We start from the raw sequence: 135,151 nt of genomic DNA on the forward strand, positions 1-135,151 counted from the left end.
GTGAGGGGTCTCTGGGGACCTGGTAGAGGGACACAGGAGGACAAGTACACAATGGCCAAGCAGGTGTCAGGGTTAGTTTCCCCGGTGGGAACCCGAAACATGAATGCACACAGGGCACAAAAGAATGTCAGGTTTTAAAAAAGAAAAAAAAGAATTAAATTTATAAATATTTTTCTCCACTGTACAAAGTTCCCCCAGCCCTGCCCACCCCCAACACTGCTCACATTTCTCATGATTTTTTTAAAATCCCAATTATATTTATTTTTAATCATAAAATATATTTTTCTTTGTTCATATTTAAAAATATTTACAGGGGTGCAGCGAGGCCGGGTGGCCAGCGAAGGTCAGGATGAGTCTGTGCAGGGGGAAGGAGGGGGAGGGAAGAGGTGACAGTAGCTCCGCTCTGTGGCAGGAGAGGGTGGACAGCTGTCCTCCGCAGACAGGTACTGGCTGTGTGGCGTGGGTGGGGGTGGGTAGGGGTCCGAGTCCGAGTTCAAGTCCAGGTAGTACTTGTTGGCCTTCCAGCGGCTGGCACTATAATCGCTGTCACACACGTCTGTGCTGCAGGGGGTGGTGGGGGGAGCCATGCCTCGGATGACATAGGGCCTGTAGGGGATGGAGAAATTGCTGCCAGGAGACGCCAGCATATGCTGAGGCCTGGAGCTGCTTGTCCCCTAGCAAGCTCTAGAGACATCTCACCTCTCTCAGCCTCACTACCCTCACTTCAGTAGTGAGAGGGGGGCAGTTTGTACCCCAATCAGCAGGTCCTGGCAAGAGCTAAGCCCCAGGCAGTGGCTGCCTTTATAGTGTACAATATTTGCCTGGTTGAGCTTAGGCAGCAGCGTGTGTGGCCCTGTGCTTCCATTTCTCACTGATAAGCAGGAGGGCATGAAACAGCCCATATCTTAAAAGGTATTGCAGAGAGGTTACCAGAAGCAGCCAGACTACAACAAAAGAAGTGCCAGCCACCACTGACCACGAAGCTGGAGGCACATACAGAACCTGACCCCGAAGGTATCCCCTGGCCTCCCAGAAACTCTGGATCGGGCAATGTAGCCTGAGTTCAGGGTGGTGACTCTGCATCCACCAGGGAGGGCCTCAAACTGGGCAGCGTGGCATGGCCTGCACAGCAGCCATGCATGCCTCATGGGACCTGGCCACTGCAGGTGTCTTCTATAGAGCTAGGCCCAGAACAAAGGCACAGGGTGAGAGAGGACCCTGGGTGTGGCATGGATAAGACAGTTCTGAAGACAGGGACAGACAGGGTTGCTGTGATAACCAAAGGTGGGCAGGGAGGCTGGAGGTGATGCCACAGCACTAGGGATCCACACAGAGGGCAGGAAAGGGGGGTGGGGGGGAGATGAGGCTGCAGCTTCTAGAAAGCACCACTAGATGGCAGCCAGTACCACATCAGAAGCTCCTGATGCTTGAGGGGCCTTGGCAGTGGGAATGGCTGGCGGGTGGAGAGGTGTAATTGGTCTCCATGTTGTCCTGACCACAAGTCCCCTCCAAGAAGTTCAGAATGTAGGATGGTCTCTAAACTCCACAGCAGACCCAGTGGACTGCTAAGGGGGACCACCGGGTATGGCCAGGGAGGACAGGAAGCAGGGCCAGACTGCTCCTCCCGGCACACGGGGCACGGGGGGGGGGGCTCCTACCTGTATGGTCTGGCGGTGGCAGGAATGTTTGAAGAGTAGAACGTGTCCATGTTGTACAAGGAGGGGTCTGTGGCCGGGGATGGCGGTGGGTTCAGGATCTGAGGACAGAGATCAAGGTCACGCAAGATCCCTCTACCTTCCTGCCTACCTGGACTTGTTACTCAAGGGCTAGGGCTCTGTCCTGGGAGCGTATCCCCCGGGTCCCTGCAGAGCAAAGAGGCCGTGGCATCTACCCCGAGGTCGAGGGGTCAGAATCATGGAAAGCAGGGGTGCCCGGGCTTAGGTGCCCTTGCCTCTCCCTGCTAGGCAGAACTTCAGGAGGCCCTGGACTTCCACACCGGCCCTGCTCCCTTGGTCCTGATGCACAGATGTCCCACAGAGTCCCAGCTTGTCACCTCCCCCGTGAGTGCCTCTCTAGACCCTCAGCAACTTCCTGCTAAGTATGCTTTCACTCCAGTGCCTTTCCCTGCCATTTCCCAGGAGCTGGCTCTAGAACCACACCTCCACGATAACCTCACCTTACACCCAGGCCCTTGTCAGGAGCGCACTCTAGAATCACAGCCCTGCCACAACCTCGCCCTAGAACCATGCCTCTACACCAGGGCCTTGCCGTGGAACCCCTCCTCTCCAGGATCATGCTCAGGAACTGCGTTCTGGTGACCTTGCTCTCATCATGCTCCCTCTTGAAAACGCCCCATCCACATCTCACTCTAGAACCACGTCTTCCTTAGGAGCTTGCTCGAGAACCATGTCCTTATCACGATCCCACTCCAGACAGCCGCCCTCATTTCCACTTAGGAGGCCTTGTGTCCCTGCCTGTGCCTCGATCAATGCACAGGACCCTGAAGGGCAGGCTACAGGCCTCCAGCCAGGACGAACGTGCTCTGGAGCTGGGCAGCACGCGAAGGTATAGGATGGACCTGCCGCCCGGACAGTGCTCAGGCCTGGGCCTCGCTTGAAAACTGTCATGACCAGCTCCCCAGTCCACCATGAGGCTTCTGAGAGAGCAGCAGGGCTCAGGTGGGTGACCGAGAGCCACCCCATGAAGGACACAGCCCAAGAGAGTGGTAGAAAGGGAGCAGCTTTTCCTGTGGGAGGAACTCACGGAAGGTTCTATTTGATCATCTCACCTCTCTGTGCCTCTGCTTCCCCATCTCTACAAGGGACAAGGACCTCATTTCCAAGCTGCTCTGGGAAATTCCTGGGCTGTGCTCTTCCCTTTAGAAGTGGGGCATCCCTTGCTCCTAAATCGGGGGGAGGTCCCTCTAGCCCTAAGAGCCAGCATGGAGATTTATGGGGGTCAACCCCTAACTTGGGGGCAGGACACTGGAGGACAGGTGCCCTTTGCAAACAGGCCTGGGTGTGGGCCCAGGTGCCGCAGGGCACTCTGTTTCAGCTGCCTGCTCTGCCAGCCTTGCTTCTGCCAGTGGCTTCACCCTCACCCATTCCCAGGCCCAAGGGGCCCCATTCCCTTCATAGGGTAACACAAGGGATTGTCTCTCCTCGGATTACTTTGTGTTTTCTAACTCCTGACAATTAGGTCAGCTGGATCATCAGCAAAGAAAATGGGGCCCCTGCCTCACTCCACGGGTCTTGTCTCATAGAAGAAAGACCCAAACCTTCCATATGAAACCCCAAGTCAAAAGGACATAAGACAGAATGGGGAGAGGAACTTCTTGATGTCCGGAGTAGGGAGAGCTTTTCTGAGTACAACACAGAAGATGCTAGATGGCATAAAAGAAAAGACTGAGCTGGGCATGGAGGCTCTCACTCATAGCTACTCAGGAGGCTGGGATAAGGAGGATCATGGTTCAAAGATCAGCTTGGCAAAAAGTTTACAAGATTCCAACACTCCTATGTCCTAGGGTCAGACTGATAAGAAGTGACTCAGAACCTGTGACAGGCTCAGAAAAAAAAAAAGTTCAGAGCAAAATGCAAGGGTCAAAGGGACACTTGGGAGACTTTATCTTTGTGTGGGTGTGAGTGTGGGTGTGATGGTTCTGGGGCTTGAACTCGGGGCCTAGACACTATCTCTGAGCTTTTTTGCTCAAGGCTACCACTTGAGCCACAGCTCTACTGCTGGCTTTTCTGGTAGTTAATTAGAGATGAAAGTCTCATGGGCTTTCCTGCCCCCCGCTGGCTTTAAACTGAGATCCTCAGATCTCAACCTCTCGAGCTGCCAGAATTACAGGCATCTGGCTCTTCTTCCGAATCTATTGAAGTACACTTGCAAAACTGGGGAAATCCAAGTGAAGCCAGGCCCTGATTGTGACACTGTCCTGCAGTTACTAAAGATGATACCAGGGGCACTGGGCAGAGAGCAAAGGGTCTTTCCATGCCATTCCTACAGGACATCTACCATGGAGATGCAGTGAATGTAAATTCACTACAACCTCAAGCTGGGAAGTAAAGGAGGCCCCTGTTGGCTGGGAGATGATGGGTATATGTCCAGGCCACCTGGAGGGTACCCGAGAAGCCACCACAGGCCGGGATGTACATCCCGTGGGCACCAGGGATCTTCCGTGTCTACATTCTTCTACAGCGTTTGAGTTTTGTGGCAAAAGCACATATTACTGATACAAAATAAGTTCCCTAATGTAAAAAATAGCTGGGGGGCATGGCTCAAGTGGTAGAGCACCTGCCTAAGCAAGCGCAAAGTCCTGCACTCAATCCCCAGTGCTGGCAACAAACAAACAAACAAATAAGAGATAGCTGGTGCCACAGAAAATCCCTCAGTGGGATGATGAAAACAGTCTGAGTCCACTGTGGTACTATGGCTCTACCTGAAGCTGGAGGAGCCAGGCCTTAGTCCAGGGGCGAGAGGTGAGTGAGGGTTTGGTGTCACTAGCTGGTTATGTGGGGCCCATGAAGAAAGGGCATTCTAAACTCCAGCCACTGTTGTGTTTCTTTTGACCCCCAAAGGAGCTTCTAGAATATTCAATTCCTGTCTGGGCAGTTTTGTGCTGTGGCTCGAGCTGCCTGCGCTCAGTCACGGAAATGCTAGTGTTTGTCTTGATACTTTCAGGAGACAGACCGTATTTCTACAGCTAGCTGCAGCACACGGTCCTGATCACTCTGGCTCAGGGTTGGTGGTTAACCTCTTACTGCACCGAGGATCGTGAGAGCTAACCTGCATTGACGTCTTGTGTACGAGGGCCAGAGTGCTTCCCTGGGTTTCAAGCATGACAGGGGCCTGGACTCAGCAGAGGATTCCCACAGTACCGTGAGGACCTCCCGGGCTCCCCCCGCCGTCCCTCAGGGCCCAGAAGGGTCCCGCACTCTAACCCTTCCACTCTAGGGTGTGGCTAGGTGACACTTCACGGCTCAGGCTTGGATTTTAGCCACCAATATTGCCCTATGTGGGTCGTCTGTCCTATGGGAAACAAATTCCTCTTCAGCAAATCTATGCAGCCGGAGTGGGAGTCCAGGGTGTTTGGGGGAGAGGGGGAACACCAGGGGAAGCTCTAGAAGGCCATGCAGGCCCAAGAGGGCAGCAGCGAGAGGGGTGGGCCTCAGAGCCTGACCACATGTAGAGCACGACTACCCAGACCACGAAAGGGTGCCCACGGGTGGGGCTGGAGTGAACACTACCTGTGTGTCCCTGACTAGACAGTGTACAAGGACTGCCCTTTTATCTACACGGAAGGCAAGGCACTAGCAAGCCACCAGAAGTGTGTATGCAAGGGAAGCTGTCTACTTTCTGTGAGCGCAGGGGACAGGTGCTAGGATCTACAAACCCCTCAGGTCCTAGAAAGTCTTCCAGCCCGCATGGACCAGGGACACCCAAGCAATCCCGCTCGCCCGCCCTTCTTGGCCTTGCCATCCTACTCACTGGTGGGTATAGAGTGGCTTTCGTGCTGGACGAGCTGCTGGACGAGGCCCCCGTCACGTGGTTCCGGTCATAGAGGGACACAGCCCCCCGGCCCCCCACCAGGCTCACAGAGCTCATCATGGACTTGCTGCAGGAGATGCCTGCGGGCGGGGGTGGGGGGAGAGAGGACAGGAAGGACAGAGTGCACAGGTCAGCCTGGGTGTCAGACACATGTCCCCACTCCTGCTGGCCTCTCTGACCTTCGCCAATTTGAGCTTCCGACTCACACCACCTCCCCCAAGGGATTCGACCCGGTGCAGGGCCTCAGAGCATGCCAGGCACCAACAGGGCCCTGGCCTCTGGGGGCCTTGGGACAGTGACACAGGCTCCCAGGAGGCCCTGAGAAACTCGGGTCACAGTGGCTTCCAGACATCAGGGCCCAGCTGACCCTCGGCCAGAGGCAGGGTCAGGGAGGACAAGAGGACAGGAGAGAGAAACCTAGGCCCTGGAGAAAAGAGAATGTTCAGCCCTCACAGGGCCCCCAGGGCCCCCCAGCACCCATTGGCCCATCCTGGGGTTGACTGGTAAGTGGGGCTGCACCCCTCAACTAGGGACGTGTCAGCTGGTAGTGATGGCCGCCACGAGCGGCTCTGACAGCTCAGCCTGCTGCTGCTGTGCGGGCCTCGGCAGTGTCCACTTCTTACCTGGGAAGGGACCGTGCTGTGAGCCTCCTGGGGCTATGAAATTGAGGGGCACGTGGGGGGTCCCGCTGACGTACTCGTGTGGGAACGGCCCATTAGCTCCGGCATAGCGCTGACACACCACACGCTGGCAGACAAAATAGACCCCACCCAGGACAAAGACGGAGAGCAGGATGCCGATGACCGGCCCAATGGCGCTGCTATGGGCTGGGATTTCATCCGACGACGGCTTGGTGATTTCTGAGGACAGGAAGAGGGGATGATCAATGCTGACCCCAAAGGCGTGGCCTTCCTGTGTGTGCCCACCGGGAGACAGGAGCAGCCGCAGGACTGCCCAGGACTGTCTAGTTGGCCTGTCCTCCTTGAGGCCAGTCCAGGCATCCAAGGGCCCTTGCCGATGGCTGGAGGCCAGTGCTCCTGGGCTGGCCATGCCTGGTATCTTGAGGTCGGCTGAGAGGGCCCTGGAGCTGGGTATGACACGCTGACAACTAGCCTGTTCATGACAAAGGCCCCAGCGTGCACAGGACATGTCCAAGCACCAGACTCAGCTGGCAAAAGCATATTCACATCCAGGAGCAGTGATCCCAAGGGGACCAAACGTCACCCTCCCAGAGGCCCAGGCCAGAAGGATGAGAGGAAGGGCTGCCAGCCAGAGTCCCGACCTGACACTGGGCCCACTGGCCAGCACAGACCTAAACACATCCTCAGCCAGACAGGGAGCCTGCCTGGCAGGGAAACGGTGCCCAAACTCTACCACTGGGTCCCAGGTACCTGACCTGGAGGTGCCAAAGAGCTCTACGAATCCTTTGGAGCCTCCTCCCCAGAGTGGGCTGTCCTTTGCCAGGCACCAGAGCTCTAAGCTTGGTCCCCGTTCAACCCACACAGGGGCCAGGATCCACACACAGACACACAGGACCACTTCCTGTCTGGAAACCGGGCTCCTTCCAACCTCAGGACGGGTTTCCTGGCTGCCCTGGCCATCTGCCTCTTAGTCCCAGACCCTTTAACACACAGGCCTTGTCACTCAAGGTCACCCGAGTGGTGTGGGGCTAAGGGCATGTGCATGCGTAGTGCACTGCTCTCCCTCAGAAAGTAAGCCCTGGGAATCCTGCCGCAGGGGAGGCCAAGGTCCGTCCCACCTCATCTCCACCCACTGCCCACCACCATGCCCCGCCAAGGACACAGGCTTTCTTCTACCTGGCCCAGACCCTACTCTGCCAGGGACCCCACGCTACCCCAGCCCTGCCAACAGCCGGCTCACCACACATGAGCTCATCGGAGCCATCCACACAGTCAGGAAAGGAGTCGCACTGTTGCTTGATGAGGACACACTGGCCGCTGGCACAACGGAACTGGTTAGGCAGGCAGACAGCTGGAAGGAGGGCGAGGTTTAGAGAGGCCAGAGGGCAGCCAGCCACCCCCTCCCCCAACCCTCCATCCACGACTCATTCACAAAGGACACAACAGATTCCAAAAAGACAACCTTTCCCAGGATCCACGCAGGAGTGGCACAGCAGACCTAGGTCACCCTCCCTGATGATTTGCCAGAGGTGGGTGGGCAGGAAGCCTCACCCTCCTCAAGATAGATCTGTCTGGCACCAATCCTGGGGCAGGTTTGTACAAAGCAAGGACAGCCATCCCTGACCCCAAAAGCCTCAGACTCGCAAGAAGGAGAGGTGGCGAGAGGAGCCGCTAGGAGACGACCTCCCTAGTGCAGGTGGGGCCTGGCCAGTGGCCCGTGGGAGTCTGCTGGCTAGAGTGGGCGCAGGTGAGTAGCATGGGTGTAGACTGTGTGGTGGAGCTGGGCAAGCTCTTGATGATGGGGAGAGTAGAGCCTTAAACGGCTCCAGCCTACTACTTTGGGATTTTGCAATGTTCCCAACCACATGTGCAAGGGCAGGTCAGAGTCTCAGTCTGACCTGAAACAGCCCCTCTGGCGGCTGGGTTGGCTGGGGTCAGACTGCAGCACTTTTCACGGCAGACCTAAATTCAACTCCATTCTCTACTCACGGGCAGCCACACGAGGCAGGGCAGGGGACTTGGACGGTGAGGGTGCAGGCGGCCGCTAAGCAGGGTGGCGGGCAGGGTGCGGGCACAGGGCTCACCGTCGCAGTCGGCCTCGTCGGAGCGGTCCTGGCAGTCGGCCTCACCATCGCAGCGCAGGCGCACGTCCACGCACTGGCCGCGTGCGCAGGGGAACTGGGAGGCGGAGCACACCGGACAGCCTTCCTCGTCGCTCTGGTCGTCACACTCGGGGAAGCCGTCGCAGCGCCAGGCCCCAGGGATGCAGTCGATCTCCCCCGTGGCACAGGCAAACTGGTCGGGGGAGCAGGTAGGAGGCTCTGCAGGAGGGACGGGGGTGGGAGCACGAGGGGCCTGAGCCAGGGTGCGTCCCGGGGGACCGCCCGCCAGCACACCGACTCCTGCCCACCACCGGCCCTCCTCCAGCTCCAGCACACAGGGCATGGGAAGTGTGGGCCGACTGGGAGCTGGGATTTAAATGCCAAGTGTGGGACGCCCAGTGTGGCAGAAACAGGCTCTCAGCCCCAATCTGGGAATTTTTTTTGGGGGGTGTGGGGGGGAATCCCCTTCTGCCTCCCTGGCCTCGGGTGCAGACGCCAGAGGGCTGCTGGCAGTTCCTGCCGGGCTGGCCACCACCCGACAGCCAACCACACCTGAACAGCCATGGCACCACCGCACCCACTGGGACATGCTGACCAAGAAGTGGGTGGTGGCACCGGGCAGGAGAAAAGGCCAGAGGACCGCTGGAGTGGTGGGGTCCATCCTAGCGGGGGACACTTCAGGATAAGGGAGGTGGGGCTCCCCGGTTGGGGGGGGTCACGCGGTAAAGGGTTTTTGCTGTCTTTGTGACCCAGAATACCAGTCGGCTTTCTCTGCTGCCCTACACCAGCTCCATGCCCAGGTCCTCCCAGCGTGCAGGGCCACGGCTGTCCCATCCACCTGCCCCCAGCCACCCCCGGTGCCACACCTGCATGGTCACCTCTTCATCCCTGAAACCTACCCGGGAGACTCCCCAAGGGAGCTCTGCTTGGAGAACACCCGGGACTCAGTGAAGAAACATCCCGGCCAAGGAAAGACAGGCCAGGGTCGGCAGGTGCCCGCGAGCCTGTGGCCTCTGGAGATGGCAGTGCCGCTGTGGACGGGGGTCTGGGCCCCACGCCCACCAGAGTGGCCCCCACTGATCCCAGCCAGGAAGAAGGAGGCACTGCCCTCTCAGGAAATGGAAACCTGGGATTTTCTGTTATTAGTGGTGGTGGTGGTGTTTGGTTTTGCTTTGCGACTATTTTCTTCTTTCAAGGGGAGTAGAGGGGGCACAGAAAGGAGTGGGGAAGGGTGAGCCGCCGCAGCCATGCTGCAGAAGACGACCTATGTAACTCGTGGGCAGGGACAGGAAGGGAACCTGGGGGGGAGCCAAGGAAGAGGTGGCATTGTCCAAAACAAGGAATGTACTCGTGACCTCACTTAGGAAACGGTAACCCCTCTGCACAAAACCTCAATTTAAACATATAAAAAAGAGGTCCCTGCCTTGCCGTGAGCCGACACACCAGCAGTCGAGGCTGGAGGGGAGGGCAGCACGGGGCAGAGCCAGCCAGGCCAGGACTGGACCCACGTGTCCTCAGCTGCTAAGATCCCTGAGGAAACGGAGTCCACCCAAAGCCTCAGTTTCCTCATCTCTCAAAAGACACTCCAGGGAATCAGACGTGGACTGTGGAAGGGGCAGGGTCCCGAGGGGGAAGGACCCCTAGAAAGGCATAATTTCAACTAAGTCACTCTTCTTTCAGAAGGCTGGTTTATCCACTTATCTCTGGAGAACCTGAAAAGCATTTGAACTACCTTCACATGAAAATACAACTCATCAAAATTGGTGGGATGCAGCGAAGTTCAGAGAGGAGACTTTCTAGCATGAGATATATTGGTACAGCAGAAGCAACGGACAGCAAATGAGGGATGGTCTGCTCCGGAGACCGGATGCTGGAAAGGATGCTGGGCAGCAGGCCAGCAGACAGACAAGGAGGTCTCTGCTCGAAGTTCCCAGAGTCACACTTACCACCACAAGTCAGCAGGTTCTGCAAGAGCACGAGGTGCACTGGGCACGAGCACCGGGGTGTTCCATCCCCCTTGGCAATGCAGATGTGGGAGCAGCCGCCATTGTCCCGGGCACATGGGTGAGCAGCTACAGGAACCAAACAAGCCAGGGTTAGGGGTCAGAATGACAGAGTCCTGCAGGGGCCTGGTATTTCTACTGTCACAGAAATGAATACAAAAATAGGATCTGGACACAATTTTTTTTTTTTTTTGCCAGTCCTGGGCTTGAGCTCAGGGCCTGAGCACTGTTCTTGGACTTTCTCAAGGCTAGAGCTCTACCACTTGAACCTCAGCACCACTTCTGGATTTTTTCTATGTATGTGGTACCGAGGAATCGAACCCAGGTCTTCGTACATGCTAGGCAAGCACTCTACCACTAGGCCAAACTCCCAGCCCTTGGACACAATTTTATACTCAACCTAAATGTCCAGTTGGCATCAACCCTTGCTAGGCCTACAACTTATCTATTCTGCCTGTGTGCCTCACAACATAGTAGGGTGAATGGCTTTTTTGCTCAGTCCTGATGCTCTACCCACCCCCTCAGCCCCTTGAGCCATTGCACCACTTCTAATATTTTGCTGTCTAATTAGAGGTAAGAGCCTTATAGATCTAGCCAGGCAAGGCTGCTCATGCCTGTAATCCTAGCTACTCAGGAGGCTGAGATCTGAGGATCACCATTCAAAGTCAACCCAGGCACCAAAGTCCATGAGACTCTCAACTCCAATTCATCACTAGAAAACTGGAAATGGGGCTGTGGCTCAAGGGGTAGGATGGTAGCCTTGAACTGAGGAGCTCTGGGACAATGCCCAGGCCCAGAGTTCAAGTCCCATGACCCACAAAAAAAGGGGGGAAAAAAATGAGTCTTACAGATCTTTCTGCCAGGGTTGGCTTTGAACTATGGACCTTAGATCTCAGCCTCCTGAGCAGCTGCAGCTCAATGCCTGGTGTCTTTTAAAGTGCTACACTTGGTATTTCATGGTGTGGCCTGTAAAAATGTCTGCTGAGATCTCAGACACTTGCTAGCCTTCAGGACTGAGCCCTGGCTGGTGACAGTCAGTGTCCAGCTGAACCTGCCTCCTTGCACAGGCCAGAGGCTGGTTCAGGGGTCTGAGCAGGTGCCACCCCCACCCCTCCCCCCACTGTCCACCCACACATACAGAACTCCTCCAGGCTGACTTCCTCCACCGCATGGATGCCAGTGAGGTGGGCGACGCGACCCTGGACCCGAGTCCGCTTGTCCCCGGTGGTCTTCTCCACACGCTCGATCATCTGCTGCTGCCGGTCTACCCAGTAGAGGTGCCGGCCCAGGACTGTCAGGCCCACAGGCTGCACGATGTTGGAGTCCTCCAGGGTCAGGCGGTTGGCCCCTGCAGACAACGTGAGGGCCCTGAGTGACAGCTGGTCTCAACAGCAGGGTCAAGGGTCAGAGGCTTGACACAAAAGCCATGAAGAAGCCTGGGGGCTTCCACACTCTGGCCGAGGCCAGGAAGTGGCACAGGTCCCAGCAGTGACTGTGTTTTGTTTGCCAGCCCTGGAGTCATTGGTCCCCAGTCACTGACCCCAAACTAGCACAGTGCCTCCTTTTTCACCCTAACCTTCTTCGTCTTCTTTCTTTTTCTTTCTTCCTTTCTTTCTTTCTCTCTTGTACCAGTCCTGAGGGTTGAATTCAGGACCTGGGTGCTGTCCTTGCACTTTTCTACCCAAGCCTCCAGAGTAGTCAGGATTTGGCAGGAGACGCCAGTGCCCAGCCACCCCCACCCTTCAGAAGAAAAGCTGTAGGACCTCAGCCCGCTGAGCACTGGCGTGTTTCTCTACATCTCAGGGTTTGCTGGGACCCTGCCTCTGGCCACCACAAGGTCAGGGTTACACCTGACCCACGCGATGCCCCCCGCACACTGCCAGCGGGGCTGGGACAAGGTGGCTGCTGTTGCCCTTCGCGGGAACAAGGAAAGCTAGGTCCCCACAGGGAAGTCAGCCCTGCCGGGCTGCCAAGGTCTAAGCGGGGAGACCAACAGGGCAGGCTGTACCTGACAGATCGCAGCTTTCAATGCGCTTTAGGTCGGCGTCCACCCAGAAGAGCTTGCCCAGAGAGTTGTCCACCACGAGGGCCACGGGGCGGATGAGGCCTGTGGTGAAGAGCACCTCGCGCTCGGTGCCATCCAGGGCAGCGCGCTCGATCTTGGCTGCCCGGTCCTGCATGTTGGTGAAGTACATGTACCTAGGGGGTAGCAGGGGTGGAGGCGATGAGGGAAGGATGGGAGCCGGGAGCCCCCGCTGCCGCGCTGCCGCTGTGGCCTAAGACCACAGAAGCACCACAGAGGCCCAGACCTTGCTGGCATCCAGGCAGCTCTGGTCTCTCAGGGCTGGCACCAGCAGCTGACAGGACAGCCGAGTGCTGGGAGGGAGAGGGTGCCTCCCAAGTCTGTCCCTCCAGAACCTCAGGATGAGCGAGCCGTGCTGGAAGCTTGCCACTAAGACCCAGATCTTAGCAAATATAACTAAAGATCCAAATAAGATGATCCTGAACTGGGTGCTGGTAGCCCATGCCTGTAATCTAGCTGCTCACAAGGCTAAAAGCTGAGGATCGTGGACAGGCCAGGAAAGTCTGTGAAAGTCTTAGCTCCAAGTATTCACCAACAGGCCCAAGTGGAGATGTGGCTCAGGGGTAGTGCACCAGTTTCAAGCAAAAAAAAGCCAAGGGCACATGATTCTGACTCGATGTCCCCAAACCAGCAAATAAATACACACACACACACACACACACACACACACACACACACACACACACACACACACACACACCCTGTAAAGCTAGCTGTGGTGGCGCACACCTCTGTCTTCTCAGTGTACTCCCACTTCCCACCCAGGGCCTCCCCTCCGCTCAGTCAGCCCAGCCAGCTCTCCACGGCCCCATCCTGCCCTGCCTAGACCTCTCTGCTCAGGCTGCTGAACCCAGGATCCTGGGGAGCCTATGACTGGAATATGAGGAGGTCGCTCCAGGCCCCTGACAGGTGCCAGTCACAGAAGGTCAGCACAAATGAACAGGCATGGATGCCCTCCCCCACATCGCCCACCCCAGAGGCCCCTACCCTCGCTCGGCATTAACGGAGATGGCCCTGGGCTTGTCTCGGTCTCCCCGAAGCACCACGCCCATGGCGTCCCCATCCAGCCGGAGAACGTTGATGGTATTGGTGGCCTCGCACGTCCAGAACAGAGTCCGGCTGTAGATATCGATGCTGAGGTCGTGGGGCTGCCTGTCAGGGCTTTGGCCCTGACCCTGGCTTTGACCCGGAGAGGTCAAGACAAAGGGCTGTAAGACAAAACAAAATCAACACTGGCCAGTGAGACCCTGGGAACACCAGGTGGCACGGGGTGGAGCCCACAGTCCTGAGCCCATGGTCTCAAAGCCAAAATTCCCTGTGTGACTATGTCCTCTCAACTGGGTTTTCACAAGGACAGAGCTCCAGCACAACTTGGGCGTCAGGCCCCAAGACTGCATCTGCCAGAGGCCACTAGGCGGCGCCAACCAGAAGCTACCAGCTTTCCTGGTGTCCCTGCTCACACAGCAAGCTGGCTGTCAGCTGGACAGGCCAGAACTGGGGCCACCTCACAACACTTCCCTCTTCCTTTCCTTTTTTAGTATTCATGCTTTGGCTCAAAACATTACAATTTTGTTGTTCTTCTACTCTAAGGTGCCAGGAAAGTAGGTACAGTCCAGAGGCCCACCTCTCAGGTCCCTCTCCTCAGAGCAAAGAGGCCAAGGGTGCAAGCCAGCTACAGGGGTGGGGGGAGAGAGAGGGGGGAGGTGGCTGCAAAGTAGGGCAGGGGAGGGGCATGGCACAGGTACATGTGCAGGGCAGATGAAGTGTGGGTGGCAGGGGAAGAGATGGGGGGAGATGGGATGTGTGGGTGGGGGCTGATGGGGTTTGGCACAGCTGAAACATGGGACGGGAGGAGCCACATCAGGCGGAACATGGACTCCGTGCAACAGAGCCGGCCTTAGCTCCCGGCAGCTCCTGGTGCCACATTCCCTCTGTCTCTGCAGGAGACTGTGAGAGCAGGCTTGCCCGGGCCATGGCTGGGGGGAGGAGGGGCAGCTGATGTAGGCCAAGGGCCAAGTTCTGATCCATCCTATCTCACCCCAGCCCGCAGAGCTGTTGTCTAGTTTCCTTGGGTGCCTCCAAAAACCAATCATACGTAGGTTCTTGGTGACCTGGCCTGATGCATGGATGGCTGGAGCACGTGGGCCTGTCCAGCCAAGGTAAGGGTGGGCAGCAGCTCTGCCCCCGTTCCTCTGTGCTTGGAGGGAATTTGAGAATGGCACGTGAGCAGGGGGTACCTGCTCAGACTATGGCTTCCAGCAGATAAGGAGTCAGGAAGTCCAAGTGACAAGATGGGCTGGTAGTCAAAAAGAAGGCCATGGCTCACGCCTGTCATCCTCGCTACTCAGGAGGCTGAGATCTGAGGCTCAAGGTTCAAAGCCAGCCCGGGCACGAAAGGCTGTGAGACTCTTATCTCCAATTAACCACCAGAAAACCAGAAGTGACAATGCTGTGGCACAAGTGGTAGGCTCGGATAGTAAAGAATCAATCAAGCAAGCTCAGGGTCTTTAACTGAAATCTCAGTATCTCAGGGAAAAAAAAAGTATGAATAAAGCTGGCATTCATGGCTCACACCAAAATCCTAGATAATCTATACCAGACTAAGATCTGAGGATTATAGTTTGAAGCCAGCCTATGCACAGAAGAATCCTCGCATAGGAGATAAGACTCTTATCCCCAATTAACCGCAAAAAAGCCAGAGATGGGATGTGGCTCAAATGGTAGAGTTCCAGCCTAGAGTGAAAACGCTGAGGGACAGCATGTAGGCCCTGAGTTCAAGGACCAGTACTGGCACGCATGTGCACACAGTGAAATCTCAGAGCTCCAGAGGGAAGAGCCAGCAGGGGCACAGGAAAAGGAACATTTCTTCTTCCTCAAAGCCCAAGACCCCATCGTGGTCCCCTAGACTGCCCAAGCCTTTTCCATGGATTCCCAGGCACCCCACACCCAAGCTTTCCCAGCAAGGAAACCAGACTCCCATCAACCAACAGGTCCTGTTCTGCAAAGCGCTAAAGTGGCAACCACCTGCCTAGCCATCCTTCCCCTCCTTCCCTCAGTGTGCAGAGAGGAGTGGAGCCCACCAACCCCAAGCAAGGACGTGCGGCAAGGTGACTATACCCTGCCGAGAAGTTTCTGCGGAGGGATGTCCAGGGGTCAGACAGCACAGGATTAGTGACAGCCCTGAAGACCCACCGTGTGGGCAGAAGCCCCTTCAAGAAAGGGGCCTGTGGGCTCTAGGACTTTTGTAAAAGGCGTCTTGGCAAGAGGGTGCCACAAGCCAGGGGTGTGTCTGCACGTACAAACATGCCCTCCTAGGACCCGTCACACATCACCACTGCAGCTGACTCAGCTCTGCTGGGGGGCGGGGGGGGGGGGGAATCTGTCCCACTAGCTGACAATGTAAGCGCAAGACAGACTCTGCTGGGGGTGGAAATGAGGGAAGGGGGAACAGTGTCAAAGAAACATTCTCATTACCTTAGGCATCACCTTGACAATAAAATTAAATAAATACATTTTAAAAAGACAGATTCTGCATCTGCCTACATGTCATTGTGACAAACCCAGCACAAAGGGATTCCCCTCCACTTGCTTGGAGCCCTGTCTGAACATGCCACCAGCCGCACCCACCCACACCCGCACCCAGAACCATCCAGCCCACTCACACAGGCTGGCAAATGCCAGTCTTGTGCCCATTCCATGGCAGCTAGGTCTCCCTGCCATGCTCAGCAGGCGGCGGTGGTGCCCAGGCACTTAGCACATTCCCATCTGTTCTGTGGGTGTTATTGGTGGAGCTTTCTATCTCCTGCTCTACACCCCGCTGTCCCATAGTCAAGTCATTTTTCCTGGGTGTGTTTTTTTTGGTGGCAGTACTGGGGTATGAACTCAGGACCTAGGTACTGTCCTTCAGCTTTTTTTTGCTCAAGGCTAATGCTCTATTACTTGAACTATTCTTCCACTTCTGGCTTTTTGGTGGTTAATTATGTATCAGAATGTTACAGACTTGAGCCTGCATTGGCTTCGACCCTCCATCCTCAGATCGCAGCCTCCTGAATCGCTAGGTCACAGGTGTGAGCCGCCAGGGTCTGGCATCCTGTGTGGTTTTTCAGTGTGGTGACTGAAATACATAAAATACAAACTACAGTGTAGCAAAAGTGATCACGTGTTCCCTATGAGCTAAAAGTGATCGCCCATTTCCTATGCAATAAAGGACAACCTAGAAAAACCCACTGTCCTTGAGCAACAGAAAAACCAGCTTGGAAAGAAAAAGTGGTCTGACTGCTTCCCCAGTAATGACTTCCACAACTGGGAAATCCAGTTTCTCTCTTCATCAGTCTAGCTCGGCACAGGCCAGGACCACACCTGCAATTACATAACTGGAGTCTGACTCATTGTTTACACCAAGCCCTGCTCAGCTGCCACCTCCTTCCCCCTGGCTCTGGAAAGGGTGGTTTCAAAACCACCAGGGCTCCATCCAGAGGCTATTCTTCCCACACGTGCACCTGCCTGGGTCCCATCGTCCTTGGCTCGCTTGATGTTCTGGCGCCCATCTACCCAGTAGATGAACTTGTCCAGGGGGTCGTAGTCGATGGCCTTGACGTTCCTCAGCCCATGCAGGGGCAGGATGAGGTCTGGGCTGTGCTGGTCATCTGGGATCATCCGGCTGATCGCACATTTCTGGCTGAAGAGCAGGAAGGTGGAAGGTGCTAGAGTGAGACAAACAGACCGCGGCCAAGCGTCACCATGTGGAAGCAAGAAGCGGGAGCCGGCTGGATGACACCACACTGAGAGAGAGAAAGGAGCAGCACGCACGCACGCATGCACGCACATGTGCGAAAGACTGGTAGGACACAGAGCTGCTTCCCAGATGCATGATGGGATTTTTATTTCCCATGTCTCTGTCAGTGTTATTCCAGAGTATGTGTTTCGAGATAAATGTACATTTAAAGTTAGCAAGCTAAGAGTGCTTGCCTAGCATACATTAGGCCCTGGGTTCTGTACCTAGCCACACAAAGATCACTAAAAATTAGGACACTCCTGGGCATCAGTGGTTCACACCTGTGATCTAGCTACTCAGGAGGCTGAGATCTAAGGACTGAATTCAAAGCCAGCCTGAGCAGGAAAGTCTGAGGCTCTTATCTTCAATTAACCACCAGAAAACGGGAAGTAGAACTGTGGCTCAAAGTAGTAGAGCACTAGCTTTGAGCAAAAAGGTTCAGCGCCCAGGCCCTGAAATGAAGCCCTCGCACCAGCAGAGACAGACAATTGAGATACATGGAAGGCAACGATGGTGAACGCTGAGCCCACCCTGCAAGGTGCACAATGCCCCAGGGCTCTGGAATTCGCTGTACACCCGTGGGAGCCCAGGTGAAGGGCTGAAACCAAGGTGAAAAGACCAGAGAGACCGGAGAGGCCCACTCCAGAGGGGTCAGAGTGCAAGAGATGAGGTGACATTGCAGAGCTGGGAATGGTGCTGAGCCTGGGGCGACTGTGGCCCCCTTTGGTGGTTTCTAAGGCAGCCTGGGCTGAGAGAGACACCCGCATATCTCTCAGCATATTGGTACAGCCAATATGTGCACTCAGAGACCCGAACATCACACACTGTTTCGCTGGCAGAGGTCCAGAGACCAAGGGCAGCTGCCTGGTTCAGAAGCTGTGATCCTCGGATATAGGGAGATCACCAGGTGTGCCCCTGTGTCTCCCACCCAGGTCTGGCATGGCCCCTCCCGCGTCTCAGGGAGGCCAAAGACCACCAGAGTCTTCACGCCTCAGCTTTGCCTCGAGGTCTCAAGTGATAAAGCTGGATTGACATCACACATGCTGCTGCTGCTACCCCTACAATCCCCGCCCCCTGCTCGTACTCGCTTAGGACCAATGGGAAACTTACTCCCCACCCCCACCCCTACAAGCCCAGAACAGAGTCCCACCCAATGGTCCCCGGCGCCACTGACATCTACCGGCAAGGTTCCAAAGCAGAAATGCTGAAGCCATTCTCGCTCCATTTTCCCAGCTGTGTGGCATGGGACAGGCCTCTCTGCTCCCCAGGCTCTCTGTCTATGAAATGGGGATGAGGAGGCTTTAAACATAAGAAGGGAGTTCTCCGCTTAGGGACTGGTTTTCACAGTCAAAGATCCGCCTGTGGAATTGGCTACGGAAGAGTCGGTCCATTGATTTAATGGGTTTTGGGTTTTTAAATTTTGTTTCACTTTGTTTGCGCTGGTCCTGAGGTTTGCCTTCAAGGCCTGCATGCTGTCCCTGAGCTTTTGCGTCAAGCTTAGTACACTATCACTTCAGCCACAGCTCCACTCCCAGCTTCCAACGTTTCGGGTATTTAACTGGAGATAAAGAATCTCACAGACTGTTCCTTTCCAGGCTGGCTTCAAACCCAAATCCTTAGACCTCAGCCTCCTGAGTAGCTGGGATTGCAGGTATGCGCCACCAGTGTCCACGTGGTCCACTAATGGGCGGGTGTCTGTACCCTTCATGCAGCCCTGGCTGCCTGCAAGCATTAACAAGCTTGAGCAGCACACAGCTTGCCCAACCACTCCCCTACACCAAGGCTGTGAGCTCAGGCCCCAGGGCCAGCCAGGCCTCGGGCGGGCCTGCACGTGGGCGGGCGAGGGCCCCCCGGGGAACTTACGGCTGCAGTTGCGACTGCTGGGGTCCAGGGTGTAGTGCGAGGCGCAGGCGCAGCGGTGGCCGCCTGGGACGGCCAGGCACAGCTGTCCGCACTGGCCGTTGTTGTGGGTGCAGTCGTTGAGGCCATCCTGGCGGGAGGAGTGGAACACCAGGATGTCCATCACGAAGTCCAGGTGGCCCTGGATGAGGGTGCGGTTCTGCCCGCTCGTCTTGTCGGCCCGCTCGATGCTGTGGAGGTTCCAGTCGGTCCAGTAGATGTAGCCGCTGTACTGCGTCAGGCCGAAGGGGTGCGGGAGGTCGTCGGCAATCACCACCCGCTCCTGACCTGAGGGAACACAGGGCCTCAGGCAACTCAGGGGACCCCTCCGCCCCCAGAGGGGGGGTCGCCCCTGCAGGCACTTCTCCCCACGAAGACAAACTTACTCCATGGCTCTGGACGCCGCAGCAGGTAACTACTCCACAAGCTGCCTTGTTTTGTTTGGAGACGGTCTCATTGTGTAGCCTGGGTTGGTCTCAAACCTGTGATCCTCCTTTCTGGGCCTCCCCAGGGCTGGGACCACACTTTGTGCTACAGGGGTCATCTCTTTTGTTCTGAGTCCTTACTGTGTGTCAGACTTAGGACCGCTGACTCACGTGGCGTTTTACGGAAGCTAGAATGCAGTGACAGGCTGACTGTACGTTGTGGCTTATTACATTCAGTGGCGTAGGTTCCCACAGAGACACCTGGCCTGCGAGACTGGCCCCACTTGTCCAACAGGACCCCCGAGCTCAGCGGCCTGGTGTGTCACTGCTGGTTGTGGGCACTGTCTCCACACAGGGTGAAGCCAGGCACGGTGGGTGTGCTTGAAATCCAAGCTACTCAGAAGTGATCAGGAGGATGCAGTTCAAGGCCAGTCTCAGCAAAAAGTTAAGGACTCTTTCAACAAAGTAAGTCGGGTGGGGTAGCTTTCTATGTTGACTTTGTATCTTGTAATTGGCTGAAAGCAGCGGACATAAGAGTTTTACAGTAGATGCAACAGTGTCCTACTATAGTATAGAACTCTATCGACTGCAAATAGGGATAATTCAACGTCCTCCTTCCCCTGTTTATATCACTCTTATTTCTTTTGTCTTGCCTTATTGCTCTAAGAATCATATATAATGATAATAATATGCAATAATAGCATAATAACATATTATATATTTTTTGCCAGTCCTGGGCTTGAGCTCAGGGCCTGAGCACTGTCCTTGGACTTTCTCAAGGCTAGAGCTCTACCACTTGAGCCTCAGCACCACTTCCAACTTTTTTCTATGTATGTGGTACTGAGGAATTGAACCCAGGTCTTTGTGCATGCCAGGCAAGCACTTTAACCACTAGGCCAAACTCCCGGCCCATACTAACATATTATTATATTGAGTAATAGTGGAGATAGCAGCACACCTTTGTATCTTGCCTGATTTTAGAGAAACTGCTTCTAGCTTCTCACTATTGAGTCAGTGGGGGCTGTAGGCTTATTGTATACCTGCTCTTACTGTTAGCTTCCTTCCATCCTAAGTTTCTCTGGGTTTCGATCATGAAGGAGTATTGAAATACGTCAAAGGCCTTTTCTGCACCTGATTAGAGAGTTATGTGGTTTTCATCCTTGATTCTATGTGCCTTATGACATTTATGGAGTTGTATGTGGGCCCATCCTTGTATTCCTGGAATAAAACTATATTGATGATGATGATGATGATTATCATTATTTTGCCAGTCTTAGGGCTTGAACTCAGGGTCTGGGCACTATCCTTGGACACTTTTTGCTCATGACTAGCACTCTGCCCCTTGAGCCACAGCGCCACTTCCGGCTTCCTTCTTCTGTGTATGTGATACTGAGAAATCAAACCCAGGGTTTCATGCATGCTAGGCAAGCACTCTACCACTAGGCTACTCTCCCAGCCCACCACGTCCATTTTTTGAGTAATTAATTGAAGATATGAGTCTCATGGGAATGGGCTGGCTTTGACCTATGATCCCAGCCTCCTGAGTAGCTAGGATTACAGGTGTGAGTCACCGCACCTGGCTTTCTTTTCTGTTTTGTTATGTCCTTCTCTGGCTCTGTCATCACAGCAATCCTGGCTTCATGGAATGAGCTTGATCACATTCTTTTTCTTTCTATCTCAGGGAAACATTTCATAAGTAGTTTTTTTCTTTTAAATCAACTATAAAAAGAGGCTTAGGGACCGTGAGTGCCCACGCCCACCCACAGCGGCAGCCCTCGCGCCCTCACCCAGCATGTTGGACGACTCGATCATGTTGGTGTCTAGGTCGGTCCAGTAGAGCCGCTGGTCGGCGTAGTCGATGGTGAGGTCATTGGCACGGCCCACCCTGTCCACCAGTGTCACGCAGTTGGTCCCATCCATGAAGGCCCGCACGATCCTTGGCTTGCCGCCCCATTCCGTCCAGTAGATGTAGCTGGAAGGCATGCGGAGGGGCGGGGCAGGTATGTGAGTTCTTGTCCAGCAAGACAAAAAATATACCCATCGCCACCTCCTCTGCTCCACCCTCACCTTCCAGGATGAAGCCAGGCAGCGATGCTGCCTCGAGGGGCGGGAAGGGGCCAGATCCTAGGAGGGGGCCTAACTTCTCCCCAGGCTCTTGCCCTCCTTCCTGCGTGACCTCACCTGCCAGGCAGGTAGACACCCAGGTGCAGCCACACAGCAGGCCCACAGAGAAGCAGCCATGAAACAGATGGCCACGACGGGATGGTTTGGTGGAGGCAGAGTGACTAAGCTGGGAGGATGCATGAACCAAGATGACAGAGGCAAATTGACACGAGCAATCCTTTCCTCAGAGCCAAGGCAAAGGAGGTGCAGAGGCTCCATGCCGCCCACCTTCTCTCCAGCACACTCATCCATCCAGAAGCCTGGAGGGCTCATATGGCCTTGTGCCCAAACTTAGACCTTTCTTTTTAACCCGTTTCCTGAAACTGCCCCTCCCTCCCCAAGAGAACATGTGCTGGGCACCATTCAGGCTGGGACACATGCATTGTGGATATGCTACTATGGGCACTGTGTCCTTGAACAGAGACCTAGGGTCTAGGAGTTTTGCTTGTAGCCTATCTGGCTCTGGTGCCCAGGGCAGAGATCCAGGCTGCCTCTTTAGTGGCTCTTAGGCTGCAGCTCCCCAGTCTGCAAGGTGCCATTTCCAAGCAGCCTGACCTCCAAGGACATCATGGCTAGGATCGGGGGTAATAGGTTAGCCACTGAGTGAGGAAAGGGGCCCCACACTAGGCCTGATGCGATGGCAATGTCTCAGCCCAGGGCTGTGCTCACTGACCACAGGACCTTGGGGAAGATGTTCAACTTCCCTGAACGTCATAGTTTCTGTGTCCATAAACTCATAGAGACAGACACCCAGACGGGCTGTTCTGTGGACATTTCAAGACAGGTGAGGCGTCAGGACTCGCTCAGCACTCCACAGCAGCTTCCACCCATTTCCCCTTGGGGAAAGAGCCAGATGATGCCCAAGGGTCTCGGCTAGACCCTATCTTTAAGGTTAATGGTGGTCAAACGCAACCCTAACCACCCAATACCAGACAGAGGCCCCTAGGCGGCCAGTCAGCATCCCTGCACAGGGACACTATGACAGAAAGGGCCCTTACCCTTTGGTGGGATCCAGGGCCAGTGACCTTGGGTTGTCCAAATCCCGCCACACGAGGACTTGTCGAAACTGTCCATCCAGCCGGGCCACCTCAATCCTGTTGGTCCCAGTGTCAGCCCAATAGAGGTTCTTGCCCATCCAGTCCACAGCCATGCCTTCAGGGTAGTCCAGGCCAAACTCGATCACATGCTCCACGGAGCTGCCATTCATGAAGGCTCGGCTGATGGTCTAGGACAGGTGAGGAGGAGAAGGGCTGAGCTTAGGAATCAGCATCATTTATGGGTGTCTGTCTGTAAGACAAATGCTGGGTCTACGAAAGCAACTACTGGCCATATTTTGGGGTCCGATCACCAATATTACAGAGTGTTAAAACAGACATTTGAAACTGGCTCACATCTATAATCCTAACTGCTCAGGAGGCTGAGATCTGAGGATGGCAGTTTGAAGCCAGCCTCAGTAGGAAAGGTCTGTGACATGCTGATTTCCAATTAGCTACAAAAGCTGGAAGTGGAGCTATGGCTCAAGGGGAGAGCACTATGCTCTGAGCAAAGAAAAAGCTCAGGAACAGTGCCCAGACTCCGAGTTCAAGTCCCACAACTGGCAAAAAACCAAACACTTGAACCTGGGCACCAGTGGTGGCTCACATCTGTAATCCTGGTTACTCAGGACACTGAAATCTGAGGATTACAGTTCAAAGCCTGAACAGATAAATCGGACTTTTTCTCCAATGAACCGGCAAAAAGCTAGAAGGAGTTATAGCTCACTTGTGTACTTTTACTCAGCAATCTTCTCCTGAAACTATCCCAAGGAGCTAACACACATACATAGAGCAAAATGAAGAACTTTCAAGAAGTACAGAAAAAAGAAAAAGCCAGGCACCGTTGACTCACACCTGTAATCCTAGCTACTCAGGAGGCAGAATTCGGAGGATCCCAGCCTGAGCATTAAAATCCATGGGACTCTTATCTCCAATTAACCATAAAAAATCAGAACTAGCGCTATGGCTCAAGTGGTAGAGCGCTAGCCTTGAGCTGAAGAGCTCAGGAACAGCACCCAGGCCCAGAGTTCAAGCCCTAGGGCTGACAAAAAAAAAGTTTATGATGAGCTGGGCATTAGTGGCTCACACTGTAATCTTAGCTACTCAAAAGGCTGAAATTTGAGGATTGTGGTTCAAAAGTACTTCTAGAAAACTGGAAGTGGAGTTGTGGCTCAAAGTAGTATACCACTAGACCTGAACAAAAGAGCGCAGGAGCCAAATTCAAGCCCCATCACCAAAACCCACCCCACCCCACCGCCGAAAGAAAAACAGTATGTGATGGCATAATTAGACACTTGTTATAATATTACATTAAAAAGGAGGAGGAGGAGGAGCAGGAGGAGGAGAAAGAGGAGGAAGAGGAGGAGGAGGAAGAGAAGGAGGAGGAGGAAGAAGAGGAGGAGGAGGAGCAGGAGGGGGAGGAAGAGGAGGAAGAGGAGGAGGAGGAGGAGGAGGAGGAGGAGGAGGAGGAGGAGGAGGAGAAAGAGGAGGAAGAGGAGGAGGAGGAAGAAGAGGAGGAGGAGGAGCAGGAGGAGGAGCAGGAGGGGGAGGAAGAGGAGGAGGAAGAGGAGGAGGAGGAGGAGGAGGAGGAGGAGGAGGAGGAGGAGGAGGAGGAGGAAGTAGTAGAAGTAGTAGTCAGGAGGATGGGGCAGCACACCACCACACCAGGAACCAGCGTCCTGGAGAGACCTATGCAGTGAGATTCTGAGTCTTTTTCTTCATAAATTTTTTTTGGTTTTATTTCCTTTTTATAAAAAGAACTCTTTCCCTTTCAAAGTCAGGAAAATCTTTTTATGTGTGCCGGGCCGGGGCTTGAACTCAGCACTATGTGCTCTGGCTTATTAGCTTTTTCTCTCAAAGCTAGCTCACTCTACCACTTGAGCCACAGCTCTACTTCCAGCCTTTTGGTGGTTAATCAGAGATAAGAGTCTCACTCATTTATTTGTCTGCCCAGGTTGGTTTTAAACTATGGTCCTCAGACATTGGCCTCCTGAGTATCTAGGATTACAGATATAAACCTGCAAAATATTTTTTAAATATATAACGCAATGAGCTAAATGCTGGTGGCTCACATTTGTAATCCTAACTCAGGAGGCTGAGATCTGAGGATCCCAGGCAAGAAAGTCTTTAAGAGTCTGATCCCCAATAAATTGCAAAAAAATAAAGCCAGAAGTGGAACTGTGTCTCAAGCAGTAAAGTTCCAGCCTTGAGCAAAAAAGCTCAGGGACAGTACCCAACCTCTGAATTCAAGCACCAGGACCAGCACAAATAAATAAAATACATAATACAAACAACAGTAGCATGAAAGTGATAAGTAATTTAAAAAGAATTAATTGAGCAATATTAATTACTCAATACTTTAGAACAGGGCCACCAAACTTTTCCTGCAAAGTTGCAATAGTAAATATGGTAGGTGTCACAGATACCACGGACCAGGCATGTCCCCTCAGCCTGATGGCACCAAAGCAGTTGAAAGCAGTCCATATCACATGACATCTCTGTGTTCTAATAACATTATATTGACGAAAATTAGGATGGTCCACAGAGCAGTTTGTCAAATGCTGCCATAGAGGAGGAGAGACTTTGCCTGCAGTTTTCCCAAGATGCTTAGATTTGGACTGTGAATGAAGAAAGGATTTCTGTGAGAAAAGAGAAAGCAGTGGGCGGGGGAATTACAAGGTCACTGTCAGGTTCTAGCGCCTTCACATTACACAACACCTTGTGAAAGCCCACAGCTATGTCTGCCAGACCTGTATGTTGCAATCATTCATATTTACTTTAATAGTCGGGGGGTGTGGCCGGGCAAAAGGAGAGAAGAAGGGTGGGAGAATAAGTCATTATGTACATGTGCAGAAAGAGAAAGGGAACCAGGTAACTTGAGGGCCTGGGTGGGTTGGGAGAAATGGAAGAGAACAATGGAAGAAGTGACCCTGCTCAAAACACACTGTACTTACAAGATGATTTGTAGAGTTGAAACTTTTGTCCGCCATTTAAAGATAATTTCAGAACTTAATTAATTTAACCAAATAGATGCATGGCTGCAGGTATGGCTCAAGTAAGAGAGCACCTGCCTAGCAAGTAGAGAGCCCCGAGTTCATGCCCCAGCACTGCCAAAATAAAATAAGTGTACTAATGCTTTGTTATTATTGTGTCATGGTCAATGTAATAATTCTTTCTGTGTGTGTGTGTGTGTGTGTGTGTGTGTGTGTGTGTGTGTGTGTGTGTTGACACTGAGGTTTAAACTTGGGGCCTGGATGCTTTCCCTGAGCGTCTTTGCTCAAGGCTGGTGCTCTGCCATGTGAGACATACCCCCACTTCTTGCTTGAGTCTCATGGACTTTCTAGGCCAGGAAAGCTTTGAACCGTGATCCCCAGATCTCAGCCTCCTGAGTAGCTAGTATAAAGGTGTAAGCCACTGGCACCGAGCAGTACTGTGACTCTTTAAGGAAGTGCTCAGCCCTGTGGGTGGTGACACTGCCCGCCAGGTCCCACAGGGAAGTCCCGGCAGTGCAGGTGCACAGGCAGTACCTTCAGGCTGACATCCGTCCAGTAGATGTGGTTGTTGGAGACGTCGAAGTCCAGAGCCGAGGCCTCCTTGACGCCAGTGAGTGGGATGGCCACGTCATTGTTGTTGGTCTCCAGGGAGATTCTGTGGATGGCGGCTCTGCTGGTGAACACTAGAAAGGCCTCAGGCACGATGCAGGTCTTCATGTCACTCAGCAGTTCCAGGCCGATTGGGCAGCCACACTTAGTGGCGCGGGGCGTGAAGAAGCACAGGTGGCTGCATCCCCCGTTCCCTTCTGCACACGGGTTGGTTCCTGGAGGCAGACGCATGGCTCTGGACCCGCTCCGCCCAGCACGGGGACGGGGGGCCTGGGCCACGGCCCCAAAGTCCTCCTAGTCTAGTCACGTGATGGTGACCACACATCCTGCCAAGAGCCAGGCCCAGGTGTCCTCTGCTTCAGCTCCCTCCATCATCACCCTCAGCAGAAAGCAGCTATTGGCCCCCCATTCTCAGAAGAAACTAACGCATGGCAGGCTTTGTAGGGATAGGCTTGGCAAGCTGGGCAAGACGGTGAACCAGCCAGCTCAGCAAGAACCAGGGAGCCAGGAGCTGGCCTAATTCCTTTCCTGGAGCCTCAGCTCCCGGCCTGCTGGAATATTCCCTGACTCACTGACACATTCAACCGCCTCAAAAACCCCAGTCCATTTCACTCCCTCTCCCCAGAGCTTGAAGCCACAGTTTCGTGCCTGCTCAACTGGTGCTCTTCCGCTGGAGCCGCGCCTCTAACCTAGCTCACTGCTGGTTACTGTGGCAATAGTCTCGAGGACTTGTTTGGCTACACTGGCTCTGAACTGTGATTCTCTAGATTTCAGTCTCCTGATTGGCTACAATTACAAGTGTGAGACACTGGTGCAAAATGTACCTCCTTGTTGAAACAGGTAGAAATAGCGTGTCCTTTTATTTTGAGATCATATCAGAGCTCCTAAAGTGTCAGTAAATGTGTTTTTAAATGAAGTGCTAAGTATTTGCGCTAAAAACCAAATCCTTTACTCCCCCAGCCCCTTCAGCAAATCATGAGATGAGAAGCCTTAAATTGTATCCCCATGGAGATTTGACTTTTTTCTTTTTATTGTTTCTTTAACACAGACAAATTCCACCTTCCACAATGGACAATGCGTGTCTTTACTTTATTCTATACCGTGCAGAAAGGTCTGTCACCTTCCTGTCTATGTCTCCTGAATGCTGAGTTTACAGGTATGCAGTACTATACCTGACATCGGATGGTTGGTGGTTTTTTTTTGTTTTATTTTTGCCAGTCCTGCACTTGAGCTCAGGGCCTGAGCACTGTCCTCGGGCTTTCTCAAGGCTAGAGCTCTATCACTTGAGCCACTTCTGGCCTCTATGTATGCCATATCAAGGAATTGAACCTGGGTCTTCGTACATGCTAGACAAGCACTCTTCAACTAGGCCACACTCCCAGCCCCGGGATGGTTAGTTTTGTTTTGAGTGAGTGAGTGTGTGTGTGTGTGTGTGTGTGTGTGTGTGTGTGTGTGTGTGTGCGCGCGCATGCGCGCGCACCTGCAAGGTGCATCATGATCTTTGAACTCAAGGTCTAGGCACTTCACCTGAGATTTTTTTTTTCTTTTGCTCAAAGCTAGTGCTCTATGACTTGAGCCACAGCTCCACTTGTGGACTTTGTTGAGTGGTTTATTGAAGATACAAGTCTCATGGACTTTCCTACCTGGGCTGGCTTCAAACCTTGATCCTCAAATCTCAGCCTCCTAAGTAGTTAGGCACGAGTATGTTTTTATAGGCAACAGAGAGTAGGGGCTTCCCATGAGATCACCCGTTCTCTCCCTTGCCAGGGCTTTGATCAACATGGCTCTGGTAGACATATCCTACCCGCTTGCTCCCTCGGGCTAAGCTCAAGCATTTCCTCTCATTTTAAATCCACTAATATTACAGCTATAGCCACCCACGGGATAGTAGAGCTACCCCAGGCCCTCACCAGAAACACCTTAAGTGACTGGATTGCAAGCTCAAGATTCTTTCCTGCCCTTCCCTCAGCAGGCAGCCATCTCCTGAGGCTAGGGTGGGCAGACCCAGTGAGTCCTGAGTCCTGAGCTCAGTGAGTGGCCATGGCTGTGGCCGTGCCTCCTTCCCTTTGGTGTCAGTGAGGCAATAGCTGAGATTAGCAAGTAGATTCCTTGCGCAGCCCAGCCCTCAGCCTGGGGGCGCTTGGCAAACTTAGCCAAGGTGATTACTAACACTCACTCCAGACTCACTACAGAGGGCACATCTCCAGGCAAGATGCCACCTGTCCTTTACCAGATACTGTCCCCATTCCTGCTCTGTACTTCCCCAGAGCGGGGCACCGCTGCTGGACTCTCATGTCAGCCTGGTGGAGCCACAGCTTGGGGTCCCCCTGACTCACCAAAGATCTTGGCCACGTTCACTGCTTTGAGCCCCATGAGGTCAGGCAGCTGGTCGATGATGACATCCCGACTGGCCTTGACCTTGTGCACCCGCTCGATGCTGCGCCGCTGCCAGTCTGTCCAGTAGATGAAGTCTCCCAGTAGTGTGAAGCCAAAAATGTGCGGGAGCTTGTCCTCCAGCAGGGTCCGCCTCTTTGTGCCATCCACATTGATCACCTGTGGGACGGCCGAGACGCAGGTGTGGGTGGGTGGGATCATGCCAGGGAGTGCCAACTCTGAACCTACCTCAGGCCTGAGCTGCCCGACACAGCACAGTCCATCTGCACGAGCCCCCACTTCTTCTGCATCTTGCCAGGAACAATCTGCACCTTGCTAAGTACCATTGTTTCTGGGGTGAGAGACAAATGGTGTGTGTGGGGGGGGGGTCGTCGTACTGGTACTTGAACTCAGGACCTAGACACTGCCCTTGAACTTTTTTGCTCAAGGCTGGTGTTCTGCCTCTTGAGCCACGCCTCCACTTTCAGCTTTTTGCTGGCAAATTAGAGGATACGCTTCTCATGGACTTCCCTGCTCTGACTGGCTTTGAACTGTGAATCGCACCCAACACAAGGAGCTTGGAAGGGCAGGGCTATCACAGGACCTGTGCCAGTTTGTTCTGCTTCCCTGTGAGCAAATCTGATGCTCTCTCAGGGCCAGAGGCACTCAGAGTCCAGGCCCGCAGACCTGAGCGCCCTTCGCCCCCGTGTGGCAGGTCTCCGCCTCCAGGAGCCCCATTCTTTTTTGGGAGTCAGCATGGATGGGAAGCCACCTTCACAAAGCTCCAGACGACATAGCCACATGTCAGATGCTTTCACCAGCGGAAACCACAGACGCCAGACACCCCACCCCCCCGGAAGTGCCATCCCAGTGTCCAGCAACAAAAGCCAGGCCCCACTTCCAGCTTACCAGAAAAGCTACAAGTGCTGTTCTGCAGGGGACAGAACCCAAGGCAGAACGGTCCTGGGCTGAGCAGAAAACACCAGCTGGACAGCAAGAAACAAAGCTCCTGTCACCTGGGAAGAGCGAACAACCTGACACTGGCTGGCAGGGCTCCCACCCAGCTCTGCCCTTGTGTCAGGGCTCCATGTCCTTGGGCGAGGCCTCTGCTACCACACCCGTAACGGGAGTGTTGACACAAAGGACCTGGCCCCAATCTAGAGTCATGAAGTCAGAATGAGAGGCGCATGGCGGCCACATCCTGGGGCAGCTGGAGCAGACCAAGTGCAAACTGTGGCCTCACCTGGAGGCTGCACTGATGCCTTAGGCTGAGCTGTCCCTGGGCCAGCAGCCCAGGTCAGCAGTACAAGTGGAGATGCACGGCCTCTGTCCACACGATCCAGGGTTCTTGTTTGTGTTTGGCTCACAAAGCAATGCTTCTGAGCACAGTGGCTGACACCTGTAATCCTAGCTACAAGGGAGGCAGAAATCAAGAGGATCATGGTCAAGGGCCAACTTGGGCAAAATACATAAAAGTTTCAAAGACCCCATTTCAAATTAGAAAAATTCGGTGCAGTAGCTCATACCTTTCATCACAGTAAGATGGGGAGCATAAATAGAAGGATTACAGCCTAGGCTGACCCAGGTATACGTATAAGATCTTATTGGAGGGGCGGGAGTTTGGCCTAGTGGTTAAAGTGCTTGCCTAGCATGCATGAAGACCCAGGTTCGATTCCTCGGTACCACATACATAGAAAAAAGCCGGAAGTGGTGCTGAGGCTCAAGTGGTAGAGCTCTAGCCTTGAGAAAGTCCAAGGACAGTGCTCAGGCCCTGAGCTCAAGCCCAGGACTGGCAAAAAAAAAAAGATCTTATTGGAAAAATAATGAAAGCAAAATGCATTGAGGGATCAGCTCAAGCAGAACACCTGCCTATCAAGTGCAAGGTCTGAGTTCAATCCCTGCTTCTCTTTCTCTCTCTCCCTCTCTCGCTCTGTCTCTCTCTGTGACTGTGTGTGTGTGTGTGTGTGAGACACTCTCTCTCTCTGTGTGACTCTCTCTCTCTCTCTCTCTCTCACACATACACACACAGAACAATGTAGATATCAACAGGCCTGTGTCTATCACCTTTGTGAGGTGTTCCATCAGCACAAGAGCACACAGGACAGGAGGCAGGAGGTGGTACGGGTTAGAGTGGGGCAGAGGAGTTCTCTCTGGCTCATAACCCAGGAGGTGCAGTGAGGAGAACACAGCCAGGACAGGCAGAGCCTGGCAGAGCCTGGCAGAGCCTGGCAGAGCTGGGGACCCTGCGCTTCCTCACCGCAGGCCAAGTAGGGCAGGAGAGGAGCCAGGGGGCAGCCTGCGAACAACAGGAGCAAAATGACCTACACCCAAGAAAACACGACACTCACAATCTCCACCTACCTACAGGCCCAACAGTAGACAACTCATTAACAAACCCCAAGTTTGAATTCTTTATCAATTTTAATAAGATAATGACACATTCTGGTTTTCTGCTGTTAAGAAAAATGCCCAAAGTGAGCTGGGTACAGTGGTTCATGCCTTTGATCCCAATTATCTGGTGGGCAGTGACCAGATTGTATATCTAATTGAACTCGGGCAAAAAAGTTTGTGGGACCCAAATCAGCCAACAGGACAGGAGTGGGCAACATCTGGCCCAGGAAATAATTCAGTACATGATGGGACAGAGGACATACATGCTTCTCATGTCCTACCCTCCTCCCTCCCTTCCTTCTCAGTGCTGGTACTGGGGTTTGAACTCTAGGACTGTGCGCTAGACCTTAGCTTCTTTCCTCAAGGCTGACCCTTTACCACTTGAGCCACACCTTCACTTCTGGCTTTTTTGCTAGTTAACTACAGATAAAGACTGTCACAGACTTTCCTGACTAAGGTGGATTCAAGCCACGATCCTCAGGTCTTAGCCTCCTGAGTAGCTAGGGTGACAAGTGTGAGTCACCCACATCTACTCTCATCTATTTTTTGGTGGCTGTCATCTGCCTGTTCTGATAGCTTCATATGGTCCATAGTGATGTTATAAATATTGAAATGGCCCTTGCCCATTCCCCACCCCTGCTCACTTTTACAAATGCAGGTGCATCTGGTAGAAATAGGTGCAGCATGTCCAGGGCTCATAGCCAAACTGGGCCCCTCCTCCCCAATGAGCAGAAAGATGGGAGCATTCGAAGCAGGGTAGGTGCACACTAGAGGGTCCCCCAGGTAGGCTGAGGATAAACCCAGAGGCTTGAGGCTTGGCAGAGGATTCAGGAGGCAGACCAGCGGCAAAGGAAACATGATACTGGAGCTCTTAACCCAGGAAGCCAGGTAAGCAGACAGCAGGGGCAAGTGGGAAAAGCACAGAAAGAGATGGGCAGAAGGCCAGGGCCCTAGGACCCCAGCCTTACCACTCAAGTCCCCAGACACTGCTCCAACCTGCTTGGGCTGACCTGGACAGGCCTGAGCACGCGGGAGGAAGCTCAGGAATGCTTCCCAAGGAGAGGCGGTGCGGGGTGGCCTGGGCCCACTCCAGAAGCCACCTTCAGCTCCCTACAGTTCCTGATCACAGCCACCAGCTTGTCACCACCATGTGAACTGTGCTTTCAGGGCTGGCTCCCAACCTGACTTCCAGGACTGCTGCCACAGGTGAGGTCAGCAGAAGGAGACCACACATGGACACCCCCACAGGTCAATCGGACCTGCCCGTGCACTAACACTGTCCAAATGCCCCACTTCACCAGCTCACTAGCCCTTCCGGACCCAAGTTCTTCTCCCAGGCCATCAAGAAAGCGATGTTCTACCCAGGGCAAGCAGTACACAAAGCCAGTTCTGGCATGCAGGGCTGTATCCCTGGGGCCGTGCTATATCCAGAGCCAGGCCACACACCACCAAACCACACTGAATTCAATCCTTTCCCCCAGTCAAAGACAAGCAGCAAAACAGAGCCACCCCAAGTTAGTGGCTCAGGATTCTTGGCCTCTGGCATGGCCAGCACGTGGTTCCCTTCCAACACAACCTCTTGGAAATGTCACCAAGTCACAGGAAGTGCCTCAGCAATGTTAGGTTTGGGTTTAACTCAGTGGTGGAGCACTCAGTTAATATGTAGAAGACCTAGGCTCCACCCTCTGGTAATAATAAATCTGGAATTCTGCCTTTCTCCCTGGAAGAGGCTCTTTCTGTGCTAAAACTGCATTCTTTCACAAGCTGGGCCTCCAGAGCTGGGCTCTGGAATCTGTGTTCCCAGACCCCAGGAAAGCAACGTAAAGGGAGAGAGATCTTTTCAACTTCTGGCATCAGAGAATTCAGCCCAGAGTCCCTGGGTCCCTGATCCTTGGACAGAACATCATGGGGAGAGGCAGGAACGTGTAGAGGAGACTATTCATCTCATGGTGGACAGGAAGTAGGGAAAGAGGAAGTGACTGGGGAACATACATGACCTTCAAAGTTACAGCCCCCCAGTGACATACTTCCTCCAGGCAGCCTACCTCCTAAACTTCCTAGCACCTCCCTAGTCTGTCCTCCCAGCTGAGGACCAAGTGTTCAACACGTGAGCAGGTGTGAGTCATTCCATAGCCCAGCCCTAGCATTCTGACCCAGGCCTCCAAAGAGTCTCAGAGTTCCAAGGTGGTGTAAAAGTCTACATCCTGAGTTTCTACCAGTACTCAGGCAAAACCCATAGCCGCGAGTGCCTGTAAAATCAAAAAGGAAGTGAATATTTCCAAGGCATCGGGCATGTCAAGTAGAGTGACCTTCACAGACAAGGACTACTCAGAAATTACCAGAGACAAGAGGGAGAGCAGGGCATGGTGGTGCACACTTGTAATCCCAGCACTTAGGAAGCTGAGGCAGGAGGATCACAACCCAAATCAGCCTGGGCACAAATTAGAAACCCACTTGAAAAATAACTAAAGCAAGCCAGGCACAATGGCTCAGGCCTGTCATCCCAGCTACTCAGGAGATCTGAGGATCACAGTTCAAAGACAGCCCGAGAACTACAACACTATAAACCTGTGAGACACTTATCTCCAAATAATAATTAGAAAAGGGGAAGTGGGGCTTTGGCTCAAGGGTAGGATGGTAGCCTTGAGTTGAAGAGCTCAGGGACAGCACCCAGGCCCAGAGTCCAAGCCCCATGAACCACAATAAAGGAAGGAAGGAAAGAAGGAAGGAAGGAAGCAAGCAAGCAAGCAAGCAAGCATGATCTGGGAATGTGGCTTAGCAGTAGAGCACTCACCTCGCATGCATGAAACCCAGGGTTCAATTCCTGAGTACCACATAAATAGAGACACTAGGATTGGCATTGTGGCTCAAGTGGTACAGTGCTGGCCTTAAGCAAAGAAGCTCAGGGACAGTGCTCAGGTCCTGAGCTCAAACCCCAGGACTGGCAAAAATTTTTTTTAAAAATAATGAAAGCTGGGGATATGGCACAAGTGGTAGAGCACCTGCCTGTCAAGAGCAAGATTCTGAGTTCAAATCCCCAGGACCAGGAAATAAAAAGTATACATTAAAATTTTAAGATTTTCATTTAGCCAAATCTCAGGACACAGGCATTCATCAGGACTCACAACACATCTATGTGAGGAGCCACCATGCCCTGACACGTGGCTCTGCAGGGAAGTTAGGGTTAAGGGTAGCAATACAGCACCTGGCCACATGGTTGCAGCTGCACCAAGTGGCTTCTTGAGCCCACCCTCTCCCTCAGTCCACGCCCCTGCCCTCTGTCCTGTACGTACGACTTACCTCGATTTTGTCAGTCTTGGCATCGCCCCAATACAGCTTGCCCTCCTGCAGATCCAGGGCCAGACCGTTGGGCCACCCAAGGGAGGTATTCACCAGGACATGCCGCTCCCGCCCATCCAAGTTGGCACACTCGATTTTGGGGTTCTCCCCCCAGTCTGTCCAGTACATGAGGCTGGAAAAGAAGCAAATGCATATAAGGCATCCATCAGAGGGCTTCCTAAAGGCTGGCAGCTTGGCACCCTGTGAAGGCCAGAAGCAGACATTCATAGCCCTGCTCTGGCCCATGAAAAAGAGATGCACTTGGTGCCTCTGGGCACTCGGCCTCCTCTGGTACTGATCTGCCTCTGGCCTTCCGCTCCAGGGCATCTCAGCACACAACTCACTCAAATCAAATGCACCCCAGCCTCAACCCTAGAGAACTATGCACTCCTAGGTCAGGAGCCCCAGGAAGGCCCTGGACAACCCGCTGAGCTGTTGGGATCTCTGAGGCCCCACATGGACTGATAAGCTCATTGTTTGCAGAGACTTAGAAGGAAACATTGCAACTTGAATTCTGGGTCCAGGGCTGGAGCTTTCACTCAAGCAAGAGAAACAGCCTGCTAAGGCACCATGAAGCTCAGTGCTCAAACCTCATACAAACAGAGGCCTCCAGGTTTTCCTACACATCAGGCAACAACCTGCATCCATGCTTCTCAAAATCGGGTCCAAAGACCAGCAGCCTCAGCAGCACCAGGAGGCTATTTGAGAAACCCAAGTTCTCAGGGCCTACCCACCAGCTTGGGGTTCCGGGGAAGGCCAGGCCCTCCCCAACACGAGGAGCCCTGGGCCATCATTGCGCTGCTCTGGAGATGCGCTGCTCTGGAGATGCGCTGCTCTGGAGATGCGCCGCCACCGTATTTCAACTCGGAGGAGCCCCGCCCACCCACTCGGAACTCTGCCCATTGGCTAGGAGTGGAGGCCACGCCCAGTGGCTGGGAGGGGCCTCGCCCATTGGCTAGGAACTCTGTAGTCCTGCCCCATTGGCTAGGGACTCTGGAGACCCCGCCCAGCAGGCCCTGGCACAGCCCACCCTCCCCCTCCGGGCCACTGGTGCCGCGTGCGCCCCACAGCCGTTGCCCGGGCCCCCTTACCCCATCACGGGGTGCAGCACGATGGCTCGGGGCTCGTCCAGGTCCTCCGACACCAGAATCTTGCGCGAGGTGCCGTTGAGGCGCGTGACCTCGATGCGGTCGGTGCCCGTGTCGGTCCAGTAGAGGTTGCGCGCCACCCAGTCCACGGCGATGCCGTCGGGGTCGTTGATCTCGGTGTTGACCAGCGTCTGCGCGCCCGAGCCGTCCAGGTAGGCCCGGCGGATGGCCCGCACCTCGTCGTCCGTCCAGTACACGTAGCCCTCCACGGGGTCGTAGTCGATGGCGATGGCGTGCCGGATGTCGTCCACCTGCAGCACGATGTCGGTGAAGTCCGGCGTGTCCAGAGAGATGCGCCGCAGGTCCGTCCGCCGGGCCAGCAGCAGCACCTCCTCCGCCCCTGCCGAGACACGGACGCGGCTCTGGAGTCTGCGGGCCCCGAGCCCTTCCCGTGGCCACCAGTTCATCCTCGCGGGAGCTCTGCCGTCCATGACACTACGTGTCTCCTTACCTTACAGAGAACGGGCCCAGGGAGGCCACGGAACCAGGCGAATGCTGCCAGCCCTGCCTCCACCTGCCGCCAAAGGGGCTTCACTCGGCTCTCCTGAAAGCCCTTCTCCAGACCTCAGCGTCCGGCCCCAACTACAGCCATTCTGCCGCTGGCTCCACTTGCAGGCCTCCTCCTCCAGGAAGCTCCTCCCCTTGCCCACCCTTCCAAGAGGCAGCTTAGGACCCCTTGTCGGCTCTGAAGACCCCGTGTGTCTTGCTCTGTGGTTCAGCTCCCAGGCAAGGCTGAAGAAGAGTCACCCTCCCCACACCCTGCACTTTCCCAGAGCCCAAGACGGGAGCCAGGCCCAGAGGCTTGGGCCCCCAGGCGCTTTCGGCTCCACCGATGCCAACACTAAATCGAAGGTCACTTCACCCCAGACTACCAAGGCAGAGACTAGAGACATCTCCAGGGCTACATGTGCTCTGATCTCAGCCCGACCTAAACCCAAGGGTTCAGGCCAGTATCTAGCAGGGCTCCCTCCACTGTACACACATGGGTCTTAAGAACAGGCCATCGGAATTCAGTGAATAACCCTAGTAACCCACACCTGGTTTCTGAACAGAGGCTATGGGTGAGGGGCAGGCAAGGCACTTCCACTTCCTTTGAACACGGGTCAGAACATGTTTACCCCATCTCCAGTGTGCCCATGGCTGAGCCTGGGGGGAGAGGGGTGAGTGACTTCAAGGTGGAGCCCTTCACAATGCAGGCAACTGAATGGTGCTCAGAGTCACACCCAAGTAGCAGACAAGGGGACAGTCTACCTCTCCCAACCAGGATGCACCTGCAGCCAGGTTGGCACAGAGGGAAGTTTGGTGAGGCTGGTCTTAGGAGAGCCCTCCTTGTTGAAGGCAGCGTGTGTCCCTCACTCCAGATGTCCATGAGATCCCCACGCCATCTCTGCTCCATGCCCCTGGGGCTGGCCTCACTCTCCTGAACAGGTAAGAGACGTGGAAGCTAGTCCTCCCAGGATCTGTGGAACACTGGGGCCTGCAGCCTCTGCACAAGGGTGAGTGGGGCCTTGGGGACACTAGCCCCGAGTTAAAAACAACACCTTAAGGAGCCACCGCTGGGACACAGAGCCCAGAGAAGGAGGGCGGGCTCATGTGGGCATTTCTCAGGCCCAGTCCTGCCCTTGGGACTTATCACAACTTCCAGTGGAAGATGCCCATGGAAAGATGCCCATGGAACGTAAAGCCCCAGGCCAGTCCCCATCCCCTGACACAAGTGCTTCCAGAGCCTACGGAGGTCAGACATTCCCCCACCTCATATATTCCAGTTCTTTCTGGTTTCAAGGACCCCAGAGAACCAAAAATATCAAGGCCAGAATCACTCGTGGCATTCTAGAGCCACTTGTCTGCAGCCACCAAGCAGCCTGGGAGCCCAGATATGAAAGGACTGAAGCCTGGTCCATGGGCCAACTGCCCTGTCTCACGGTGCCTGGCCAAACAGGCCTTGAACAGTGGGTAGCCTCTCCCACTCCACCTGCTCCCTCCACAAGGAACCCCACAAAGAGGCCGGTGCTTCCTGAGGACAGGCCCCTTCCTGGTGCCAGCTCCAAACCCCAGCTTATATTATCAGCCACTAGAGGGCGTGCACACTGCAGCAACAGTGTCCAGGCCAAAGGCTGTTGGGTAAACTGAGGCAGGTGGGGAGAGTAAAGCAACAGCAGCCTTCCATGGTGCCCAGCTGAAGCAGGGATCCCTGATACCCCAATTAGCCCCCAAAGAAGTGTTCACACAAGTTCTGATTTGTGTATGCTGCCCCAGACAAGGGAACTGACTTTCAAGTTTCTCCTCTGGACTCTCCTCCCAAAAAGCTACTGACTGCTGATCTGTCCTTCAAGATAAGGTCACAGGTTGCCTCCTGCTCTTCTGAGAAGTTGGTCCTTGCCTCCAAGATCCCAGTGCCCAGACTAAACCTGTGCCCTTGCACTGGCTTAAAAGTTCACTTTTGAGCCCTCAGCTGGCACCAAACATGAACTAAAGCCGCACTAAATCCCAGGAATCCCACGGAGAGCTCAGGACAGAGCTCTGGCCCTCTCCATTGCGTACCTTTGGGCAGGACCTGGCTCTCTCAGGGTCAGGAACCATCAGTGGTAAGGAACCAGTCACCCACACTGGATGGTACCTGGTCAGCCACTTCTGGAAACCAAGGCACAGCCAGGTGGGCTTCTGTCTGAGCCTCATCAGGACTAAGCACTGCAGCCCAGCTCTCTGCCAACCAGCAGATGGAGCCCAGTGGCACTGCCGCCATCAGACCAACTCAGAATTAAGTCTTGAGGGCCACAGCAGGCTGGCAGCGGTGGCTGGACTAAACCTGCACATGTCCACTGGTGGCTGCAAGGCCTTTGAGATTTATGAGTTGAACAAAAGGGACCAGGGACCTGGGGAGAGGACTTGGGATTGCTTTCCTGCAGTCTGAGCTGTGCCTAGCATGGAGGGGGACTCTGCCGAGGGCCAGGCCTGCAGAAAACAGCTGCTGGGACAGAGCCACCAGCCGCAGTGGAAGCACCCCCCCTCCCCCGGGAGCTAGCCAAGGCTGGTGTCATGTTGTCTCCAGAAGGGCCTATGTAAGTAAGGCTCTCTCTGCACCCCTGGGTGGGGGTCTGCAGGCTGGGGGCAGACCAGGTGGAGCTACTAAGCAGGGCAGGAGCTTGTTAAACTTTGGAGCACTCTGGAGACACAAGTTTGGTCAAATGGGTTCTCTAGGGTTATTCGAACAAATAGCCTGTCCCACAGCTCCAGCAGCATTACCAAAGAAAGAGAAAGCCCCACCCCACTGCATGCCAAAGCCAGCGACAAGCCCTGGAGGCAGGCTCCTGACCTCTCCCCTCCCTCCAGCAGGCGCCAACACAAAAGCCATCCTGAGGGCTTGTCCAGTGTCACGGACTGTCTATCTAGTTCAACATTGTCCATCATGGCCAAGCTGTCCCCACACCCAATGTCACAGGTACAGCAGAATATGGGTTGTACAGCACGTCACTGCCAATCAATTGGTTTAGGGAGTTCATTTTGGTGCCAGTACTGGGGATTGAACTCAAGGTCCCCTGATCTCACTTGGTTTTTTTGGCTCTACCTCTGGAGCCATGCTTCCACTTCCAGATTTTGTGGGTTCATTGGAGACAAGAGATTTGTCTACCCAGGCTAGATTCCAACTGCAATTGTAGGATCTTAGTAGCTGGGATTATAGGTGTGGGCCTGAGCACCAGCAACCACGTAGATGTTAACAACAGAAACATATTCCCTGGAAGGTCTAAAACCCACATAAGGATAAGGATATGGCAGGAACAAGCTCCCTCTAAAGGCTCTGGGGAATTGGAGTATCCTCCTACAGTTCCCATCAATTTTGGAAATAGTTGGTGTCTTTGGCTCGTGGCCACATCACTCTGATCTCAGTCTCTGTTGTCACATGGCTGGCCCCTCCCCTGCTGTGGTGTGGCTCAGTTTTACCAGTTACCTCCATGGAGACAAATTCCAAACCAGGCCACCAACCCAGGGGCAGGGAGGGACTAGGAGATCTCTGAGGGGTACCAGCCCAGAAGGAACCTCGGGAAGCAGAGTGCAGGAGAAAAGCTTGCAGAGAAAAAGCAGAGCGAGTATGCCAGGCAATTAGGGAAAATCTCTGGGCAGAAGTACGGCTGGACAAAAGCACAGTGGTCAGCAATGGCCAGAGCCACACTGCCGCTGGGGTGAGCAGAACGGGGTGAGTGACCTGAGCTCTCAGATCACGGAACCCACCATGGACCTGAGCTGTCCTACAGGCCACAACACTCAACACAAGGACACCATGCCCACCCTTCCTCCTAAGTGGCCTTGGGCATGCCAGCCACTCCAGAGATAGACCAACAGACAACCTCAAAGTCCCACAGGGAAACAGGCTTGAAGGTTCCCAGTAGCTTCTAGTCTTTGAACGGAGTCCACAAATATTTTCCATAAATAGACCAGGCCTGGTAGCTTGTGCCTGAAATTCTAGCCACATGAGGGACTGGGAGCAGGAGGATCATCGTTAGAGGCTAGCCTGGGAAAAAGTTTGAGTTACTATCACTGAGTTTGGTTGTACATGCCGGTCATTCCAGCTGTGGCATGTGATGGGAAATAGGGTCATGGTCCAGGGCAACCCAGGCAAAAAGGCAAGACCCTATCTCAAAAATAACCACAACAAAGGGAGAACAAATGCAGCACGGTGTGTGTGGGGACAGTACTGAAAAACAGTGAGGAAAGGATGACAGCATCTAAAATGAAATGTACTCATTACCTGACTTAAATCACTGTAACCCTTCTGTACATCACTTTTACAATAAATTTTAATAACCACAAAAAGGGGCTGGTGTATAGTTCAAGTGGTAGAGCACCTAACAAGCATGAAGCACTGAGCCCAAACTCCAGTCCTGCCCAAAGAAATGGCTAGAGAAGAGGTGTTCTTGGCACGGCAGGCTTTCCTCACTCTTGGGACTTCTGGCAAGTGGTGGCAGACAAAGGCAGATGGGTGGTATGACCATAGGTAAACAGTGGCCCCTCAGAGATGGGTGTGTCTCAAAGCATGACTTTCTTCTGGCTCCTGCAGGAAAGGAAGCACCATTCTATGCCTTCAAGCTGTAGGAAAACAGGTGGCCATAGCCGTGTAGGGCTAACCACATCCAAGTGGGTCAGGCATGCAATTCTAACCAGAGCCAGCTACGGGGGATTACTAGATTCTTCTGTAAACCTAAAAAGTCAGTCAAACCACCCCAAACCCAACAATGAGAGGAAAAGACCACAATCAAATTAACCAATGAAAAAATGCAGTCAGCCGGGTATGGCAGCATATCCATAATACCAGTATTTAGGAAGTTGATGCAGAAGGATCAAGAGTTCCAGGCCATGCTGGGTGACATGAGAGAAGACCCCGTCTTAGAAAACCACAGCCAAAAACATGAAAAAGCTGAAGGCCTGGCTCAAGCTGTAGAGCACTTTACTAGCAAATGCAGTATTCTGAGTGCAAATCCAGCACCATCAAAAAGGCAATGGAAAATACAGAAAACGTGTGGTGTCTCAGTAATATGCAAATAGAGCAAGCAGTCTCTTGTCACCACATAGTAAGGCTTATTTCCAGGGCCAGGAGTTTGGCCTAGTGGTAAAGTGCTTGCCTAGCATGCACGAAGACCCAAGTTCGATTCCTTGGTACCACATATTTAGAAAAAAGCCAGAAGTGGTGCTGATGCTCAGGTGGTAGAGCTCTAGCCTTGAGAAAAATCCAAGGACAGTGCTCAGGCCCTGAGCTCAAGCCCAGGACTGAAGAAAAAAAAAAAAAAAAAAAAAAGGCTTATTTCCTCCTCTGTGGTGAGGGGAGGCTTCTAGCAGGATGAGAAACCAGATCATTGCCCTGGTCAACAGCCTGGGACCCTACACCCTGTCACCTCCCCTCAGAAAAAGTCAGGGAAAGAAGCTGGACATGGGTACCACATTTAGTCATAATAGCAGCAAAACAAAGTCAAATAGGTGAGAAGTCAGGTGCCAGTAGAATCCTGCCTACTCAGGAGGCTGTGCAGTTGAAGGAGCATGGTTTGAGGCCAGTCCAGGAAGAAAGGTCCATGAGACTCCCTTCTCCAAACACCAGGCTTACGCTCATGGCTCAAGTGGTAGAGGACCTGTGGCAGAGCTTGAGGCCCCTGAGCTCAAGGCCGGGTCTCTCTCTCACACACACACATGCACTGCACACGCAGGCACACACATGTGCCCTTTGTGTTACAGGTTGCTGCAGAGACCTAGATCACAGGAAGCAGACAAATCAGTGCACAGAGAGCTCTAAGCAGTAAATGGAGAAGATAAATGGGAGTGCACCGGGAAAGCGAGCGGGGAGGCACAGAGCTGTGAGGAGCGCACGAGGAAATGATAGGTCTCTGGACTTCTCCATTACTTAGGTGTTTTTTGTAGTCGACATAACTTTGGCTCTATGCCAGAATAAAAAGAGCAATGAGACTGGGGGCGGGGATCTGAGGGATATGGATCCAGGCTGGGATCCGGTATGGGGAGCTCAGGAACCAGCTATTTACACACCTGCCTGGCTGCTCCCCTGCTAGAGCTAGCAGTGGAGGCTCGCTGGACTCCTGGGGGAAGGAAGCAAGGGGAGAAGCACCTACCAGTAGCACCCTAGAAGAAGGCCTCGGGCGAAGCCCAGCAGGAGCTCTCTCTCCCCTCCACACCTTAACGGGGGCAAAGTAAGTTCTCACGAGCAAACTACAACCCACCCCAGGCCACAGTGTGAGCCTCCCTTCCCCTCCTTCTCTCCCCACAGCTGCCTGGACACAGTCAGCAGTGTCCGACGGTCAGCGCACCCCAGCCAACGAGAAACCGGGCCCTCGGCATCCCAGCACCCAGTGGACAGCACAGGCCTTTCTCACACACATGGCCACGGGTGGCCACGGAGACGGAGGATGGCTGATCACCACACTCCTCTCCTCTCCCAGCTCCAGGGTCTCCTCAGCCGTCTCCAGGGGCACGGCCAGCCCGGCCAGCCCGCAGGCCTGGGGGCTGAGTGGGCAGCCGGGTCACAGCACAGGCCACCATCCATTCCCAGCCTCCAAGCCCATACACAGGCGGCCCCATGGCTTCCCATCGGGCTGGCAGCCAGGTTCTTGTTTTTTAAGCAATTGATTGAGTTTCTCCATGGGCCCCCTGGGGTGAGTGCTGAGACCGCAGACCAGCACCTCGGCCCAGGAAAGCCGGCAGTGACCACACGGTCACAAGGCACAGAGGAAGTGGCCGGGCCCAGCGCTGGCGCTGCTCACAACCGGAGGTCCAGGCAGCTGTCCGCCCACAGGCTGTGCCCAGAGCTGCCCACGAGGGGAGAGTGCAGGCCACCAGGAGGCCACAGGCACCCTCACCTCTAGTCTGGCCTGGAGCTGTGTGCTGCACTTTCTTTTTTTTTTTTTTTTTTTAATCCTGGGCCTTGAACTCAGAGTTAACTTAGCTTTACTACTCAAGGCCAATTCTCTACCACTTGAGCAATACCTCCACTTCTGGCTTTTTGCTGGTTAATTGGATATAAGAGTCTTGGATTTATCTGCTTTGTCTGGCTTTGAACTGCAGTCCCCAAGTCTCACCTCCTGAATAGCTAAGATTACAGGGATGAGTCACTTAAATGCCCGGGGGTAGAGCGCCACGGACAAGCTCCAGGACCTCCTTTCTCCCTGTGGGCTGGACTTCCCAGGAAGACCGCCCTGACTTGAGTTCCCTGCCCTATTTCCTCACTGAATGACCTACAGCAAGCAACTTGACCTCTGTGTTTCCTATGTACAAGACTCCAGCAGGCTGAGAAGATCCTCCACAAAGCCTGTGACCTTGGCCCCCTTCCTGAGGAATTACGCTCACACATCCCCGGAGAGACAGAGGCCACAATGAACAAAGTGTGATGTTGTTTGGTTAATCAAAGGTTTGAGGCACAGGAGGTGTGCATGTGGAAGGAGGCAGGGCCTCCAGGTGCCTTTCTGAATCCAGGTACACAGAAGGCACTCAGGAAGAAACGTGATATTTTTTTGGGGGGGGGCGGGGGGAGACTTGAGATCTGGACCTGGGCACTGTATCCCATGGCCCATGGCCCTACACCTGAGCAATAGCACCACTTCCAGTTTTCTGGTGGTTAACTGGAGATAAGAGTCTCATGGACTTTAGTGCTCAGGCTGGCTTTGAACCGTGATCCTCAGATCTCAGCCTCCTGAGTAGCCAGGATGATAGACATAAGGGACTGCGCCTGGCTGAGAAGTGTAATTTTTACTATTGGTTCCACGCCTCCCTGCAGCTCCTTAGCCGTCCCTCTGCAGGGCCCAGGGTGGCCAAGATTTGGATGCTCTCTCCTGTCTGCACCTCTGCATCTGAGGGACTCTGAGGGACACCCCAGGTGTTCATTCCCCATGCATGTCCTTGAGGCCCGCAGAGGGCACAGCCAGGACTGTGCCCACCACAGCAGCTGTTCCCCCGGGAGGCACATGACTGCCACTACTCAGAGGCTGGCTATTCTCCAGAAAACACATTAGCGGAACCATGTGAAAACAAACAACGAAACATTTCATTAGTTCAAATGGTTGAGTAGGCCAGACATGGTGGCTCACTCTTGTAATCCCAGCAACAGCAGAGGTGGAGATCAAGACTGATTCGAGGCCAGCCTGGACAAAAAGGGAAAAGATCCCCCTCTCAATCAACAAGCCAGGCATGGGATTCCAGACACCCAGGACACATTACAAGAGTCGAGATCCAGGCAGGACCCCAGCAAAGCCACGAGACCCTATCCACAACATAACTGAAGGGATGAACAGCTGGGAACACGGCTCATGTGGGAGAGCATTTATCTAGCAACAGCAAGGCCCTGAATTTAAAACCAAAGTTCCCTCCCCACCACACACACACACACACACACAGCCCACCTGGTTCAAGGGAACTCCAGTGCAGTTTGTAAATTGGGAGGCATGATCCATGTGCTAGTCCCACATCGACAAGGCTCAAAGAACTTTTCCCTCACAGACACATGATGGGAAACTCCAGCACACACCCTGTCGTGAGGAATGGGGCAGAGGAAGTGAGAGGTCCGAGGACTCAGTCTGAAGACCCTCAGCTCTGAGCACTGCAATCAACACATCAGGCCTTTACGGAGCCTTGTGGCTGGCCGTGGGGGAAACCAGCTCTATCAGATGCTGCATCAGAGCATCTACCTCCATCTCGGAGGGGCTGGGGAGGGAGCCAAGGTCAAGAGCTGGTGGGCAAGGTCAGCAGGACGAGGAGAACAGCCAGGGAAGCAGGGGAGGGGATGCCAGGCGGTGGGCACAGAAGCAGCAGGTCCACTTCCCACTTCCACGGAGCGAGTGGAACTGGGCCAGAGAAGGGAGGGCACAAGCTCCGTCAGGAGAAAAACACGAACAGAGGGGGAGGGTGAGCACTGCAGTCATCATCTCCAATGCACATTGAGTAAACGCTAAACCACCAATGCTCCACATCGCTGGCCGTAAAAGAGATGCAAACCAACACAACTCGAGATTCCACCTCACTCCAGGTAGAATGGCCGGGATCAGGAAATCGAATAACAACAGATGCTGGCGGGCAGGTGGCCAGGACGGATCACTGCTACCCTGCTGGTGGAGTGCAAACTCGTTCAACCACTGTGGAAAGCAGTATGGCAGTTCCTCAAAAGACTAAACATAGAGCTCCCCTATGACCCAGCAATTCCACTACGTGGCATTTACCCAATCGTCCAGAAAGAAGGACATACTAAATCCACTAGCACAACAATGTTCATTGCAGCATTATTTACCATCGCAAAGATAGGGAACCAACCCAGATGCCCCTCAGTAGGTGATTGGATCAACAAGATGTGGTATTTATACACAATGGAATTCCATGCTGCCATCAGAAGAACAACAAAGCCCCATTTGTTAGGAAATGGAAAGACTTGGGAAAAAAATCATGTTAAGTGAAGTAAGCCAGACTCAAAGGAACATAGGCTCAATGGTTTCCCTCATTTGTCCTAATTAGTACAAACCTTAGACTCTCCTAACAGAGGTTTATAATAGGGCAAAACCTAGATACATAAGGCCATAAAGGATGAGGCTAAATGAAAGGACCTCCAGGATATAGAAACAAGAGCCATATAATGTGTGATTATTGTTCTTAATCACTATGTTATTTCTCATCTCTTTTGTTGTCCCTTAGTTATCTCATATTGTTACAGTATCTTACCTTGTTATCTGATATGTTGTATATATGTTTATTTGTTTATTTGAAATAGAATAGGGAAGGGGGAAAACAAGATGATTGGGAGGGGGTGGGGGAAGGGAAATGGGGACAAAAACATGAGAAGGGTTAGTAATGTTTGTTAAATAATGCACCTTCTATCTGGCGAATATAATGCAACCCTTCTATTAATTACAATAAAAATATATTTTAAAAAACTAGATAAAAATATAAAAGTCTTTAAATAAACTTGGAAATGTTTATTTTAAAAAAGAATCAATAAATGTTGAATTAAATTTAAAAAAAAAACTAAACTACTGAACTCAAGGGTAGAGGTGGGAGAGGAGAGGTGGAGGAGACTGATCAAGAAGCAATGCATTCAAAAACTGATTTACCAAGCTGAAACTCCTTTGTCCAAGACCAAGACTCAAACTATTTTTCCTTCTATTTCTAAATTATTATAGCCAGGCACTGGTGGTTCACAACTAGCTATTCAGGAGGCTGAGATCTGAGGATCAAGGTTCAAAGCCAGCCCGGGTACAAAAGAACCTGAGACTCTTATCTCCAATTAACCTCTAGAAAATAGGAAGTGGGGCTGTGGTTCATGGGTAGGGTGGTGGCCTTGAGCTGAAGAGTTCAGGGACAGCGCCCAGGCCGAGGTCAAGCCCCATTACCCACAAAAAAAAAAAAAAAAAAAAAAAAAAAAAAAGAGTGCCCTCCTTTGGTCTCACTGTGTAGGGACCCCTACAGTCCTATATACAGGACTTGAACTCTTGATCTGATGCTTTCACTCACTAGCCGACGCTTTACCATCTGAGCCACACCTTCAACCCCAAAAGCGTTGGTCTTTTCTTTTGTGCAGCTATTTAGTAATAATTAGTATTGGTTTGGAGGACGGGTACCATGAGGCTCCCCTTCAAGGTCGTGGCCTATCTTCTTTCTTCCTCCACAGCTTTAAGTTAGTGTGCTGGCGGGGACACAAAAGCACACATGCCGAGGGCTCTTCTTTCTGTGCTGTTCCAGAACAGGCAAAACTAATTCCCGGTGACAGGCGTCAGGAAGTGGGGGGAGGTTTGCAGAGGGGCACAGGGTCTTTTCTGGGTGGTTTTGCAGATGCTTGCTGGTGTCAGCGCTAATGGGAATGTACACTTACAATGTGTGTTCTTGTCTCCAACTTACAGCTACACCTCTACTAAAAAGCAAAGCATCGGCCCTCTGGGCTCCCCCACCCCCATTTTCTTGAGTGGGGGGAAGAAGGGGAATCTGATTTTCTTACTATTAAAAATTCACGGTCCATGGCTGTGAACAGCAGCTGCCTTCTGCAGGGGAAGTCAATGCCAATCGAGGCTGGGTGCAGACACCACAGGGCCTCCTTTCTTTTCCTGATAAGTGACAAGCCAGCCAGACTCTGGGAACAAGCGTGCCTGTTATTCTGGGCCCTGGGCTGTGGGCTACATATTCCCTCCACTAATCCCTCCCACCCGGATGGACGATGGACGTGGAGACGGCGGCCCCAGTTGTCTGCCTGCCTGTCAACCTCAACAGTGGCCTTCTGTTCCGCCTGCCGCCCCCCACCAGCCCCACTTCTCGTTTCCCTGACGAATCAACATCTGTGAATGCTGCATCTTGCAGGGGGAGGCGTGGGGCCACTGGAAACCCCAGGTCTGCCGCTGGGACACCGAGGACACCAGAGTCACCAGCCTGGTCACTCACAGCTCAGAGCAGCAGGACTACACTGCTAAGCCCACCACCCCAAGCCCCCAGCCACAAACAAGCCTTGGAGACAAAAGTCAAAACAACAGGACACAGACCCTGGCAGCGAGGGAGCCGCAGGCTTGCAAGGATGGCGGTGGTGGCAACTCCCAGGTTAGGCCCTGCTACTGCTGTTTTTAGCCCAATCCACATAATTGAAAAAACATGGGAGAAAGCAAAGCCAGCTGCTTGTGGAGGCCGCCATGGCGGGGGCAGGGAGGGAGGCTGGCCCAGTGTCTGATGGCCCGGGCTACCCTGGCCAGGGCCCTTGGCCTTCCCAGGGACGACAGTCACCCTGAGATACAAACACCCTCCACATAGGCTCCACAAACCAAAGGTCCCCTTTCCCACAGACTGGGGCTGGAGACACTCCTGAGTCCAGAGCACCCACCTCCTGAGGTGGGAGGACATCCCCCGGGGGAGAGGAGCCATGTCTAGACCTACTCTGTGCTGACCCCAGCAAGCAATGTACGAAGCTATTTCTAGATGGGTGTGGTGGTACATGTCTGTGATCAGAGCGCTCAGGAAGTGACAGCAGGAGGACTGCGAGCCAGCTTGGGCTCAGTGTGAGACCCAGTCTCAATAACCAAAGAAGCTGGGCGGAGGGAGCAAGGAAAGACGGGAGGAAGAGAAGAAAAGGGAAGCAGAAGGGCTGTCTGCCCTCCCCACTCAGGAGTGGCGCTGCCCAGTGCAGCAAGCCTTGCAGGGACCCAGTCCTGTGTCTTCCCAATCTAAAGGGACGCCACCAGGTACCCTTTCTCTGGGGTCCTGGCTGCCGTGTAAGCCTCCTCTTCAGGGAAGACAAGTCTCCACATTAGCCAGCCTTCCTCCCTCCAACCCAGGTAGAGACAGGGCATCAGGAGCATTTCTTCAGCTCCAGCTCCCCCAAGCTGGAAAGGTCAGCGGGCGGGAACAGAGCTCAGGAATCCAGGAGCCACGGCTGAGGCTCTGCCTTCAAATCAGCATTCCCAGGGGAGCCTGGCCTCTGCCACCTGCCACAGGTCAGTAACCCCGGGACCTAGGGGGCAGACCCACCACACTGAGAGTTGGCAACCAGGATGTCACACTGTCTGAGTACCTCAGGCACAGACAGGCCCCTGATCTAACCCTAGGACAAGGCTGTCTCTCTGTCCTCGAGAACAGGGACCACACATCCCTTTCTTCCCCCACCAGGCCTCCAGCCCTCTCACTCCTGGGAAGGAGACTCCACCCCCATCACTCCAGATCAGCCCCTCTTGGCACCACCCGGCCCTGGCATCTGCTTCTGATTCTAAACGTCCTGGGAAGAATTGTTCTCTTGGCATCAAATCAGATTGGCTGCCTGGCTCATAGTTCAAGTTCAAATTCAAGTACAGCTCCTACTTTCTGAGCACCCAGGCCAGGCCTTCCTCCAAACAAACCCAGGAGATGAGCACTGCTGGTGTGGCCTCTCCACAGAGGAGGGAAATGAAGCACAGAGAGGCAAAGTAGTTTCCAAAGATCACACAGCGAGGTGTGGCTTGCAGTCCTCAACGAGACCACAACAGAAAATCACTGGCTTCGAACTCTGGGTCCACCATGCTGAGTTTCATGTCCCAATACTGTAACAAAAACCAGTCTTTGCAGGCTCCCAGGTCCAGAGCAGTCCCCTGGCCTGACATGGTTCCTTCCCACGCTCCTCTCTGGAACACGTGCAGGCTCCAATGCTGCCTTTCTCCCCTGCCTGCATTTGTTCCTCACTGACCTCAGTTCATCACAGCTGCTACTGAGCTCCTTCAGTCACCCTGCCGTAACCCCAGGACCATGCTGGCCTTCGGTCCTCGGTCCCCAGGACACCCACTCCTCAGAACACTGGCCAGGACCTCAGAGCCATACCACACTGCCAGCCGCACCAGGCGAGGATCTGTGGTTTCTCATCCCCCTGATGTCTCTGGACCCCATCACACTGTACACTTGGTGGCGCACGGCCACCAAGTAGGCTTTTCTCCATAGCACTCAGCATCTCAGCTAGGTCTCTGTAGACGTGTTTCTCAGGTTGGGGGGCAGGAAGTGGTGGTCCCTGGACAGCTGACTCCCTGCCACCCAGGGAGCTATACGATCAGCCCAACAGCTCCCATGGGGACAAGGACAGCTTCTCCCCACATGTGTCAGTGCAGTCAGATCAGAGTGCAGGGCCTCCAAGGCGGGGCCTGAAATGCCAGACCCATCCCAGCCTGCACTCCCACCTTCCTCTGGGAAGTCCTCCACCCTGCCTTGCACAGGGCTAGATTCCCCAATCCCAGGCCGCGCCTCTGTGCTGCACACAACACAGGCATGGCCCCTGCCATCCCGGGACTCCCCAGGGCTGCCCTGGGCTGGGTGCAGAGATAAGAGTTTGCATTTACGGAAAGAGCAAAATGGGGGGGCCGGGATCGTAGCCTAGTGGTCGAGTGCTCACCTAGCATGCACAAATTCAATTCCTAGGTACCACACCCAGAGAAAGTCGGAAGTGGTGCTGGCTCGAGTGATAGAGCGCTAGCCTTGAGCAAAATGTGTCCAATGACAGTGCCCAGGCCCTGAGTTCAAGCTCCAGGACTGGTACCAAAAAAAAAAAAAAAAGCAGGCCAGTGAAGAGTAATATGCCCTTAAAGCGCTCAGGGACAGGGGCCAGTCCCCAGGGCTCAGAGGTCCAACTGTGGAAGCCTGTCCCTGAAGAGCAAGGTGACTTCCCCAAGGGCCACCCAGCTGTCACAGCCACTGGGCCCAGGGGCACGGCACTCATGTGGTGCAGGAGTGGACAGTGCACAAATCCTACTTTGCATATGTCCTATGGAATCTGTTAACAAAAGTTGCCCTCTGGAGTTGCTGGAACTTTCGGGTGTCTGTCAGGCACCATTGCATGATACAACGTGTCCTAATCACCCTTAAGTCCTCCCACAAATGCAGACACACAGCGTGTTTCAGGATACTCAAACAGTAGAGACGGTGGCCATATGAAACACAGCCAGGGCCTCTGACTCCCAAAGCAGACATCACTAGATGCTGAGCCAATAACAGCTGAGCCAGGCATCATGAATCAATGAGGCCAACTTTTTTCTGCTGGAAATCTTTTTTTCTTTTGGCCAGTCCTGGGGCTTGAACTTGGCACCTGGCACTGTCCTTGAACTTCTTTTGCTCAAGACTAGCACTCTACCACTTGAGCCACAACACCACTTCCGGCTTTTTCTTTGTATCAAATCCAGGGTTTTGTGCATGCTAGACAAGCACTCTACCACTAGGCCATCTTCCCAGCCCTTCTGCTGGAATCTTGACTGACATTGCCCAACTCAGAAGCCACTTTTGCTCTCCAAAACACACAGGAAGGTGCGGCAGGAGCATGAGGAAGCAAACCAAGTACCCACCTTCAGTGCAGTGGCAAGGACTGGGGGAACTGGGCAAGCTGGGCAGGCCAGGGACCCACTCTGACACCAAGCCAGGCCCAAGGCATCAGCAGCCAAATCATCTCCTCTATCTTCTAGAACCTTCCAGGATAACCTTACGTTGGTGACTCACCCTCAGGCTGTCATCTAGCCTGGCCAGGCTGCTCTCAGCAGTCACCTCAAGTGTAGATAGTACACCCTCAGCTTACTGTGTCCAAATCCTGGGACAGCTGGATCCCCCACAGAGACCCAGAAGTCCCCCCAGGCCAGGGCCTCCCGGGTGACTGCACAGCTGCTCTTCCAAGACACCTCTCTTTCCAGCATACCCCATCCCTGGCTGATGGTGCTGTCCATCTTCCCAGGGCCACCTCGCCTCTCACCTGGCATGAGTGCCTGAGCCCGGGACTGTCTGCAGGATGCCTGAGCCTGGCACTGTGGGGTGCACAGCAGGGGCTTGCCAAATGGCTGCTGAATGGGCAAGAGGATGCAGGAACGGAAGATGAATGAATGATTCAATGAATATGGCTCTCTTAAGCCACCAGTTCTACAAGGTAGGATTCCTGCTTTAAAAGAACCAGGAGGGGCAGGAGTGTGGCCTAGTGGGAGAATGTTCACCTACCTATCAGGCACAAAGCCCTGGGTTTGATTCCTTGGTACCACATACACAGAAAAAGCCAGAAGTGGCTCTGTGGCTCAAGTGTCAAAGAGTGTTAGCCTTGAGCAAAAACAGTATTCAAGAATGGTGCCCAGGCCCTGAGTTCAAGCCTTAGGATTGGAAAAAAAAAAAAAAAGGAGGCGGCGGGAGTTGGAGTTTGACCTCATATTGGAATGCTTGCCTATCATGCACGAAGATCCACAGACACAGAAAAAAAAGCTGGAAGTGGTGCTGTGGCTCAAGTGGTAGAGCACCAACCTTGAGAAAAAAGCCCAAGGATAGTGCTCAGGCCCTGTGTTTGTGACCCAGAAATAGCGCCCAAAAAAAGTCTTACAGACTTTCCTGCCTGGCCTGATTTCAAACAAAGATCCTCAGCTCTCAGCCTCCGGAGTAGCTAGGATTACAGGAACAAGCCACCAGCACCCACTTCTACAATAAGCATAAGTTGGGGGTTCATACTGCATGCACTACTGGGTCATCATTCCATCGCCTTACAGACAGGGGACCCGAGGCCCCAATAGGGCTGATAATGTGACTGAACTGCCTGCCGTGTCCCTGACAGGCTCAGAGCCCAGAGCTAACCGCCAATCTCAGCCATCAACTGCCCAAATCCATCTGGTGCAGGCTGGCAACGCGCACAGCTTTTGCTGAAGTGAGTAGACCGCCCTGTTTTCTCTGGAGGCACCCAAGCTGGCTGCGCCCCTGCCAGGCCAGGCTGCCTCGGTGTGCCCGCCTCACCTGCTTTACACGTCCTGCCATTGTCCTGGAGCTGCACGCCGGTGGGGCAGGCGCACGCATAGAAAGGCTCCCTCGGGGACAGCAGGCACAAGTGGGAACAGCCACCATTGTCCTCCTCACACTGAGAGTGGACTGAAAGAAACAGGGGAGACTGAGAGGAAGCTCTAGAAGAGGGCACCTCACCCCATCCAGTCACCACCCACAGCTCCAACCACTGCCCTGCCACCTGTCTCCAAATAAAGGAGCAGCCCACCTCCTCACCAGTCCTCCTGACCACCCCATGAGGCCCTCTGCGCAGACCACCTGCCACGATGGTCCTCGCCACTTCCCTCCTCACTGCCTACCATCGGCCACTGGACCTTTAGCTTCACCAGCTGGTCTTGGAATTTCTCCAAGTCCAGCTGTGACCTTCCTGGCACCAGCCCAACCCAGACTGCCCTGTCCCTGAAGCAGGCAGCTTCTTCATGCTGAGCTCCTCCAGCAAGGAAAACTCGCTCCCTCGGTACCTCCCCCGTGAGGGCTGCAGGACTTCCCACCTGACAGCGACCCTTGGCAGTGGGGTTTTTTTTTCTTTGGGTTTTGGTTTGTTTGGTCATGGGGCTTGAACCCAGGGCTTGGGAGCTGTCTCTGATGCCTTTAGCTCAAGGTTAGTGCTCTACCCCTTAAGCCAGAGCACCACTTCTAGTTTGATTGTGGTTAACTGGAGGTAAGAGTCTCATGGACTTTTGTACCCGGGCTGGCTTTGAACCACGATCTTCAGATCTCAGCTCCCTGAGAAGCTAGGGTGACAGGCGTGAGGCACCGGCCACCGGCAGAAGTGGGTTCTTGACTCTTAAATACCTGGACCCCACCGGCTGCACCCACTCTGGTGACCATACTCAAGCCTGGGCTAGGCCTGGGGGCCACACTGGGCATTTCTCTAGGCCCTTCTATGACCAATGAGAAACTGATCATAGCAAAGATGTCTAGGACCAGAGAAAGTGGGGTTCAGTACCCCTCAAGTAGCATTAACTAGAATAACATATTCCCAGCGATGAGCTGTCTCCCTCCTGGGGTTGGCTGAGCAGACGAGTTCAAGTGCCATGATGTCCCCAGCAGAAAACACTCCAGAGGACCCTGCCCTGCCCTCTGCACTGCACTGAGAACAGCTGCTGCCCCAGGAACCCGATCTCGAGGTCCGAGTTTAAACCCACAATGGCTTAGCCAGAAACATCCATTCCCTGCGGGCAGGTGGCCTGTAACCCTGGCCCTACCGATCAGAAGTCCCAGGGATCCAGGGACTTGGCCCAGGATCCTAGCAGACCCCCAAGCCGGGAACCAGCAACTCAGGTGTCTCATTCATCAAGGAGCCACCCTACCTTCAGAGTCTGCCCGGCTTCCCAGCCGGTGGCACCACCCCATCAGATGGCCCGGCCCCACACCACAGACGCCACCCCACCGCCTGTCCCCCAAGAACTCACAGGGGGGCTGCCGCTCCTGGCTGAGCACCTGGATGTCCATGGGTGAATAGAGGGAGCTCAGGATCTCCTTCCTCTTCTCCCCAGTCCTCTTGTTACAGGCGTGGATGGAGCGTGTCTGCCAGTCCGTCCAGTACAGAGTATCCCCAGACAGCGTCAGGGCAAAGGGGTGCGTCAGGCTGCCCTCCACCACCTTCTGCCTGCAAGGGAGACAGAGGGCAGGGGTCAGAAGACCAGACCAGCTCCGCTCTACTCTGGAAGCTGCTCTAGTACGCAGGCATCCCACACTAGCCAGCCTCTGCTCACCTGTGCCAGGGACACAGGGTCCCCAGACAGGGAAGTCCCCAGCAAAGAAAGTCGCAAATGGCAAGGAGTCACTCTGGGGACTACGGGCAGCCCTCTTCTCAGGTAACCCCACGTGCTCAGCCCTACAAGTCCCGGCGGTTTTCGGGGAAGAAAAACACCAGGCGGAGGAAGTAGTATCTAACAAGACTACCAAGACTGCTAAAGGACTGGAGTGTGACACAGACGGTGGCATGTAGTTGCCCACGACCCTCCACTGCCAGGACAGGCTCTGACTGCTGTGTGGCTGTGGGTAAGTGTGAGTGCCTCTCTGAGCTAGGTAGTCTGGGGTGTTTAATGACCTCATAAATATCCCAAGAGACAGTTGACATACAGAAGCATTAGCCGTAACCACCACGCTGCTGCCATCATCCTATCGCCATCCAGACAACAGCCTTCCCAGCCTTTGTGCCCCTCCAGAACTGCCAGGACTGCTTATGCACAAGATCACAAGGGGCCGGGAACATGGCCTAGTGGTAGAGTGCTTGCCTAGCATGCACAAAGCTCTAGGTTTGATTCCTTGGTACCACATACACAGAAATGGCCAGGCTGGGCACGGTGGCTCATGCCTGTAACCCTAGCTACTCTGGAGGCTGAGATCTGAGGATCAAGGTTCAAACCCAGCCCAGGCACAAAAGGACCTGAGACTCTTATCTCCAAGTAACCCCTAGAAAATGGGAAGTGGGGCTTGGCTCAAGGGTAAGGCGGTATCCTTCAGCTGAAGAGCTCAGGGACAGTGCCCAGGCCAAGTTCAAGCCCCATGACCCACCAAAAAAAAAAAAAAAAAAAAAGCTGGAAGTGTGGCTGTGGCTCAAGTGGCACAGTGCTAGCCTTGAGCAAAAAGTCCAAGGACAGTGCCTAGGCCCCGAGTTCAAGCCCCAGGACTGGCAAAAAAAAAAAAAAAAACAGAATGGGCCTCAGCTCCACTTTGGGATAAGTGAAGCCCTGGCAGGGAGCTGGGCTCTAAGCTCCGGACGCAGGCTGACCAGACCTGCCTGCACAGCCACTTCCGAGGGCTCTTCTCCCCCACCCCATGCAAAAAATCTGTGAAGTCATGGCAATATACAACACACAGGCCTGAGTGAACTGGCTTCGTTCTTCTCAGGCCTGTGTGTTGCACAAGCCAGGACAGATTTGGGGTCTCCCCTTGCCACAGAGGGACCCTGTGCTTGACCTGGCACAGAGCAAGAGTCATTCAGTCAACAAGAAACCCCTTCACCTGTTCATGGAGGACAGACCTACATCTTCAGAGTAATGAAGTCAGACTTGCTTGGAGATGAGTCTCACAGACAGCTCATCACACCTGTAACACTAGCTACTCAGGAGGCTGAGATCTGAGGATCACAGTTCAAAGTCAGGTAGGAAAGTCTGTGAGACCCTTATCTCCAATTAACCATTAGGAAACTGGAAGTAGTGCTTTGGCTCCAAGTGGTAGAGCACTAGCCTTGAGCAAAGAGAGCTCAGGGATAGAGCCTAGGCCCAGAGTTCAAGCCCCACAACCGACAAAAGTCTCACACACACTTTCCTGCCCAGTCGGGCTTTGAACCATGATCCTCAGATCTCAGCCTCCTGAGTAGCTAGAACTACAAACATGAGCCCCCAGCACCCCACTGGAAGTTTTAGTTGCTCTTTTGGCAGCAACACCAGTGCATGGTTGTCAGCTACATAGTCCTTCCTGCCTGGCTTAGAATAAAGTGCTGCATCTGCTGTGGACAGTGCCAGCCAGATGACGGAAGCCGCCCACCCGCCCTGCTCAGGGACTGCAGGGTGCCACCCATACTGTCTTGCTGCTTCCAGTTCTCAAAAGTGCCGAGTAAATTCCTCAGGCACCCAGGATTTCAGCCTCGAGGCCTGAGTTAAGAACTGCCTTCAAACCCTACGTGGTGCGGGGCGGTGTAAGGAAGGGTGCCGACTCACCGGAAGGAGCCATCCAGGTTGGCACGGTGGATGAAGCTGAGCTTGGCGTCTGCCCAGTACAGCTTCTGCTCGTCCAGGTCGATGGTCAGCCCATTGGGCCAGTAGATGTCCGAGTCCACAATGATCTTCCGGGCGCTGCCATCCATCCCCGCCCTCTCAATCCGAGGCGTCTCCCCCCAGTCTGTCCAGTACATGTACCTAGTGAGGAGGGAAGGGCAGGAGGGGAGGAACTTACCACAGTGGCGGTTTGGTTGGGATCTCTGGCATGGGTCCTAAGCTGGCCTAGAACTGGCTCGGCAGCCCAGGCTGGCCTTAAGCTCTCAAACCCTCTGCTCAGCTTCCCAAGTACTGAGATTACAGGTACGTACGTATGACCAGTGTTTAGTGTTTCAGTGAGTAGTTAGGGATCAAAGTAGTCATGTGTTACTTAGGACAGAAATACGGCATATGAGGGGTGGTTCTGGGTGTTGTCCCTTAGTTATTTTGCTCGAGGCTGGCACTGTACCATGAGGCATGGCTCCCTCAGATCTCAGCCTCCTAAATAGCTAAGATTATAGGTATGAGCCACAAGTCCTTGATTTTAAGATTTTCTTTTTTTTGGCCAGTCCTGGGGCTTGAACTCAGGACCTGAGCACTGTCCTTGGGCTTTCTCAAGGCTAGAGGTCTACCACTTGAGCAACAGCACCAATTCCAGCTTTCTCTATGTATGTGATACTGAGGAATTGAACCTGGGTCTTCATGCATGCTTAGGCAAGCACTCTACCACTAGGCCAAACTCCTGGCCCAAGATTTGTTTTTAAGGTCATTAGGTTACTAGTCACCGAGGTGGACATGACAGTGATGGACATGAAGAGGGTGGTGATCCCTGGGCCACAGTCCACCCATGGCAGCACAGGCCCAGAGGTCTTCCCACCACTTGGCACGGAGAGCAAGCTGCAGGATCACAGTCCCGGAAACAGCTCTTCTCTGGTGCACCATTATGTCTAGTACTTAAATAGCTCTGCTTGGTGTTGAATTCTATTTCATATATATATACATATATATTTTGGGGGGTAGGTAGATTGTGGGGCTTGAACTCTGGGCCTGGATGCTATCTCTGAGCTCTTCAGCTCAAGGCTACCACCCTACCCCTTGAGCCACAGCGCCACTTCCAGTTTTCTAGTGATTAATTGGAGTCTCACTGAGTTTAGATCCCACATTGGCTTTGAACTGCAATGCTCAGATCTCAACCTCCTGAGAGCCAGGATTACAGGTGTGGACCTCTGTGCCCGGATATTTCTTATATTTTTTGCTAGGCTAAAAATGCTGTGAACGAACCCCTGTAGAAGGCAAACATGCAGGCTGGAATGTATTTGGTGCTGACATGAACATTTCCACATGGGAGCACCCAGTCTGAAAAGGCTGCATGCCCTGTGCCACCCCTGACATGTGGAAAAGGCACCACACAGAGAGAGTGGGCGTGGGAGGATGGGGGCAGTGGCAGGGGCGGGCACAAATAGCTCAGGCAGCAAAACTCTCCCATGTGAGCAGCCACAGTACATACAGTGCCATACCATGTCCCCACCCACATCCTACACACCAGCCACAGGTCACATAAAACACGGACTTTGGACTGGTAACAACACAGCCCTGTAGGCTCACCAGTTTGAACAAATGTCCAGCTCCAGAGGGAAACACTTCCCCCTGGGGGGCCCAGGGAACCTTCTACATTTTCCTCACACCCCAAAAACTGCTCTTGAACAGGTTGTAAGATGCCTGGGCAGTGGCTCACACACGCCCTCACCACACTGGGGAAGCTGAGGCTAGGGGCGGGGTGGCGGGGGGGAGGGGGGGGTCCAGGCAGCCAGGCCAGCGTGGACAGAAAAGACCAAGACTCGGCCTCTGTGGAGAAAAGCTAGATGGCGGCACATACCTGTCGTCTCATCAATGCTAGGAAGCCTAAAGTCACCCGGGTGTGCACCAAGCAGGTAGTGAGACTCTATCCTAAAACTAACGCGAAAAACAGGGCAGGTGGTGTGGACCAGCATTATACACCAGCGAGGGCCCCAGTACAGCCATACACACACACACACACGCATGGAAGACAGACAGAAATGACAAGAGCAGCTCCCAGGTTGGTCTGTGGGCTCGCAGCTTGCCAATGTCTATTTTCCATTGGGAGGCCGGCACCCCATGTCCATGAAAAGCCTTCGGGGTCCTTGGTGGTCTCCGTCCAGTGAGCAGACACAGAGAGCCAATGCCTGCCTCTGGTTCCCAACCTTTCCGGCACTCAGAGCTGTCGTGGGGGAAGCAGCCCAGCCTGGGCAGTGAAGGTGCCAAAGACGGCAGGAGCGGGTGTGCCGGCCACCCCGACGAGCCCACCTCCCACTCTGCACAGCGCTCATTACCAACAGTGCTGAGGGCTGGCCGAGCCCCCGATAGCCTCTGGCCTCTCTCCAGTGCCAGCAAGCCTCCCTTCTTTGGCCTCCATCTCCTCACAGTAAAACTTCACTTGCTTCATCTGACCTTGCGCTGGCACCAGGGGCCATCGCCATCACCAGGAGCACGGGACCAGGCTCCGCTGTGCCCCAGGGTCTCTCAGCGCATGAGGTCCTCCCATCTCTCACATGCACAGCACCAAGGGACCTCCACGCCACAGGAAACCCCCAACACCAAGCTTCCTAGACAGGGGTCCCCAAGTCAGGACCAGCACCCCCTCTACAGGGGTGGAATCAAGGCACAGGGGCCTCATACAAGACACCCTGTCCTGTCCTCCTGCCATGGGGCCAGGGTCAGTCATCCCATCTGCAATCCAGCCCAGCGGTGACAGAGACAGCACATGCCTCTCGTTGACTCTCCAACGTGTCTCGTATAGCATCTTCCTTGTTTGAAATAAACAATGCCACACAGAGGCATGGGGCAGAGGCCATTCCTGCAGGTTTTCCAGCCCCAGGTCCTGAACAGCGCCTAGGGACAGCCATCCACTGAGAAGGTATCAGGCTGCAAGGCCAGCACAAAGCCAGAAGCTGTGTGGGTTCAGGGCCTCCTCGTGGAATCCGCTCGTGGAAAGCAGCGCCCTCCCATGCGCCTGGTGAGATAGACACGTGCACAGTCTACAGCTCTGCTGCAGGACGCGGCTGGTCAGCTGGGCAAACCTGGAGGAAAACCCACTCCTGGCCCCACAAAGGTACCGTGAGCAACTGTGCCCATTCAGAGCAGGGCCATTGGCACTGAAAGAAGGGCAAGGGTCCACGTGACTGGCTGGAGATCCCCCAGCAGGTTGAGGCAGGCGGGCGGGCGGGAAGGCCTAGGACAGCCACAGGGGCCAGGAAGCCAGGGTTATCCTGAGCCTATTGTGCCACACACATGTACGCGTGTGTACACACACACACACTCAGCCTGCATACCTGCATGGCCACCTGAGCTGCCCACACTGAGTCTGTACTGGTGGCCATGCTGCACTGGCTATGTTCTGCCACCCAAGAAGACACAGCGATATCAGGGCCCCACCTGTATAGACAGAGACACCGAGGCAGCCTGGCCTCATTTTACTCCTCAACCCACATGTAGAACTCACACTAATGCAGTTGTTCCTTCATTCAAAACTGATCCCTGGCCAGGCACTGGCGGCTCACGCCTGTAATCCTAGCTTCCCAAAAGGCTAAGATCTGAGGATTAAGGTTCAAGTCCAAGACTCTTATCTCCAGCTAACCAGCAAAAAGCCAGAAGTAGAGCTATGATTCAAGTGGTAGAACATTCGCCTTGTGTAAAAAAGCTGCATGCCAGTGGCTTACACCTGTAATCCTAACTATTCGGAGGCTGAGATCAGAGGATTGTAGTTCAAAGCCAGCCTGGTCAGGACAGTCCATGAGAATATTACTTTAATCACCAAAAAGTCAGACACGGAGCTGTGGCTGAAGTGGTAGAGCACCAGCTATGAGCAGAAAAGCTCAGGGATAGAGCACAGGCCCTGTGTTCAAGCCCCAGGACCAGCCCAAAATAATAATAATTAGGAGCCAGAGACATAGCAAAGGGGGGTGGTGGGTTTACCCGTGGGCGGGGTCCAGGGCGATGGCCCGTGGCTGGTCCAGGTCCTGCCAGAAGAGCACCTTGCGGGAGGTCCCGTTGAGGTTAGCCACCTCGATGCGATTGGTCTCCGAGTCTGTCCAGTACAGCTTCTTGCCCACCCAGTCGCAGGCCAGGCCGTCAGGCGACACCAGGCCAGAGATGACGACGCTGTGCGTGGCCACCCCTGTGTAGTTCAGGTAGGCCTGCTTGATAGCCTCCTCGCTCACGTCTGTCCAGTACACGGCTCCCGTGGAGAACAGGAAGTCCACGGCGGCTGCGTCCTCCAGCCCGCTCACCACCACCGTGGACTCGAGCTTCACTCCACCCGCGTCCACCAGCCGCACGTCCCGGCGATTGGCAAACAGCAGGAGCGGCGAGGCTGCGGGCACAAGCACACTGTGAGGATGGCAGGACAGACTGGGGTGGGTGGGGGGGACGCCTGGCACCTGCCCACCCATTCTAAGTCCTCATTCCTTCCCTCCAGGGCCAGGAGCAGCCAGGCAGCCCCAGTGACCCACACTGCTGCTCTCTCCTCCCAAGCAGGGTGGCGTCCTGTGTGCCAAGTTTCACCCCACACACAGCTCAGCAGGGGAGGACAGAGGAGGACACGGCCCTGGCCCTGCTGCCCAGCAAAGGCCTGGCCAAGAGGCCAAGCTCTGAGAGGTGGTTCAGAGCCCCTGCGTGCCCGGAGGTGGGGCCTAGGCTGGACTGAGCCACCCCATCCTCCCAGCCCCATGGCCACTGTCCAAGCACAGGCCCTTTCCTTGAGCTGTGGCCCACACGCCCCCCTGTGCATTCCATGTCTTCCCACAATGATTGCAGACATCCCAACAACAAGAAAGACTTAAACCAGGTGCCGTGGCTCACACCTGTAACCCAGCTATGCGGGACGGGATGCTGGGAGCTGAGATCATGATTCAAAGCCAGCCTGGGAATCTCATCTCCAATCAACCACCAAAAAGCCAGAAGTGGAGCTGCGGCTCAAGTGAGAGTGTAAAAAAAGTTCAGGGGCGATGTCCAAGACAAGCTCAAAACAGACAGACAGACAGACAAGCAGATCGATCCGTTTAAAGGCCTCTCAGAAATCATCTCCAACTCAAACATTGTTGGGAAGTTTGGAGCAGGGCACGGAATGATGGCCCCATCTGGCCTCCATGGCCTCCAGCCTCTGGCCTCCCTTCCTGCTCATCTCTCTCCCAGCCACCCCGGGCCTCCCAGGTATTTCCTGTTTGAAGGCCCCGTGAGAGCCTCACTCTCACACTGAGAACTTGGGATGGGGGTGCAGACATCACCACAGGTCTTGGAGGAGCCCGTAAGGGTCCACAAGCTGCACTGATGGGGGCTGGCCACGAACTCTCCCGACAGCCAGGGCTTGGCTAGGGACGGCTGACTTTCCTCCTGGGAGCTGCATTTGGGTCCCCACACGGATGGGGACCAGCCAACCACAACACCCACACTACCAAGAAGTTCTTTCAGAAATCAAAACTAAGGGGCCGGGAGCATGGCCTAGTGGGAGAGTGCTCGCCTAGCACGCACGAAGCCATGAGTTCAATTCCTTGGTACCACAAACTCAGAAATATCTGCAAGTGGCTCTATGGCTCAAGTGGCAGAGTGCTAGCATGAGCAGAAAGTGTCCGAGGGCAGTGCCCAGGCCCTGAGTTCAAGTCCCAGGACTGGCAGAGAGAGAGAGAGAGAGAGAGAGAGAGAGAGAGAGAGAGAGAGAGAGAGAGAGAGAGAGAGAGAGAGAGAGAGAGAGAGAGAGAGAGAACTTAAGCAGGGAAAGCCATGGAACTAAATCCTGCGCTGACCCCATGGGCCCCTTAACAGAAAGGGCCTGCCCCCTCGGCCCCAACACACTGTCCGGGGTGCCCAGAGCTGCCACATGTGGACAGTAGCAGAGTGCCAGCTCCATCTGGGCCCCTCCCATTTCCGGGTGACTGTTCTGAAGGTTGGGGGGATCCAGGGGGTCTGAGATCATGGCCACTAGAAGCAGGAGCATCAAAACCTCCTCTCTAGCATCATCCCAAAATAACCTGAGCAAAACAGGGCTGAGGCAGGCATGAATGGTAGAACACTTGCCTCATAAGTGCAAGGCCCTGAGTTCCAATCCAGAGCCACCAAAAACACCACCACAATACAAAATGGACGAAAGATTTCAACAGGCATTTCTCCGGAGAATATGCACAGGCCAAACACCAGCAGCCACAGCTAGACACTCAGGAGGTTGAGCTGACATTGAGGCTCCAAGCCAGCCCAGGAGGGAGAGTCCATGAGATGCTTACCTCCAACGAACCAGCTAAAAACCAGAAGCGGAGTGTGGTTCAAGTGGTAGAGCGCTAGCCTGGAGTGAAAAAGCTCAGGGACAGGGCTCAGGCCGAAGGTCAAGTCCCAGGATTGGCACACGCACATGTGCACACCCACAGATCCCTGCACGCACACATAACAATTCATGCACAAATGGCTCACACATACATGAAAAGATGCTCGGCGTCCTCAATCACTGGGAAAACGCAAACCAAAATTATAGTGAAAAGCCACTTCACACATACTAGAATGCTGCTACTAAAAGAAAAAGAAGCTGGGAGTTTGGCCTAGTGGTAGAGTGCTTGCCTAGCATGCACGAAGATTCAGGTTCAAATCCTTGGTACCACATACATAGAAAAAGCCTGAAGTGGTGCTGTGGCTCAAGGACAGCTCTAGCCTTCAGAAAGCCCAAGGACAGGGCAGGGAGTTCGGCCTGGTGGTAGAGTGCTTGCCTAGCATGCACGAATACCCGGGCTCAATTCTTCCGTACCACCTACATAGAAAAAGCCAGAAGTGGTGCTGAGGCTCTAGTGGTAGAGCTTTGAGAAAGTCCAAGGACAGTGCTCAGGCCCTGAGTTCAAGCTTCAAGACTGGCAAAAATAAATGAGAGAGAGAGAGAATAATGGCTCAAGCATGGAGGCTCACACCTGTGAGCCTACCTGGTGTAGAAGATTGAGGTTCACAGCCAGACTGTGCAAAAAGTAGGTGCCAATATCATCTCCACAAATGAAAATTCTGTGTGTAGATGTGCACCTGCAATCTCAGTTATTCAGGAAGTCTAAACAGTACAGGTGAGAGCTGGTTTCAACACAATCATCCATTCAAAAACATAACTAAATCAAAAAGGGAAGAAGGCATGGGTTGGGAGTTTTGCTTAGTGGTAGAGTGCTTGCCTAGCATGCACGAAGACCCGGGTTCGATTCCTCAGTACCACATACACAGAAAAAAAGCCAGTAGTGCTGAGGCTCAAGTGGTAGAGCTCTAGCCTTGAGAAGACCCAAGGACAGTGCCCAGGCCCTGAGTTCAAGCCCAGGACTGGAAAAAAAAAAAGTGGGGGGAGGGGGCAAGGCATGGCTCAAATGTTGGAAAGTCACCTAGCAAATATAAACTCCTGAGTTCAAACCCTAGTGCTGCCCAAAAGGGGAAAAGACTCCCTTTCCCACCCCCATTATGCCCACAGCATGGTCCTGGACTGCAGGAACCCCAGAAGACTGTGTGCTCATGGAGGTGGCTGCTCTGAAGGCTCCCACCGATGGAAAACCCAACCTCAGGACACTGAGTTAGTTCACTCTGCCCTGGGAGCCGATCCCCACCTCCAGGGAAGGTGGGCTGTCCAGAGGGATGGCAGCTCTGCCCATAGGCAGAAGATGGCTGGAGAGTGAGAGGGTGCCCAGGTCCCAGGACTCCTCGAGGGCAGGGAGGGTGGGGTGGGGGATCCAGAGGCCCTGGAGCCCAGGCAGGCTAGGATCCCCCATGCACACCTGGGTGGTACACCTCCATTCATCCGCCAGCCACTTGGCGCAGAACCACCAAAATCCTGCTTCCTGTGCGACTGGAGGCTGGGTGCGCCTGGCTCCCCCTGTTCCAGGTCTTGGGGAGTTGTCCTCACACGTCCAGCGTGAGTGTGATCTGCTGGCGCTTGCTGAAATTCCACGTTGTGGTGCCTAACCTGGGAGTCCCAAATCACATGCGCGCGCGCGCACACACGCACATACATACACACACACACACACACACACACACGCACGCACGCACGCACACACTCGTCATGCTGTCCTCAGGCCCCAGGAAGCCCTCTACCAGGTGGGCCCCGCCCAAGAACCCCTTGTAAAAGCAAGCAGGGAAAAGCCCAGCCTGGGATGTGGCTTTACTCCTGGCTCCTCTGCCAAGAAAGGGCTGAGGGCGGAGGGACCGAGGCTGGAGAAGCCAGGCCAGGAGCCCAGCCGAGCCTTCCCTGAGGCCTGGGTGCCAGGGCAAGAGGGGGCCCTGAGACCAGCCCAGCCAGGGAGGGGGAAGAGGCTGCAAGCCACCCAGGCACACAGGACCCAGCTCGGCCGACTCTCCCTCCACCAACTGGAAAGACCACATTTCCCCAGGTGAGACTTGGGGCAGTTCAGGTGTGCACTGCTTCAAAGGCGGAGAAGGTGGGGGCATTGTAATTTCCTGAGCCTCTCCCCTGCCAAGTCCGTGGGAGCCCGCGAGCCACCTCCTAGGAGAGGGCCAGCCAGGGTAGCATGGCCAGGGCAGGCCAGCTCTCCCCAGGGTGAACTCCTGCTTCTAAGACCAAGTTGAGAAAATGACACACTTCATTTCAAAGTCTGAAAAAGGACCTGTATGGTGCTCTTGTCTCCTGGCAACTGGCTGCCTGGGTCTCGTGTGGGTGCCACCCTGACAGCCCAGCTGACACCAGCAGCCTCGCCACCTTCTCCTACGGAACCCAGGCTGAGGCAGACAATGACATGTGAGAGGCGTGGCCTCCAGGACCCCATCCACCAATCACACCCTGGCTGGTGAGAGCAATTATGTGGGAGAGGCGTGGCCATGTGAGGCCCCACCCACCAACCACAAGCATCTCACACACACACACACACACACACACACACACACACACACACACTGCCCAGGGTAGAATCCACACCAGAAATAAGGAGCAGATGAGAAAGAAATGGATGCAGAAGAAAACCAGATGCAAAGAGAAAACCACACATGGTTAAGGGACAGAACCACCCTCCTGCAGTCACTACTGAGCACCTGGGGTGCAAACTGGAAGCAAGAAACATAATGAACGCGGCATTTCAGTGGCATTAGATATCCATGCTAGGGATGGGGCAGATTGGGAAGAGGGGAGTCAGGGAGGGAGGCTGCACTCTAAGCAGTCAGGGGAGGGCTCACCGGGAAGTCCGGGGGCAGAGACTGATGCGAAGGTCCTGAGATGGAAGTACAGGAGAGAAGGGCATGTGACTGGCAGCTGCTGGCCCGTAGGGGCTCCTTCCCTGCCAGGCAACTTGCCCTCTCATTGCAGAGCCCCCGTGGATCAGGGATCCCAGGGGACATTGAAAGGGACGAAACATGACACACACTGCGACATGTTAGAGCCCGAAGACATCATGCTCAGTCCAAGAGGCCAGACCAAAGATTCCATGGGGCTGGGCATGGCAGCTCACATCTACAGGGCCAGTGCCCAAGAGAGGGAGATCAGGAGGGCTGTGGTTCAGACACAACTCAAAGTCAGCGGTGCATCTCAACCAACAAACCGTGGGTAGTGGTTCATGCCTTTAATCCTAGCTTGTGGGTGGTACAGATAATCTAAGACTGGCTGCGTACAAAAACTCAGCAAAAAGAACTGGAGATGTTGGCTCCAGCAGTCGAGCACCTGCCTACCTGGCATGGAGCCCTGAATCCAAACCCTAGTACACTCCCTCTCTAAAATAAAAGCCACACCGGATGACTGCTTCGTATGAAAAGTCCAGAACAAACTGAGCCAAAGACACAGAAAGTGGATTAGAGGCTGTAGGATCTGGGTGGGCGGAGAGCAGAAAGGATGAGGAGTGACACTTGGTGAAGATGAGAAAGTTCCAGAAGCAGACAGAGGTGGTGGCTGCACACCTCGCAAAATCCTCACTGTTGCAGAATTTTGACTTAAGATGATTACTTTCTCCTCAGTGGAAATAAACCACGGGGCTGAGGGCTGAGGTCTTAGTGGTACTGGGGTTTGAACTCAGGGCTTCACCCTTGCGAGGTGGGTGCTCTACCACTTGAGGTTCACCTCCAACCCAGGCTGGTTTTTCTCCAGACAAGAGTTTCACTATGTAGCTCAAGCTGATGTGGCATTCACTGTCTTCCTGTCTCAGGCACCTGAGCGCTGGGATGGCAGGAATGCCCTTCCACACACATCAAACCCTTTCAAAAGGCACAGCCACCCGCGCTGGTCAGGCTGATTCCCTCTGCCATCCTGATGTCTCAGCTTCATCTGAGGTTCAGGCCTTCTTGGCAGGAGCTCAGGACACCCCGCATGCCCTCAGGGCCCCATCCCCTCTGATCAGGCCAGCGTGGTACACAGTTCAGACCCAGGTGTGAATGGTACTCCCGGGACCCCAGAAGTCTGTTTTGGCTCCCTTCTACCAGGGACCAGGGCTGTGGCCAGTCTCTGCCACAGAAGAATCAGGAATCTACACAGCCAAGTGCCATCAAGCCCATTTTAACTCCGCTAAGCATCTCCAGTGTTTATATATAGAATTTGTAGCAGATGTCTGGGCCTCTTCTCCAAGAGCCCATGGTTTACACTGTGTACACAGTGACCCCAAACAAGGCCTGCTCCAAGGTCATCCAGCCCCCTGCCACCACCCCCAGAGGAGCAGCAGTCTGGGTCCAGGCCTGATTAGAAGGGGCCCCCGGGCTCACGGCAACGGCCAGGCTAGGTGTAGTCTAGGCATTCTGTGGGGTCATCAGTCAGGGCCAGAAGAACTCAAAGAGGCCCACTCACACAGGTACAAGAAGGGAAGGTGGGTGGCAGGGACAGGGGGTGCCTGGAACCATGAGAAGAACTGGCTGGGGTGGGCCTGGCAGGCTTCCGGGAGGAGGAATCCAGGAGTGAGCCAGCAGTGCTGGAGGAAGACTGTAAAATCTGGTGACTGCGGAGCATGTCTGAGCTGAACACCCCGGTGCAGCCGTGCTCCCTGCGTCATTACACCCAAGACAATGCATCCCTGGCTGCCCCGCAGCGCCCTCGGCCTGGGGCCCTGGGTACCGGGCCTTGAGAGCCAGCTGGGGTTTCTGAAACAACATTCCCATGACCATCCACGTTTCCCCTTCCCCTGGGGTCCCCTCCAGGCTCTGTCCCTGCTCTCTGGTCTCTTCCACATAGCATTAGTGCTCCTTATAAAAAAGAAGCCTTCCTCAGCACCCCTGGTGCCTGGCAGAGCTCGGCCCCCTGGCGCCACCCTGCCCCCCCATGTACCCCACCCCCACAGTGCAGAATCTTTTCCCCATAAAAAATCAGTGGTGGTTGCCAGATGCCAGTGGCTCACGCCTGTCATCCTAGCTACTCAGGAGGTTGAGATCTGAGGATCACGGTTCAAAGCCAGCCCAGGCACAAATGTCCATCAGACTCTTATCTCCAATTAGCCGGCAGAAAACCGGAAGTGAAGCTATGGCTCAGGGGTAAGGCGGTAGCCTTCAGCTAAACAGCTCAGAGACAGTGCCCAGACCCAAAGTTCAAGTCCTACCACCAAAAAAAAAAAAAAATCAATGTTGGAGTACAGGTGCCAGGGCTTAAACTCAGAGCTGCACACTCACTTGGCTTTTTTGCTCATGACTGGTACTCTGCCATAAGAGCCACAATTCCACTTCTGGCTTTTTGGTGGTTAATTGAAAAGAAGACTCTCATGGACTTCCCTGCCCAGGTTGGCTTCAAATCTCAATCATGACATCTCAGCCTCCTGAGTAGCAAGGGTTACAGGTGCCTGGCTCTGTGAATGTTTTCAGTGCCACAGAATGACACACTTTAAATCAGAGAACTGAACATATAACTCAGTGGGAGGGTGCTTGTCTACCTATGCCAGTCCCTGGGTTCGATCCCCAACTCCACAAAAAAGCTTTACAAAAGAGAGGGGGCACTCCTCCCTCTTCTTCAAAAGCCACCAACAGGAAAAGGAAGGGAGGAAGAGGAAGGGGAAGGCAGGACAGAGCTCCAGGTGAGGTTGGACCTGTATTTCAGTTTTCCCTTGTAGACACAAAATCTATTTCCACAGATATAAATTTTTATTATTTTCTTGAATACGGGTCTCACACACTATTCCTCAGATATAATTCTTTGTACTTTATTATACATACTGTATATTTGAAATCTGAATCATATTAGGTTTTTTGTTTATTTTAAATAAAACCAGTGACAATGACAAAGAGTCTGTCAAATAAATTCCCATGCATTTCAGGGTAAAACATGAAACTTCAAAGCACTCAGCCTAGGGTGGAGGCAGTGTTAGAAAGTTCTAGTCCCCTCTGAGATCAACTGTTCAAAAAGTACTGTGAGTAGAAACCCAGGGGAAAACCCATGCAGCCCCTGAAGCACGAGGGACACAGATCCCAGCCTCTCCCCTCCCCGTGCACAGGGACACAGGGCCTCTCCTCTCCCCTCCCCGTGCACAGGGACACAGGGCCTCTCCTCTCCCTGTGCGCAAGACGTCTGCCAAGAACAATGTGCAGGCTCCTTGCGTGGTGGGAGAATTCACGGGCATTATGAATATGGTCTTTGCAAGGGTCCACCTCCGCTGCTGGGGGGGCTTCCCTAACAGAGGCAGAAGAAATACTAAACATCCAAATTCAGGTGTATATTGATGGCTCAAGAAGCCAGATGGTGCCCAGGTACAAGCTGAGGGTTGGCACCTCCAGCCCCTGGGTAACCCCTAGTCCCTAAAGCAGGTGTGATGACTATGATTTTAACCACAGAATTTCATGTTTTCATGTGAGCCTGTCCCCAACTAACATACAATTCAGAAACAAGAGTCTGAGGATTGTGTGTGCATGCATGTATGCATGCGAGCGCACATCAATACTGGAGCTTGAACTCAGGGCCTTGCACTCTCCCTCCCTTGGCTTTCTTGATGCTCTACCACTTGGCCATACTTTCAGTTCTGCCTTTTGCTTGGCTAATTGGAGAAAAGAATCTCTAGGATTTGTCTGCCCAGGCTGGCTTTGAACCATCATCTTCAGATCTCAGCCTAACTGAGTAGGATTACTGGGGTGAGACACTGGTTTCCAGCTATGATTCAGAATTTCTAAATATTGTACTAGACGTTTGTGAAAATAATATTTAAATGGGGGTACTGGGGGCTCATGCTTGTAAACCTAGCCACTCAGGAGGCTGAGATCTAAAGATCATGGTTCAAAGCCAGCCCTGATACAAAAGTCCATGAGACTCATCTCCAGTGAACCACCAGAAAACCAGAAGTGGTGCTGTGGCTCAAATGGTAGAGCACTAGCCTTGAGCTGAAGAGTTCAGGGACAGCGCCCAGGTCCAGAGTTCAAGACCCAAGACTGACCAAAAAACAAAAATTTTTAAATAACATAATAGTAATAAGAGCCTAAGTACCTTTAATCCAACAGCTATGCTACCTTTTATGGAAAAGCTCAGCCAACTTCAGCACCAGTGGAGTCCTGATAACATCCGCCAACACAGGAAAAAGGAACAGCTCTCCTCCCCACCACGGCTGAAATACCTACAGCCTTTCTCAGCCTCCCATCCATCCACACATCCACCCATGCCTCCATCCATGCATGCATCCATCTATCCATCCATCCATTGTTTGCCTACCTAAAACCCACTGGGCCAGGACACACCATGAATTTTCTCCTGGTCTCCCAATCTGGCCTCAACTTCAGTCTCAACCACGGCAGACCAAGTCTCTGACAGCCCCCACGTTAGCCCTGACTCACACCTCCAGAAAGCCCTCTCTGCAGGCTGCACCAAATAACTGCCAGATGCAGCCTAGCCTGAAGGCAGCATGAATTTGCTCAGCTGCTCTGAGACCTGTTCAGGCAGCTTCACCTCCTTCCCAGTTGAGACTTCCTATAACCAGGAAGAGCAGGGAGCTGGGGAGAGGACAGATCCCAGTCTGGCTGCAGAAGTTGGAGCCCCCTTGCCTGCGGGGGTTGGAGAGGCAGGTAAGGGCTGGGAAGCAGCAGGAGAAAACTTCTAGAACGCTGAATACACACACTGGCCTCGGCTTCCCTTTCACAAGCTATGCTCTGGGGTCTGCAGAACACTTCTCCCCACCTGGCCTCATGGAGAACAGGGGCCACCCTGCCGGGCTCCCAGTGCCCCCTACCTCCCAAGCCCAGAACTCATTCTCTGCCCCCATCCTAGTGTTTCCCACCCCCTCATCCAGGAGCACAGTGTAGAGGCCAGGGAGGCAGGGCACAGGGAGACGGAAGGGGACAGGTTTGAGGCTGAGCAAGAAATAAGAAATCCCTTGCAAGATTTTAAAAATTGGGTCACCTTCCAACTACCTTCCAGCCCAGGTACGTGAGCCAGGGGCCCCTCCGGGCGGAATGTGCAGCCCTGTGCCAAGGACGCGAGGCAGCTGGCCTTGGCCTATGTTCTGCCAGAGCTTGGGCCCAACCCCACGAGCCAAGGAGCTGCTTGGTCACCTGGGAACGTCCAGGGAGAAAGCCAAAGTCCAGGTCCCCAAACAGAGGTCACCTGAGCCACTTCTAAGACTGGCTGTTCCACTTCCCACGCAGGGGACAGTCCTTCCTTGCTTAGAGGAGCCCGGCAGGTTGTCACAGAGCCCAGCCAGTGGACATCATGAAAGCCAGTCACCAGGTGACGCCAGGTCCCTGGCAGGCCAAGAATGAGGAGCAGGGCAACATGAAAGAACAGACAAATCCAAAGAGCAGACAAGGAGCTGCTCAAACTGAGCACTGGGGATTGAACCCAGGGCCCCCTGGTTACTAGGCAGGTTCTCTACCACTTGAGCCATGATTCCAGGCTCTTGATCTACTAATTATGCTTCATGCTTAGGTCAGATTGTTTGTATAGCAGGTCCACGCCACCATCCCCAGCCCCTGGTTGAGATAGAGTCTCATGAATTTTTTTTTCAGTTGGTCATGGGGTCTGAACTCTGGGCCTGGGTGCTGTCCCTGAGCTCTTTCAGCTCAAGGCTACTGCCCTACCCTTGAGCCACAGCGCCACTTCTAGTTTTCTGGTGGTTAACTGGAGATGAGAGTCTCATGGACTTTGGTGATGGGGCTGACTTTGAACTGTGATCCTCTGATCTCAGCCTCCTGAGTAGCTAGGATTATAGGCGTGAGCCACCACGCTCATGAACTTCTTTATGCTCAGGCTGACCTCAAAATGTTATTGCCAATCTCACCCTCCAGAGCAGCTAAGGTTTCAGAACTGGGCCATCCTGCCCAGCCAGCTGTGGACAAATCTCTTAACCAGAGTGCCAAGGAAAGCTGGGCACTAAAAAGTCTGTGAGACTGTTATCGCCAATTAATCACTAGAAAACCGGAAGTGGCACTATGGCTCAAGGGGTAGGGTGGTAGCCTTGAGCTGCAGAGCTCAAGGACAATGCCCAGGCCCGGAGTTCAAGTCCCATGACAAACAACAGCCAATGAACTTACTTTGACTTAAGTTTCAGATACCTTGATCCTGGGTCACTGCCACAAGGTGACAACTGAGAAGAAGAAGTCACCACAGTTGACAGGAAGGAATACTGGTGGTGTCAGGCTCAGCTCATATCTGCCCTTTCTATCTGACCTAAGATGCTTGGGCAAAGGCAGTCCAAGCCTGGAGCGTTGTCACCATTGCAAAGCCTCTAGGGACCCGGAAGCTTGTGGCTCGCAGCTATAATCCTACTTATGCAGAAGACTAAGATCTGGAAAATCATACTTCTGAAGTTGGCCCTGGCAGAAAGCTGGAGAGACTTCATTTCCAACTAACCAGCTAAAAGTTGGACTACAGGCTTAACTCAAGCAGTAGAGTACCGGCCATGAACAAGAAGGATAAGCAAAGCCGGGTGCCGGCCATGAACAAGAGGGATAAGCAAAGCCGGGTGCCGGTCATGAACAAGAAGGATAAGCAAAGCCGGGTGCCGGGTGCCCAGGCCTGTGATCCTAGCTGCTCGGAGGCTGAGATCTGAGGATCGCAATTTAAAGCCAGCACCAAAGTCCGTGAGACTCTTCTCTCCAGATAACCACCAGAAAACCAGAAGTGGTGCTGTGGCTCAAGTGGTCGAGTGCTAGCCTTGCGCTGAAGAGCTCAGGGACAGACAGCTCCCACGCCCAGAGTTCGAGCCCCACAAGCGGCAATCAATCCATCAACCAGTCAGTCAGTGGGAGGGGGCTCTTCTAGGTAAGAAGCGGCTCACTCCCTTTCCCAGAGGATTTCCCAAGTGCACCTGGTCAGAACACTGTTTAGTTTGGACCAAGGGAGCATAGTTTGAAAGCACTGGTCTTGAATAAAGTAGACTCAGAGATCTGGAAAGGCTGGGTGTGGACCAGAGAATGGATGCCCAGCTTGGTCCCTTCCCTCCCCATCCACAGACCTGAGGACGGATGCCTGCAGGGGTGAAGGGCTCACCTGGGCCACACCGAGGCAGGGGCAGACTTGATGTGGCCCTGCTCCAGGAGCCAGCCCCCTACCCCCGCACCCAGGGCAGAGCAAGCCCCAGCGCCCTGCATGCCCCACCAGATCCAGTGAAGGGAGGAGACGTCAGACTGCAGGGCCAGTTACCAAAGACCACAGCCTTTCCCACTGTTCCAGGAGGCTCAGGATGGGGCGGGAGGGGGGGGGTGTCCAGAAGTGGCCCCCAGCTGCTAAGTGTGCTCTGAATGACCTCTGCACCTCACAGCTGTGACAGGCACAGACTGGCTGCCTCTCTGTACTCTCATCTTGTCACAGGAACACACTCACACACACACACATGTGTACACACATGTACACATGTGTACAGTGTCAACACATATGCACATAAGTAACTCAGGTTGCACACCCACAAGCACTCGTGCACACACACTTTGCAGGCCTCAATTTAGCAGCCATGAAATGTGACCAGCTCAGGGACACCAGGACAGTTTGTGAGGGAATAGGACATTGGATTTATGTCTGCAAATGTGCATTCTCACTAATTAGAAGGTTTAGGGCAGAACAGGGAAAAATATGTATTTCAGAGTCCCAGTCTGACTTGCCAGCAACCAGCCCATTACTAACATTCTTATTTTCGACAAAATATAGCATTCTGATTACATACCATCCTCGTTCCACGGCTCCTGGCCGGCCAACCACCGGAAGTGGCCCAGGACCATGGCAAAGGACGAGAGAGCCCATCTGGGCCTTTCTAGAAAAAAGCATCTACTGCAGCATCTCAGCCCTCCCCAGAAGGCCCCAGGATACTACTCAGGGGCTCCTGTGCAAAGAGCAGCACTCCTTTACTGGGACCACCCAGGCAGGCGACTGTGACATCACACCCCTCCCAGGCCTGGACCAGCAAGACGCTCAATACCAGGCTTACTGACCTGTACCAGGGGCTCCTTGAGTAATTTCCAAGAAGATATTTTATAATTCAAGGACTGGGAGTGTGGTCAAGTAGTAGAGTGCTTACCTAACATGCATGAAGCCCTGGGTTGATGCATAAAGCCCTGGGTTTGATTCCTTGGTACCACATACACGGAAAAAGCCAGAAATGGCACTGAGGCTCAAGTGGCAGAACACTGGCCTTGAAAAAGCTCAAGGACAGTGCCCAGGCCCTGTATTCAAGGCCCAGAATTGGCAAAGAAAAAAAAAAAAAAAGAAAGTAAGTTTACAATTCAAACAGCCTCCAAGAGGCAGATGTGGTCCACACTACTGGCTTGTGGTCTCTGTGTGAACCTCACAGGGGCCTTCGACTCCCTGGACCTGTTTCCTCTTCTGTAACAGGGTGAACACAGCCTCTACAACCAGGGCAATGAGGCTTAAAGGATCCAGCTACAGGTCTCAGAACACTTTCTCTCTCTTTCCCTCTCTTTCCCTCTCTCTCCCTCTCTCTCCCTCTCTCTTCCTCTCTCTTCTTCTCTCTCCCTCCCTCTCCCTCTCCCTCTCCTTCTCCCCCCCCTCTCTCTCGCATAATGAACCCAAGCTATTTTTATCTGTATCTTGGGTATTCTAAAGCAGGATACATTTATTTAAAAATAAGAGTTTTCATTAAACATACACCCCAAATAAGGTGAACCCTTAGAGGCTACTAAGTTCAGACCACACTCAGGACAAGCTTTGTGCTTTGTACAGGAATCGTAGCTGCCTTTTGAAACCATATTGTATGTGTGTGTGTGTGTGTGTGTGTATCTGCCTGCCCGCCTGCCTGCCTGCCTGCCTGCCTGTCTGTCTGTGTCTTTGTACATGCTTAATGCATGTGCCACACTCAAGGCCTAGGCACTGTTCTCTAGCTTTTTTCCCTCAAGGCTGGCACTCTACCACATAAGCCACAGCTCCACTTCTGGCTTTTCCACGGTTAAGTGGAGATAAGAGTCTCATGGATTGTGGTTTAGGCTGGCCACAAACCAAGATCCTCAGATCTCAGCCTCCTGAGCAGCTAAGATTACAAATGTGAGCCACCAGAGTCCTGCTGAAACCATTTTGAAATCAACTGGGGAGGTAATTGTAAGGTGTGTGTGTGTTACACACACGTCCCTGCGTACCGCTGGTGACATCCCTAAAGTGCCACTGTGCCCACCTCCACCCCCAGCCAGGTGTGTGGCTGTGGGCTCAGGTCTCCCGTGACACCCACCCTCTGTCATCTGGCAGCATGAGATGCAAGGGGCTTGGGTGTCACCCAGTGGTGCAATGCCTGCCAGGCATGTGCAGGGCCCTGGATTCCCAACCCCAGCACCAAGAAACAGACAGTCAAAGAAAAAGGTCCGTCCTGGTGCCTGAAAGCGTGCTGCAGATGCAAGGATTTAGGCTTGGGGGGCAGCTCAAAGGGACAGGAGGAGGTACAGACCATGGTACCCCAAGCCTCAGCCCTGCCAATCACCACCCTGGGAAACATGCCTGCCAGAGCCCCACCAGGGAGCCAGACCCTGGCAGGGTTGGCACAGACTTGTTTCCACGGAGGTGGGAGACGGTGGGACGGCCTCTGCCTCCTCCACGGCCCCCGGAGAGGGAAGTGGTTCCCATGTGGTCACAAAGACCTCATTGTCCGGCTGTGCAGAGAGGAAACTGGAGAACGGTGCTCAGAACGCTTTGGAATGGGCAGAAAGGAACATCTGGGGAAGGGAACACAGTTCAGAAAACAAACACACCTTTGTACCATTTCTTATTTTCTTTCCAAAGTTAAACAGAACCATAATAAGCAAGTCGTGCCAAATTGATCAATGCTCTCCAAAATCTGTTTATTGGGCAAATTTGGGAGACTTTGTTGTCAAAATGACCCAGCGTTCCTGGAAAACAGTGGTCACACAGGTGCCAAGGTCCAGGAGCCGATGCCCAGTGCAAGGCACCACCTTGGGATCAGATGACACCTCCCCTCAGTCCCACCAACATGCAGCCAACCCCAGGCAATGCGGGGCTTGTCTTTAACCCCTCACCTCCTGGTCTCAGCCAAAACTTCTCATAGAACTGAAGGACATTTACCATGGCAAGGGCACAACCAGGCAAGGCCACTGCCTCGGACTATTGCAAAACACAGCTCAGCATAGGTCTGGAAGCTAATGAAGAGGCAGTACCAAGATTACGGTGCACTGCCCCATGGGAGCCCTTTCTCCAGCCCTGTCACATCACATGGCTAATCAGTGCCAAGACTACAACGTCTAGTCTTCCTAGAATACTTAAAACTGATGGCGGGCATGGCTCACGCCTGTCATCCTAGCCACTCAGGGGGCTGAGATCTGAGGATCAGGGTTCAAAGCCAGCCAGGGCACCAAAGTCCGTGAGACTCTTATCTCCAGTTAACTACCAGAAAACCAGAAGTGGTGCTGTGGCTCAAGGGACAGGGTGGTAGCCCTGGGCTGAAGAGCTCAGGGACAGCACCCAGGCCCAGAGTTCAAGTCCCACAACCACCACCACCAATAACAAAAAGATTACACTGGGCACTGGTGGTTTACACCTGCAATCCTAGCTACTCAGGAGGCTGAGATCTGAGGGTCAAGGTTCAAAGTCAGCTTGGGCAATAAAGCCCATGAGACTTTTATATCCAATTAACCACCACAAAACAGGAAGCAGAGAGAGCTGTGGCTCAAGTACAAAACTGCTAGTCTGAAGCAAAAAAAGCCAAGCAAGATCTCAAGGCCAGGGCCTGAGCATTGTCCTTGAATAGTTTTGCTCAAGGCTAGTGCTCTACCACTTGAACAATAGCACCATTCCCGTTTTTTCTGTGTATGTGGTACCTAGGAATCAAACCCGGGGCTTTGTGCGTGCTAGCCAAGCACTCTACCACTAGGCCATGCTCCAGGCCCTCAAAGCCTTACATTCAAGGGGCACTCAAGCATGCACACACGCGCGCATACACATACACACACACACACACACACACACACACACACACACACACACACACACACACACACAACATACACAAAGAATTCAATTATCAACCAGGTGATTCTCTGGGGAAGTCTACTGGAGATGGGAAGCCTTCTGCTGCCAAGAGCTATTTGGAAATTTATGGCATCATTCTCTGGCCATGCAAAATTATCACTACAGTCAAATGGGCTGTGGGCAGCCAACAATAATCTGTGTCCTGTGCCTGTCTTGTCATATACCAAATGATTTCGCATGTCTTATAGGTAAGATGGACCCCAGTGAGCACAGGCTCTGAGCTGGCCTGGTCAGTGAACTTAAGGCCAAGTGGCGTCTCACATACAGCTAGATCAAAGTGCAAGATCCTGAGGGCCGGGCTGGTATTACCTCAGAGCTGACCTGTCCTTGGCCCCAGGCAAGCTACCCTGCCCACCTCCGCACCTTCCCGACAAGCAGCCGGTGGTTGCTCTGAGCAGATCGGGGGAGGGGGCAGTAGGGTCTCAGTCCAGGAGTGTTGAGACACTGGCTTCTGCTGGCCAACGGCCATGGCTACTGGATAAACACAGATCAGCCATCCATGCCACAGTAAGGCGGGCCACCGGAGGGTCGCTGGTGACCAAAGCAGGCAGGCAAGAAGGAACCAGGGCCCCTGGCCTTCTCACACCAACCAGAGCCACAGATGGACACCAGCCTATAGGGTGCTGTCCTGCTGGAGAACTCCAGATCACACGTCCCAAGGGTGCTGACCAGGCTTCCCTGCCTCCCATCTGCTCTGCTGTGTACTGGACACATGGAGAACCCTGAGCCCCTTTCTGTGGGAAACACCGTCCCTGAGATTCCACTGCCCCAAGACCCTCACTGTCCTGAGACCCTCGCTTCCCTGAGACCCTCACTGCCCTGAGACCCTCGCTTCCCTGAGACCCTCGCTTCCCTGAGACCCTCACTGCCCTGAGACCCTCACTGCCCTGAGACCCTCGCTTCCCTGAGACCCTCACTGCCCTGAGACCCTCGCTTCCCTGAGACCCTCACTGTCCTGAGACCCTCGCTTCCCTGAGACCCTCACTGCCCTGAGACCCTCGCTTCCCTGAGACCCTCACTGCCCTGAGACCCTCGCTTCCCTGAGACCCTCACTGCCCTGAGACCCTCGCTTCCCTGAGACCCTCACTGCCCTGAGACCCTCGCTTCCCTGAGACCCTCACTGCCCTGAGACCCTCGCTTCCCTGAGACCCTCACTGTCCTGAGACCCCCGCTTCCCTGAGACCCTCACTGCCCTGAGACCCCCGCTTCCCTGAGACCCTCACTGCCCTGAGACCCTCGCTTCCCTGAGACCCTCACTGTCCTGAGACCCTCGCTTCCCTGAAACCCTCACTGCCCTGAGACCCTCGCTTCCCTGAGACCCTCACTGCCCTGAGACCCTCGCTTCCCTGAGACCCTCACTGTCCTGAGACCCCCGCTTCCCTGAGACCCTCACTGCCCTGAGACCCTCGCTTCCCTGAGACCCTCACTGCCCTGAGACCCCCGCCACCTGGAATGCTGAAGGGCTGATGGCAGCAGGACCAGACCACTGCCCTAGGGACCGAAGATCTTCAATCTGATGGCTCCCTAACAACACCCAGGAGTGAAACCAGAGGGTCTGTCGGGGTCTCATCTCAACCACACCTCGTCCTAGCAGGATGGGCACTGCGCAGGACTCCGCGAGTTCGGAAGAAGCTGCGGTCAGGTCTGCATTTTGGATTGAAGTCATCAGGACCCTGGAGCTCGGGGACCTGAGCGGAGTCTAGAGACCCTTCGAATACACACGGAGAAAGGCCACCCCTGGCCGCTACCCCCTGCGGCATTCAGAGTCCATGTCACCTTCCAGATCAGCCTTTTCCAACTGGGGCCCACAACCTAAGGGGCCACAAAAGTAGCCTGGCCTCAGGGATTTCCTCTGCCCCATAAAGACAAACCGAAACAGTTGTGGGAGATGTGACAGGACCTGCAGGCCTCCACTCCTGGCAGGACCAGCTCTGCCCAGGAGCCAGCTATGCCTGGAACCTAAGCAGAAAGGATTCACGCAGCACACACAGCAAGCTGGAGGGCAGGGGTTCTAAAACAACAGCGTTTCAGAAGTGCAAGCTGCCCAGGTGTCTGTCTGGTGGTCCATGCTTACCATCCTAGCTACTCCAGAGGCTGAGGTCTGAGGACCATGGTTTAAAACTAGCCCATGCAGAAAAGTCTGTGAGACTTCCATGTCTCACAGCCAAACGCCAGAAGTAGAGCTGTGGCTCAAGTGGTAAAACACTGGCCTCAAAGCAATAAAGCTAAGGGGCAAGACCTAGGCTCTGAGTTCAAGTCCCAGTACCAACAGAAGAAAAGCAAAGCAAGAAGGGAGGGCAGGGAGAAATAGAAACCTCCTTAGAAACCTCCTTAGTAGGGTTGGAGTTTAGCCTAGTGGTAGCGTGCTCACGTAGCACGCACGAAGCCCTGGGTTCCATTCCTCGGTACCACATATACAGAAAAAGCTGAAAGTGGCACTGTGGCTCAAGTGGCAGAGCGCTAGCCTTGAGCAAAAAGTGTCCAAGGACAGTGTCCTGAGTTCAAGCCCCAGGAGTGGCAAAAAAAAACAAAAAAACAAAAAAACAAAAACCACTGTCAGAGCAGCATAACACACCTGATTCTCCCCCATTCCATTCTATCCCAGCACAGCACAGCCCATCCCCATTGGCTTGGGGAAAGTGGGGAACGGCACATGTGGCCCTCAGAAGCAAGCCGAGGGCACACCCTGCTCGGAAGCCACCTGGCCGGAGCCAGCAGAGTTTAGACGCCTTCCTGGGCGGACCCTGGTGGCAGCTGCCCCAGAGGGGACAGACTGGAGGACATCCAGGTAGCTTTTTAATTCCCCATTGAGCAACTTCCTGAGAGATCTGCCAGGCGGATACTGCTTCCCCAAATGGCTATTTGAGGGGTGCAGAAGAAATAAAAGGTGCTCACATTTTCTTCTGGACTGAACCAGAGGAGGAGAGCCATGAGTGACGGGATCTTGTTGAAACTAGCTTCCACAGCTCCACTTTCCTGAGCAGAAGCTGGTGTCAGGGGTGTCCAGGGTCAAGTGTCACAACCAGCACCCCGACAGCAGGCCATGCCACTGCCACACAATCCAGAGCTGTCAAAAACATAGCCATTGGGCTGGGAGTTTGGCCTAGTGGTTAAAGTGCTTGCCTAGCATGCACAAAGACCTGGGTTCGATTCCTCGGTACCACATATAGAAAAAAAAAAAAAAAGCTGGAAGTGGTGCTGAGGCTCAAGTGGTAGAGCTCTAGCCTTGAGAAAGTCCAAGGACAGTGCTCAGGCCCTGAGCTCAAGCCCAGGACTGGCAAAAAAAAAAAAAAAAAAAACATAGCCATCGCAAGGGGCAGATGAACTGATTTCTCCAGCACCAGCCACTTACCACCCAGCCTGCCACACCTGACAGATGTCACCACTCACGGTTCCCCAGACCAAGAGATCAAAGGGCAGAGCTGCTGGCTGGCTCTGAAGTTTATCACAAAGGAGCTAGTGTATGAAAAGAGTCAACATCGGTTTTTAGACAAACAATGGAAGGGAGGTAGATTTTCACAGTTGATATACCCAAGCAACAGAGATTAAAACAGCAGGACTGGTACACAAAGACACTCAGGTACAAGAGGATCAGGATCCCAAGACAGGTGTTGGTCGGTAGACACCACACATCCACCAATGGCATGTTTTGGTGCACTGGTACTAAGGCTTAAACTGAGTATCACCTCATACTCTCACTTGGGTTTTCCCTCAAAGCTGGGGTTCTACCACAGTCGGGCCACAGCTCCACTTTTGGCTTTCTGCGAGGTAACTGGAGATAACAGTCTCTGGATTTGTCTCCCCAGGGCTAGCTCTGAATCTTGGTCCTCAGATCTCAGCCTCCTGAGTATGTATGATGACAGGCGAGTCCCTGTACCTGGTTAGAATGTTATTTCTAGATTGTAGGTGGAGTAAGAAGAAGACAACTGCCTCTAGGGAAATCAAAAGTTTTGCTTACATGAAATTCTTTAATGTCTTTATGATATTAGATTGGCAGGAAAAAAGAAAAAAATAAAGATTAAGGACTAGCTATAGACCAGAAGGAAAATCTGGGACAAATCTTCCAAAGACAAACAACAGAAAGAAAAACATGCCAAGGATAAGATTAGGCAATTTGGACTAAGTATAGGAAAGTTCAAATCAAAATCTGCTAACAGTTTCTGGCCAGGAGTGTGGCCTAGTGGTAAGAGTGCTTGTCTAGCATGCACAAAGCCCTGGGTTTGATTCCTCAGTACCACATACACAGAAAAAGCGGCTCAAGTGGTAGAGTACTAGTCTTGAGCAAAAGAAGCTCAAGGACAATGCCCAGGCCCTGAGTTCAAGCCCCAGGACTGGCAAAAGAAAGAAAAATGTTAAGAGTTTTTAACCAATTGGTACTAATTTTAAGAAACAAACTGTAATTAGCTGTCAGCATTGGAGAGGTTATGGTAAAGGATTACAATATTCTCAGGGTATAAACTGGTGCTGCCCTTTTTCTTTTCTTTGTTTTTGACAGTACTGGAGTTTGAACTCAGGACCTCGCCCTTGCTAAGCAGGCAGGTGCCCTACCACTTGACTCACAGCTCCATCTTTTCTTTGTTCTGGTTATTTTTGATAGAGGATCTCTGTTCTTTGCTGGGGCTGGCCCAGAGCAGTACACTGAGAAGGCAGAGTGCTTACTGTAGCAGATCTCACAGGGCAGTGAAGCCTAGAAAACCCACATGCTCCTCAGCGAGGCACCATAAACACCACTTATTTCAGAAAGAATGATGAAGTCAGCAACAGTAGCTCATGCCTGAAATCCTAACCCCTCATGAAGCTGAGATCTGAGGATCATGGTTTGAAGCCATCTGGGATGGAGAAGTCTGAGAGACTTTGTCTCCAATTAACCAGCAAAACGCATGACTAGAGACATAGCCCAAGCAATAGATCAGCAGCTGTGAGTAAAAGCTGAATGAGAGCTGGGCCGTGGTGACTCACATGCCATCCGAGCTACTCAGAAGGCTAAGATCTGAGGATAACAGCTCGAAGCCGGCCAGTGCAGGGAAGTCCATGAGAATCTCCAATTAACCACCAGAAAACCGCAGGTGGTGCTGTGGCTCAAAGTGGCACTGTGTTAGCTTTGAGCAAAAGAGCCCAGGGACAGCTGCCAAGCTCTGAGTTCAAGCCCCAGGACCAACAACAACAGCAGCAACAACACACACACACACACACACACACACACACACACACACACACACACACACACACACACACACACACACACACACACACACACACAGTGGAGGGCAAAGCCCCAAGCTGAAGCCCCAGTACCAACCAAAAAGAAAAAAAAAAGAAGAAACTCTTGACATATGCTACAACTCAAACCTTGAAAATATTATGCTGTTCATGCCAAATATTATGTAAATAAGCCAAATACTGAATGATTACACAACTACACAGAGCCTAGAAGAAGGAAATTCATAGGAAAGCAGGGAAGAGACGATCAGGGGCTGGGGCGAAGGGGAACAGAGAATGTCTGGGTACATTTCCCTTTGGGGTAATGGAAAAATCTGGAAATAGGAGGTGTGAGAAGGTCCTGAAATCACTGGACTGTACCTTTAAAAATAGCCAAAATGGCAATTTCTTATTCCATACATATTTCACTATGATAAAAAATAAAGTTGGGCTGGGAATGTGGCTTAGTGATGGAGTACTTGCCTAACATGCATAAAGCCCGGGCTTTGATTCCTCAGTACCACATACACAGAAAAAGCCAGAAGTGGCGCCAAGGCTCAAGTGGTAGAGTGCTAGCCTTGGACAAAAGAAGCTCAGGGCTGGGAGTGTGGCCTAGTGGCAGAGTGCTTGCCTAGCATGCACAAAGACCCGGGTTTGATTCCTTGGTACCACATACACAGAAATAAAGACAGAAGTGGTGCTGTGGCTCAAGTGGTAGAGCTCTAGCCTTGAGAAAGTCCAAGGACAGTGCTCAGGCCCTGAGCTCAAGCCCAGGACTGGCAAAAAAAAAAAAAAAAATCTCAGACACAGGGCAAAAAAATTAATTAACTAAAATTAAAGTAATTCTCAACTGAAATGCAGATGTTAGAGGCCCAGAGCTCCAACCCTACCTCAAGAAGTAACAACCATCCTGAAACAAAGATTGGGACAGCAGACCTCAGGATTCAAATTTACAGCCCCTTCAAAGAACACACCCACCGCTGCCAGGCACCAGGGGATCACATCTGCAATCCTACCTTCTCAGGAGGATCACAGCTAAAAGCAAGCCATGAAGGAAAGTCCATAAGACTCTTATCCCCAGAAAGCCACCAAAAAGCCGTGAGTGGTGCTTGTGGCTCAAGTGGTAGAGTGCCAGCCTAAAGGGAAAAAGCTAAGAGATGGCACTCACACCCTGACCTCAAGCCTCCTCCCTCCAAAAAAAGAAAAGGAAATCACCCACGCCACTCCCGAGCACGGGCCTGGGCTTCTGTGGGAGTGCCAGGCTGCCCTGCTCCTCAAGGCCAGCAGTGACAAGGTCAGGGGACACCCCCGCCTCCACACTGGGAAGGATCCCCCATAGGACAGCACCAGGCAGAAGCCCACAGTGTGGACAACCCGAGACGAAGCAGCAGGTGAGCCTGCTGCAGCCCCCGGCAAGGCCCCTACACCCAGCAGCCAAAGAGAAGAGCGTGCAAACCAGCCACAGCTCAGAAGAGATCCTGAATCCCCACACCGCGGTCACCACGCCTTCACCAGAGCTGCACAGACCTGCCGTGGTCACATGGGCCCCACATCCTCTCACCCCTGACAAGATGGATTCTGAGAAGACATCTTCTCAAGTATTTGTCCCAACAGAGGCCTGGGGCACAGATGTCCACACTAACAGGGCTTCAGACCCAGCCCAGGGCCCACACAGGACTCACTGGAGCTCAGAAGCTGGGGGCCAGGTCCTGTAGGGCTGGGAAAATAGAAGGGCAGACGACCCTGCAGGTCACACATCTTGCTGTACAGTATCAGGGCAAGGACAGGGTCTGCCAGAGACCAGGTGGGGTGAGGGTCCAGGGGGAGAGGGCCAGGGAGGTGACAGGCCAGACCTGAGACAGGACAATACAGGGAAAGTTGGGAAGAGCCCGTAGACACTCTAGACCCTCAAAAAGTGGGATGCGAGTCCCCCCAGCCCCAACTCAGCCCCCAGAGGCCTCAGACTCCTGAAGGAAAAAAAAGGGTGAGGACTTAGGCTAGAAAAGGCCTTGCTGCCAGTAGGTTTGATTTTATAAGTAAGAAAACTGAGGGTCCCCAGGGCCCCAGAGAGCGACAGTAGTAGGACTTGGCAGGCCATGGGGTCCTCAATAGTCCCGGACACTGCACCTCGCCTGCGAACACTGCCCTGGCTGCTCTTCCTGAGACGAGCTATCCTCGGATTTCTGGGGAGCCAGAGACCCTGAAGAGGCTGAGCCCTCTTTCCTCCCAGAGTGAGCCCTTACTTCAGTTTAGCCCCAAGAAAAGTGGCATCAGGGCTAACTAAAAATCAACAAACTCCACTAAATGCCACACAAAAAAAAAGTGAATAAGGAAACACCCAGACGCTGGACATGACAGCACACGCCTGTGGTCCCAGCACTCAGGAGGCAGAGGCAGAAGAATCTGCATTTTTTGGGGGGGCCAGTTCTGGGGTTTCTACTCAGGGCCTGAGCACTATCCGTGGGTTTTCTCAAGGCTACAGCTCTACCACATGAGCCACAGCACCACGTCCAGCTTTTTCTACATAGGTGGTACCGAGGAATGGAACCTGGGACTTTGTGCATGCTAAGCAAGCACTCTACCACTAGGCCAATCTCCCTCCCTGCCCAGGATCTGGAATTTGAGACCAAGTTTGGACTCTATACCAGGATTCTGTCAAAGGGAGGGAGGGAGGAAGGGAGGTATGGAAGGAGGGACTCAGAAAAAACAGTCCCTTGAATTGTCCCAAAACAGGGATTGGGACAACTTCCTCATGACCACCTCCCAAGAGCCCACAGGAAAGAGACCCCAAGCACAGGGCAGAGAGCAGGAGGTACAGGCAGTCCCCACACACCGTGCCTTGTCACAGCTGGAGGCCCAGATGGGCTTCAGTGGCTCACAATGATGAGGCTGAGACCCAGAGGATAAGAGTACAGCGAGCACGCTAGACCACATCACCAAAATAACCAGCAAAAGGCAGGACTGGAGGAGTGACTGTGGTAGAGCATCAGCTGGCAAGTCAAGGTCTCGAATCCAAACCCCAGCATTGCTGGAGAGGAGAGACTCAGGCTCGCACCTGAGTCTGCTGCCAGCAGCAGCCAAGGGGCCTGTCCCACCAAGCTGAGTGTCAACTGCCCTGTGTGGTGGCAGCAACCTAGGACAAACTGGAAACCCCTTAGGACCTCGAGGAGGCACAGAGGTGACATCGGTCAGCCATAGGGCAAGGGTGGCCTGGTCCTGCCACCTCTAGGGTTTTAGGGTCTCAGAGGAGAGGGCTCTACCCCTCTCCCCCACACCAGCTCTGGGAAGGCGCACACCACCAACCCAATTTTACAATCGTGGAAAATGAGACTGTAAGCCAGCAAACCATGGTGCAGAGCTGGAGAGAAAGCAGAGGACGGGGCCTGCCAGCCCTGGGGCCAGTCGGCCAGCCAGCCCTGGGGCCACCTCACAGCTGCCTCCACCCATCACTCTTGGACCAGTGCTGCCCCAAGCAGCTGGCTCAGGGCCCACAGCAGTGGCTGCCGCCTTCTGAACAAATGTACAAACACAGCCAAAAGCCAAGAAACTAGACATGGCCCTCAGCTCCCACCAGGGCCTCCACTCAGCACTCTCCATTTTGAGATCATCTTGCAGGCTCCTTTAAGCACAACCTTAGCAGGGCACTGCTGGCTCACACCTGTAACCCTAGCTACTCAAGAGGCAGAGATCGAAGAATTACAGTTCAAAGCCAGCCTGAGCAGGAAAGTTGATGAGACTCCTCTCTTCAATTAACCACCAAAAAAGCCAGAAGTAGATCTGTGACTCAAGTGGTAGAGTGCCAGCCTTGCGCCAAAAAGCTCATAGACAGCATTCAGGCCTTGAGTTCAAGCCCCAGAAACAACACACACACACACACACACACACACACACACACACACACACACACACACACACGAGGACTAGAATGTCCATGCAGGCTACAAAACATTGTGCTAAAGAAAGAGGTCAGGGGGGTGGGGGGGGGAGGGAAATGGGTACCAAGACATGTGAAAGGGTATCAATGTATGTGAATTAATGCACCTTCTATCTGGCAAATATCATGTAACCCTTTTACTAATTACAATAAAAAAACAAAAAAGAAAAAAATATAAAATAAAATAAAGAAAGAGGTCAGGGCCGGGAGTTTGGCCTAGTGGTAGAGTGCTTCCCTAGCAAGCACGAAGACCTGGGTTCGATTCCTTGGTACCACATACATAGAAAAAAGCTACTGGAAGTGGTGCTGAGGCTCAAGTGGTAGAGCTGTAGCCTTGAGAAAATCCAAGGACAGTGCTCAGGCCCTGAGCTCAAACCTAAGACTAGAAGAAAGGAAGAAAGAGAGAGAAGGAGAGAGAGAGGGAGAGGGAGAGGGAGAGAGAGAGAGAGGGAGAGGGAGAGGGAGAGAGAGAGAGGGAGAAGGAGAGAGAGGGGGGAGAGAGAGAAAGAAAGAAAGAAAGAAAGAGAGAGAGAGAGAGAGAGAGAGAGAGAGAGAGAGAGAGAGAGAGAGAGAGAGAAAGGTCAGGCACAAAAGCCATGTACTGCACAGCCCGTTTATAGGAAACACAGCCTGGTGCAGCGGTGCGTGTCTGTGGTCTCAGCTACTCAAGAGGCCAAAGCAAGACGACTGCTGGAGCCCAGGAGTTAGGCCAGTCAGGGTGACAGCGCAGGACTGTCTCTCCAGGACAGCCAGAAGAGAGAGTTCACAGAGACAGAGTGCAGATGGCAATGGTACCGGGATGGAGATCACAGCGGGGCATGGGGTGGGCTTTCTCTGGAACTGTTTTACAACTTGATAATCGTGACTGTTGTAACGGGCTCACTGCCTGTGAACTACACACTACTACCGAAGCTTCAACCTCAAGTTGAAAGCAGCCAGCTCCATGCGGTTCACTAACACAGCCTCGACAGCCTGCGTTTCCTTCACATCAGCCTCGAGTCTGCCAGAAGCTTCCACAGCCTCAGGGTCACAGTATGAGCTGGCTCTGGCAGCAAGGTCACTCTACCCTTGAGGATGGGTCTTGGACCCCTAGTCGATACGCTGAAGACCACCTCTCCCACATCTGCCCATGGGCCTGTTTCCCCATCCAGCCCCCACATGGAGAGGACTAGATCACATTTGCCATCCTGTTCCATTCTATAACACAATACCAGATGCCAGAGAAAATGCCATAAAAGGGCTGGGCATTGTGGCTCATGCCTGTAATCCCAACTACCCAAGAGGCAGAAGTTGAGACGGTCTGAAAGTTAGACGCCAGCTTGGGAAAAAGTTAGCAAGACTGCGCCTCAATCAAGAAGCCAGGTGTGAGGACACACACATCTCTTGGTTCCAATCATGCAAAAAGATAAATAAATGTAGGAAGATCATGGTCCCAGGCCGGCCTGGGTAACACACACAGACCTGATCTGAGAAATACATCTAGCACAGAGCAGCTAAACAATGCCCCAGAAGTCAAACAGCAACTGAGCCCAAAGACCAGGCTGGTGGAATACCTTGCCCAGGCAGGCAGCCCCTGATACAGGGATAGCACTGGACTCGCCGTGGCCTCGCCGTGGCCCAAGTAAAGTCCTGGATGTGAGAGTCTGCAGGGCACACGGTCTTGTTGAAGGTTTCCTTACCTCCCCACACTCATGCCTGCTGGGGCCTTGCAGGGAGCTTCCCTGGGCCTGGGGCATGCCATTCTCCCACCCAGGACCACTGGAACAAAGGCACTGACTTCCCTGGGCTCACAGCTTCAAACTGCAACAGGAAGCCATCAGGAAAAAGATTAGGGGCTGGTTCCCTGCCTTCACTGAAGCCTCTGCAACAACCTGGTGGATCTCACCAGATCCCAGAGAGCACTCAAAGATCAGGCTGCTGAAAGAGAGTCCTCCCTCCCTGCCTTTCCATTTTAGGACTGCATTACCACATCGGCCGGCCCAGCCAGGCTCCTGACTGCCTAATGTTAAAGAATAGCCCACTCCCGGCTCGTGGCTCCCAGCCTGGTACACAAACCCAATGGGACAGATGTCATTCTTTCTTCTTGGGGGTCTCCAATCACATGACAACAGGCCCCAGATCCCAGCAACATCACCCCAGCACACACAGGAAAAGCCCAAACTGAAATGAGCTGAGAAGTAACCCCACCTTTAAAACAAACAGCTCCCCCCCCAAAAAGAAATCCCTTTGCAGCGTGACCCAGGCATTTCCGGAAAGAAAGGGCAATGCTGGCCTGTCATTTGTTTTGTCTTTACCTTGTTTTGCAAGCACCAGATTGGGGCGGGGGTCAGCATATCCTGTCAGGGACCCCGTGGGGTGAAGCCCCCCCCTAGGAACTCTTGTCTGGGCACAGGAAGCAGGAAGGCTTGAGGAGCCAAATCCCATGTCCTCCCATCCCTAGCTGCTGCCAAAGTACCATGGAAAGGCTGTGGTCCCCGGGATGTGACCGGGAGCCAGGCCGGGCCCCCGCCCGCCCCGTGGAGGTATTCAGGGAGACAGCTGTGGGTCACGGAGGCCCAGACAAAGGGGCCCGACGTCTGTCCCTCCCCACACACCCCCATTTCCGAAGGAGCGCAGGGCAGCAGCGAGGAGAGCTCGGCACCCGGCCGGCCCGTCCACCCGCACGCTCCCCCCAACAACAGAACACGCGCGTCCCTGGGGGCCGGCGCGGCCACCGGCGGCGTCCGAGCTCGCAGACCGCCTCGGCGCTCCCGAGGCTGCGGCGCCGCCGGCCGCCCCGCACCAACTTACACTGCAAGTTCCCGGGCCTCCCCTCCGCGCGCGCGGGCGGGCACCGCCGCGGCAGGGGCGCCGCAGCCCCGGCCCGGCCCGGCCCACCTCCCCCCCGGGCGCTGGACCCCGCAAGGCCGCGGCCCCAGAGGCCCCGGACCCCGGGGCCCGGGCAGGTGTCGGGTCCGGGACGCAGGCCGGGCCGCCCCGCCCCGGCGCCGGGTACAGAACTTTCTCCCGGCAACTTCAGGTCGTGGTCGGCCGCGGCCGCCAGGCTCCCCGCGCTCCCCGCCCCGGGCCCCACGGCCAGGCCCGCCCGAGTCCCCGTGTCCCCAGGGCAGCGGGCAGGTGAGGACCCGCCCGCGCCGCACCTGGCCAGGTCCCGGGGTCCCCCGGAGCCGAGCCCGCGCCCCCGGACCGGGCCCGAGCGCCCCGGCGAGACAAAGGCCCTGCGCGGCCCCCGCGGCGCGCGCCCCAACGCGCCCCAACTCGCGGGGTGGCCGGGGGCGGCGGCGCGCTCGGCCCGGCCCGGCCGCCGCCCCGGGCCCCGGCCCGCGCCCGCCCCGCGGCCCGCGCCCACCTACCCGCGGCGGGGGCCAGACTGCAGCACAGCGCCAGCAGCAGCAGCGGCGGCGGCGGCGGCGGGGCCCGGGGCGGCGCCGCCTCCATGTTGTCCCGCGGCCTCACTCGGGCTCCATGGCGCGGGGCGCGGGCGGCGCGGGGGGCGCGGGGCGGGTGGCGGCTCGAGCGCGGCTCCCGGCGCCTCCCGCCTCCCCTCCGGCGGGCGCCGCGGACCAGGACGACGGGAGGGGAGGGCGCAGGGCGGGAGCGGGGCGGAAGCCGCGCCGGTCTCCGCCCCCCGCGCCGCCCGCGCCCCCCGCGCCGCCCGCGCCCTCCCGCGGGCGCCCCCCGGAGCCGGCCCGAGGCCACGCGGCTCCCGAGCCCCTGCGCTCCCCTGGGCGGAGCGCGGGCGTCGCCGCCAGACCCCGGCCCGGCCCGGAAGCAGGTGTGTCACCTGTGGAGCCGGCTCCCAGGCCTGGCCTTTGCCAGTGGGGAAACCGAGGCACGCGGCCCGAGCGCACGCAGAGGCCGTTTCGGGCCTGGAAGGCCGCCCGGGCCCGGGTCCCTTCGCTCTCCGGCAGGACAGGGCCCCCACCCCACCCCCGGGCGGCGACACCTGTCCTCACTTGGGGACGCCGGGGAAGGGGATCATGGCCGGCCGTGAAGTGGGCACAGAGTGGGCAGGGGCCTCCAGGGGCAAACCCTGCCTCCGAATCCTTCCCACGAGCGAGCCCAGGGTGCCCCCTCCGTGCCCACCCCGGACAGCCCGGCCCTGAGCCCCTCCCGGGAGAGGGGCTGCCGGGAGCGATGGCTGCGCCTGGCCCTGGCCCTGCTGTTCGCGTGTGCAGTGAGCACAGCTGCGGGCGTGGCGGTGCACACCTGTAACCCGGGGTGAAGCAGGACCGGGAGCTCTAGCCCGGCCTAGGACACACCGAGCAAGACCCCGTCTCAAAACAGAAGTGCAAGAGACAAGGGGCCGAGCGTGTCTGCCCGCAGTCCTATGTAAAGAGCTAAAAATCAGGGCTCTTCAAGGCTCCTCTGGCAAAACGTCATTGACACTGCACTTCAACAAATGAACCAGGTGTGGTGGAATGCATCAGTAATTCCAGCCACTCGGGATCATGGTCTGAATCCAGCCCCAGACAAAAATGTAAGACCTTAAGACCCTATCTGAAAATAATACCCCTAATAATACTCTTGGGTGTTGGGGAGCAGGGGGGGACAAACAAAGCCTCCTGGAAATTCCTGAAGCCCCAAAATCCACACTGGTTATGTCAACCAACACAGCTTCTCACACCACTGGTCAGACACAGACCCTCTGACTCCCAGAGTTTATTCTGGAAAAGGAGACCCACAAAAACAACAAGGCAAAATGAAAAGTTTCCATTACGCCAGGCACTGGTGACTTCCATCATGAGTCTCAGTTACTCAGGAGGCTGAGATCCAAGGATCACAGTTCAAGGCCAGTCCAGGGCAGGAAAGATGCGAGCCTCTTACCTCCAATACAACAAAAAGCCAGAAGTGGCTTTGGTGGTAGAGCACCAGCCTTGAAGAAAAAAGCTAAAGAACTGTGATTAGATGGTAAATTCAATTTCCAGTACAGGCACATACACACACACACACCCCTCCATTAACAGACTGTGATGCCAAGAAAAATGAAGGGTGAAGGGGTGTGGGGCTGCAAAGTCTGGGGAGAAATCTGACTGAGTGCATTAGAGGACCTAGAAGCCACTCTCACAGGGGAAGAGGCCAGGCAGAGGACAGTCAGGACTAAGGCCCTGGGGCAGGAAGTCCCTGGCACCACAAAAGGCCAGAGGTTGCAGAAGCTGGCGGTGGAGTGGAAGGAGGCCAGAGGTGAAGGAGGAGAGGCCTCCCCGGGTCAGCTCACAGCAGAACAGGCAGGAAAGGGAGTCCAGAGGTTTCCCAGAGCTAGGGGAAGTTATTGCAGACAGTGCAGCTGCAGACGTCCCTTCTGGATCCTTCCTCCCCCAGCCCTGCCCTCACATCCTGTTGGCTCCGCCCTCAAATCAGATCCAGACTGCCCACCCCCCCCCCCCACCACCACTGTCACATCCCACTTCCAGCCTTCGCCCCCTTTGGCCTCCCTTGGCTCTGACCAGAGAGTCTGTGGAAACAATCAGATCACAGATCACACCCCTTTCCCTCAAGAGCTTGCCCTGGCTCTCAGCACAGCCAGGACAGAAGCTGTGGCCTCATGGGCAGTAGCCTGATCTAGCCTCAGTTCTGCCTTCACCTTTCAACCTTCTTGTCTCCTCAGCTTCCCCTGATTCTACCTGGGTCACTCACTTACCTCTTCAGCGCCAGACCCCTCTTCCCTGCCTGCCACCGGTCTCGTGGCTCCTTTGCTTTTCTCTTAAACTAAGCGCCATGCTTATCCCCCTCCTCCCTGCACTAGAAGGGGAGATCCAGATGTGTCTTATTTAATTCTTTGCTATCTGGCCTGAGGCTAGACCAGTGCCTGGCACACAGTATGTGCCCAGTAGACCATACAGTAGATGTTCCCTGAGTGAGGATGATGAGTGAGGATCTGATTTCCATGGATGAAAGGAACTCTCCGGCTCCTGGAGCCTGTTCTTGCTGCTGACCAAGCTGGGCTGAGACCTGTCACCTCCCTCCCCCTCAGTCCCCCTTCTCTGCTGTGACCTGTGGGTCGGGTTTCTGCCCTGTTGCTCTTTCCACAGCTATTCAGCTTAAGCCCCTAGCAGCCCCCATGTGGACCCGTGAGTACCAAAGTCCTTCAGGTGAGAGGATGGCGGTCCATTCGCCCACACCAGCAAGCAGTGAAGGTCTCGGCCTGTATCCCTAGCACAGCCTTGGATCATCATCACATTCCCAACATTTCTATTGTTCATGAAAGGAGGAGCCAGCAGAGATGACAGACAACGACAACGTAGGTGGAAGCTGTAGGGGCAGGGTCAACTTCTATGGAAAAGCCAGTGGAACGTGCTAAAGGCACGGGAGTGAGGAGACCACTCACGGGGGGGGCTCAGGTAGCTGCTGTACATTAGGGCAACAGCCAGTCCAAAACACAGGTCCAGGATCTGAATTTGGAAGGTGTTTGGGAAAGCAGAAGACCCAACAATCATTTATGTTAACAATTAAAAGTAAAATGCGCCAAGTGCTGGTGGCTTACACCTGTAATCCTTAACTACGCAGAAGGCTGAAATCTGAGGATCATGGTTCAAAGCCAGCCCGGGCAAAAAAGCTTGTGAGCCTTTTATGTCTAATTAACCATGAAGCGGAGCTATGGCTCAAAGAGCACTAGCCTTGAGCATAAAAGTTCTGGGACAACACCCAGCCCCTGAGTTCAAGCCCTAGGCCCAGCACACACACACACAAATCTGGGTCCAGTGGCTCATGCACAAATAGGAAAACCAAAGTCTAAGATGGTCTGGGAAGACCCAAGTGAGCAAAAAGGGGTGAGCAAAAATGTGGCTCAGGTGGTAGAGTACTTGCCTAACAAATAAATCCTCAGCTCAAACCCCAGTACTGTCCAAAGAAAGAAAATAGTAAAATGAACGAAGAATGTAAGAAATAAAGTTGAGAGGGAGGACTGGACATCACTAAGAGGCTACTAAGTGGGGCCAGTGGCTCATGCTGGACTCCTAGATACTCAGGAGGCTGAGATCTCAGGATGGAGGTTCAAAGCCAGCCTAGGCAGGAAAGTATATGAGACTCCTGTCTCCAACTACCCAGCAAAAATCCAGAAGTGGGGCTGTGGCTCAAGTGGTAGAGAACCAGCCTTGAGAGGAAAAGCCAAGCAAGAACATGAGACCCTGAGTTCAAGGCCCAGTATCAGGAAAGGAAGGAAGGAAGGAAGGAAGGAAGGAAGGAAGGAAGGAAGGAAGGAAGGAAGGAAGGAAGACTAGAAACCCCCTCCAGAGTCCAGAGCAGGACCTGAGTTCCAGGCTCAATGATACAAGGTCCCACATTAGTTACCTTACTCTCATCAGAACTTCCAGAAAAGTCATTTGCGAAGGACGGTCATTTTTAGACCTCCAGCAACATAATAAGCAAGCAGAGAAGGTGCTAAGCCCCCACTTCCGGGGAAGGCGGCCTGTCGCTGCTCAGAGCACCACTGGCTCTACTCAGTGCAGGGGGTGGGGGGCGACCCACCCCACTCTTCAGATCCCAGCCAGGGGAGAGGTGGGAGGGACATGTCCCACTAAATCACTTCTGGGGACCAGGTGCACCGGGGGTCTCTGAAAGGCCGGCAGAGGATGCTCTCTGCCAGCAGCAATGCTTCTGCTTTTCCTCCCACACTGCAACATGCTGACAGGGGAAAGTTATTCTGGGCACGAGAGGCCTCCGGCCTGGAGGCTGACCGCAGCCATCAGAGGTGTGGCTTGGATTCTCTAAGCCCTGACATCTTCTGAGGGCCACCCCTAGGGATGCCCTCTGGCCACCCCTTCCAGCCCCCTCCCCCTCCCCCACCCCTGTCCACCCTCCTCCCTGCTGGGGGACTGGCACTGGAAGGCTCAGAGGTGGCTGCCATGGTTTGTAGAGCAACAGCCAAGGGTGAAGGCCACCGGCTGGACCTTCACCTCTCTGAGCCTTAGTTGCTGCTTCATAAAATGAGGGTGACGGTATCTACCCAACTCTGGACCTCTGCCAATGCAAATCCCCATTAGCCATGAGGCCTATATCTGTCTTTGCCGAAAGGACTTAAGAGCAGGTGGGAGGTGGTGAGCGCCCCACCCCCTCTTACCCCTCCCTTGAGAAGCTGTCATTTGTCCCCGCTGATCCTGCAGCCTCCTGATCATTAGCTAGACCCCAGACTTGCCTTCTGCCCAGGATCCTGGGGTACTGACCCCCTGGAGAGGTTCATTTTCACTGTAGACTACAGGGTGAACATGTGGTTTCAGTTTCTTCTTCATTGTGTGTGTCCCTGAGACAAGGACTTGAACTCAGAACTTTGCACTCTCACTGAAGTATGGTGCTCTACCACTTGAGCCACAGCTCCACTTCTGGATTTTTGCTGGGTAGTTGGAGATAAGAGTCTCATGAACTTTTCTACCCAGGCTGACCTTGAACCACGATCCTCAGATCTCAGCTTCCTGAGTAGCTGGGATTACAGGCCTGAGCCCCTAGCACGCACACCCCTGATTTGTTTCTTAGAGCCTGCACATACATCTTACTTTGGAAATGGTCTTTCTTTGCCAGGTAGAATTAAACTAATGACACTGAGATGCAGGGGCTGTCATGGGTTCTTCAAGAGGGCCTTGAATCTCATGACAGATAACTTTAGCAAAGAAAGGCAGAGCTCGTCAGGAGGTTGAGATCTGAAGGTCAAGCTGCAAAGCCAGGCCAGGCACATATATTTTTCCAGGAAAAAGCTGGAACTGGAAGTATGGCTCAAGTGGTAGAGTCCCAGCCTCAAACCCCAAATCCTAAGAACACGAGGCCTTAAATCCAAGCCCCAAATTAACACACAAAAAAAAACAAAAAGAAGAGACTCTGTGTGTATGTGTGTGTGTGTGTGGTATGTGTGCATGTGTGTGTCAGTCCTGTGAACTCAGGACATAGTCACTGGTCCTGAGCTTGCTTTTTTTTTTTTTTTTTTTTTTTTTGCCAGTCCTGGGTCTTGAACTCAGAGCCTGAGCACTGTCCTTGGGCTTTTTTTCTCAAGGTTGGAGTTCTACCACTTGAACCACAGCACCACTTCTGGCTTCTTTTTTGTATGTATGTGGTACCAAGGAATCGAACCCAGGTCTTCATGCATGCTAGGCAAGCACTCTTACCACTAGGTCAAACTCCTGGCCCCCTGAGCTTTCTTTCTTTTTTTCTTTTCTTTTCTTTTCTTTTTTTTTTTGCCAGTCCTGGGGCTTGAACTCAGGGACTGGGCACTGTCCTTGGACACTTTTGCTCAAGGCAAGTGCTCTGCCACTTGAGCCACAGCATTACTTCCAGCTTTTCCTGTGTATGTGGTACCAAGGAGTTGAACCCAGGGCTTTGTGCATGCTAGGCAAACACGCACAGTAGACTACGCTCCCAGCCCAGCCCTGAGCTTTTGTGTTCTACTAAAAGTTATAAGTCACACCTCAATGTATCAATGCCATTTTTTAAAAGTAGGATTTTTCTAGATAAGAAATACCTACCTGCTGTTATCCTGTTCAGAAAGCAATTGACAACACTGAGAGTTACTGGTGCATGTGGAGACTGACAGCCAGATTCTGTTTGTGTGAGACAGTCTTGGGGGATCTCTTTTAAGTCAAGTAATAGAGGCATTCTTCCTGCAACATAATTTCCATATTCATCTTTCTAGTTAAGATAGCAGAACATTAACAAACAGGTAAGCTGGTACACACTTAGATCCCAGAGACTCCAGAAGTGGAGCTAGAAGAATCACAGTCTGAGGCCAACTTTGGCAAAATCTCAAGACTGAAAAATAGCCAGGGCAAAAAAGGTCTGAGATTAGGGCTCAAGTGATAGAATGACTGCTTAACAATCACGAGGCTCTGAGTTCAAACCCCAGTATTTCCAAAACACAAAACATGAGGAAAACCATGGAAGCCTACAAACTTCAGAATAAGGAATGTTTTGTGCTAGTTACCGCCTCATGCACAGAACTGGACCAGGGTCCAAGTATCTGAGCCAAAGGTTAGCAGAGGGAAGGAGGCTGGGCCCTGAGCCCTCTGAGGGATGGGCAGGTCAGAGGCAAAGGGAGCCCTGCAAAGCTTGCAGCTCTGGGCAGAAAGGCACCTATTTTTTGTTGTGGTGGTTGTTGTTGTTTGAGGCTTTCAATATTCTAGTAAAACAGAGACAGAAGCTGTGTACTTATGGCTCATACCTGTAATCCTAGCTACTCAGGAGACTGAGATCTGAGGATTGAGGTTCAAAGGCAGCCCAGGAAGAAGTCTATGAGACTTTTTTCTTTTTTTTTCAGTTGGTCATGGGGCTTGAACTCAAGGCCCAGGCTCTGTCCTTGAGCTCTTTTTGTTCAAGGCTAGGGCTTTATCACTTGAAGCCACAGCACCACTTCCAGTTTTCTGGTGTTTAATTAATTGGAGATTGAATGTGACTTAGTGGTAGAGTGCTTGCCTAGCATGCATGAAGCCCTGGGTTGGATTCCTCAGTACCACATTAAGGGAAAAAGCCGGAAGTGGAGCTGTGACTCAAGTGGTGGAGCTCTAGCCTTGAGCACAGAAAGCCTCAGGGACAGAGCCTAGCCATCCTTGCGGGTACCAAGATGCCCAGCTGGCTCCTAAGGTGTTCCTCATAGCTCTTCCAGGAAGATCTTACTCCATGCCCATTTTCCAGGAAGGAGAAGTGCCGGAGCCAGCAGTGAATGGGGGTTCCTGACTTAGGGGGTAGGGACTTGGAAAAGAAGACAAGAAAAAGATGGGGTGTGGAGGACTACAGCCCAAGCCAACAGGCCAAGAAGGCTGTGAGCTTAAGACTGTAGCCTCATTTATTTCTTTGTTCCAATCTTAAATATGTTTCTAAAAACCAGGAAACTGCCAGGTGTTGCATTGGTACAAAACAGCAATCAAGTAAACAAGAAGGGATTAACATAGCCCAAAGTCATGCTAATAGCTTATTTCTTTGTGTACACAGCTGTGCGGGTCCAAGGTTGCTCTGACCCCATACTCGTCCCCAACAGAGAAGAAACTGGGGTGTCCCAGCAACACTAGGGGTGAGGAACATCTTTCTGGACTGGGGCTGAGATCTTGCCCTCTTGGTGCTTGGGCCTGCAGCCTGCAGCGCGTCCACGAGGGGGCAGCCGCCACCAGGCTCACCTGGCACTGGGCAGGTGTGATACGCTCCTTCCCACCCAGACTTGTCATCAGAGGCAAAGTTGCTGGGGACGTGATGGTGGCCACCCTTCCCCCCCCCCCCCCCCCCCGGGAAGGAGAGCTCGGGCAGATCTCCACCACTCACCTGCCCTGGCACTTCCCGGGCTCAGCCTTGGATGACAGGGCAGCCGGTTGGTAGGCATGGGGCAGCTCCACAGCTTCATCAGAACATTTGCAGTGTGTGGTGGAACTAGATGGCAAGCTGGGGAAACGCACAGTTCCCTCATCAGCTTTTCTACTGAAATGCTCATCGTTATCTCAAATATTTCAACAAGCTCTTTAAGCACTTAGAGAAATAAGATTTTCATTCCTCACAAAGATGGAAAAAATAAAAAAACATCTCCCAGCAGAGCGTGAGCAACCCTAATCCAAAATGCTCCAAAATTTGCAATTTTGGAGGGCCAATGTGACCACACTTACTCACTTTATAATATACTACAGCTCCTGTGGCCAGTAAAAAGAATAACATTAATATCTATTTGAGTAAAAATGTCACAAAGGGGCCAGGAGTTTGGCCTAGTGGTAGAGTGATTGCCTAGCACGCATGAAGACCCAGGTTCGATTCCTCGGTACCACATACATAGAAAAGCCGGAAGTGGTGCTGAGGCTCAAGTGGTAGAGCTCTAGCCTTGGGAAAGCCCAAGGACAGTGCTCAGGCCCTGAGTTCAAGCCCCAGGTCTGGCAAAAAAAAAAATGTATGTGGAGATATTCTATTATTTACTAGATATTTGTTTTTGCGGATTGTTTTGAACTAGGACTGTCACTTCATTGCCGAGACTGGCCTTGAACTTGTGATCCTACTACCTCAGGCCCCTGCATACCCTAAACTACAGATGTAGATCATACAGCGGGCCAGAATCTTTGTGGATGAGTATTTGTCACGTGCTCTAATGGGCTGCTGTGTATAGAGGAGGTCTGTGGAACCATTACTTTGAACATGGTCATTCTTGTGTTAAATTCTTATTTTGAGGCAAGTTTGACTTGCAGAAGCAGTAGAGTTCTGCCAACCCCATTTCTTTCTTCTGAGAACATCTTATGTAACTACAGGACAATTATAAAAACTAAAGGATTCATTCTGGCGCAAAGCTGCCAACTCTACCACTACCTCTGCCTTTTGCTAATGGGTTCGCCCATGGCTGGTGCCCTCCAGAGTCTCCTCCTGAGTCCACGCTGCAGGGAGAGGTGAATTCTGCTCACTTGTCTCTAGCTTGTAGCATGGTCCTGCTCTGTCTTTCCCTTGGGATCCTTCTGAAGATCCTGTTTTACAGTTCTGAGAATGCACTTGGCTGGAGTGTTTCCAGGCGTGGTGGAGGTGATGCCATTGGAAAGGCAATCAATTGCAAGGCTGTGCTGGCCCTGACACAATCGATGGCCCGTTCACCACGGACGCTTTGGTGAAGACAGCTGCTGCCGGAATCCACGGTGGCCACTGTTCCCTTTTCAACCACTCCTCTTGAGTGGCTACTTGGAGACCATGCAGGTATCCAGTTTTACGCAGATTTATTTATTTATTTATTTGCCAGTCCTGGGGCTTGAACTCAGGGCCTGAGCACTGTGCTTGGGCTTCCTCCTCAGAGATAGTGCTCTGCCACTTGAGCCACAGCACTTCTGGCTTTTCTCTGTATGTGGTTCTGAGAAATCGAACCCGGGTCTTTGTGCATGCTAGGCCAAACTCCCAGCCTACTCCACTTCTCTACTCACTAGTTTTAGTACACTGAAGGGTCTCATCAGGGTGATTATGAGTGTGGATTTCTCACGGTAATCTTTCTTCTGAGAGGGGGACTTGTTGCTTCCCTTCCACCCAAAGAAGAGAGGGACATCAGGGACACTGATCAGTGCTGGGAGAAGACCACAGAGGAAAAGGGCACTGTCACCAACAGGACTTCTCACTGTGTGTGCTAGCCAAGGCCTGGCAGTCAGCATCTCATGTCCTCTGCGCTGACCTCTTCCCTGCCCTCCCTGGAAGGAAGTTGCTGAGGGCAGCCACTGGGGTGGCCAGGGTGGAAGGTCCATGTCAATGACTTTGAATTCTCCCTCTGGTGACCTCTGCCTGGCCTGTGCTTTGAGACCCTCAACCATCTTCCCCCTGAGCATGGACTCGTGGCAATTCATCTCATATGCTGGGCGTATTTTAATACTACCTTGCTTAGCACGTGCTCAAGTTGGTCTAGTGGTGGCATGGGTGGCTCTTCCATTTGGCTCCTGTGTTCCTACTCCCATTATGGGCTTTAAAAAAAAAGTCTGAGGGCCGGGAGTTTTGCCTAGTGGTTAAAGTGCTTGCCTAGCATGCACAAAGACCCGGGTTCGATTCCTCGGTACCACACACATAGAAAAAAAAGCCGGAAGTGGTGCTGAGCCTCAAGTGGTAGAGCTCTAGCCTTGAGAAACCCCAAGGACAGTGCTCAGGCCCTGAGCTCAAGCCCAGGACTGGCAAAAAAAAAAAAAAAGGCTGAGAGAGTAGCCTAGTGGTAGAGTGCTCACCTAGCACGCATGAAGCCCTGGGTTTGATTCCTTGGTACTACATACACAGAAAAAGCTGGAGGTGGTGCTGTGGCTCAAGTAGCAGAGTGCTAGCCTTGAGCAGTGTCCAAGGACAGTGCCCAGGTCCTGAGTTCAAGTCCCAGGACTGGCAAAAAAAAAGAAATGGCCAAGTGCCAGTGGCTCAAGCCTATAATCCTAGCTATTCAGGAGGCTGAGATTTTAGGATCACAGTTCAAAAAAAAGCCCAGGCACAAAAAGTCTGTGAGACTCTTATCTTCAGTTAACCACTGGAAAACTGGAAGTGGCACTAGGCTCAAAGTGGTAGAACACTATCCTTAAAGTGAAGAGCTCAGGAACAATGCCCAGACCAAGAGTTCAAGCCCCACAACTGACCAACAAAAGAAAAGAAAAGAAAAGAAAAGAACTTCTTTAATTTCTGGTTCTCTTCAGTGCCCTTTGTAAGATTAGCTCCCACGTGTCCAGGCCCAGCCTGAAACCAGCTGGTGACTGGGTTCTTCCAGCAGTGCCAGGCCCTCTGAGGCCTCCATTTGAAACTGGATCTGACACAAAGATCTAGGATCCAATTTCTCAAACAATTCTAAGTTCATTATCTTGAGCTTTCGGGCTATTTAACCATATTGGATACGTTTTTGTTTTATTTATTTTGCTTTTCCTTTTGTGTTTGTTTTGGTGATGCTGTGGACCAAACCCAAGGTTCTCACAAGTGTTAAGCAAATCTTGTCCACTGGGCTACAACACCAGCTCTCTACATAACCTCTTTTTCTCTCCCCTTCTCTCCCTCTCCCTCCCCTCCGCCCCCAACATAGGTCTCAATCATTTCATGTGATCAGTGGCTATCTAAGGACATCGTCTGGATCTGAGGACACATATTCAGGACCCCACATATACTGTGAGTGAGTGCCTCATCATTAACCTTGCAAAACTGCCTATCCCATCATGCATCTGTCACCATGACACATGTGAAAAACCCATATAAGGACACAAAAAAGGGAAATAAACCCTTTTCCAGGAAAATCCCAACCCATTCCTGGAATTCCTAGTCTTTTCTCCTGCCTTAACTCACAAATAATATTTCCCTCCATCAAAGTTTGATGATCCAAAATCCTGGCAATGTGGCTGCTTTGCACAGCTCATACTCCTTCTTGAGTGTATGCTTTTGCCCTGTGATAAAACTTCCTCCCACGACTGGGAATGTGGCTTGATAGAAGGCTTGCCTAGCATGCATGAAGCCCTGGGTTCCATTCCTCAGTGCCACAAAAACAGAAAAAGCTGCAAATGGCGCTGTGGCAGAATGCTAGCCTTGAGCAAAAGAAGCTAAGGGATAGTGGCCAGTCCCTGAGTACAAGCTCCAGGACAGGCAAAATAAGTAAGTACATAAATATATAAAATGAATTAGCCTAGCAGGGTAGCTAATGCCTGTAATCCTAGCTACTCAGGTAGAGAGATCAGCTTGGGCAAAAGTTTGAGAGACCCATAAAAAGCTAGCTGTCGGGATAGGAATGTGGCCTAGTGGTAGAGTGCTTGCCTAGCATGCATGAAGACCCAGGTCTGATTCCTTGGTACTACATACATAAAAAGAGCCATAGCCAGCCATGATGGCTCATGCCTGTAATCCTAGCTACCCAGAAGGCTGAGATCTGAGGATCAAGGTTCAAAGCCATTCCAGGCACAAAAGAACTTGAGAATCTTATCTCCAATTAACTCCTACAAAATAGGAAGTGGGGTTTGGCTCAAAGGTAGGGTAGTAGCCTTGAGCTGAAGAGCTCAAGGATAATATCCAGGCCCAAGGGTAGGGCAGTAGCCTTGAGCTGAAGAGCTCAGGGAAAGCGCCCAGGCTGAGTTCAAGCCCCATGACCCACCAAAAAAAAAAAAAAAAAGGAGCCAGAAGTGGTGCTGTGGCTCAAGTGGTAGAGCTCTAGCCTTAAGAAAGTGCAAGAACGGTGCTCAGGCTCTGAGTTCAAGCCCCAAGACTGACCAAAAAAAAAAAAAAAGAAAGAAAAAGAAAAAGAAAGAAAGAAAGGAAAACTAGTTATCATCCCAGCAACGTGTGATGCCTCAATAAGCAGACCATGGTACAGGTCATTCCCGGCCTAGAAGTAAGACCCTGGCCCCCAGATAACTAAAACAGAAAGGTTGGGGCTAAGGCTCAAATGATTAAATGCCTGCCTAGCAATAGTGAGGCACTGAGTTCAAACCCCAGGACTGGCAAAAACAAAACAACAGAAAGGGAGGGGTCTGTTAGTTCTTCTTTTCCTTCCTTCTCCCTCCCCCCTTCTCCTTCCTTCTCTGCTAATCCAATTCTTTTTTTTTTTTTTTTTTTTGCCAGTCCTGGGCTTGAGCTCAGGGCCTGAGCACTGTCCTTGGACTTTCTCAAGGCTAGAGCTCTACCACTTGAGCCTCAGCACCACTTCCGGCTTTTTTTCTATGTATGTGGTACCAAGGAATTGAACCCGGGTCTTCGTGCATGCTAGGCAAGCACTTTAACCACTAGGCCAAACTCCCAGCTCTAATCCAATTCTTCTTTTCTCTGTGAATTCTTACTTTCTCTTGCTTCTGGGCAGGTCAGACTGGAGTTCTGTGGTGGGCACTGTGTGGGAGCCAGATGTTCAGTCCCACCTTGGGACTGTAGCCCTCATCCCTCCACTCTCATTTGCCAGAGTTTGTCCCCTGGCTGTGGATAGCCAAAGCCTTGGAGTATAAACACCCTGTCCCTGGCTCTGGAGCTAACTGTGGCATAACTTGAGGCCTTCCTGTGCTCACTTCTGCTGCCTCACCCGCCCTGGACTGTAGACCCTGAGAACCTGTCTACATCAACCACCAGTATGCAAGCCTTAGCACCAGAGGCTAGATATAGGGAACCAGCATGCCCAGAGCCTGGGGGCAGTTGGAAAGTTAGAAAGTAGGGGCAGTTAGGAAGGGGAGGACAAGAGGGGCCAAGCAACGAGGCCCTCAAGAGGCTGTGTTGAGGTGGGACGCTCTATCCCTGTTAGACATGAAGTCAGTGGCTGTCCGATTTCAAGATGCGCCATGTAGTTCTGAGTAGAAAATTACCAGTAACTGGTGAACATAATAAAAGCCCATGCATTGGGAAACCCATAGATAAACTGGACCAAGAAGGAGGCTGATTAGCAAGGAAATAATGGACTGTAATAAATGAGAAAATGGGTAGAAACTGTGTAAAGCGCATAGCCTTCCCACAACAGAAGAACAAGAGGGTGGGGTCAGCCCAATAGAGTGGGCCCAGGAGGGGGCGTGTAGGCCAGTTATCCAGTAGGAAGCAATGTGACCAAGGTGATGTCCCGCCAGTGAGGACCTGGGGAGGGGCCTGCACAGGCCAGCTACAGAAGTCCTGCTGGAACCTCAGAGAGGGGCCTGCCCTTATGCACCTTGCAAGACCACCATCAAGTCTTGCTTTTGCTATATTTCTCATGGCTGAGTCCCTGCTGTGAGTGTCTCTCACAGTCCCTAGGCACAGCAGAGGGGTCTGAGTGGTGGGTATATTCACTCTGAGATACCCAGGAAGGATCTTTTCCATTGCAGTCACAGGAGCGGGAAATGAAGAAGCAAAGACGTAGGATGAGAATGAAAGCGCGATGCCTAGCATGCACGAAGCCCTGGGTTCCATTCCTTGGTACCACATAACAGAAAAAGCTGGAAGTGGTACTGTGGCTCAAGTGGTAGAGCAGTAAGTAGCCTTGAGCATAGAGAGGCTCAGGGACAGTGCCCAGGTCCTGAGTTTATGCCCTAGGACTGGCAAAAAAAAAGAAAGCAAGCAAGCAGAAAACAGCCAATTATTGAACAACTAAATCTCAAAACTGGTTATTAAAACTAAGGTAAACATTTAACAATAGAGAAATCACCAATGAAAGATGAAAATGACTATTGCAGCCCTTTTGTTTTGGTTTTTAAAGCCCCAAGCTGGCTTTGAACTCATGATCCTCCTGCCTTACCCTTCTGAATGCTCGGATTACAAGCATTAAAAGCAATTTCAAGTCCATGATTAGGGACATGATGCTTGCTTTAGAACAATACAATCTATGGCACTGAAGATCAGACTATTAGCCAATTTTATTAAACATTTAACAATGAACTAAGTAAAAAATAAGATAAATAAAAATAAATCTGCCATATAAAAAAGAAAGAAAGAAAGAATAATGCACCAGCCCAGAACACCATGCAGACATACAGTCTTGTAGAATGAAAGGGGTTTATTGTTGGCAGGGGCTGCAGGCCAGCGCTCTGGGGTTAGGGCGTAGCAGCAGCCTGTCCTTGAGGAGAAGATTTAGTTCCCTAGTGCCTGGGAAGCGGACAGGGAGCTCAGGATGGGAAGCACTCTGCAGCTACACAGACCTGGGAGGACAGCATTCCCCCAATGCAGCTGCAGGCTAGAGATACCTGTCGTTTGGGGAATGGGGTGGGGGATAACAATGATGGCCAGGCCTGGCCTGGTCCCCTGATTTCAGGGAAAGAGCAAAGGACCTAAGATGGAGGCAGTCAAACCAAAATGGGGGAGGACATGCTAACAAAAAGAAGAGCCTTTGCTGGCGGGTCTCCTCAGCCACACAGAGCCCATGGAAGCAGGGCATTGCTCTCATTTTGGTAGAGGGTCAGACGTCAGCAGAGGAGGGAGAAAGCTAGACAGTGGACAAAAAGGAAGACCGAAGGGAGACCCTGTTGTCATGGTCCTAGGACTTCAAGTGGTTGGGCAGTCAACCTAGGTGGCATTCTCTTGTTGATCTTAGAAAGCTAGTCAGGTGCTGGTGGGTTCATACCTGAACTCTAGCTCCTCAGGAGGCTAAGGATTGAAGTTCAAAATCAGCTCCAGGCAGGAAACTCTGGGAGAGTTTTATCTCCAATTAACCAGCAAAAAGCTGAAAGCAGAGGTACGGCTAAAGTGGTAGAGCACCAGGGTTGAGCAAAAAAGCTAAGAGACAGTGCCTAGGTCCTGAATTCAAGCCCCAGTATGGACACAAACAACAAGAGACAGCTTCTGAAGGGTTGTTAGGTAGCTGATCCATGATGGCTGTCCGTGAAGTCAAACTTGAAAAGAACGGAATCCTGCAGTTTCCCACTGGTGTCCTGGTCAGGGCTCGCTGTGACAGGACGCCCTGATGACCTGGGATACAAGTTCAGTAAGCAATGCATGAAATACAGGAGCACCCCACTCTTGTAGAAAATAAGAAAACAAACAACTTGCACACACCCCACGTGGGGTCTCAACAGACAGAAAACAACCCCTTTCTTTGTTTCCTAAGAATACTGACCTCTGACCATATGTGTGGTTTCTTTGCTCCCTACACAATCAACAGATCCACGTACTCTTTCTTTACTCTTTTTCTTTCCTTTTCTTCTTAGGTGCTACGGGAGGAATCCTGGGGCCTCCTGGCACAGTGGACGCTAGGCGAGTGCTCCACATTGAGGCGCCAAGCTCAGCTGCTACTCTGGATAATTCTAGCAACCCCACCTGGGTGCTTCAAGAGCATAACAGGTTTCTTTGTTTCATTTCTAGGCAAAACGGTACGAAATCGCAGGCTTTCTTCTGAAATCACTAGTTTTCTGTTAGTTGGTCAGGCTGAGTACAGTGACTTAAACTTATCTACCTGAAAAGATGGAGACATAGGTTACATGTACTTAGCAGTTGCTCTGTTACCTCCACATGTGGGATGGAGGTTCCCAAAGGTTCCAGAACCTCCCCAAATCGTGCCAAACTGGCTCTTGAACTCAGAGCCTAGATGCTATACCTTAGCTTTTTTGCTCAAAGCTAGTGCTCTGCCACTTGAGCCAAATCTCCAATTCTGGCTTTGTTTGGATGGTTAGTTGGCAATAAGTGTCTCACGGGTTTTACTGCCCAGGCTGGCTCCTGAGTAGCTAGGATTACAGGAGTAATTGCAGGAGTGAGCCACCTGCACCTGGCTTATAAAACCTTTATTTTATTTATTTATTTATTTATTTTTTGCCAGTCTTGGGCTTGGGCTCAGGGCTTGAGCACTGTCCTTGGATTTTCTCAAGGCTAGCACTCTACCACTTGAGCCTCAGCACCACTTCTGGCTTTTTCTATGTATGTGGTACCGAGGAATCGAACCCAGGTCTTCATGCATGCTAGGCAAGCACTCTACCACTAGGCCAAACTCCCGGCCCAAAACCTTTATTTTATTTACTTATTTATTTTGGCAGTCATGGGCTTGAACTAAGAGCTTGGTCTCTGTCCCTGAGCTTCTTTTGCTCAAGGCTAGCAATCTACCACTTGAGCCACATCTTAACTTCTGGCTTTTTTTTGGTGATTAATTGGAGGTAAGAGTCTCACAGACTTTCCTCTCTGGGCTGGCTTTGAGACCCACTTTTCATATCTCAGCCTCCTGAGTAGCTAGGATTACAAGTGTGAATCACGGACGCTCATTTTTTTTTTTTTTTTTTTTTTTTTTTTGCCAGTCCTGGGCTTGAGCTCAGGGCCTGAGCACTGTCCTTGGACTTTCTCAAGGCTAGAGCTCTACCACATGAGCCTCAGCACCACTTCTGGCTTTTTTCTATGTATGTGGTACCGAGGAATTGAACCCGGGTCTTCATGCATGCTAGGCAAGCACTTTAACCACTAGGCCAAACTCCCAGCCCTCATTTTTTTTTTTTTTTGCCAGTCCTGGGCTTGAGCTCAGGGCCTGAGCGCTGTCCTTGGACTTTCTCAAGGCTAGAGCTCTACCACTGGAGCCACAGCACCACTTCTGGCTTTTTCTATGTATGTGCTACCAAGGAATTGAACCTGGGTTTTCATACATGCCAGGCAAGAATTCTACCACTAGATCAACTTCCTGCCCTCTAAAGCAATTTTTTAAATAGCAATTTCTGCCAAGAGCCCTGGCTCAGCCTCCGAGTCCCTGTGTCCCTAGTTTGCCTTCTTGCACCCCGAATCTTCTCTCTTGTGTTCTTCAACCCATTGACTTTGTCTACAAAGGGCAGCAGTGAGCTGGGAAGCAGCTGCTGCTGCAGAAGGAGACACTCTGTGGGGAGCTGTGGAAGCCAGGGTGTCTGTGTCACTGCACCTAAAGTCCCTTCTCTCCACCTCCACCTGCTGCATAGCTCATGATAAGCTGGCCAAGGAAGTCCAAGCAAAGTCTGAAGATAAACTAAAGCACATACTAGTTAAAACTCTACACTGGGAGTGGTGGGGGGTAGAAGGTGGGGCAGAGAAAGGAAATGTATGTGTATCCCAGGTAGAAAGAGCAAGCAGTTTCGTCCATCTTCTGGGTTAGATATGAATTTAAGGTTGGAAAGTAGGTGGGTGCCAAAGAGACCATAACTGTGACTCAACTGATCAGACTCAAAATCATTAGGTTGTGACTGGCTCAAGATAAGAATGTGCTAGCTCCAGGCAGGGAAGGTAGCTTAGTGGTAAACTAGTTGCCTAGTATGCATGAAGCCCTGGGCTTGATTCCTGAATATCACATAAACAGAAAAGGCCGGAATGGTGCTGTTGCTCAAGTGACACAGTTAGCCTTGAGTACATGAAGCTCAGGAACAAAGATCAGGCCCTGAGTTCAAGCCCCAGAACTGGCAAGAGAGAGAGAAAAGGGAATGGGGGGGGGGGGGGAAGGACGGAGGGAAGGCGGGGGAGAGGGAGAGAGAAAGTGCTAGTTCCTTGAGACAGGGTGGTTTTCACTTAGTCATAAGATATTTATCTCTCAGCCCTTTGTACCTGGAATTCAGGTGACCTCAGGACAGAACAGCTCAGAGCAAAGGACACATACAAAATGGGGGCAGAGTTGGTGGAAGTCTCTCATTTAGCCTTTAAACATGTGTGGGACCAAGGGAAGAGTCACTTCATTTAGCAAAAACAGCTTCTGAAAAATTTTTTTAAAAAGATGGAGCTTGCCACTGCTGGCTGATACCTCTAATCCTAGCTATTCAGGAGGCTGAAGTCTGAGGATGGCAGTTTGAAGCCAGCCCAGGCAGGAACATTCATGAGACTTTCCTCGCTAATAAACTACTAAAAAAAAAGGCTGGAAGTGGTATTGTGGCTCAAATGGTAAAGTTCTAGCCTTGAGTAAAGAAGCTCAAGGGCAGTACCTAAGCCCAGCTGGTGCTGGTAACTCACGCTTATAATCTTAACTACTCAGGAGGCTGAGATCTAAGAATTGCAGTTCAAGACCAGCCAGGGAAGTCTGTGTGACTTTCTCCATAACCAAAAAGCCAGAGTAGAGCTGTGGTTCAAGTGGCAGAGTGAGTGCCTGCCTTGAGCAAAAAGCCCAGGGACAGCCCCCAGGCCCCAAATTCAAGCCTTAGAACTGTGATAGGAAGGAAAAAAAGTTTCTAAGTACCTACTATAGATCCAAAAAATATCATTCAAAATCTGAAGACCCAGGATATTGGCAAAACAGGAAGACACAACCTTAGTAAAAACTTTTAAAACAATACCAAGCTGCCCTCGCCCCCTGGTGGCTCACACCTGTAATTCCAGCTACTCAGGAGGCTGAGAGCTAAGGATTGTAGTTCAAAGCCATCCAGGGCAGGGAAGTCTATGACACTCTTTTTTTTTTTTTTTTTTGCCAGTCCTGGGCTTGAGCTCAGGGCCTGAGCACTGTCCTTGGACTTTCTCAAGGCTAGAGCTCTACCACTTGAGCCTCAGCACCACTTCCGACTTTTTTCTATGTATGTGGTACTGAGGAATCGAACCCGGGTCTTCATGCATGCTAGGCAAGCACTTTAACCACTAGGCCAAACTCCCGGCCCGACACTCTTATCTCTAGCAAAAAGGCAGAAGTGGAGGTGAAGCTCAAGTGGTAGATCCTCAGCCATGACTGAAAAAACTTAGCAATCAATGTATACAAAAATGACCCTCTTTGTTTTCTTTTCAAAAGTCAACTTTTGGGGGGGTATAGTTTATTTTAAGCTCTACTTACACAATTATACAAATGCATACACATAACAACCATTGTAATCGTGTGTGTGTGTGTGTGTGTGTGTGTGTGTGTGTATGCGTGTGTATGCAGGTACTGGAGCTTAAACTCAGGCTGGGGCTCTCATTAGGATTTCTGTTCAAAGATAGCACTCTACCACTTAAGCCATGTCTCCACTGAAGAGCTAAAAAAAAAAAAAAAAAGCACCCCTATTCTGAAGCAGTAACCGTCTTGTTTATATAAACGGTGAGTGACCCAAAAGTGCACATAAATTAAAGAAACAGAGCTCTACCACTTGAGCCTCAGCACCACTTCTGACTTTTTTCTATGTATGCGGTACCGAGGAATCAAACCTGGGTCTTCATGCATGCTAGGCAAGCACTTTAACCACTAGGCCAAACTCCCGGCCCCATTTTTGTCTTTCTTTTAGTTGAATATTTGTTTTGCTTTGTTAAAGGTATTGAAACAATCCTGACATACGGCAAAATTCATATTTCCAAGAGTTGTTAACACTTTTTTCCTTGCCAATCAGGAACTAGGCACTATCCTTGGACATGTTTTGCTCAAGACCAGTGCTCTGACACTTGAGTCACAGCACCACTTCTGGTATGTGATAGCAAGGAATTGAACCCAGGGCTTCCTACATGCTAGGCAAGCACTCTACCACCAGGCCACACTCACAGCCTGTATTTTGTAGTTCTGTAGCCTGCTCCATAGTAAAAATATACAGTTTTCATTATCCCAGAAAGGCCAAGGCACAAATAGACAGTTGAAACGGCTCAGTATTGGCTAAGTATCTGAGACTTGAATACACAGGATTATCATAAATAAAAGAATATTTGCTGAAAATGAGGTTTTGGTTTTTTTTGCCAGTCCCAGGGCTTGAACTCGAGACTTGAGCACTGTCTTTGTGCTTCCTCAAGGCCTAGTGCTCTGCCACTAGAGCCACAGCACCACTTCCAGCTTTTTTCTATGAATGTGGTATAGAGGAATCAAACTGAGTCTTCATGTGTGCTAGGCAAGAACTCTACCACTAGGCCAAACTGCCACTGTGAAAGTGAGGTCTTGACTTTAGGCCTCTTATCACTTAGCTAAAAACGAGAGGAGCTAAAATTGGAAGTTGGGCAATAAATGTAATTCTAGTGCTCTCACCAGCAAATGGGGTATCTAACCAGGTCTCACGCTCAATAGTATCATATTCAGCAATTGAGAGAAACAAATGACATGTCTAGCTACTTCTGCATAGAACACACTCAAAATAATCACAAGGAAACACAGGCTGTCGTGCTGTCTCCTCGCCTGCCTGTTACTCTTCATGGTGGTCCACACAAGCAGCTGTGAAGTTTCCAGAGCTGGACCCTCAGTGGACACCAGCTCCCATTACATAGTTTAAATAACTTTAGAATGGCCCTACAGAGAGTAGAGATTCTGCTCTAGGCCTTAGAGGTTTTTCTCACTGGGGAAGTTGCCATAGGTGAAACTGCCTGATTCCCAAAAAGGAATCTACCAAAGCAGTTTCCCAGTATCAGACAACTGAGAAATACTAAATGGCTCAGTTCACCTGCAGACCTAGAAATTCCAGGGATGGGGACCCATCCCTTTTATTTCAATATATCTGGTTTCCAACTCACTTCTGTTTCTATCTCTATGGAGTACTTGCTAAGTTTCTAAACTGGGTCAGTATTTTCCAGATTTGCAAACCCACTGTATGCCAGAATAGAACTGTATTTAATTTTTGCCAGTCCTGAGGACTAAGCACTGTCCTTGGGCTTTCTTAAGGCTAGAGTGCTACCACTTGAGCCACAGCATCATTTTGGCTTCTTCTATGTATATGGTACTGAGGAATCGGAGGCACGCACTCTCCCACAAGGCCAAACTCCCGCCCCCTCCCCCTCCCCCACGTCTTTACTGTTGTTTAGCCTCATCCATAACTTCTTCGTTTACAAGTGTTCGTTTCTGAGACAGGGAATTGAATTTCCCTCTCTGATGAACCATTCTAACTAGGTTTTTCTGCCATGGTCTGAAATCCGCACGCTGGCTCCACTCTAGACTTGGCATCAGTGGTCCTTTCCCGGAAAGTTGGGGAATAAATCTTTTAGGCTTTGCGATCCATGTCGTTCTTGCTGTAAGAACTCTACCCTACCCTGTTACCCAGAGCAGCAACAGACATAATTTACAGAACCAGCATGCATCAAATGCATCAATAAAACTTTATTGACAAGAGCAGCTGGCGGGCCGGTGGGTAGTGCAGACCTGCAAACCCAGCACTCTAGAGACGGGAGGGAGGGTGGGGGAGGGGGGAGGGGAGCTGGGGGGAGGGCGGGCAGGAAAGAGATCTTACGTTTGAGACCAGCCTGGGCTACACAGGGAGATTTGGTCTCAAATGAGCAACAACAGAGGGTCAAGCGGCCCCTCCTCCACAGAAGGAAGACAGTCTTTCCCGTTTCTGCCGTGGAAATGACGCCTTTGCTCTGTCGGGGACACCGACCGTCACCGACACCGCCTTCCCCAGAGGGTAGGCCGGGGCCTCGGCTGGGAAGGGGACCCGGGCGCCGGGCGAGCGAGCTCGGCCTCATCGGGGAGTTACCACAGAGCAGGGAACTTGTCCGCACACGACGTCCCTGCCAGGCCACCCCGCACCGTCCGAACCGGCGAGGCTGGACTGCAGGCACCCGGTCACCACCGGCGGCGCAGCCCAGGACCGGCCGCTTCCTCCAGAGACCCCCGAAGACGGCGCTTCCGGCCGCCGCCGGGATTCCGGCCCCCGGTGGGCGGGGCCTGGCTCAGCCACGCCCAGCTTCCGGCTCGCCTCCGGCGGCGCCCGGCACCGCGGCGGGGCGGGGCCCTGTCCGGTCCTGACGTCACTTCCGGGGCGGCCCGGGCGGGGCTGGTGCCGGAGCCGCGGTGCGCTGTCGCGGCTTTGCTGCCTGCCACGTCCAGGTCCCGGCCACGTCCCGGCTCGGCCCCAGGGTCGAGGGCTGGGCCGCCGCGGGTAAGGGGCTCGCGTTGCCGTCGGGGAAGTGGTTGCTGAGGTGGCCGGAGCCCGCTGGGGTCGGGGGGAGAGCGGCGAAGGCAGGGGCGGATGAATGGGGCGCGCGTCCCGGGGAGGGGGCGCCGTGCGGACGGCGGGGACTGCGGTGGGGAGGAGGAGGGCGGCTCCGGAGGATCCTGGCAGCGCCCCGGGCCGAGAGGGCAGGTCATCCCGGGAGAGTGGGGTCGGGCAGCGCCCCGGGGCCGGCGCCGACGCGGACCGGGCCTGCGCCCCACACCAGACCCCCTCCACCCGAACCCTGGACTGAGTCCCACCGCATCTCCGTCGGCAGCCTTCCCCGCGTGGCTGCCGGGCGCGTGTGCCGCGCCGTCAGGCTGACAGGGACCGCGTCCACCAGAAGAAGCCCTGTGCTTAGAAATCTGACATGAACAACGTGCCCGTTATTTTACGCCCTTGGAAGAAGCAGCTTTGAAATCGTATCAGAAATCAATGAGCAGAGTGTTTAAAAATGAAAGTTTTTCATTTATACACTGGGCCTGTCGAGTGGACAAAGCATGGCAAGTCTTCTGGCATTGCCAGCAGAAACTAGACCTTAGCACCTTCCAGAAACCTGGAAGCTAGCATGCAATTAAGACGATGATATCTTCCATTCCAGATTTCAGTCTGCCACACAGACCACAGGGCAGTGGCTGTGCATACAAAGGCAATTTGTCTCTTGTTCTTTGGGCTTCTACCAAAGTTCAGCCAGGTGACACGTCAGAATTAGCTGTTTGAAGGACTAGCTTTCCCAGTCCCTGCTTCATATGTGTGTATAGCTTCTCCAGCATGGACTAGGGATGGGTAATACGTTCCTACTGAGCAGTAGGTCTCAGATTAGTAGGTCTTAGTCTTTACTAAGACTGGGAACTACTTGTTCAAGATCTGCATTATACTAGAACAGAACAATTAGCCAATTTGGAGACCCACTTCATAGAACTTATATTCAACAGTTAAAAAGAGCTAACAGTCATACTTAAGGTTGGGAATACAAGAGATAAAAAGGATTGGGAGCCATCTCAAGGTTGTAGACCAGGAAAGGATATGAAGTTGACCCTCATAAGCACAGTCTGGGAGTGTGTATGTGAGTGTGTGTGGGGGGTGTGGGGGGGTGTGATTATGGGGGCTTGAACTCTTAGCTTCATGCTTGGCTTTTTAACACAAAGCTAGCATTCTAACCCTTGAGCTACACTTCCAGGTTTTTGCTGGTTAGAGATAATAGTCTCTTGGATTTGTGTGCCCAGGCTGGCTTCAAACTGCAGTCCTCAGGTCTCAGCCTCCTGAATAGCTAGGATTATAGGCATGAGCCATACAGCTCTCTGTCTGCAAGCGTCTTTCTTGAGGATTGTTGCCTGGCTCAGTGAGGTTCCTTGCAGGACCTCCCACCTTTCCATTAGCTCTGATCTCTGATGTAATAAGAAGCACACTGAGGGCTAGAATCTCACTTAAGGCTCACTGAAACTTACTTTTAAATTGTGCTAATGCTTTGCCCATTATAAGTCAGCATGTAAAGATTACTGTGAAACCCCACACATGATCTCGACATTCAGAAAATGCTTTTGGAAAGTGGAATCAGGACCATACCATGGAGATGAAGTCATCGTACAACAGGACCTGTTCTGGAACTCTGTAGTGGCCAGTTCCTGCTTCTGTGGGAGTGACACCAACCCCACTGGCAGGGAGTGGATGGGGTGGCTCCCAGCACAAGTGTCGTGGGACACTTTTAAGAGACAGCCTTGTGGAGATGCAGTATGTCTGTGCATGCTCCCCTTTGTGTGCATGATTTCCCACAGATATGTGCATGGATGCATACATATGTGACTACATGTATAGCTGTGCAGGAATGTGACATTGTACATATGTGTGCATGCTTGCACATTCATTTTGGGTAGCAGGTTCACTGAGTCCTGAGCATCACCCCCTACTGATGTCTTTGCTCTGGAAAGTGATGAGCTGTTTCTGTAGTGTTCTGAGTTGACATTAAGCATACATTGGAGAGAATCATTTGCACTATTTATTTATTTATTTTTGCCAGTGCTAGGCTGGAGCTCAGGGCCTGATCACTGTCCTTGGACTTTCTCAAGGCTAGAGCTCTAGCTCTTGAGCCTCAGCACCACTTCTGGCTTTTTTCTATGTATGTGGGACCGAGGAATTGAACCCGGGTCTTCATGCATGCTAGGCAAGCACTCTACCACTAGGCCAAACTCCCGGACCCTTGCACTATTTAATATCTTTGCATCACAGCAGTAGTCCTGGCTTCCTCTGAAGTTCCAGTTGCCTCCTTGAAACTGAGTTTCCTAATCTGTAAGTCATGTGGCCTCTCAGAATTAATCAAATCTCCATGTGCTAGTATTTCAGTGGGATTACCCATGTCATTCTGCCAACTAGCTTAGAGTTCGGAAAGAAAATCACTTCCTTTCCTTTCTCTTCTTTCTTTTTCTGTGCTGGTCGTGGGGCTTGGACTCAAAGCCTGGGCTCTGGCCCTACCCTTTCTTGCTCAAGGCTCATACTCTATCACTTGAGCCACAGTCCCACTTCCAGCTTTTTTTGATGCTTAATTAGAAATTAGAGTCTCAAGAACTTTCCTGTTGGGGCTGTCTTGGAAACTTCATCCACAGATCTTGACCTCCTGCTACCAGTGCCCAAGCTGTTTCCTTTCATTGGAATTTTTCAGGAATGTTTTCAAGAATTGATACATGATTGTAATACTACTACCAATAATAATAATGAAGATTTACTAAGTTGAAAATCTTTTTCCCTAAGGATAATTGGCTGGTACCAGGACTTGAACTCTTGCTCAAGTTTTGCTGCTCATGGCTGGTATCCTACCACCAGTCAGGTTTTGCTAATTAATTGGAAATGAGTATCACAGATTTGTTTGCCTAGGCTTACTTTGAACAACAATCCTCAGAGTTCAGTCTCTCGAGTAGATAGGATTACAGACATGAAGCACCAGCACCCACCCAGCTAGAGAAACTGTCTTGAGACCCTTTAACATCTTTTAAAACAAAAATATGGGGGGGCCAGGAGTTTGGCCTAGTGGTTAAAGTGCTTGCCTAGCATGCATGAAGACCGGGGTTCGATTCCTTGATACCACATACACAGAAAAAAGCCAGAAGTGGTGCTGAGGCTCAAGTGGTAGAGCTCTAGCCCTGAGAAAGTCCAAGGACAGTGCTCAGGCCCTGAGCTCAAGCCCAGGACTGGCCAAAAAAAAAATATTGGTATACATGCTGTTGTGCATTGTGCCTTTGTCAGTTAATGATGTGTGCTGTGTCTTCCTGTGTCAGTAAGCAGAAGTACATGTAGTATATATGTACACGTGCATTTATATATGCTGTATATGTGAATGGAGTCATATGGGATAACACTTTACAGAACCATTCCAGAGTTTTGTTATTATACATAACACCATCATGAATACCCAGTTCCCCCACTTTTTTACATTTATCTGGTTGCCTCTTTATTTTTATTTTGTTTTTGCTTTTTACTTTTTGCCAGTTCTGGGGCTTGAACTCAGGGCCTGGGCACTGTCCTTAGACACATTTTGCTCAAGGCTAGCACTCTGCCACTTGAACCACAACGCCAGTTCCCGCTTTTTCTGTGTATGTGGTTCTGGGGACTTGAACCTAGGGCTTCGTGCATGCTAGGTGAGCACTCTACCACTGGGCCACTTCTGTCCTGGTTGCCTCTGTAGGTGAACTCCTGTATAGAAATTGCTACATCAGAAGTTCTGACATTGAAAGCTTTTGATACATGTTGTCATTTTCCCAGTATAATGAGCTAATGTGCTTTTTTTTTTTTTTTTTCCTGAGGGGAGGGCAGAGAGCAATCCTGGGGCTTGAATTCGGGGCCTGGGCACTGTCCCTGAGCTTTCCTGTACAAAGCTAGCACTCTACTCCCTGAGCCACAGTTCCATGTCTAGCTTTTTGTTGGTTAGTTGGAGATGGGTATCTCATGGACTTTGTCTCTAAGATATACTCTCTGAGGAATGCATCTGTCCCCCAGCTGGAGCGGCTACCTTCATCTCCATGTTCCACGAACCATGCCATGGCCTGCGAATGCCCTGCCAAGCTGCTCTCTGCTGCCAAGCCAGAGCTTACCTGGCAAGCACGCAGTGCCAAGCCCACAGCTCCCCAAAAGGGAAGAAGACCTAACCTGCAAGCATGTGCTAAGCAATTGTCTCTGGTGAGTCTGCTGGGTCCTGCTGGCGGGGCCGGTGGGGTGAAGGGGAGGAGGTCCCAGGTCCAGTAAGAGGACCTACCTATTTAGAACAGGACAGGAAACCAACAAAGGAGCCTAGAAAAATGAGACAATGCCAAGCCTTCCAGGATCCAAGGGCAGCTCATGTGTGGCCTTTCACCTTTCGAGGTCCAGCGTGGTGGTCGGTGGACAGGGAGAGATATAGGGAGCAGGTGGCCCTCTTTTGAAAGCTGTGGCAGGAAGTTTTCCTTTCCACTTGGCTTCAGGTCCTAATTAATGGTATAACACTACCGGGCCCTCCCTACTTGGGGAGTGCTGATGTGGGGCGGGGCGGGGCGGGGAGGGGATGGATGGGACGGTGGACAGGAGGAAAGGTGCCATGGAGCCGAGCACCGGGTCTGCCGTGGTGTCCATTCCAAGGCGGGAGACTGGGTGGACAGAAGAAGTCTTGAGCAAATGCATGGAATCATTCCTCTCTGCTTTTTAAGGAGCAGCAGCCCCAAAGTTGGCTGGTATGCTAGCGCACCAGGTGGTTAGGCCAAATTTCACTGGCTGCTTATTTGTATAAATAGTTTTACTGGAACACAGCCATACCCACCCATTTACTTTCTCTTCAGTGGCTGCCTTTGCACTACAAAGGCAAGGTTAGAAGCTGAGGTGCACGCCCGCCTGGCCCACACCCTCAGATACTTGCTATCTGGCCATTAACAACCCTTGTGGGTGTTCATTCTCACATGGCCTCTTCACTCAAGGCTGGTGCTCTACCGCTTGAGCCATACCTCTTCGTCTGGCTTTTTGCTGGGAGTCTCTCAGATTTGCCTGCCAGGACTTGAACCTTAGTCCTTCGATCTCAGTTTCCTAAGTAGGTAGGATTATAGGCATGAGCTGCTGGTGCCTGTTGTGCCCTAGACATTTGTAATGTGGGGGCAGTAGAAGGCTCCAAGGCTGAAGTGCAGGGGAGGGGGTGTGTTCAGGGAGCAGAGACTACCCTTGCCTGTCAGAAGCCCCTGTCATGCAGTTGTGCATTGAATTTACTAGCAGACTTCTAATGCCGGGTTCAGGCTTGGGGAGTGTCCTGGTGGCTGCACCACATCGCGCTTGCCTAGTACCTGCCGTTCTGAGTTGTTTTGTGCTGAGGCACTTGCTTCTCATCAGGAAAGTCTCCCCTCCCCTTCGTGTTTTTCCTTGCCAGAACACTACCTTTTTTGCACCCTGGAAAACAAACACAGATCTGTGGTTTGTAAGGCTGGATAAGTTGTAAACCCCTGTGGTATTAGAGGCCTTCACCAATAGTTGGGGTGGGGATTCAGAGCCAGCTGAAGCTATCTCTGGACGTGTCCCCACTTCCTAGAAGAGTTTGTGGGTTAGATGTTTTTCCAGCTGTGACACAGGAGAAAGTCCCCTCCACCACCGTGGACATCCCTTTACATGGTGCTGCGGGGTGTCACTCCCAGCACCTCAGAGGTGCTTCTTGGGGTAGGCCGATCGCTGAGCCAGGCGCCGTGCAGGTGCTTGCCTCCCTGACCCACATTGTGACCTACGTCATGCACCCTTGGTGAGGCTCAGAAACTATGTGACTTGTGTCCAGGTCATTTGGCTAGTGAGCTCAGGCACTAAGAGTGAGCCATGGTGGATGTCTTCTGACCTCCTGAACTTTGACCCTACTGTTGTTCTCCCCACTCACCTCCCCCAGACTGTGCCCTGGAACTTTTCCTGGCACACCACCACCATTGCAACTGCTTTGTAATAACATCCCCCCCACACACACACACCGTGGCATCCTGTCCTCTGGTCAGCCTTGCCCAGCAGCTCTGAGAGCCTCTTCCCAGGAGACAGCCTGGCTCACTCTCCAAGGGCTTGCGACATGCTTTCTCCTTCCTGATTCATAGCTTAAGTCACAACCCTGCTGGACACTCGTGCCAGTTTGTAATGACTTCTTAGTTTCCTGCTGGACTCCAACCCGCACACCAATCCTTGACTGCATTCTTCATCTTTTGTCCTAAATGTACTGTCTGGCACATGACTAGATAATAATAAATATTAGATAAATGGACAGTGGATGGGTAGAGTACCAGATGGTGGGTGGGTGCGTGGATGGATGGATGGTAGATAGGTAGATGGATGGTGGATGGGTGATGGGTGGATGCTGGGTGGATGTTTAATTAGATCATTAGTGTGAGGAGTATGTAGGGTCCATACAGGATCATTACGCCTGACTCGTGCTCTATAGGCCATTGGAGAAGTTGGGAAAGTCTTGGTCAGTCTTGGTGATGAGGTTTCAGTCCTATCAACATGCCCAGGTCCTCTGCAGTGGGAAAGTAGCCTGCAGAGGCTGAGACTCATGAAATTGGGTCAGGTGCGTAGGCAGTGGAAGGTAGGGCCTGCGTTATCCCGTGCTGTGATAGGTTGTGCTCTTCCTGGCACCAGACCCTACCCCAAGGCTTGATCAGTTTTCACCTTGGGACCTACTGGAGCCTCCACAACGGGTGAAGGGCCAGGCTGTGTGCAGCTCACCAGATGCCCTCTGAGCAGTGTGCTTTCTGAACTTGCAGATTCCTCAGCCACACAGAAAGGAACCACTGACAGCTTGAGGGGCCAGCCGGGAGCCCAAAGACTGCCAGCTCTGCCTCCTGCTCACCCACAAGATGTGGACAGCCCTCATGTTGCTTTGCCTTTCCTCCCTTTCCTTGTCTGCAGTCCAGGTGGCATCAAGTGAGCCACGTAAGTAAAAGCTGTGTGGTGGTGGCCCAGCTGGTAGATCACACCTCTAATCTCAGCTGCTCAGGAGTTTGAGGTCTAAGGATGGTGGTTCAGAGCCAGCCTGGGCAAGAACGTCTCCGAGACTCTCTTCTCCAATAAACTACTCAGAAGAGGCTGGAAGTGGAGCTGTGGCTCAAGTGGTAGAGTGCTAGCTTTGAGCGGAAGCTCAGGCCTGTGTTCAAGTCCCAGGATCGGCAAATTAAAAAAAAAAAAAGCTGTGTCACAGCTGCACAGGTGCCAGTGGCCCCAAAGCCCAGGCCTGGGAGAGCTGGGCACACCACAGGCCTCCCCTTGCAGCGGGGCAGACCCCGTGAGGGCCAGGTGGGTGGGAATGCTCAGCAGGACCAACAGCAGAGCCCTGAAGTGTTCGCAGCCCTGTAGAAATCTCACTTTCCTTAGGGATTCATTCATTCCCACAGCCAGGATTTGGTGCCTCCCACTCTGTGCTAGCATAGTTCATCTCCAAAACCCTCCCAGGGCTGAGCGGTCCACAAGTGAATGGCTGCATACGTTCCACTGCTTTGTGCTTTTCGATGCTAGTCCTGGGGCTTGAACTCAGGGCTTGTGTGCTTGTCCTTGAGCCTTTTTGCTTAAGGCTGGCACCTACCACTTTAGCCACAGCTCCACTTCCCCATTAATGGTTTGTATGTAAACTCCTGAGGGGAGTGTATGATGAATGATCCCCATGGGTTTAGGGTTGGATTTGAGTTCTTGGTTTGTTTTCTCCTCCCTTATGGGGATTGAACTCAGTGCCTCCCCCTTAGCAGGGAAGCATTCTACCACTTGAGCTATGCCCCCAGGTCCTTTTGCCATTTGTTTTGCTTTCAAATAGTCTCAGACTAACTTCACCTGGGCTGGCCTCAATCCAAGATTCTCCTGTATCAGCTTTCAGAATGGGTGGGATTACAGGTTACAGGCAAACAACATCTTACGTGGCCCTTTTTTTTGTTTTCAGTCCTGGGCTTGGGCTCAGGGCATGACCACTGTCTTTGGGCTTTCTCAAAGCCAGAGGTCTACTGCTTGAGCCATAGCACCACTTCTGGCTTTTTTCTGTGTATGTGGTACCAAGGAATGGAACCCGGGTCTTCGTGCATACTAGGCAAACACTACCACTAGGTCAAACTCCCAGCCCTGTTTTGTTTCTTTAAAGGTGAATTACAGCTCAAATGTTAGATTTTCTATCATTTGGGGAATTAGATCAAAATTACACTTTGAAACTTCCCATAGGCCAGAGAGGCTCAAAGAGGACTTAAGAATTTTAAAAGTCTAAGAGCCAAGGCTTTTCCATGGGCTACATAACCAGCTCTGAGTGGACAGAGAGGTACAGTGTTCACCCATTGCCTCCCTAGATTTGGGCACCGGGTGGAGAGAGTGCCACACTGCCAGCCCCAGGGCCGAGAGCTAAAGAGGACAGCTGAATGATCCACTTGCACATGTTTGAAAGTGACTGTGAGCCAGCGCTGGTGGCTCATGCCTAGAATCCCTGCTATGTAGGAGGTTGGGATCAGAGTCAGTTTAGAACTAGCCGGTCAGGAAAGTCCTTTGGGGCTCCATCTCCAGTCAACCAGCAAAAAGCCCCACTTAGAAGCATGACTCAGCCGGTAGAGCTGAGCTGAGTAAGTGTAAGACCTGAGTTCATAGCCAGTGACGTGATTGTGTCTCTCCCCGTGTTTCTGAATTTGAGGATACTTAGTCCCCAACAGAACATGGAGTGCACTGATCAACAGAAATGCATCTGTGGATGCAACTCCAAGGGTTGAGACGTCTGTGGAGACAACCACGGTGACCCCCCTTCCTGTCACCGTGAGCAGCCAGACTTTGCCAGCCACGCTCAACCTCACTCACAGCCCAACAGGGACAGCGAACAGGATAAACACGAGCATTCCAACAACCACGGGAAGTATGGCTGGCAGTGTGGCTTCCAGTACTCCTGGCCCCACGTCCCTCAGCCCTACGTCCTCGCACCCCACGTCCTCGCGCCCCATGTCCCCCAGCCCCATGTCCTACAGCCCTGTGACTCCACGGCAGGCCCCTTCTACAACTGCCACCAGGCTGTCCCCTCTCAGCACACATCATGCACAAGTGCCAAGTACAAATGCCAGCGTGCCAACAACACCTTCCACACGGGCAGCCACCCCCCACACGAGCGGTGCCCCCAGCACTCTGGGCCCTGCTGTGCCCACATCTGCTCACTCTACTGCGAGCCCCGCTGCCCCCACAGATCCCCAAGCACAAAGTTCTACCATTCCAGTGGTGACCCACCAGCCAGTGCTAACTGCGGCAGGAAGGACCCCACCCCGCCCCTTGGATGCCACCTCAGAGCCCACCACCCCCATCCCCTCCGTGGGTCCAGTGACCTCAGTGGTGACTACCACCCAGGCTCAAGCCAGGGAGCCAACTGCCAGCACAGCGCCAGCCCACCACACCAGCCCGGCCCTCACAGCGGAGGCCAGATCTCCGACGACACAGCCCCGCCCCACGCCTTCTAACTCAGGACCTGGGGGGCCAGGCGCGCCTCAGACACCAGGGCAGGGCGAGACCACAGCCATGCCTGGCACTGGACCCACACCTTTGAACTCAGGAGACCAGAGGATGCCAGCCACAGACTCGTGCCAACCCAGCACCCCAGTTCCATATCTGGTGGTCACCCCCAAGCTCCTGGCTCCGTCCCTGTTGAACAGAGTGTCCCTCTTGGTGGTGCTCTTCCTCGGGGTGGCCCTGTTTGCCACGGCTGTGGTGATGTTCGCCCTGCACGCCTACGAGAGCTACAAGAAGAAGGACTACACGCAGGTGGACTACCTGATCAACGGCATGTACGCAGACTCAGAGATGTGAGGCTCGGGCTGCTCCCCTCCGTGAGGTTGGCTCTGAGACCCCACCAAGTGCTTCCAGACCCTTTGGTGCAATTTCGGAGACATGCCAGACAGATGCTGAGTCACTCCCAGACCCATCCCGCGATCATGGAAGAGTTGCCTTTTTCGTATTTATTTTTGTAAGCAATTGTGTGCACTGGGACAGCCAGAGATTGTGCCGCAGGGTGGAGTGAGCAGACCAACGGCCCACTCATCCCTGGTGTGTGGTCACCAGAATTAAAACAGTGAGCCTCGCCGTTCTGTACCCATAGTTCCGTACCCATAGGTACTTGTGATGGAGCGTTTCCGGTGCCTACTGTGTGTGTGCACGCGTGTGCGCGCGCGCGAGTGTGTGGGGTTTGAACACAGTGCCTGGGCACTGTGTCTGAGCTCTGCCCAAGGCTGGTGCTCTTATCACTTGAGCCACGGCTCTACTTCCAGCTTTTTGGTGGTTAGTTGGAGATAAGCTTTGAACCTTGATCCTTAGATCTCAGTCTCCTGGGTAGTTGCAGGCGTGAGCCACAGCGCCCAGTGGCTGCCTGCTGAATTTTGATGTGACCTGAGGTCCAGGTCTGATGTGGATAAGCCACTCTCTTGGACTTCCTGCGATGCCCACACCTGCCCGGTGCTCAGCCTGCCAATGTCCTGTGGTCCTGGGCTGTTTAGGTCTCCCAGGCCCATTGGGCTGAGGTTCTTGAAGTCTGATGTGGGTGAGAAAGGCCAAATTATAGTCACGTGGCTACACTGTGCAGGGAAGAATCTTCATAGATGTGTGGCTATTTTGGGGGGGGCTGTCACCCCCAGGTCACCGTAGACACTCAGCAGAACATCGGGTGCCAGGCCCTCATCTCCCAACAGCCACCAGAGACAGTACTGGCCATCACAGGCCAGCATCCAAGGAGTTGGTGACACCTAGTGAGCCCCCAGCCCACCCCACACCACAGCCCCTTTTAAAAGATGGGGCCGTGGAGACACGGGAAGAAGGCAGATGACAAAACCCTGATCCCAAGATTTTTAGGTTTTACTTTTTTGAAGTACTTGGCCTAGAACCCAGGGCCTTGAGCACATCAGGACGGCACTCTGCCAATGAGCTCTGTCCCCAGCCTAGCCTTGTTCTGGAGTCAACTACTTTCTCACCTGCCCGGCCCTGAGCATGGCCCTTGGTCTTCTCTGTCCGTCTACCTCAAACGGTGAGCACTCGTGGGCTATGCACAGACTGGGCACCTTGTACTGCTGTGTTACCAACCAGGTTGGCAGCAGCTGACTGACCAAAGGCCAGCTGGGGAATGTTCTGGAACTCAGCTCCACCTGGAAAGTGGACAGAGGCATTATATATGTTATCTAGTAACATGGTGTGTGGTCAGACTCGAGGTGGGATTTGACTTGCTTCGCAGTTTCTCTGAACGTAGTGGTTGGAGTCTTCATTTCCCCTCCCAGAGACTTCTGGCGGCCACAGCTGAGGTCCAGCTTCTCTGAGTTGTGTCTTGTCCACCTGTCTTGAATGGCTGGAAAGAACGGCAAAGCCACAGCTGGGGGGGAGGGGAGCACTTGTGGGTGTCCTCCCCTGTGACCAGCCCAGTCCACGGCTTGCTCCCGCCCTTCTCATGCTTCAGTTCCACCTGCCCAGCCCCTTGCCCTGAGTCTGAGTCCTGCCATCTCTTCCTGGCTGCTCCTCACTCTCTATACCCCCGAGCTAGGTGGGATGTTTAATTACAGGTGCTGGTCTAGACATGGCTGATGCCATCCTGGCTAAATGGCAGTTTCCAGCTCCTGGCTTGTCCTTGCATCCTGAGTGAGAGCAGCTTCCTGACATGTGCTGAGCCTAGAACACAGTTCTGCCCCTATAACTAGAGAGCCAGAACGTTTGGAGGATGTGCTTGGCTCTGCCAGGCATTGCCCCTCTGGCCTAAGGAGCGAGCTTCCTCTCCTGGCTGCTCAACACCTGCCTGGATGTCCTCAAAGACTGACCATCCATTGCTTTCTGAGGAAGCAGGAAGAAGAGCAGCCACAGGGCCAGTCTTTTCCAGTGTGCGACTGAGGAACTCTGACGGGCACAGAGAAAGGTACAGGCTGAGCGCTGGTGGCTCATGCCTATAATCCCAGCTATTCAGGAGGCTGAGATCTGAGGATCGCAGTTCAAAGCCAGCTGGGGCGCAAAAGTCCGAGACTTTCTTGGGCTTGGGGCCTGCCTGAGCACTGTCCTTGGGCTGTCTCAAGGCTAGAGAGCTCTACCACTTGAGCTACAGCACTACTGGCTTTTTTTTCTATGTATGTGGTACTGAGAAATCAAACCAGGGTCTTCATGCATGCTAGGCAAGCACTCTACCACTAAGTCAAACTCCCAGCCCCTCCTGGAGACTCATATCTCCAGTTAACCACCAGAAAACTGGAAGTGTTGCTGTGGCTCAGAGGAGTACAGCACTAGCTTTGAGCTGAAAAGCTCAGGGACAGCACCTAGGCCTAGAGTTCAAGCCCCACAACCAACCAAAAAAAAAAAGACAGGCGCAGTCAACCTGTCCCAGTGGGGACCCCAGGGAGGCCCCACAGTCACCTACAAGATTGGATTCACAGATGGGCTGTGCACAGACAGGGCCGTAGACAGGGCCGCGGGCATCCACAGACTGACAATGGTTTCAGCTAGGGATTCTCAGTGAGAGGAGGTCTCAGGACGCCCCCTGGTGGTGGAGCTTCTCCACACCTCCCTCTTTGCTATCCACCCTGCTCTGTCCATCTAGCTGTGGTCTACCCTGGGTCCACTGCCCCCCCCCCCCAAATCCCTCTAGACAGCGGCTCAGAACACATCCCAGACCTCCCCACCAGGGAGATCCAAGCCCACTGTGGGTCCCTCCAGAGCAGATGGTGTCATTTGTGACTACCTCCCCCACAGAAAACAGCTCAAGGAGACTGTCCCTGGGCCTCTACCCCAGAACCAGCCAGCTGGGTCACCTGGGGCAAACCGGGGCGACACTGAGCCACTTGGCTAAAAATTGAGGGACTGTCGGGGGTTGAACCCAGGCAGCATGCTGTCCTATAAGCTGGGTTCCAAGCTGCTGCTGCTGTTTTTAAATTCTCACAGATCACCGTCTCCCTGCTCCCCCACTCCTCACTCCCCACTCACCCCCACTCAGCAACCAGGAGAGTATTTTTAAAACAACTCAGATCATAAATGCTCCCTATCTCTTTCCTCTGGGGAGATCCTGCTGTGAGGAGGAGAAAGGAGGGAGGCTCAAAGGCTGGAGAAGGAGCCAGTGGCAGGGAGAGTGACAGGCAGGAAGTGCAGTGCCAGCCCTTGAAGCCTCTGAGCACAGCAGTAACCACACCAGTGTCACAATTGGGTTTGGGGCTTCAACAGTTACTTGGTTTAGAGATGGGGTGGCATGGGTCTGAGATTTGCCTCTGCACAAAGAGAAGGCACGGAGGGAGATATGGCTCCTGGAGAGGGGGCTCTCCACCCTCCCAGGCCTGAGTGTGGAAATTTCCATGAGGAAAGGTTAAAGGAGGGAAGGAAAGGTAGAGCCCTGATTTGGAAGTACCGATACCCCTGCTTGTCCCAGGGAGGGGCTGTGGGAGGTTGCAGGTGACCCAGGGCCAGAGGGCTGGCCCGCATCAAAGGACTGCTGGAAGGAAGTCAGGAGGCTGTGGGGGTTGTTTAGAGACAGTCAAAATAAGAGAAACCGAGCTTCCATCATTTGTTTATTTCCTGTCTCTCTCTCTCTTCTTCTCTCCCTTCCTCACCCCTCCTTCCCCTCAACTAGGAATTTTGGTGCTGGAGCTGGAACGCTGGCCCTCACACAGGGTGAACAAACACTATTACTATTGTCCTCTTTCTCTTCTTCCTCTTCCTCCTCTTCCTCTTCCTTCTCTTCTTTCCTTTCTCTGCCATACAAGGTCCCACTATACAGGCCACATTGACCTGAAACTCCTAGCCCTCCTGACTCAGTTCTGAAATTATAGGAGGTCATTGTCATGCCCACCTCATACCGCCTCTTGGTAAGGGGGTGCGGGAGGATTTGGGGGTCAGTAATCAAGAGCTTTGCAGTGGTGTGCTAGGCAGAGATGTTTGTTAGATCTGAGGATGTTGGATGTGAGTCACAAACACAGGAGGGGCCTACAGGAGAGGGTAGGGCATCCTCCATCCCCAGTTGGCAGGGGCAGAAACAGAGGACTGAGAATTTAGGGGACTTTCCCACGCAAGATCACACACAGGTAAGAGACGCGCTAGGACCTGAGTCCAGCCCACTGGCTTTCATGCTCCGGGATAGTGTATGCAAGTGGAGCCTACTTAAAGCACTTCTGCTCAATGGGGCTGCCACAGCCCTGGAGCCCATCACTGTTCTCAGAAGCTTCATGAGCCCTGGGGCCTATCTAAACAAGGGAGACCCCTGCCCTGCCGAGTATATGCAAGACCCCAAAAGTTCAGTACCTCCAAGGGGTTAGAGAACAATTCCCCAAACCTGAGCTGCTGTTGCTGCTGCTGCTCCTCCCCCTCCTCCTCCCCCTCTTCCTCCTCCTCTTCCTTCTCCTCTTCCTCTTTTTCATCCTCCTCCTCTTCCTCCTCCTTCTTCTTGGCATGGTGGCTGACAGTGCTCCCTAGGGTTTTTTGTTTGTTTGCTTGTTTGTTTGTTGTTTGTTTGTTTGTTTGTGGGTCATGGGGCTTGATCTTGGCCTGGGTGTTGTCCCCGAGCTCTTCAGCTCAAGACTACCTCCCCAGAGTTCTGGGAACTGCCTCTTTGCAGATTTCCCATTACAAAGCACTGGATCCCGCCGTGTGTTTTTCCTTGTGGATAGCTTCAAGGGTGGAACTGAGCCTGGGCCCAGAGTTGTCACTGGGAGGCCGCAGCCAGCCTGCACCAGTTAGGCACCTACTCTTGGAACCAAGACGACAGACTGGGGAACCGGAAATGATGTCACCGGAGTCTGAATACTTTCGTATTCAGACAAAGAGATGGAATACATAGAGAAAAGATGTTGAATGTACACTGCTGTGGTTATCACTCCCGCTGCTCCTCACCCTTCCACGGAGCTCCCACTTCTCTCCCGTTCACAGGTCTGAAGGCCTAAAGGCCTTCTTGTGTTTGGTTCCCCTAATCTTTTCTCTTGCAATGTCAAATCTCTCCAATATACATTTTTCTCCCAGATGCTGCAATTTTAATGTCTTTCTGAAGTTCAACAAGAGCATTTAAGATTGTTTTCCATATCTTTAAAAATATTTTATTCTAGCCGGGAGTTTGTCCCAGTGGTAGAATGCTTGCCTAGCATGCACGAAGACCCAGGTCTGATTCCTTGGTACCACATACATAGAAAAAAAGCCAGGAGTGGTGCTGTGGCTCAATATATATATATATTATTCCTTCCTTAATTTATGGACTATAGGTCTTATGATTAATATTTTTGTTGGGGGGTCATGGAGCTTGAACTCTGGTCATGGGCGCTGTCCCTGAGCTCTTCAGTTCATGGCTACCGCCCTACCCCTGGAGCCTTAGCCCCACTTCCCATTTTCTAGTGGTTAATTGGAGATAAGAGTCTCAGGTTCCTTAGTGCCCGGACTGGCTTTGAACCACAATCCTCAGATCTCAGCCTCCTGAGTAACTAGGATTACAGGCATGAGCCACCATGCCCAGCTGAAAATACTAATTTTCATTTGCTAAATATGCCATCTTATACCATTTCTGGTTCCAATTCAGTCGACTTCATTTTTTCTCATCATTTTGGCTCATCGTTTCTTGCTCCTTTGCATGCCTGGCAACATTTTTCTGGCTGCCATACTTGCCTTGGTTAGTTTTCTTTTTTTTTTTTTTTTTTTTTTGGCCAGTCCTGGGCTTGAGCTCAGGGTCTGAGCACTGTCCTTGGGCTTTCCTCAAGGCTAGTGTTCTACCCTGAGCCACCACACCATTTCTGGCTTTTATGTGGTACTGAGGAATTGAACCCAGGTCTTCGTGCATGCTAGGCAGGCACTCTACCACTAGGCCAAACTCCCAGCCCCGCCTTGGTTAGTTTTTAAAAATTGTTTTAACTTGGATGCGTGCTATTCCTGTCTGTCTGTCTGTCTATCTATCTATCTATATCTATATATATATATATATATATTTTTTTTTTTTTTGCCAGTCCTGGGCTTGAGCTCAGGGCCTGAGCACTGTCCTTGGACTTTCTCAAGGCTAGCACTCTACCACTTGAGCCTCAGCACCACTTCGGGCTTTTTGCTATGTATGTGGGGTACTGAGGAAGCGAACCCAGGTCTTCGTACGTGGTAGACAAGCACTCTACCACTAGGCCAAACTCCCAGCCCCTTATATAAATATTTTTGAACTTTGTTCTGGGACCCAGTTAGATTCTTTGGGAGTAGTAGAGCTCATTCTCGTGTTGATTTTCTGGGCAGGCCATGTTTAGTCCAGGGCTATTTTTTTGCTAATGAGACAGAACCTTCTGAGTGCTTTTTGCTGTGTTCTATAAAGTTTCTACTGTGCTAGAGAAGAAGGAAAGACATGCCTGACTCTCTGAGTTGTGGTTGCAACCTCTGATCACTCCAAAAGGTTCTTCCCAGCCTTGTGTTTTCCTCACACACAGGCAACAGTTGTATACAGGTTGCTGAGAAGAGGCCATGGTGGAGACAGATCAGGACATGAGAACCATGATAATAAATATGGTGGTGCTGGCAGTGGTGAAGGATATGATGGTTACCAAGAAGCAGGCAATTTGGGTGACTCTGGCCATGAAAGTGGCAGGAACCACAATTATTCTGACAAACAAAAGTTTGGACCCATGAAAAGAGGCAGTTTGGGTGGAAACACCATGGTGCTGTGTGGTCCTGGATTTGGTGGAAGAAGCCATGGCTAGGGTGGCAAAGGTCTCTAAAGCTTACAGAACTCAAACAACAGACCTTATTGCACCGGGCTATCACAGCCAGTTTGTAAATGAGCTGATGTCTCTGCATCCAGTGCAGTGACAACTAGAAGAACACTTCTGAGTCATTTACCAGCGGTAACTCTTCCCTTCCTCTCTCCTTCCCTCCCTTCCCTTCTACCTTATCCTCCTCCCTCCCTCCCTTCCTCCCTCCTTTCCTTTTTTTCCCTTCCTTCCAGCATCCATCCAGTCCTTCCTTCTTTTCTCTTCATTGCATTGGATACATCATTCTATAAATAATGGCAGTGATGCAATGAATGACAAGTGCAGGGGATTTGGGGTTGTTCTAGTGGTGGAGCGCTGACATATCCAAGGCGTTCAACCAAGTAAGCAAGATAAACATGGACGTGGGGCTGGAAGTGTGGCCTAGTGGTTAAAGTGCTTGCCTAGCATGCATGAAGACCCGGGTTCGATTCCTCGGTACCACATACATAGAAAAAGCCAGAAGTGGTGCTGAGGCTCAAGGGGTAGAGCTGTAGCCTTGAGAAAGTCCAAGGACAGTGCTCAGGCCCTGAGTTCAAGTCTCTGAACTGGCAAAAAACCCCCATAGATGTGCAGGTGTCTTTATCATATACTGGTTTCTGATGCTCAAGGTGGATGCCTACACGTGGTCTGGCATCTAAGATGGGAAGGTCTGTCATTAGTTTTTTGAGGAACCTCCAAACTTTCCTGAGTGGTTGTATTAGTTTACATTCCCACCAGCAGTGAAGTAGGACTCATTTTCCCCCATATCCCTGCCAGCATTTGATGTTATTCAAATTCAAAAAGTTGGTCAGTCTAAGTGGGGTGGTGAGGTGGAATCTCAGGACTGAATGGATTTGCATTGCCCTAAGGTCAGAAATGATGAGTATTTCTTCATATGTTTCTTCGCCATTCTTTTATTTATTTATTTATTTTTGTAGGTCATGGGGCTTGCACTTGGCCTGGGCACTGTCCCTTAGCTCTTCAGCTCACTTGAGCCAAGCCCCACTTCCTGTTTTCCAGAGGTTAATTGGGGATAAAAGTCTCAGGTCCTTTTGTGCCCAGACTGGCTTTGAACCTTGATCCTCAGATCTCAGCCTCCTGAGTAGCTAGGATTACGGGAGTGAGCTACCATACCTGGCTTTTTTTTTTTTTTTGACAGTCCTGGGGCTTGAACTCAGAACCTGGGCACTATCCTTGTACAGATTTTTGCTAAAGGCTGGTGCTCTGCCACTTGAGCTACAGTGCCACCTCTGGCATTTCTCTGTATGTGGCAGTGAGGAATCAAACCCAGGGCTTCTTAGGTTCCTAGCCTTCTTTTCCATTCTACTGTTCTTTTTCTTTGGCTTGGGTAATTGAGTGCATTCATGTTTAGGGTTATTATAGAGAGATGCGTCATGTTTCCTGCCATTTTCTTGATTTCCTGTATTTTGTTTATTTCTTCTTCCAGTGTTTTCTAAATTGGTCTTCTAGTGATTTTTGTTTGATGTGTTTCCTTGATTTTGATGGCTTTCTTCAGATTGTATTCTTCCTGTTAGTAGTCTTTGAAATGCTAGCTTAGTGTTCAAGAATTCCTGTAGTTTTTATTTGCCATGGAAGGTTTTAGTTTCATTATCAGATGTGGATGTTAGTTTTGCTGGGCATACCAGTTTGGGTTGGGTGTTGTTGATACTTAGGGCCTGGATTATGGTATTCAAGGCTCTTCTTGCAGTGGAAGGTTTATGTGGAAAGGTATGCTGGTTCTGACTTTCTTTCCCTTGTAATATATCTCCTTCTTTGATTTTGCAATATTTAAAATCAATTCCTTGCTATTAGGTCTAATATTTTTACTATGTGTATCTAGAATGTTTCTTCTTGGATCCTGTATGGGGTTCTGTATGCTTCTCTTGTATAGGTGAGATTTTTCTCCCAAGATGGGGGAAGTTTTGGGCTATTATTTTACTGAATTGGTTTTCCATACCCCTACTATTAAATTCTTCTTCCTCATTGATCCCAATTATGCATATTTTTGGTTAGTTGTGGGACTTGAACTCTGAGCCTGGATGTTGTCCCAGAGCTCTTCAGCTTAAGGCTATCGTCCTACCCCTTGAGCCACAGCACCGCTTCTGGTTTTCTGATGGTTAATTGGAGATAAGAATCTCACAGACTTTAGTGCCTGGGCTGGCTTTGAACTGTGATGCTCAGATCTCAGCCCGCTGAGTAGCCAGGATTACAGGTATAAGCCACCCTGCCTGGCTCCAGTTATGCATAATTTGACTTCTTGAGAGAATCTGCCAATTCATGGACCTCCCGTTGATAAATTCTGAGTGCTTCTTCTTCCATACCTTTGACTTTTTGTTCTAGCTTCTTGGTTTTATCATTGACTCTTGATATTCTATTTCCCATTTCACTTACTCTATTACCTATGGTATCCTCTATGGTTTACATTGGGAAAATCAAACCACTTATGTTGGAAACATCAGTTCTCAAAAGGTCAATTTCGGTTTTTTTTTCTTCCTCCTCCTCCTCCTCCTTCTTCTTCCTTTCTTCTTCTTCCTCTCCTTCCTCTTCTTCCTCTTCTTCTTCTTCTTTCTTCTTCTTGTCCTGGGCTTGATCTCAAGGCCTAAGCACTATCCTTCAACTTTCTCCTCAAGGTTAGCGCTCTACCACTTAAGCCACAGCACCACTTCCGGATTTTCTATGTATGTGGTACCGAGGAATTGAACTTGGATCTTCATGCATGCTAGACAAGCACTCTACCACTAGGCCAAACTCCTGGCCCACATATTAGTTTTTGTTTTTTGGGTTTTTTTTTGTCAATCGTGGGACTTGAACTCTGAGCTTGGGTGTTGTCCCTGAGCTCTTCAGTTCAAGGCCAGCACTCTACCTCCTGAGCTACAGCACCACTTCCTAAATCTCTTTTTTGAAATCTCAGATTTCCTTTGCTATTTCCCCTTCATGCTTCTGAAATGTCTTTCGCATATCCCCTTTTATTCCTGTCAATCATTTCTCAATTGTCATTCTGACAATTCTGTCATCATTTCTTGAATGGTGCTTTTGTCTTCCATCTTTCCCTCACTGTCACTGGGTCCTTTTCTGGATCACCGTTGGTGTTTGGATTTGGTTTGTTGTCTTGATTCTTCATGAGTCCTCTCGTCTCTTGTGATTTATCCATTTGGGTTCAGGGATTGTCGGGGCCGTGGCTGTGCTTGGCCTGGTCATGCCAACAGGTGGCAGGCCTTGCTTGGCCCAGGCTATGGCTTGCACGGGTGGACCAGCCCACACTGGGCACCCCAGTGCTCCGCCCTGGCCAGCTGAAAGGAGCTTGTTTGCGCTGGGACGGTTTGATTTGGGGCTCTGGGATGGGTGTGTGGTGTCTTCTGCCTGGCTGGATAGTGGCGGCACAGCAGGCTGATTGTGGGAGCTTCTGTCCGCCCCCTTGGGGTTCCGTGCTGCTGCCTAGTGTCCTCAGTACTAGAGTGGTCCTTTTTGTTTAAAGTTTGATGGATGGGGTTTCTTGCTTCTCCCCACACTGCCGGGGTGGATGGGATGCTGGCCCCGGCCGCAGAGCTACTTTATTCATTTCTAGCATGCTTGTTTATTTTTCCTGACATGGACTGTTATTCAGTTTGTCTTGTTTTTATTTTACTAAGAGTCTTACGTGTATTGTTAGGTTATTTATTCAAGATGTCTCTGATTGTGGGGTATTTTTTTTTTGCCAGTAGTCCTGGGCTTGAGCTCAGGGCCTGAGCACTGTCCTTGGACTTTCTCAAGGCTAGAGCTCTATCACATGAGCCTCAGCACCACTTCCAGCTTTTTTCTATGTATGTGGTACCAAGGAATGGAACCCGGGTCTTCGTGCATGCCAGGCAAGCACTCTACTACTAGGCCAAACTCCCTGCCCCTCTGATTGTGTTTTTTATTTTTATTTATTTATTTATTTATTTTGCCAGTCCTGGGGCTTGAACTCAGGGCCTGGGCACTGTCCTTGGATTTTTTCCTCAAGGCTAGAGCTCTACTATTTGATCCACAGCACCACTTCCAGCTTTTTCTACGTATGTGGTACCAAGGATTCAAACCCTAATCAACGTGCATGCTAGGCAAGCACTCCACCACTAGGCTGAACTCCCGGCCTCTGATTTTTTTTTTCTGGTGCTGGGCTTGAACTCAGGGCCTGAGCACTGTCCTTGGACTTTCTCAAGGCTAGAGTTCTTCCACTTGAGCCTCAGCACCACTTCCAGTTTTTTTTCTATGTCTGTGGTACTGAGGAATTGAACCTGGGTCTTCATGCATACTAGGCAAGCACTCTACCACTAGGACAAACTCCCAGCCCCTGATTTTTTTAAATGAAGGTATTCATAGTTATAAACTTTTCTTTTAGTATTACTTTTGTTGTGTTCCAGAAGTTGTATTTTCATTGTTACTTAATTCTAGGAATTGTAGAATTTCTTCCTTGATTTCTTCAGTGACCTACTTTGAGTTTCAAAAGTATATCATTTAATCTCCATGTATTTAATAGACTCTCTTGTTAATCATTTTAAATTTATTTCATTATGACCTGTTACAATTATGATTTTTTAATATTTGTTATGATTTTTTTTTACCAATCATAGGGTTTGAACCCTGAGTCTGAGCAATGTCCCTGAGTTTTTGTGCTCAAAGCCAACATTCTGCCACTTGAGCCCCAGCCCCACTTTTTTTTTTCTTATAGTTTAGTGTAGGTCTAAGAGTCTAATGTAGTGGGGGGAGGAAAATGGGGACAAAAATCATGAGAAGTGGTATCAATCTGCAAGAAGTAATGCATCTACTACCTGACAAATGTAACTGTAACCCCTCTACACATTATCCTGACAATTGAAAAAAAAAAAAAAAAAAGAAGAGTCTTATGGACTTTCCTGCCCAGGCTGGCTCCAAACCATAATTGTCAGAGCTCAGCCTCCTGAGCAGCTAGGATTTCAGCCTCTGCATTTGAGCCACTGGCCCCTGGCCTGTTAGGACCTTCTTTATGGTTTACAGTGGGGTCCATCCCAGAGAACCTTCCGTGGGCTTATGAGAAGAATGCGTACTCTATAGCTGCTAGACAGAATTTTCAGCGGATTCTGATGGATGCATTTGATCCAAAATGCAAATTGACTCTGAGGTTTCATTTATCTGTGAGGGTTTTTTGAGACTATAGATTTTTTTTTCTTTTTCTGTTGTTCGTAGGGCTTGAACTCTGGGCCTGGGCATTGTGCCTGAACTCTTCAGTGCTCGGCTACCTCCCTATCCCTTCTTCAGCCATAGTACCACTTCCACTTTTCTAGTGGTTAATTGGAGAAAAGAGTCTCACGGACTTTAGTGCCCCAGCTGGCTTTGAACCTCGATCCTCAGATCTTAGCCTCCAGCTAGGATTATAGGCGTGAGCCACCTCACCTGGTTTTAGATCATTTTTTAGTTTTAGGGGGTTTTGGGGTTTTTTTTTTTTGCCAGCCCTGGGCTTGAGCTCAGGGCTTGAGCCCTGTCCTTGGACTTTCTCAAGGCTAGAGCTCTGCCACTTGAGCCTCAGCACCATTTCTGGCTTTTTTTTTCCTATGTATGTGGTACCAAGGAATTGAACCTGGGACTCCGTTCATGCTAGGCAAGCACACTACCAATAGGCCAAACTCCCGGCCCCTAGATCATTTTCAAAAGTAAACTTTCGAGTTCTTTGTTTGGGCATTTTAGCAGCTTCAGCATCTTCGGAGTTCTTTCTCAAGGTGAGATGAGCTTTTAGAGGTGTCAAATCACTTTTGACTTTTTCATACTACTTGTGTTTTGCATACTTGTTTTATTAGATATTTCATTTTCTGTGCTCAGAGAAAAGGAAGTAGACAGCAATAACAATATAAACTATTCAAAGACAAACCAAGACATTTAAAACTGATAAATACCAAATAGTGTTCCAGTAATGTTACAAAGGAAAGAAACTACAGTACGTACAGTATAATCAAGAAGTTAAAAAAATTAAAAGTATAGGTATTAATAAGTAATAAAAGGAAAAGGGGCCTGCCTGGAGTTCGGCCTAGTGGTAGAATGCTTGCCTAGCATGCACAAAGACTGGTTTGATTCCTCAGTACCACATACAAAGAAAAAGCCGAAAGCAGTACTATGGCTCAAGTAGTAGAGTGCTAGCCCAAGGACAGGGCTCAGGCCCTGAGTTCAAGCCTCAAGACTGGCAAAAAAAAAAGAGACTGATGAAATAAACAGTGAAGAAGCAAGATATAGACAAAGATATGGCAAAGGTGTAAGCTATTAGAAATAACTGAAGAAGTTCAGTAAAATACAGGCAACGACAGAACACCAGAGGAAGAAGAGCGAGCAATAAGCAGGTCCTCACTAGCCTGGACTTCCCTGTGCACATTCCTCTTGACATTCAGACAGCATCCTAGACTTCCTGCTTCTCCAGACTTGCAGATTCCTACCAGGAACAGGTCCAAAGGTTTCTTCAGTCGTGGGATGGCGTCACTTCTATGATGCCCATTTCCCATGTTAGCTCCTTTGGCATAACGATAACTAAAATACCTGAGGGACCAACTGACAAGAGGATCCAGGGGTGGGGGGGCCAAGCCTGGACTTCTCTTGGCTTCAGAAAAGAAGGAAGTGTTCAGAGACTTACTGACATGTGTCCAAAAGGACAGAGACCATTCGGAGGAGCTTCTAAGACAGTTTGAACATGGAAATAAATAATGATAATAGGAGATAATAATCTGATAACCAAATTAAGAACCATTGACTACTAGATAAAAAGAAACAAGTAAATGGGAATGACTGTAAACTCTGAATAGGCAGTGGGGGTAAAAAGACTAGAACCTGTTAACTAAAATGAGAATCCTCGAGTTTATTGTCACTGATATAACAAAAACAAACTAGTGGAAGAAGGAAGCAAGTTTTCTCTCATTATAAAATGCAAACCAGTAAACCATTAAACACACACAATGCTGACTTTAGGAAATCATGCATGGATGTTAAAGCTAATGGGTAAGAGTCTGGTAAGGAGTTAGTATCTACCTAGTCTCAGACTAGCTCCTTACAACATCTCATTGCAAAGCAGTAAAAAAAAGTGGAGGTCAAACCTAGTGGATATCACTTTAACCAAGTCATTTAGCCAGTCACCACCAACGGCCTCTTGCTTCAAGGCATGTAGAACACAACGCCACTTCCAGATGCCCTTGCCGAAAGGGCATAATGTACACCAACCACGAGGAAATGTCAGGTAATCCAACTGAAGGATATGCCATAGAATGACGGCATGCTGAGGCCTGGTGGCTCACGCCTGTAGTCCCAGCTACTCAGGAGGTTGAGAGCTAAGGATCATGGTTCAAAGCACAAAAGTCTCCATGAGAATCTTATCTCCAATTAACTACCAGAAAGCCACAAGTGGGCACTGTGGCTCAAAGTGGTAGAG

General features: G+C 52.3%; 2 protein-coding genes across 4 annotated transcripts; one reads left to right on the top strand and one right to left on the bottom strand.

Moving 5' to 3' along the window:
- Positions 1-235: 235 nt before the first annotated feature.
- On the bottom strand, positions 236-89,043 carry Lrp5 (LDL receptor related protein 5). Its single transcript, XM_090347197.1, has 23 exons — positions 88,865-89,043; positions 59,983-60,379; positions 55,954-56,151; positions 53,698-53,894; positions 52,238-52,369; positions 35,471-35,867; positions 34,341-34,512; positions 28,613-28,829; positions 26,202-26,491; positions 22,639-22,865; positions 21,265-21,449; positions 19,017-19,340; positions 16,883-17,082; positions 13,367-13,587; positions 12,305-12,495; positions 11,435-11,644; positions 10,240-10,365; positions 8,276-8,512; positions 7,432-7,542; positions 6,174-6,410; positions 5,491-5,630; positions 1,659-1,756; positions 236-606 (listed from the first exon to the last, which is right to left on the bottom strand). The coding sequence occupies exons 1-23, from the start codon at positions 88,947-88,949 to the stop codon at positions 345-347; spliced, it is 4,854 nt and encodes a 1,617-aa protein (XP_090203323.1). The 5' UTR covers positions 88,950-89,043; the 3' UTR covers positions 236-344.
- Positions 89,044-110,931: 21,888 nt separating this feature from the next.
- C16H11orf24 (chromosome 16 C11orf24 homolog) lies at positions 110,932-121,145 on the top strand. 3 transcript variants are annotated; one of them, XM_090347229.1, is made up of 5 exons: positions 110,932-111,040; positions 112,627-112,825; positions 115,082-115,261; positions 117,829-117,997; positions 119,730-121,145. In XM_090347229.1, exons 4-5 carry the CDS (start codon positions 117,922-117,924, stop codon positions 120,869-120,871), a joined length of 1,218 nt encoding a protein of 405 aa, XP_090203355.1. In that variant the 5' UTR covers positions 110,932-111,040; positions 112,627-112,825; positions 115,082-115,261; positions 117,829-117,921; the 3' UTR covers positions 120,872-121,145. The 3 variants fall into 3 exon arrangements, with proteins under 3 accessions (XP_090203355.1, XP_090203354.1, XP_090203356.1); XM_090347228.1 differs by lacking the exon at positions 112,627-112,825; XM_090347230.1 differs by lacking the exons at positions 112,627-112,825; positions 115,082-115,261.
- Positions 121,146-135,151: the final 14,006 nt, after the last annotated feature.

The sequence above is a fragment of the Megascapheus bottae genome, chromosome 16, assembly GCF_031878675.1.
Source record: "Megascapheus bottae isolate mThoBot1 chromosome 16, mThoBot2.hap1, whole genome shotgun sequence".
Classification (NCBI taxonomy): domain Eukaryota; kingdom Metazoa; phylum Chordata; class Mammalia; order Rodentia; family Geomyidae; genus Megascapheus; species Megascapheus bottae.

Excerpts from the sequence above, each read along its gene's own strand:
- Lrp5 (XM_090347197.1), bottom strand. The coding sequence starts at position 88,949 with ATGGAGGCGGCGCCGCCCCGGGCCCCGCCGCCGCCGCCGCCGCTGCTG. Across the intron at positions 34,513-35,470 it reads GTGCTGCACCCCGTGATGGG|CCTCATGTACTGGACAGACT; the intron begins GTAAGGGGGCCC and ends CTTCTTTTCCAG. Across the intron at positions 19,341-21,264 it reads CGAGTCGTCCAACATGCTGG|GTCAGGAGCGGGTGGTGATT; the intron begins GTGAGGGCGCGA and ends GTGTTCCCTCAG.
- C16H11orf24 (XM_090347229.1), top strand. The coding sequence starts at position 117,922 with ATGTGGACAGCCCTCATGTTGCTTTGCCTTTCCTCCCTTTCCTTGTCT. Across the intron at positions 117,998-119,729 it reads GGTGGCATCAAGTGAGCCAC|TCCCCAACAGAACATGGAGT; the intron begins GTAAGTAAAAGC and ends GAGGATACTTAG.